Here is a 132,723-nt window from a genome sequence, read left to right as displayed (position 1 = left end):
GTTCTTGGTAAACTTTTCTACAGAAGTGTTTTGCCATTACCTTCTTCTGGGCAGTGTCTTTACAAGACAGGTGACTCAGGCCATTAACAATACTTTTCAGAGATGTCTGCCTGGCGTCAGTGGTCGCATAACCAGGACTTGTGATATGCACCGGCTGCTCGTACGACCATTCACCACCTGCTCCCATGTCTTTACATGACCCTGATCAGAGGCTGAGCAGGTGCTACACCTTGTCCAAGGGTGACCTGCAGGCTAGCGGAGGGAAGGAGCACCTTACACCTCTTTTGCTGGAGATGTATCTCCATCCTGCCACCCTCTTCTGCACCTTCTCCAAAACATCCACATCCTTCCTGTATTGTGGCAACCAGTTTAATTATGAGGATAAATTCAATCAATGTGGCTTTTGTTTCTTCAGAATCAAGATCAGGTTTAATATCACTGGCGTATGTAGTGAAATCTGCTGTCTTTGCAGCAGCCGTACAATGCAATAGATAATAATAGAGAAAATGTATATAGTAAATAGTTAAATTAATGATCAGTGCAAAAATAGAAACAAAAAAGTAGTGAGGTAGTGTTCATGGGTTCAATGTGCATTTAGAAATCGGATGGCAGAGGGGAAGAAGTTGTTCCTGAATTGTTGAGTGTGTGTCTTCAAGCTTCTGTACCTCCTTCCTGATGGTAACACTGAGAACAAGGCATGACCTGGCTGATGGCGGTCCTTATGATGGATGCTGTCTTTTAAGAGTCATCGCTCCTTGAAGATCTCCTGGATACTATGGAGGCTAGTGCCCATGGTGAAGCTGACTGAGTTTACAAGTCTCTGCAGCTTATTTTGATCCCGTGCAGTACCGCCCTCCCATAACATAGGGTGATGCAGCCAGTTAGAATGCTCTTCACAGTACCATTCAGGAGAGACATGATGAAGCAGAGCACCGTAGGGGCCTAGCGCTACATACCGACAAAGACTATGGATACTGGGAGTCAACTGAAGCACTCAGGACAAGATGGTTTGTGCTAAATGGCAGCATCAAGGGATTTTTAGAAAGCACTGCCAAACGGGTTCTAATCGAACAGACTGACTGGTCTCCTGATCTAATTGTAAAGAGCAGCATCCAGGCATGATCTGGGGGGGGGGGGGGGCATCTCACATTATGAGGGGTATAGATAGGGTAAATGCAAGCAGGTTCTTTCTACTGAAGGGAGGTGAGACCAGAACTAGAGATCATGGGTTAAGGGTGAAAGGTAAAATATTTAGGGTGACTAGAGGGGAAACATCTTCACTCAGAGGGTGGTGAGAGTGTGGAACGAGCTGCTAACTGAAGTGGTGGATGTGCCTATATTTCATTAGGAGTTTGAGGAGATTTGGTATGTCACCAAAGACTCTCACAAATTTCTACAGACGTATCATGGAAAGCATTCTAACTGTAATCATATAACCATATAACAATTACAGCACGGAAACAGCCATCTCGACCCTTCTAGTCCGTGCCGAACGCTTACTCTCACCTAGTCCCACCGACCTGCACTCAACCCATAACCCTCCATTCCTTTCCTGTCCATATACCTATCCAATTTTTCTTTAAATGACAATAATGAAAACTAGTTGCATCACTGTCTGTATGGAGGGTGGGGGCTACGGCACATGATGGAAGCAAGCTGCAGAGAGAGTTGTAAACTCAGTCAGCTCCATCATGGACACGAGCCTCCCCAGCACCTAGAACATTTTCAAGGAGTGATGCCTCAAAAAGGGCCCCCATTACCCAGGACATGGCTTCTCATTGCTACCATCAGGAAGGAGATATAGAAGCCTGAAGACACACACTCAATGATTGCGGAACAGGTTCTTCCCCTCAGTCATCAGTCTTCTGAATGGATATTGAACTGATGAACACCACCAACTACTTTTTTTTCTCTTTCTGCACTAATTATTTAATTTAACTTTTACTATATTTATGTACTCTTCTTGCTGTACTTTTTTATTATGTACTGCTACCACAAAACAACAAATTTCACGACATATGCCAGATTCTGATTCTGATTTTGATTGAACATTTAAGAGAAGTTTTGATCGGTACATGGTTGGGAGGGGTAAGGGCTATGGTCTCAGTGCAGGTTGATGGATCAAGGCAGAATATTAATTTGTCACAGACAAGGTGGGCCAAAGGGTCTGTTTCTGACGTAAAGTGTTCTAATACTTATGGTACCATGAGCAAGTCTGCAGCAACATGTAAAAGATGTACAGTATTTCAATTAAAAACTGGAGGCTGTACAGAGAAAAAATGATTACAATTCCCTATTCCCTAATGCATGTTTGAAATCGAACTGATCTAGCTTATCATAATGTGCTATGTGACAAACTGTATTCCCATAATCAACAAGACTTTCAATTTATTTTCAATAAGCATCCTCAACTAATGTGCTTTCTAATAGCCTGTATCTCAAGATTCAGAATTATTTACAATCGGAGAGAATATTAGTTTAACATGTTAATTTGGTTTAAATTACATCTTAATTAGAGTAAGTGATTATAACGTATCCTTTTTTTGGCTTTATAAATAAGCCCTCCACAGTTAATGAAGACAGGATCTGCCTCTTGAATTGTAAATTGAAGACATGATTTCTTGGCCAGTTGTATTTCTTTCTCTCAAAAGTAAAATACTGCAAATACCGGATATCTGTGCTCATTTCTTGTGTAAACTCTTCTCTGTTCTATCTCAAATAAAAACAGAATGCCATGGTAGCGTAGTGGTTAGCGTGACACTATTACAGCTCAGGACAACAGAATTGGGAGTTCAATTCCAGCGCCAGGAGGAAACCCCTGGGTTTTCTCCGGGTTCTCCAGTTTCCTCCCACAGTCCAAATATGTACCGGATAATAGGTTAATTAGTCATTGTAAATTGTCCCATGATTAGGCTGGTGTTTAAATAGCTGGACTACTGGGCAGGAAGGGCCTGTTATGCTCTGTATCTTTAAATAAATAAGATAGATACAGATGCAGAATGTACCTACCAAACATTTGATACGGGAGAGGTTCACGAGAATCGTCCAGGAATGAAAGGGTTAACATAAGAGGAGCTTTTGATGGCTGGTGGGCCTCTACTTGCTGGAGTTGAGAAGAATTGGGGGTGGGGTGGGGGAGATCTCAATGAAACCTATCGAATTTTGAAAGGCCTACATTGTGTGGACGTGATGAGGATGTTTCTTACAGCGGAGGAGTCTAGAACCAGAGGGCACAGCCTCAGAGTAGAGGGTATCCCTTCAGAATAAAAATGAGGAGTAACTTATTTCATCAGAGGGTGGTGAATCTGTGGAATTCATTCAGAAGGCTGTGGAGGCCAAGTCATTGAGTATATTTAAAGCAGAGGTTGCTAAGTTCTTGATTAGTCAGGATGAAAAAGGTTATAACTTAAGGACTCAGGTCAAGCTAGGGATGGTGCAGAAATTAAATACTTTTTATTTATTTTGTTTAGTCCAGAGGTTCCCAACCTTGGACCAACAACACTAAGCACGGGTTCCATGAACCCAGGTTGGGAAAGCCTGATTTAGAGATTTGTGACCAAGTTACCTGCTGAACGGTTTGTCTTTGGAACATCTGAGGAAATCGGAGCACCCGGAGGAAACCTATGCAGTGATGGCGAGATCGTACAAACTCCGGCAGGAACTGAAGCTGGATCACTGGCACTATAACAGTGTGTTATGCCAACTGCTAGGTTCCAGACACTACCTTCAGGTTTGGGCTCTTGTGGGGAAACGGGTTTCCCTCCTCTGATGACCTGTCACAGCCTTGTGATAAAGGGCTGGATTATTTAAATTGGAGAGGCAACTTTGCCTAGAGGAAGGTGAAGCAGAGGAAGGCTCCCCTCTGCGGGCTGTGGAGTCGTAACTGCATGCCACACTGATGTTTACAACCCAGTAAACCACTGCAATCGTGACAGGGATGGATATCAACCCCACTCCATGCAGATAAAACTAGAGACAGTGCAGATATTATTATTATTTATTTATTTCATTTAGAGACTTGTGACCAATTAACTTACCAAGCCCTCCGTCTTTGGAATGTGGGAGGAAACCCCTGTCGTCATGGGGAGAAGATACAACCTCTTCACAGATAGCAGCAGTAATTGAACCTGCGTCACTGGTGCTCTAATAACATTACATTACCCTGCTGCCATTTTTACGCCAAGGAGAGCAGTCCTAGCTTCAATCTGACCTCATCCCGGGAACAATTGTGATAAATCTGTCGTGCACCCTCTCGACACATTCCTCCCATATGACAATCACAACCAGATCTCTTACAGCACGGCGACAGAGCCTTCAGGCCCACAGCAAACCGTGCATCAGCCAATTACACCCATGGGACCTGTCATTTATTGTTTAATTTATTTAGAGATTTGTGACCAATGGACCTACTAACCTGCAATGTGGGAGGAAACCAGAGCATCTGGAGAAAACCCACCCGGTCACGCAGAGAATGTGCGAACTCCTTATAGTCAGTGGCAGAAATTGAGCCCGGATTGCTGGCACTAATCAATGTGCTATTGTGCCTGGTTCCTCTGAACCTCATGAGATCGAGAGGCAACTTTACAGAGGTTTCTGAGAGAACAGAGAGCTTCGAATCTACACCGCAGATAAACAATCGCTTAACCAGGGTAGGGGAGTACAGTAGGTACCTGACACAACACCGATCACTAAGTGTACTGACACAGTGATCGCTTTGCACTAACACAATTGCGAGAGGGGAGGGGTGGGCGAACTGCCAACCCTCATGGACGTGAGGAAGGATGAGGAACAGCAGTTGGAAGCTACGGATCCAGCGGCGGACGAAGTGTTGGTGAGGTCCGTGGCGGGCGGTAGAGGGTGAGGCCCGGAGCCGTAGCAGAGAACGATGCAGCTGGCAGGTATCTCCGCATGGCAGAGATGGTGGCGCATAGAAGCGGGAGAAGCAATCAGTAGAATGTGGGTACCTGGGATCATTGGTGGGAGGCCTGGAAACGGCCTTCCAGCTTCTCACTGCACCTATGCATACATCTACTTGTGCATCCGACAATAAAATTGACTTTTAATTTTTAGGGTAAAATCGGCTTGCGGTATTAAAGTTGTAATAGTTATTTTAGGTTAATATCACTTTCAACACACGGTGTGCTTGCTCCAACATTGCCAACCGCTTTCGCCTACAGTACCACATTTGCGGAGCTCTGGCAGATCTGATTACTCGTGTGATTTGCTGCCCCCCCTGCCTGCTTCTCATTCCCCACTGACGGCCAACATCGCAAAGTGGGTTTTTCTTTGCAGAAAGGGCAAGAGATGCTTGAAAAAAAACTGCCTTACCCGTCGTTGCCTGCTGTAAATATTATCGATCAGTTAAGACTCTGCAAGAATCTGGCTGCATCCATCATTAAGGATCCCCACCCACCTCACGCTGGGAAAGGGGGTACAGAAGCACGAAGGCACACACTCAGAGATTCAGGAATATCTTCCCCTCTGCCATCCGATTTCAAAATGGACATTGAACCCATGAACACTAGCTCACTGCTTCTTTATTTCTGTTTTGTTGCACTGCTTATTTTAACATAACTATTTTTATATATATAAAAAATTGAACTGCTGCCTTAAAATCAACAAATTTCACGACATATGCAGGTGATATTAAATCTGATTCTGAACGTGAGATAGTGAGATAAGAGTCCAATGATCTCAGTTTAAGACCATAGGAGCATTAATAGGCCATTTGGCCCATCCAGTCTGCTCTGCCATTCAGTCATGGGCTGATCCAATTCTTCCAGTCATCCTCACTCCCCTGCCTTCTCCCCATACCCTTTGATGCCCTAGCTAATCAAGAACCTATCTATCTTTGTCTTAAATGCACCCAATGACTTGGCCTCCACAGCTGCTCGTAGCAACGAATTCTACAGATTTACCACCCTCTGACTAAAGTAATTTCTCCACATCTCTGTTCTAAATGGACGTCCTCCAATCCTGAAGTTGTGCCCTCTTATCCTAGACTCCCCTACCATGGGAAATAACTTAAAACACGAGGAAATCTGCAGATGTTGGAAATTCAAGCAACATGCACAAAATGCTGGTGGAACACAGCAGGCCAGGCAGCATCTATAGGAAGAAGTATAGTCGACGTTTCGGACCCAGATGAAGTTTTAGGACGAAGGGTCTCGGCCCAAAACATCGACTGTACTTCTTCCTATAGATGCTGCCTAGCCTGCTGCGTTCCACCAGCATTTTGTGTGTGTTGATGGGAATAACTTTGCCATATCTAATCTGTTCAGGCCTTCTAACATTCGGAATGTTTCTACAAGATCCCCCCTCATTCTCCTGAACTCCAGGGAATACAGCCCAAAAGCTGCCAGACTTTCCTCATACGGTAACCCTTTCATTCCTGGAATCATTCTCGTGAATCTTCTCTGAACCCTCTCCAATGTCAGTATGTCCTTTCTAAAATAAGGAGCCCAAAACTGCACACAATTGAGTTAATAACTCTTTATCTTGTGTTCTTGTTATTTATCATTATTTCAATTATATTTGCATCTGCACAGTTCGTTGCCTTCTGCACTCTGGTTGATCTTTAATTGAACCTATTATAGTTTCTACCAATGTTTGGACAATTTAAGTGCCGGGCTGGATGGATAGAAAAGGCCGGGTTTGGGAGCCAGTTCTGTTCGCTGCTCTGCTTTAGTCCTGCTGAAGGGTCTCTGTTGAGTAACCCACCCTTCCTGCACACTTTTATATCCATAAAAGATTTTGTCTTCCCTTTTCCCCCTAGTCCCATCAATCCATTCACTCCATCTCTTTCCGCTCCCTTGTTCTCTTCAACTATTACCCACACATTCCTCCCTCTGGCATCTCTCCTCACCCTCTTCCCTTCATTCCACAGTTCACTGTCCTCTCCCATTAGATTCAATCTTCTTCAGTTCTTTGCCATAATTTGAAGTAGTGACTAAGAGAGACATCATTGCAAAGCAGGAGCCATTTAAAAGGAACAAGTTTCATTGGGAATAAGTTTTACTTGAGCCAATAAAAAGAAGGGAGGTCTAAGTGGAGAGGCCAATATTGGGGTGGGTCAGCGATAGAGTGGAAGGCCTTGGCTCAACAAGCTCAGGCAAGGATCTAAGTGAATTTCTAGTAAGTTTATTTTCATCTCTTCCTTTGTCTATTAGCAGACAGCTAGTGTGCTAAGAATGAATCCAGTGTTAGTGGTATGTTCTTTGTGTAAGATGTGGGAACTCTGGGAGACCTTTAGGCTCCCTAATAACATCTGCACAAGGTGCCGCAAGCAGCTGCTCCTTAGAAACCATGTTAGAGAACTGGAGTTGCAGCTCGATGACCTTTAGCTCATACAGGATGGGATGACAGATAGAGGCTACAGGGAGGTACTCACTTCTGAGTTGCAGGAGGTAGCAATCTCGATGCCTGTCAGGAGAGGCAAAGGGAAAAGGCAGTCAGTGTAGAGTAGCCCTGTGCCTGATCCCCTCAATAATAAGTAAACTGCTTTGGATACTGTGGGGGGGGGGGGGGTGGAAACCGCCTACGAGGGAGAAGCCACTGCGACCTGATCTCTGGCTCTGTGACTCAATAGGGAAATGGGGAGAAGAGGGCTGCAGGAGTGGTAGGGAATTCCATATTAGAAGAGCAGACAGGAGATTCTGTGACCATGAAAAAGAAACTAAGATGGTATATTGCCTCCCAGGAACATCTTGGATCAAGTCCAAGTCATTCTAAAGTGGATGGTGAGCAGTCAAAGTTGATACATATTGGTTTCAATGACATAGGTAATTAAAGGATGGAGGTCCTTAGGGGAGAATATAGGGAATTAGGTAGAAAGCTGAAAAGGAGGACCTCCAGGGTGGTAATTCCTGGATTGCAGCCTGTGCCATGCACCATTGAGGGTACGAATAGGATGATTTAGCAGATGAACGTGTGGCTGAAGAACGAGTGCAGGGGGCAGAGTTTCAGATTTCTGCATCATTGGAATCTCTTTTGGGGAAGGTGTGACCTGTACTTTCCAGGATGAAAGGGTTAACATATGAGGAGTGTTTAATGGCTCTGGGCCTGTACTCGCTGAAATTGAGAAGAATGAAGAGGGATCTCAGTGAAACCTGCTGAGAATGAGAGAACATTTCCTGTAGTAGGGGAGTCTAGGGACACAGGGCACGGCTGCAGAATAGAGGGACATCCATTTAGAACATAGATGAGGAGGAATTTCCTTTGCTAGAGTAATGAATCTGTGGAATTCATTGCCACAGACAACTGTGGAGGCCAGGTTATTGAGTATATTTAAAATGGAGGTTGATAGGTTCTTGATTATAAGGGTGTCAAATTTCACGGGGAGAAGGTGATAATATGAAAGTGATATAAATCAGCCATGATGGAATGGTAGGGCATACTAGAACAAAATTGCCTAATTTTGCTCCTATGCCTTATGGTGTTGCTCCAGATTTCCAGCTTCGGCAGTTTCCTCATTTTCTGTTATATCCATTTAAAGCTCTACATTTCTCCATGTTGAATTTCTTCTCAACCACACAACTCTCTTCATATAATTTTGCCAGGGAAGATTTGGTCCATTGTGATTTGGTTAATTGGGCCATACCTATTCAAATGTATTTTGGAAGTTGTATTGTACCTGCCTCCTTTGGTAGCATATTGTGTTAGTGCCAACCCACCTGGATGTTGCCCTGCAGTTCTGAAGTCCACTTTCCATTGGCTTATTTCACATGCAGATTTATGATTCTTGGCTCCAGATCTTGTCTGAAGATATTAAACAAAAAAGGTCCCATGTGAATCCAAAAGACAACACTCTGAATGACCCTGCTTTGAGACCCTTCTTTATGAGTTCACATGAGAAGTCCAACACAGTGGTACTTTTCAGTAGGAGAGGTAATGTGAAAGAAGGCACAATTCTGAGTGGTACAGAATGCTTGGAATATATTTGCATAAATCATTGGAAGTGGCAGGTCAAGTTTAGACATCTCAGTTCATTGATTTATACCAAGGGTTCTCAACTTGGGGTCCGTGCACAGATTATTTGGGGGAGGGGGAGAGGAGGAAGAAGTTATGCAGCAGGGAAACAAGCTCTTTGGCCCAACTAGTGTATCTGCCTCAATTACTACGGGCAGCAACGTAGCACAGTGGTTAGGTAGCACAACACTTTACACTACAAGCAACCCAAGTTCAGTTCCTGCTGCTGCCTGTAAGGAGTTAGTACATTCTGCCCGTGACTGCCTGGGTCTCCTCCAGGTGCTCTGGTTTCCTCCTGCAGTTTCAAAGACGTATTGGTTCGTAGGTTAACTGGCTGTAGTAAATGGTCCTGTGATTAGGCTGCGGTTAAATCGGGGATTGCTGGATGGTGCAGCTCAAAGGGCTGGAAAGGCCTGTTCTGTGCTTTATCTCAATATATAAAATAAACAAAGTTGTTTGGTAACACACATCAAAGTTGCTGGTGAACACAGCAGACCAGGCAGCATCTCTAGGAAGAGGTACAGTCGATGTTTCGGGCCGAGACCCTTCCTCAGGACTAACTGAAGGAAGAATTAGTAAGAGATTTGAAAGTGCGAGGGGGAGGGGGAGATCCAAAATGATAGAAGACAGCAGGGGGAGGGATGGAGCCAAGAGCTGGACAGGTGATTGGCAAAGGGGATATGAGAGGATCATGGGACAGGAGGCCCAGGGAGAAGTAAAAGGGGGAGGGGGGGAAACCCAGAGGATGGGCAAGGGGTATAGTGAGAGGGACAGAGGGAGAAAAAAGAGAGAGAGAAAAAGAATGTGTATATAAATAAATAACAGATGGGGAGATGCTGCCTGGCCTGCTGTGTTCACCAGCAACTTTTGTGTGTGTTGCTTGAAATTCCAGCATCTACAGATTTCCTCGTGTTAAAGTTGTTTGGTAGCTCATTGCAGATACCCTTAAAAAGCAGTTAAAACAACAGGATTCAGGGCTTTATATAGGCAGAGTGTATGAGATCAAGGAAGGGATGACAAACTTTATCAAATGTGGGACATACCTGGACTATTGTCCACTTTTAGGTGCCATATTTCAGGGTTGATCTGAAACCTTTGGAAAGGATGCAGAAGGGATTTATTCCTGGGATTTGGAGCTTTTATTATTTAAAGACTAGGGTGGTCAGAACAAGGGAAGTTGAAAATAGACCTAATAAATGTACCCAAGTTATTAAATGTCCAGAGAAGATAGATGGAGAAGTTGTTCCTATTGGTGCAGAGGTCAAGAAGCATGGACATTCAACAAAAATGGTTGGCGAGCACCCAGCAATAACAAGAGAAAAAAAATGCTTCATGTCAGAAATGGTTGGGAGGGTGGAATCACTACTTGCGGGAGGGGCAAAAACAGAATGAACTGTGATGTTGAAAAGGTCCCAGCCTGAAACATCAACTGTACTCTTTTTCATAGATGCTGCCTGGCCTGCAAAGTTCCTCCAGCATTTCGAATGTTATCAAGTAAAGTTTGATGCTGGACTATAAAAGAATGAAAATAGATTATAGAGTCATAGAGAAATACAGCACAGAAACAAGCCCTTCGGCCCATCTAGTATATACTGAAGCCATTTAAGCTACTACTCCCATTGATCTGCACCAGGACCATGAACATTGAAACCAAGTTCACATAATTCAAGGGCACAGTTTAGGATGATGACGCTTAACGGCGACTCCTCTGCTTGCATCTTCAGAAACAACTCTATTTCTATCTTTAATATCTTTTTTTTCCCTCCATTTCAGGGTTCCTTTGAAGACCCTGACTTGGAGTTACACGCTGACTTTGGTTCTTTGCAGGAATGGGGTCTCACAACTGGCTGTTTTTCAATAAGCCAAAGATGCGATCTAGAAGACTAGTGTACCTTCAGGGTGTCAGACTCTTGTGGCTCTGAGGTCGGTACCAGCACAAAAAACTGGTGTGCTGTGGGAGACGGAAGATCGTAAGCAGCAAGCTGGCAGCTGGCTGTGTGCCCAGAGTCCTGAGATCTTAGGCATAGAGCTCGGAAAAGCGACACAACAGACTTTTAACACCATAAATTGGCGAGTTGTTTTGTTATGTCTCCCCCTTTCGCTGTGAAACACTGACACCTCTTTTTCCCTTATTAGGGAAAGAGCCTGTGGCATGTCCAATTACCGGGTGAACAAGTAGTCTTTGGGGTACTGCAACACCGTCTTTATTAATGCTTTGCTGCACGCTTGAGTGCTCGGTGAGGGGTGCCTATACTTTTCTGCTGGGGGGGGAATCATTTCTTTGCCGCTGCTTATGCATGGGAGGGGGAGCTCGGGGGGCTTTGTGGTTTTAATATTTAACTGTCATTCATTCTTTGGGGTGTCCTCTGTTTTCGTGCATGTTTGCGAAGAAAAAGAACTTCAGGATGTATATCGCATACATTTCTCTGACATTAAATTGAACCTATTGAACACGCAACACCTTTGCTGGCAGCTCATTCCACACTCTCACGGCCCTCTGAGTGAAGAAGTTTCCCCTTAAGCTATTCACCATGACCTCTGGTTGTAGTCCCACCCAACCTCAGTAGAAAAAGCCTGTTTGGATTTACTCCATCTATACCCTTCAATTTTGTATATCTCATCAAATCTCCTCTTAGCCTTCTACATTCTAAGGAATAAATCCCTAATCTATTCAATCTTTCCTTATAATTCAGGTCCTCCAGACCTAGCAAGGAAATTAACTTAAAGGAAAATTTTAAGGTCAGGTATACAGACAAAAAAAGGGAAGAGGAATGCAGTTTAGTGCAAAGATAACAAAATCTGCTTCTAATGAAAACACAAGAGACTAGAATTGAATGGGCAGGAAGTATTGCTTTTGAATTGATTGTACTCAGAAGCCTCAAGTTGTTATCTTCATTTACACAGAGTCTGGCTCTTTATTTACAAAGGTATTGATCTGCATCCTATCAGCATATATAACATTGATTTCAATTACTTTACTTCAATGTTAAACTGTGTCCTTTTGAAAGTGCGTCCAAAAAAATTTCAATTTTAATAGTTTTCTCAATTTAGAGAAGATAAAATAAATTACAGTTATCAACCAGTTTCCCAAACAGGATTTATGCATTGCTGCCCTGATCTGTTCCAAAAACACCATTGCTCTCGCTTGGCTTCAAAGTGCACAGGGAGAGAGAACTGATTTCTGTGTGCATGCTCAATGGGCAGAAGCTGGGTGAAAAGAGCTACCTGCCTTGTAGCTGGGAAACATCAGGGAGTGAAAATCCTGACCACTACCCGTCACTCCAATCGGGGTGTCAATACATACAGGAGGACAATCTTGATAACGAGTTAAGTCCCACTCCAGGAACTTGAGCAGGTAATTACTGAATGCACTGTACTGTCAGAGGGAACATCTGTTCAGCAAGGCTCTATAGGGTCAGGGGAATAAGAGCCTAAGATTAGCTTTATTTGCCACATGTCCATCGAAACGTACAGTGAAATGCTTCACTTGGGCCAACGACTAACACAGTCCAAAGGTGTGCTGAGGGCAGCTTGCATTGTCACTATGCTTCCAACATCAACAGTAGGCCCAGCTTACTAACCCTAACCTGTACATCTTTAGAATGTGGGGGGGAAACAGAAGCACTTAGAAGAAACCAACATGATCACAAGCAGAATGTAGAAACCCCTTACAGACAGCAGCAGGAATTGTGCCCGGGTCGCTGGCACTATAATATTACCATGTCGCCAGCTGAACTATTTGGAAATAACTCTGATTTACTTTCTCATCAATCAACATCACTAAACACTGATGTGGTCCTACAGGCTCTCAGTATGCACGTTAGTTATCACAATTCTCACACCCCCTCCAGCACCTCACCCCCTCCCAAACTAATCACAAAGAGCACAGGCAAAACAAAACATCATTCAACATTTTAATGGAATATACAAACACAAGGATGCAATCTCTTTATATACACAAACAACATTCATTGAGTTCTGATTCTTGCTGAAGGTGATCATTAGACTGAAACTTCCATGTACAGGGTACAAGTTCTCCCAACTGCCCGGTCTTCAATGCACAAGAACAGACCTTGAAGAGTCCACAGATAACTTGCACCAGATTGTATAAAAAAATTAACAGAAGTTTGAATATTGTACAACATTGTCAAATACAAATGCAAGTAAGAATCTAAAAAAAAAACAAGATTATATTACATAACTCTGCATCTTTGTAAGACTGGCTCCAGAAAAGATCCTTTTATTGAACTGATATAGAGTGACAGGCCCAGCTTCCTGTACAAAGCCAGATGTACCAGGGATGGCATGTTAATTTTCTGGTAGAATCTCCCACTTTGTCCTTCCTGGTGATCTCATTGTCACTGATGGCCACAAGGGCTTTCTATGTACAGTTTGTGCAGGAATGGAGGTACAATAATTAGGCTGCTCTGTCCAACTCCCCTACTGCCCTGCCGATTTTTTGATCCTTGTTGCCCTCTGTGCAGTCTGGCAAGGAGGTTGATTGGTTGTCTGTTGCACCACTATAGTAAGACTTTCAGCAAAGTAAGCTCTGGTTAACCGGCAAAAGTTTCAATGCAAGTTAGTTCTGTACAAAGTTTGAGGAAACAACACATCACCCTTCCCTAATGAGCCTGTGGGTTGCACAGACTATCTGTTATGTAGGTTAAGAAACAGTAGGAAAAAATCCCCATTCTGGGCTAACGCTAACCCAAGTAGCCATAGCAGACTGCCAACCAGGGCTTTGACACAAATGCTGTTTAAAGACTTTGGAGCTGGTTTTATGTGCCCATGATATAGTTCACATATATGAAAAATGATCATTGTAGAATAATGAGGGAGCACAACTCAAAGTGTGCAGTGCTGTTGCACCCCTGAGGCCCTCTGGTGGTCGAGGTCGACCATGGATGTTGCATCCCAGCTGTCTGTCTATGTGATACACAAGCCAGGTCAGTACGACATGGAGAGCAAGCTGCTGAGATTAGTGTCTTCAGGGTAGGAGGAAGAAAAGTGTTTCTTCTTTCCTGCCAAATTGCTTTTCAAAACTCCCCTTTTCTTAGGAATGGAAATAGCACTCATTCTCCATTGGTGTCAAGCACTCTGTTGTGCGTTTTCGCAAACAAAAATCCCAACTGTTAAATGCACTTTCCACATCAGGGTAAAAAATTCACATGCAGCACATGAGACAGTTAAAACCTTTCTTATATAATCAAGTGCTGGGAAATGATAACCTTGTTTTGCCCATTATGGAACTCATCCAAAACCAGGGCACATACAAATAAAATCAGGTGTTTACAACAGAACCATGATTTAAAAAGTCTTTAATGCTTCTATCCAAGGATAAAACCAAATCATTCAGGAACAAATATATTTGGTTTACTCTACATTGACTTTCCCCACTACCCAAAAAAGGATTTCCACTGGATGAATAACCATCAATAGTAAAAACCCACTAAAATGGCTAATGGATTACATCTGGGACCTCATTGCTGCAGGTACCAGTGGGAACAACTGTGGCATTGCTAATTGGTTTAAAACAAACCTGTACAAAAAAAAAAGTTAAATGCAGAAAGATATCAATTACCAAAGGATGAAATCACAGGTAGTAAAAATCACACAGCTTTCCGGTGATACTCTGGTGGTGCCACTTCATAATCACTTGAACTGAAGAGACTTGACGCGTTTTTCACCAAGTACCTGAAAGTGAAGAAATTATGGAGTCATGAATAGCAATTCACAGTTAGCAGGATGGGTTATAGGTGCCTCAATTTGCCTGCTCAAAGTATAGATTTGTGGGGGGTGTCAGAAGTAGGTGATTTTTTAAACAGAGAGTGGTAGATGCACAGAATGGGTTGCCAGGAATTCTGGTACAGGCAGATACATTAGGGATATTTCAGAAACTGTTAAACAGTCACATGGACAATAGATAAATGGAGAGCTATGTGGGAGGGAAAGGTTACATTGATCTGAGTGTAGTTTAAAAGATTGGCACAACACTGTGCTGTAATGTTCTATGTTTCTTTGGGACCTCGACCTCTCACAGAAAGGAAACGACACTAAATTTGTAAGAGTCCAGTTGAACTTCAGATAGGCACTGAAAGACTAAGAGAGCAAGGCAAGTTACAGTTTCCTATCAAATAGCCAGTACAAGCAGACGTTAATTTTTTTACCATTAGTTTTATTTGTTTCATATCAAAACATACCATTGACATGTATATGTGACAAATAAGGCTAATCTTTAAAAAAAAAAATGCTGTCCTTCTGAGCCATTTTATCCTCAGAGTGACAGGGCACAGGAACAGGGCTTTCGGCCAGTATCTGATGGAGAGGAATAAATAGTCAATGTTTCGGACTGACACCTTTCATCAGGACCGTTTATTCTCTCCACAGATGCTGCCTGACCTGCTGAGTTTCTCCAGCATTTTGTGCTGGAACATGTCATCTTCTCATTACTACTTTCAGGGAGGTGGTACAGGGGGCTCAAACTCACACAATCCAGGAGCAGCTTCTTCCCCTCTGCCATCAAATAAACAGACTGTGAACACGAGCTTCAGTAATAATAAACCTGTTTCTGATCCTGAATTGATAAAAACAACTGTCCAAGCAGAAACTCTCTCTCCAGCTGACTCAAGTATTTTCCCACCACTTCTTTCTCAAAGTTACCATGATTTTCTCCAGTTTTCACTGGCGTGCCCTTGTCATTATGAAATTTTACACAGCATCCTATTTCTGTGGCACAAACCATTTAGAACCCAAAAGAGCCTTTGCTGCACTGTCCGGCATATTTTTAATGGCTTTGAGTAGTTAGAAATTCTACTTACTTCAAGAAATCATGCAAGTAATTTAGCAGCAAGGCTAAGCTCTTCTCATCCAAAGGTGTGTAGGCAAGCATTGCTCCTATTCGCACTGTAGGAGAGAAGATGTACTTTAATAGAAGGCAGTGTTAATGCTCTTCACAGAACAGAAACAGGTTGATCAAATAATTTTTTTTACTCATGTACGTGAAGGACATAAGAAATAAAGTCAATTCAATTGAGCACACCTACACAGAGCACTGCCACTAGAAAGCAGCATCCAGCATCAAGGGCCTCCACCATCCAGGCCATGCTCTCTTCTTACTGCTGTCATCAGGGAGGTACAGGAGCCTCAGGTCCCACACCACAGTTCAGGAACAGTTATATCCCTCAATGATCAGGCTCCTGAACCAAAGGGGATAACTTCACTCACTTCACACAACCACTTCACTGAACAGCTTCCACAACCTATGAACTCACTTTCAAGGACATTTCATCTGATGTTCCTACTATTATTTATTCTGTATTTGCACAATCTGTTGTCTTTTGCACATTGGTTGTTTGTCCATCTTTGTTGTGTCTAGTTTTTTATTGATTCTACGGTTTCTTTGTATCTACTGTGGATATCCACAAGAAAATGAAGTACAGGGCTGTATATGGTGAGATACATGTACTTTGATAATAAATTTACTTTGAACTAACTACTCCAATTTAGCCATACCATGATCACTTTAAACCAGTGACCTAAAATAGACTTTGCTTTTCTTTGTTCTACTTGTGTTCCTGTAAAAATTGGGTATAATTTATATTTATTTTACTTATATGACACCATGCACCTGTGCACACCTGTACTTGGCAATTAATGGAATTCGACAATTTCCTTCCACATTCCAAAGACACACAGTTAGTTCGTTAATAGATAACAGGGGTGTAATTGTGTGGCATGGGCTTGGTGGGCTAGAAGGTCTGGTTAGACTATGCTGTATCTACAAATAAATAAAATAGATAATCTCAACTTTAGACTTTACATCAACCCAGCTGACCCATGCTCTACACAATTGTCCTCAAAGTCTCCAATCTCTATATATATTTATTTGGCTAAATATTTGTGTAACTCCCTCCCTTTCCACATTCCCAGCTAAGAATTCTCTATATGTACCAGATTTATTAGTGGCCACAGATTTACAATTCCTTGATTTAGTCTCGCCTGCTGCTTGAAGCATCTCTGCATCCACCCAATCAAATCCTTTTGCAATAGGAAAGAGGTCAGGTCAGCCCTCAGTTTGAGAGTGAGCTCAACGTCCCTGATAAATAAAGCTGCTATCATCTCCACACACCAAAGCGCTGGCAACAATACAATAGAGATACTGCCATGTGCATATCTGCTTGACCAGATAAATAAAATTTAAGTTCTCTAAAATACCCTAGCACAGAACCTACTGGAATTATGTCCAAAAACAGGGAAAAAAAATTAAAGATCAACTTCATTTGTTATATGTGCATTGAACCATACAGTGAAATGCTTCATCTGCACCAACAACCAACCAAGGACGTGTTTGAGGCAGCCCACAATTCTGATGCCAAAGTAGAATGCCCACAATTCACTAACCCTAATCCATATGTCTTTGGAATGTGGGAGGAAACCAGAGCTGCTGCTCGTTTCTGTTTTTATATCAAATTTCTTACACTGATGCTAGTTTCTGTGTTGCCTGTGCTTATCATGCAAATTGACTGCCTTCATACAAAAAAGGCCATAGTCTGAGAACACTACAGGCCCCCCAGCCCACCTAGTCAGTGCCAAACCATTAATCTGCCTTGTCTCATCTACCTGCACCCAGACCATAGCCCTCCATACCCTTCTCATCCATGTAGCTATCCAAATTTCCCTTAAATTTCGGTAAGATGGTAGTAAGATCAATGGTACACTTTTCTTTTAAAAATGTTTTTTATCATAAGACAGTGCCGGACTCCAAGAACAATGGGTACAGCAGGTCTACTGCGTCAGTGATCTGTTTGTTGTTTGGGGCAGCCAGCACTCAGCCAGGAGAAGGAGAAGCCAGTGTGCGTTCCACAGAAGGTTCGAAAGTGCTAACATGGGTGCAGACCATGCTGATGCCTGCTACTGTTATGCATCTTGGCCTCAGAGGAATGCTGTCTCATTCAACCGGTCCATGTATGGTCTGAATGATAATTAAACTTAATTTGATTTGATAAATGTTGAAATTGAACCTGCACCCACCAATTGCACTAGCAGCTTGTTCCATACTCTCATCACCCCAAGTGAAAAATCCCCTCACATTTACCTAAACATTTTGCCTTTCACCCTTAACCTATGACCTCTAGTTGTAGTCTCACTCAACTTCAGTGTCTGCTTGCATTTATAAAATCCACAAAGTCACTGCTGTTTATTGTTAAGCTGGTGTCAGTAAAACTAAAGTTGGTTAAATTTTAGGCTTGGAGGCTATAACAATTTAATTCAGCAGACAGGAAAGGCTCTTAAAACAGCGAGAGGTACCAGCTTCACAAGTTTCATATGCTGTGCTCTAAAGCAAATGAATACAACTTTCTCCCCCTCATCTCTCAACTCTGAAACTGTATTCAGTTCTCAGTACAGCTGCACAATCCTTTATCCGAAATTCTAAAATCCAAAAAGCTCCGAAAACCGAAGTTTTTTTCACCAACAGCTGACATCACTCAGGCGTGACGTGGTAGCCCTAGCAGAGGCCGCCAGACGTCAGTTGTGGCTCAGCGCTCGTACTGGTTACATGTGCATTTGATATTGTGTGTTCACTGTTGACTTTGTTTAATTTCACTGTGAAAATGTCAGAAGAGCTGCAGATACCCCTATGGGTAACAATGAGAAAAAGAGAAGGAATCTTCTCTACCAATAACACAGGAAGTGGAGTTATTGCAGAAGCTTGATCGTGGTGTGTCTGCGCAGCGTAAAAACTGAAGAAAATAGTGTCCGAACTACCACTATATGATTTAAATAAATAGAAGGACAAGTTACTGAAGTTTTACAGTGACAGTGACGTTCTAAATTTATTCCAATAAGTCATTTACCATGTGTTTGATTCGGTTCGTTTGAAGCTGTATATATTTATGTTTTATTGAATGTTTTTGTTGGAAATAAAATTTCTTCTTGTCATCATTCCCTAAACAACACAGTATAACAATTATTTACATAGCATTTACATTGTATTAGGTATTATAAGTAATCTAGAGATGATTTAAAGTATACAGGAGGATGTGCGTAGGGTTGGTGCGCCGCTGGGTCCTAAAGTCCACCGCACTGAGCCAGGTTAAATATGGGAATTGAGCATACGTGTCTTTTGGTATGGGGGGGAGGGGGGGTGTCTGAAATCCGAATAATTCTGGATTCCAAAATGCAACTGCCCCAAGGATTTCGGATAAGGGACCATGGACCTGTAGCAGCTTGCTTGCTCTCCACAGATCCACATATTTGCCAGATCATCCCCCCGGTCCCCATCTTTATTTTTTTTAAACAAATAAGCATACGTCTTCAGGAACCAATTAATGCCTGCATAAATAGGATGATCAGTTTGCAGACCTGCTGGATCAAGGAACTCAAAGACAGAGTGGTCTTGGATGCGTTGTGGTTTCATAATGGTGGCTGCTCACAAGTAGCAATTTATTCACTGTCAGTCATTTTTATATACTATTTCATTGTGTAGTAACAGATTTTAGTGTTTACTCTCAAATCATCATGGGGAATACTATTATTTTATTGAGTTTAAAGGCATGTTACCAATTTTTTTAAAGTTATTCAGTGGAAGCCCATGTCCTTACTACTTTTTGTGGATAACAAGGACTTGGTGTAGTTGAGGTTCAAAAGCTCCAGTAGTTTAGTAAACTGGCATGAGCACAGCCAGAGTGGGTAGCAGTATAAAGGGTGAGCGGCTTGAAGTTCTTGGGTGTCAACATCTCTGAAGATATATCCTGAGCCCAACACATTGATGCAATTACTTCATTAGGAGTTTGAGTAAGTTTGTATGTCAACAAAGACTCTAGCAAATGTCTACATATGTACTGCAGAGAGCATTCTGACTGGCTGTATCGACATCTGGTATGGAGGCACCAACCTCCCCACCATCAGACATCTTCAAACAGTGGTGCGTCAAGAAGATGCCATCCATCATTAAGGCCCCTCACCACCAAGGACATACCCTCTTTTCGTTATTACCATCAGGGAGGAGGAACGTGTGCCTTAAGACACACCACTCAATGAAGGGCCGAATGGCCTACTCCTGCACCTATTTTCTGTGTTTCTATGTTTTAGGAATAGCTTCTTTCAATCCACCACCAGATTGCTGAATGGTCCATGAACACTATCTAACTACTTTGCTCTTTTGAAAAAAAAAAATTCTTATTGTAACTTGAGTTGTTTTTATGTATTGCACTCTACTGCTGCCACAAAACAACAGGTTTCATGACAGGTCAGTAACATTAAACCTGATTCTGAAAGGCTAATTTACTGAAAGAGGAGGCTCCCGAAGTGTTGTATTGGAAGCTCCAGATTTTAATTTACGCCTGGATACCAATGAGAGGATCAGCAATGGTAGCCATTTTTAATTGGCCACAAGATGATAAAGAGCTGCTGCAATCTGCCTAATGCACCCCACAGTAACACTAAGCAGGTAGGCTCAATGAATTTGAATCAGCAAGGATAAATGAAAGGTGACCAGAACGGTGAGACTCAAGAGCTTGTTCTTCAAGGCAGAGAGGTTGTTTGTATATGTGGATGGTGCTGAAGGCAACTCTGTGATTTGTTGATGAATACCTAAAATTGCACCGCCTATCAGAACCCAGGGCAATTTGAAACTACACCTCACGTTCGGAGCCTTGCACCAACATGTTCTTCTGGCTCAGTTATTAAAATCTAAGAGTTATGGTCTTAAGAAGCTCCCAGTGAACCAGCCAATTCAAGATTTGTGTAGAAAATGTCTTTTTATTTAACAATTGGGTATTAAGGATGCCAGAGGTAAGTTCCTTACACAGAGAGTGGTGGGTGCGTGGAACGCCCTGCCAGGGGTGGTGGTAGAGCCAGAAAAGTTGGGCAGTTGAAAATCTCTAACATCGATGATATAAAAATGGAGGGATATGTAGGAGTGAAGGATTAGATTGATCTTAAAGTAGGTTAAAAGGTTGACACAACATTGTGGGCCAAAAGGCCTGTACTGTGCTGTAATGTTCTATGAAATTCTCATTCTCCTGCCCCTCTCCATCATACACCGACAATTTGCAATAAGGCTTCAGTTCTCAACAAATCCTTAGCACAATTTTTAATTAAGCTGCTTAGTCAGTCACGAAATTTAATTATGGAATGTCTAGCTTCTGAGTCATTTCTTCAAAGGCCCAAATTGTTTTACATTATTAAAAAGGTTGCTTACATATTAAACCATTAATTACAGATATCAGTTATGCACTGTTAGTTTCATTACTGGAAATGCACCAGGTGTCAAGTAAAGAAACTAGTTATTAGGAGGAAAGATAAGAGGTGCTGGCATTGAGAGCAAGATAATGAAAGCAGTCGTTCACCTCCCACACCTCTTTATTCCGGCGTCTTCCCCCTTCCTTTCCCGTACTGATGAAGGATCTCAGCCCAAAACATCAACTGTTGGTTCCCCTGCATAGATACTGCCTGACCTGCTGAGTTCCTCCAGCAGTCTGTGTGTGTTACTAATGAAAACAGCCATGATAGAACAGCGGAGTAGACTTGATGGGCCAAATGGACTGATTTTGTTCTTATGTCTAATGGTATTATATAACCATTACCACATCACTGAGTTGTTGGGAAATTTTATTCTCACAATGACTTTAATCTTTGTCAGTCTTGGTTTATGTATAGTTGTTTGTAAATTCAATTTTCTTTTATTTTCTTGTAAATGCCCGCAAGAAAATGGTAACATGTATGCATTTTGATAATAAATTTCACTTTGACTTTGAAAAATCATTAACTGAAGATTGTGAAAATGAGTACAGCAAATGAACCATATAAATTGAAGTCATTTCTCAGAAATTCTTTCCCTAAATCATGACAGAATGAGACTAGGCTGTGTTTGGAATGCTAATCGTTAAATGAGGAGTGATAGCAGAGGGCAGCAATCATCTGCAACATAAACATCACCTTCTGTAGCGTGGAGGAAGGCAGTGAAAATAGCAAAACCAATTCAGAAATTTAATAGAACTTGCCAAACAAACGAAGGAGATGTGGAGCTCCATAAATCTGTGCCATAGATGCATCAGGATGATCAGCCAGGATCTCGGCATATTGTGGCCGCTCAAACTTGTACAGCAGTTGGGTCCCCAACATCACGTTGAAGTATTCTTTTATTCCTGCAACTACTTCATTTACAGCATATTCCCTAAAAATGAAAAATCAGAACTGAGCAACCAGAACTCTGTTAAGTTCGTTTGTCATTCAAACACACACGCATATATATTACACACACACACACAGCTAAATAAAACATCATTCTTCTGGGACCAAGGTGCAAAACACACTACATATAGTCGGACAGCACACACAGTCACAAAATAATATTAACAAAATTCCCAGTGTGGCATGGCCTGAAGATTGACAGGTTGTTATCAAAGTACGAGATGCCTGTTAATGTAAGACAGAATAATGCTCCTGACACTATTATAATAAAACAAGCAGTAGTATAAATATGTGAAATAGCAGCAATAGAAGATAAAAAGTGACCAATGCAGGATGAGAGTGAGTGTGTCTGTGAGTGGGCAGTGGAGGTGGCAGACCATTCAGACAGGGTGTACATGTGCGCTGGGTGCAGCAGGGTGTTAAGAAGCCATTACCCAGCCTGACAGTTCTGGTACCTTCTGCCTGCTGGCGGGAGGTCAGAGAGATTGTGGGAAGAGTCATTGACAATTAAATCATATTCACGTTTTAATCAGTGTAAAATGAGGGGCTGTGTAGAAAACTCAAGAGGCATATACAGAGGTGAATGTGTGGTCTGTTTCTCCAAGGTTGGGGAAATCAACATCTAGTTCTTCGTCCTTCCTCGGTGACAGGATTGGAACAGCCTATGGGTTGGAACGCCTAGGAGTGCACATCTCGCACAATCCCTCATGGTCCTAGAACACATTATACACAATCAAGAAAGCTCCTCAATGCCTTTCCTTTCTGAGGCAGCTGAAGACAGCTGGATGACGCACACCCATCTGTACGTCATTCCACAGATGCGTGGTGGAGAACATCCTAATAAGTGCATCACTGCATGGTAGTGGACAGCAAGTCTCTACAACGAGAGTCAAAACTGACCAATGCCACTGGCAACAGCCTACCCAAAATCAAGAACATATACGGAAAGGTGCTAGAAAAGGGCAAGTAACTTCATGAAGGATCCCACACACCCTGCTCACTAACTGTTAGTCCCTCTTTCATCACGGAGGCTACGGAACACCCATGCCAGAACCAGCAGACTCAAAAAGGGTTACTTTCCCCAAGAGATAAGGCTAATCAACACCTGCACCCACTAATCCACCCCAACATACTACCCCCCCCACCCACAACATTATAGTTTCCTGTCAGTCGTATTATGTTCAGACACTCTTGTACCTAGAGTCACTTTATGAATCTATAATCAGTTTATGTATACAAGCTAGATTTCATATTTATAATTATTCTTTTTGTTAATTATTTTTGATTTTTGTTGTGCTGTATCAGATCTGGAGTAACAATTATTGTTCTCCTTTATACTTGTGTTCTGGAAATGAAATTAAACAATATTGAATCTTAACAGAAACCCAAGGCAACTTTTTCTCCCAGAGGGTGGTCAATATATGGAATGAGCTGCCAGAAGAAGTGGGCATGCTATGTTGGTGCCAGAATGTGTGGTGACACTTGCAGGTTGTCTGCAGCACATCCTTAGGTTGTGTTGGTTGTTAATGCAAACAATCCACTTCATTGTATGTTTTGATGTATCTGTGATGAATAAACCAATCCAAATCTGGTTGAGACAGGTACTTTAACATTTAAAAAAGATGCTTGGGCAGGTACAGATAGGAAAGGTTTAGAATCCACAGACCCCTTGCTTAATGGTATTGGTCCATGGCATATAAAGGTTGGGAACTCCAGGTTTAGAGGGAAATGGGCCAAACAAACCCAAAAAGACTGACATGGATGGGACTTTGATCAGCATGGACCAGTGGGACTGAACAGTGTGTTCCCATGCTGTATGACTCTAAATCAGTTTATGACAAAGAAAACACAAGATACCAAAACCCCAAAATCAAGGTGTTTGACAATGTAGATGTGGAGATGGTGTTTTCCCATATGAGGAGCTTTCCTAGACTTGGGGGGGTGGGGGGGGCATTGTTTTTTTATAATTGTGTACCCATTACATATACAGGAGAAAAAAACTTGTTCTCAGAGGGTTCATCAATCTTGGAATTCACAATCCCAGGAAACTGTTGGATTCAAGCTGGAGACTGAAAAAAAATCATTCAAACTAAAAAGGGGCCAAGGGTTATATGAAAGTGGTGCTTGAGACCAAGACTGAATTAGCATGATCTGATTGAAAGGTGGAGCAAGTAGGAAGGGCTAATTGACTCAATCTTCTTCTTATGTTGGAAGTAACCCAATTTATACTTGGCCATATTATTTCACCAATAGCTTCCAAATAGAATTCATCAGAATATTAAAGGAAAATTAATCCGCTGTAGATTATATCAGAGAAAACCCTGAATTCAGATAATTTCAGAATTCAGCAAAAGATGAACAATGCACTGATTAGGAAAGGAAATCAGGAGAATGGGAAAGGTAGAAACAAAGATAATGTAGTAATGTCAATCCGAACTGACTGAATCAAACAATATTAGAAAATGAGGAAATGGCACAGAAATTAAACAATTGTTGTGTCGGTTTTGGAATACACAAAAGCCTCTGTACATTCTCGAAGGATTGCAAGAAGTGATCTTACAGAAATGTATTAAGAGCTTGATAGGGTTGTAGCAGAGCTGGAATCCTCAATAAAAAGGGAAGTGGGCATTCAGAACAGATAAAAATTTTCTTCGCACAGAAGGCAGGGAATTCTTAGCATTATCTACTTAAGACTGCTGCTAAGCATATTTAATGGTGGGCAGAGAGAGTGAAAGAAAGCACAAGAAAAAAATGTTAAAATCAATAGATATGAGGTTAGTGCAGTAAAGTAGCTCCAAAGTAACGGATTAGCCAGGTTCATATTAAACAAATATGCATTTTTTCATGTGACATCAACAGAATGACTTTGAAAGACCTTTAAAGTCTGACAGTGTATGTTGTAATCACATCCATACTTTTAGTTTAGCTCTGATGAAAACTGATCAAAATAAAATGTTATGATTTTTCACTCTCCAGATGCTTCAAGTGCTCCTAGTACATTGTTTGCTTTCAATAGTAAGAAACAAAAATAACATTCTAATGTTCCTTTTGCTTTCAAGCAAAATCACTCTCCCAAGCTAATAAAATCTAGAACAGATTCACAGTGGTAAACACAAGAGGCTCTGCAGACGGTGGAAATCTTGCGGAATATACCCAAAGTGCCGGAGGGACTTACACCAGGCAGCACCTATGGAGTGGAAAAAACAGTCGATGTTGAAGGATCTTAGACCAAAACACTGACTGTTTATTCCTTTCCAGAGATACTGCTTTACCTGCTGAGTTCCTCTACTATTGTGAGTTTTTCACATAATGGTCACTGGATGTCAATCAATAGGCCAGCCATTTCAGAACACCTTTAGATGCCAAAGGGCATTTTCAATCTTCAAGAACACTATTCCAATCATTGCAAGTGAAACCAGGAGAAAAGGACCTCCACAGAAAGACCAAATAGTCATTAACACCTATTTTGTTGGTGCTCCTACCCAAGTCTCAGTGAAAATTCCAGTGTTAGCTTTCTTGCATTGTTTCTAGGCAAAATTATATAAGATTGCAAAGAAAAACTCACTTGTTATTATCAGTGTTCCCTCGTGACTTTTTGTAGTTGGCATACTCTTCCAAAACAGTGTCAACATTCTTTTTAGCAGGCAAGTGAAATAGCTTTAAGAGGAATAATTTCTAGTTAGAGACAGCCATACTGCAAATACATGAATGCTGATTCATATCAACCTACAATACTCACTCAATAGCTAAATATAACAAGGTATCAATTCCACCTAATAATTCCAACCATAGAAACAAATTTGTGGTCTACTGATCCAATTGATTATTTATACTACCATTACAATAATTACTTTTCTTCAATGTAAAATAAGTGCAGGAACAATTTTCAAAACGTAATGCATTTTGCAACTTATTGGAAAACTTGCAGCATATGTTTTACAAACTTGCCTTAGCATAAAGTCTACTGTGAAGGAACTGCAACCAACATGTTGCATATTTCTACAATCTTGCAAGGGAAACCTGCCTCTACATTAGAAATGCACAGCAAAGAAATAGCCCAATAAGGCTCAGTTCTTCTGTGCAGACTGTGTTACCTATCTACACTAATCACACTTGTCCACAATAGGCTCTGCAGTCTTTGCACTCAAGCCTTACAGAGGATCAAATCTGCAGAGCATTAGTCTGAGAATAGTCTGAACCAGCTTACAATACAGAAGGCATACATGCTAAATAGAAACAATAACTGCCTTAAAACTTCCACACATGTCCTTCTAACACAGAAAACCTACAGCACAATACAGGCCCTTCCCTACCTTAGAAGTTACTAGACTTACCTATAGCCCTCTATTTTACTAAGCTCCATGTACCTATCTAAGTCTCTTAAAAGATCCTATCGTATCCACCTTCACCAACATTGCTTTAGAATTATACACTCCAGTTAAAAAGGCTGAATACTACTACCCCTCAACCATCAGGCTCTTGAACAAGAAGATAACTTCACTTGCCCTATCAATAAACTGTCCCCACAATGGATGCAGATTGTGCAGGTTATTGCTTATCTATAATTATTATTACCTTTTTTTCCTTCTTTCTTTTTGTATTTGCAGTTTGTTGCTTTGTTATTTTACAATTTCTTTCAACTACTCCCTGCAGTAACTTGCCTTACTCTATCAGGTTAATTAAAGCAAACAGTTTCAATAATAACCTGTTTTTGACGAGTGATCAAGTCCCAATCATCTACAAGCCATGGTTTCAGTTCCTCTGGAATTTTGACCTTTACTTCGACCCTGTTCATGAATGTCTCCTCCTGTAGAAATCAAGAAAATAGCAAGTTAAGGATCCCTCTCAGACATAGATCTCAGTTGACCATATTACTGTACACTTTCACAATCACTGCATGTCAAAATGGATTTCTATAATCACCACCATTATTTATTACTACAATTAACAAGCAAACATTCCCAATCATACCCCAACAAAGCCCTGATCTGGCATGGACAGCCTCGCTCACCACAACTCTGAACTGATTTAACAACCTACAGACTCACTTTCAAAGACTCTTTACAACTTATGTTCTTGGTATTTTTAAAAATTTGCACAATGGCTGTTTGTCAGTCTTTATGATTACTTTTTTGTAAATTCTATTGTATTTCTTCATTTTACTATAAATGCTTGCAAGCAAATAAATCTCAATGAAGTATATGGTGACATACCTGTACTTTGATAATAAATTTTACTTTGACTTGACTACAGAAAGATACACAGTTATCAAGTACTATTTATGAGACTGAAGGAATGCTACAACTGTACAAAGATCTGGTTAGACACTACCTTTCATTATTTTATCCAATTATAGGTGATACCACATAAGGAAGGGGCACGGGGATCATCAGCAAAATGAATCTGGAAATGATGAAATTATGAAGCCTGATGATCATTCCTCCTTATACTTAGAGCTTAATATTCAAGGCTAATGAAGAAGTATATTTTTTACAAGGTCATGGTGGCAAACTAAAGATTTCTCTCCCAGAGCGCTATTGAGTTAGGGGAGTCAACGAAAAAATTCAAAACTAACAATTACCCAGCAAGGGATCATCTATTACCAGTCAGGGTGGTGTTACCTGGCTGATGCAGAGTATTAGATTTATGCCACACATACTGCTAAGATAAAAGCTATCCTTGCTGTACACTTTCCCTGTTTTTAGAGTTCTAATGTAAAAAAAAAAGAGCATGTGAAACACTTAGATTGATCAAAATCCCTGGTTGTAACCCTCATTATGTGAACAAAGGGTTGGGGGCTGAATACCTGGATGAGGGGGAGAAAATCACACCCCATCTTTCTCTTGCCCAAGTGCACCTGTTTTCAACTGTCTTTGGACAGTAATCTTGAGTCGAAAACATCTACAGTTATTCAGCTGAGCTGAGAGACTCAAATTGTGACATGGACTTCAGAGGACCGATTACTGCTGCAGTTGAGCTCAGCTGTCTTACAAGAGACAAAGATGAATGGAGAACTTCCAGCTCTACAAGAATTAGCATCTTGATATATCAGAAGCTCAATGTGACACAGCTCTTCAAGGGAGGGAACTGGAGCCAACTGACTGCAGAAATAACTAACATTAAAATGCAACACTTTGAATGTATGTGTGCAAGTCTTCAAATGTATAAACCTGTAACATATTTACTGTTGAAAATACAACATCTTACATATAGCACTCCCCAGGCAATACTGATACGCATCAGTATATATCTAGGTAACTGCATGAAAACAAAACGTACTACATACCCCATCCTGCCGGGCAAAATTGATATGTATTGTTTATTTATGCATCGAGGTAAACAACATAAGATTCCAAGATTTTGAGGTCAAATACTAGTAATGAGTTATACTTATACCAGCTTTAATTCTGGTGCTGCTACTGGATGTTTGGCACACATTAAGTCAGTATGTCACATTCCAATAAAGTACATACACTTTCCATTGTGGGGTCCACTCTTGCCCTTTTCTTCCTGGGTGGTTGTGGAGTTTCACTGGTGCCACTTCCATCACCAGCTGTGGGGGCTAAAGAACAAGTGAAACAGCATACTTACTGTTACCAAACAACATCATGTTCCAATTACCAAGAGAACCACCATTCCCTCTGAAGTTTACCACTACATATCTATACAGTTTGCAGGCATGACTGTCAAAGATGGAGGCCAAAACATCCTTTCTGTATTGCCTGGTTGGTTCCTTAAGGATGTAACAGCAGGGTGTGGTAATGAGGACAAGTTCTTATTAAATGCTCCCAATGACATGCGTCACAACTAGCCTCTGACAACTGAGTCCAGCTCCAGACCTTCATGTGTGGCTCAGCTACTAAACCTGGCAGAGACATTTCCACTGCCAGGAGGAGCAGCAAAGGTGGGTTACTGGCATCTTAAAATCAGTCGCTTCGGGCAGATGGGGTTCGTCAGCTCATCCAGGAAAAGGAAAACTCTGATCTCAAACCTCTGCTGCCTTGCAGCTATACCCACTCATCGGAAAGGTTTTGGGAGTAAATTCGGAGGTGGAGATTTTAAGTAAGTCCTAAGTTGAGTTCAACGCTGCCTGACAACTCCAATTACGCTGCTGGTACCAAACTATCTCAGTCTCTGGCGTTCCTTTGGATCCATCAGCTGCATGGAGGAGGGCTTGCTCTCCATATTGTACTGCCCAGGGCTTACGTATCTAGACAACTAGGACACAACATCCATGGTCCACTCTGACCGATGGACCTCACAATTGCCTGGTTAATACTGACACAGGGTTGCACAAGCTTCTTAGAAAAATAGTTAAATGTGTCAGGAAAACAGTGCCTATAAGTATATGCATACCTCTGCCGCACCGCTCAGGTGTGTTTCTGGGGTACAGGGGCTAGCGACCCTTGAGCCTGTTTTGTGTTCTATTGTTGAGCAGCAGTGAACCATCTGACTGGCCTATCAGAGTTCTCTTTGGGAACTAGTTGACTTGATCAGCATTTCTGATCTGGCTATTGTTCACCATTGCACTTAATAAAAAAAGAGGATACCTTCAATAAGTCCTGAATGCCCCTGATCAATCTGAGATGCCATTTGAGTAGTTGGAAGATTATTAATCAGATTGGAATGCAATATTTATTAGCTTGCTTCATTCTGTGAATCCTCCAAATTCTAAAATCAAACTATTCATTGGATATAAGAAAACTACAAGAGAGGGAATTGCCAGTCAATTCATATCTGTTGGCTCCAAGTCATATTTTCTCCCACAGCATCGTCTTTATCAGAACCAGCAAGTTCCTTGTTCATGCACACAGGTCTCACTCTCTTTCTAAGTTATTTGTGGGCTTTCATTATCTCTTCTGGTGGTCCTCAGGATCGCAACAACCAAGTGAAAATATTTCTCGCATTTGTTTTCCTGCATAATTCATACTCTGAACTCTATTGATCTACTCTCCAGTGTGTTTTTCCTTTTATCAATCCCATCACATCTTAAAAGCTGATAAAATTGGCCCTTCTGAAAGCTTTAAGAGAAATTTATCACTTCACTTTGCCACACATACATTGAAAATGGATCTACAGTTATAAACTTCAAAGCAAAGGAACATTGGTCAATGTATCATTCTAAATACAAGGCATCACTTATTAATAATGGGTCCTGTACCATTCCAATGACAAGAGCACCAATGTTATCTTTTCCATTAAGCAGCCGGTAAGGAAATGTTGAATGGATTAGGAATTTATCCCCTGGACTGTAGGAGAATGAAGGGAGATCTGATGGAGTTTTGAAATGAAAGAGAAAATTGGCAATTTGAGTTGGCTCCTTGTTTGTGTGGTTGTTTGCCAAGCCGAGGTGATGAAACATTTCTGATCTAACCTCCAAGCTCTACAAACATCTGATAGAGATATACAAAATTTTGTGAGGTATGGATAGGGTGAAGGGAAGGTTTGTTAACATTGCACGGTGGGGTTTGAACTAGAGTTGCAGGAGGATGGGAACCAGAGGACCAAAACAGTTAGTGGAGAGGTTGTGGAGACAGATGTTGCTAAGACCTCAAAGTTAGGTATCAAAAGTTTGAGCATGATGTGACTAGTGTACTGAGCTGCCAACATCTCAATGCAAGAAGTTTCATAGGAAAGGCGAATAATAGTGCTGAAGATGAAGTAGCTGGTTTACAAACAGAGGCAATGTGCAGTGAGGAGAGGCTGTTGATAGAGCAAAATTGCAATCAACAGGATGAATTGCAACGTAAAAGGCAGATAAATTCGAAAAGGGTGAATACAGGACTGAAGGCGTATTTGAATGCACGCAGTATATGGAATAAGGTAGATGAACTTGCAGCACAGTTGCAAGTTGGCAGGTAGATGTTGTAAGCTTCACTGAAACATGGCAGAAAGAAGATTACAGCAGGGAGCTTAATGTCCAAGGATACACATTGTATCAAAAGGACAGGTAGGAAGGCAGGGTGGGGGGCATTGTTCAGTTGGTAAAAAATGAAATCAAATCATTAGCATGAAGTGGCATAGGGTCAGAAGGTATTGAATCAATGGTGGTAGAGCTAAGGAACTGCAGGGGTAAAAAGACCCTGATGGGTGTGGTACATAGACCAAAACAGTAGAAAGAATGTGGCCTACAAATTACAACAGGAGATAGAAAATGCAGGCTAAAAGGGCAACGTTACAATAGTCAGGGGGAATTTCTAGAATGCCTATGAGATGGCTTTTTAGAGCAGTTCGTGGTTGTGGATTGGGTGTTGTGCAATGAATCAGAATTGATTCGAGACTTTAAGGTAAAAGAATTCTTAGGAGCAAGTGATCATAATATAATTCAATTCATGCTGAAATTTGAAAAGGAGAAGCTAAAGTCAGATGTATCAGTATTACAGTAGAGTAAAGGGAATTACAAAGGCCTGAGAGGGGAGTTGGTCAGAATTAATTGGAAAAGAACACTGGCAGGGATGATGGAAGAGCAGCAATGGCTGGAATTTCTGGAAGAAATTCAGAAGACATGATATATACATCACAAAAAGGAAGTGTTTTCTAAGGGAAAGATGATCACAATTGTGACTAACAAAGGAAATCAAGGCCAACATAAAAGCCAAAGAGAGGGCATATAATAGAGCAAAAATTAGTGGAAAGTTGAGAGGATTTGTAAGTTTTTAAAAACCAACAGAAGGAAACTAAAAAAGGCATTAAGAAAGTAAAGATGGAATATAAAAGCAAGCTAGTCAATAATATTAAAGAAGATACCAAAAGTTTCTTCAGAGACAAAGTGTAAAAGGGAGGCGAGAGAGGACCACTGGAAAATGATACAATGGGGGAATAAGGAAATGGCAGATGAACTGAATAAGTATCTTGCGTCTCTCTTCTCTGTGGAAGACACTAGCAGCATGGTGAAAGTTTCAGGTATCAAGGGGAATGAAGTGTGTGAAGTTACCATAACTGGAGAGAGGGTTCTTGGGAAACTGTACAGGCTGGAGGTAGATGAGTAACGGGACCAGATGGTGTACAACCCAGGGTTCTGATAGAGGTGACAGGGGAGATCGCGAAGGCATCAGTAATGACCTTTCAAGGATCACTAGATTCTGGAATGGTTCCAGAAGACTGGAAAATTGCTGATATCACTCCACTTTTCAAGAAGGGACAGAGGCAGAAGAAAGGAAACTATAGGCCAGTTACAAACAAGAGAAAATGTGCAGATGCTGGAAATCCGAGCGACACACACAAAATGCTGGAGGAACTCGGCAGGCCAGGCAGCATCTATGGAAAAAAGCACAGTCGACATTTTGGGTCGAAGTTAGTCTGATTCAGTGGTTGGGAAGATATTGGAGTTGATTACTAGGGATAGAGTACCTGGAGGCACATGATAAAATATGCTGTAGTCAGCATGGTTAACTCAAGGGAAAATCTTGCCTCGCTGGAATTCTTTGAAGAAATAACAAGCAGGATAGACAAAGGAGACTCCGTTAATGTTGTGTGCTTGGATTTTCAGAAAACCTTTGACTAGGTGCCACGCATGAGGCTGCTTAATGTGCTACGAGCCCATGGTAAGCTTCTAGCACGAATAAATTAGTGGTGTTCCATAAGGGTCTGTGTTGGGATGAATTCTTTTTACGTTATATGTCAATGATTTGAATTATGGAATTGATGGCTTAGTTGCAAATTTTCCAGACAATACGAAGATAGGTGGACGGGCAGGTAGTTTTGAAGAAGTGCGAGCCTACACAAGATTAGGAGAATGAAATTAATTAGCAGATTAGGAAAGAAATGAAAGGGCCGACTATTTTCTAAATGGAGAGAAAATACAAAAAAACTGAGGCTCAAAGGGCCTCTTGGTTTTGTTGTGCAGGATTCCCCAAAAGTTAATTTGCAGGTTGAGTCTGTGGTGAGGAAGGCAAATGCTATGATAGCGTTCATTTCAAGAGGTCTAGAATATAAAAGGATGTCATGTTGAAACTTTATAAAGCACTGATGAGGCCTCAGTTGGGAGTATTGTCAGCAGGTTTGGGCCCTTGTGTTAGAAAAGATGTGCTGAAACTGGAGAGGGTTTAAAGGAGGTTCACAAAAATGATTCCAGGATTGAATGGCTTATTCTATGAAGAGCACCTGATGGTTCTGGGCCTGTATTCACCAGAATTCAAAAGAATGAGAGGTGACTCATTGAAACCTATCGAATGGTGAAAGGCTTTGATAGAATGGACGCGGAGAGGATGTGTCCTACAGTGGGAGAGTCGAAGGTCACAGGACACAGCCTCAGAATAGAGGGGCATCCTTTTAGAATTGAGATGAGAAGGAATTTCTTTAGCCAGAGTGGTGAATCTGTGGAATTCTTCGTGACAGGCAGCTGTGGAGGCCAAATCTTTATGTATATTTGAGGCAAAGGTTGACAGATTCTTGAGTGGTCAGGGCGTGAAGGGATACGGAGAGAAGGCAGGGGATTGGGACTGAGAAGGAAAATGGATCAGCCATGATGAAATGACAGAGCAGTCTCAATGGGCCAAATGGCCTAATTCTGCTCCTATATCTTGTGGTCTTGTGCGCTATGTTGGTACCAGAAGCGTCGCGACACTTTGCCGGCTGCTCCTAGAACATCCTCGGACTACATTGATGCAAACGATGCATTTCACAGTTTGTTTTGATGTTTCAATATACATGTGACAAATTCTGCTCCCATTTCTTATGGTCTTAAATTCAGCAGGATCCCCCCCCGCCCCCAACTGAGGTAGGGTGAGACCAAAACTTGGGGTCATAGGTTAAGGTCATAGTACATGGCGGTTGGAGAAGATGGCGGCGTGACACAGCTCGCAGCGGCCACTCCGGTGGTGATGTCTGTTATTTGTCAAGTAGGGTGCCGTGCACAATCCTGATTTGATGGAGACAGACGTGAGAGCACGGAGGAATTTCTGGTGAAACTTCTGAAATGCCTGCTTCGCTGCTGCTGCTACTGTGTGATCCAGAATCTCCGGAGGGGAAGGCCCCGAGTCCTCAGCTTTGCTTGTTACTCGGCGGCTGGGGCAGGGTCGAAGCGCTCGGCAGAGGATGGTGCTCAGTGTTGGAGGCTCGAAGCTTTCAGACGGACTTAGAGCCTGCTGCGGTTGGGTGCTTCCAATGGTGCGGCATCGGCAAGTTGGCGGCGCTTGGAGGTTCATGGCAGGGAGAGTTCCTCCCTTCTACCGCCTGCGTGAGATGATGAGGCTTTCGGAACTTAAGACTTTTTTTTTACCATGCCCATGGTCTGCTCTTTATCAAATTATGGTATTGCTTTACACTGTTGTAACTATTGTTATAATTATGTGGTTTTGTCAGTTTTAGTCTTGGTTTGTCCTGTTTTTTTTCGTGATATCATTCTGGAGGAACATTGTATCATTTTTTAATGCATGCATTTCTAAATGACAATAAATGAGGACTGAGTGTCTTCATAATCCAATCTAAAAATGAAATATTTAAGGGGAATCTGAAGTGGAACTTCTTTACTCAGAGGGTGGTATGAGTCTGGAATGAGCTGCAAAAAGAAGTGTTGATGTGAGTTCAACTTCAACATTTAAGGAAGTTTGAATAAGTACATGGATGGGTGGGTTATGGAAGTCCAGGTGCAGGTCAGTGGGACTGGGCAGATTAATAGTTTGGCATGGACTAGATGAGCTAAACGGCCTGTTTCTGTATTGTAGTGTCCTATGACTCTGGCGCTGACAACAACATGAATAATAACAGATAATGTTCTGTGCTGTAGTGCTCTATTCCTTTAATTACTAATCAGTTAAATGACATATCTCTTACCACTTTACAATCTGTTCACAAGAATTCTAGTTGCATTGTTGTTTCATTTAAGAGATCAAACATTGTTAAGGATCAAAAAGCTATTCAAATTAGTTCCAGAAGATCTATTACATCCATACAGAAAGCGAGACAGTAGCTTCATTTTAGCATTATGTTAAGAGTGACAGCCTCAAGATTTTATTACTCGGGTCTAAATGCAGCTTAATACCAGCTGACAGGAATAAGAATGTATGTCAAGATATGAATTTAAATTAGGAGTTTAAGCAAGCCTACCTTTCTGTTTATTCTTCTTGGTTTTTCTGAAAAAGAACATTTTATTAACTGTATGACAAACATGCAGTTATATGCAACTTGAATCAGATGACTGAAGAAAGTTTTCCAATTGTAAACCAATAAACAGATTCTACTACATCAACGTTAGAGATGCACTTGCACTATTTTCTGGGAATTAGTACAAGATCAATAATTTAATTTTTCATTGCAATGGACATATTATCCATGCAAGTAACAGTGCTTCAAAATTTGAGATTAAAGATTGTCTAATGTCATTTCCAGTGCTTGAGTGTAAAGGAGAACAAAATAATTGTTACCCTGGATCTGATGCAGCACAAAAACATTATAAGACAGAGAATACAATAACAAAAAAAATACAAATACCTTATACACAGTACATAGATTGAATGTATGCCCATAAACTGATGCTAGACACAGGAGTGTCTGTGCTTAAATTGACTGACAGAAAATGATTAAAATAACTGCCTGAGCCAGTCAATTAACTTATTTTCTGATGGTTAGGGATACAAGTAGACTATATCACTGCTTCAATAGATATTTCTCTTTCTCATTTCTCAAGTAACATTCCATTGGCACTGGCACTGAACAGACTGCCAGAGCAAACATTCACTTGGGAAATATTCCCATTAGCAAGTTCTCATTGATCAACGTGTAATCAGAAAATAAATCTATCCATTCAGCCTGCTTGAATCAATGCAAAATGCTTTAATTACATTTACAGCACTTTCCCTGCATGGATTAATATTCCTTTCAGCACTTCAGTTTTATTAAATTTGTTGCCAATCTAACATTTCCACTAATTTCTGATTTCTTACACCCCCCCCCCCAAAAACAACCCAGGTAATCTACTATAATTTAAAGTTACAGGGTTAACAATACTTGTAACCATGACTGAATTGTTCAACCATCCCTACTAGATTGACTGATGGAATACACTAGATTGACTGACGGAATGTGTGGACAATCTGTGTACAAATGTTGCCCCTGTTAGGGTGAGGGACAGAGGATGCTGACGGGGCCGTGGCAAATGTTTAATTTCTTTACCACTAATTTATATTTAATGTTTTCAAACAGAAACACAAAGATTATTGCAAGAATCACTAGGCAATACTTAAATCCGAGCAACACGCACGAAATGCTAGAGGAACTCAGCAGGCCAGGCAACATCAGTGGAAAAGAGATTTCTGAAAGGTCTCGGCCTGAAACGTTGACTGCTTACTCTTTTTCATAGATGCTGCCTGACCTGCTGAGTTCCTCCAACATCTTGTGAATGTTGCTTGGATTTCCAGCATCTGCAGATTTTGTCATGTTAATATTTAAATCTGTATGTTTTCCAAGATTAGCCTCTAAAGTAACTGTCAAAGAAACAACGAGGACATCTGTCACCTCTTTCTTTCTAAGGATTCTTTCTAAGGATCTATTTCAACACAAAATAAACACTGATGTTCTGCAGTGAGAGGTCAGCTTGCCATCAGTAAGAATAAAGTGAGTTATTTATCTTCAACAATAGTGGTAGGAAAACAAAAAAATGGGTATTGGAACTAACCCTTACCATAACAGAATACGTCAACAACTGTCACACAGTTGTAAATGAGGTCAGCCCTCATTGAAGGATCAGAGGTGAAGAGTCTCAACAGCTTTAAGTTCCTCGGTGTTATTTTTTCAAGAGGACCTGTCCTGGGCCAACACACAAGAGCAACTACAAAGAAGGCACAGCAGTGCCCCTACTTCCAAAAGAATTCGCAAAGATTCAGCATGACATCTACATCTAGTGAGCAGGAAAAAGGCAGACATTTCAGGAGGTACTGAAGTGGACACTGTCATCATTGGGAAAAAAACGCGTGAGACAGAAAACTGCGGAGCTTTCAGTGTGTTCGTTTTTATTTCTGATTTTCAATGTCTGCATCTTTATTGATTTTGATGTAATTGTGCATCTTCTTTTATTAATTACTATGGGTACCTACAAAAAGAATAGCCTGATAGCCTTAATACATCAGCTGCTCAAGTCAATTTTTAAAACATATGCAAAATTTAGAGTCAACAATCAGAATTTTAAAATCCTACATTAAGCAATGGCTACAGCACTGCTAACACAGTCAATATTTAAATTACTATGCTGACTCAAGTCCTCAGTTGCAGAATTTGTGCACTCAATTCAAAAAGTCCATGTTCATGTCTTACATGAACTTTCACCTTCTCTGCTTTATTTTAAAATATTAGTATTTCCTTCTAAGACTTTCTTCCTCGTCTATTTAGGTTCAATGGCTTCCAACCCCCAAAGGGATGGTGAATTCTACATTTTAATTATCAATGCTAAAAACTGTCTCCTGAAATACTTGATAGATTTTAGTATCTTATATCTGTAGATCCAAGTCACCTACATTTCAACATTCTTTTGTTGCATGGTGGAAGCCTTCTTGGCTGGTGCAGCGCCCCTCATCTTGCCCTCTGCCCATTGCTCTCTGTAACAGAATGTTTAAAAAACTTTACATGAGAAATGAAACAGTTAAACATTAACAGTTAAGATATTTACTAATTTGTAGTACAATAACTATTCCACATCCACTTATCATTATCTTCAGTTTTATTATAAATCCTTACCTTCATGTTTAAATTTATAAATTTATTTATTTTGAGATACAGCACAGAACAGGCTCTTGCAGCCCAATAAGCCGCGCTCCCAACTAACCACCAATTCAACCTTAGTGTAATCACAGGACGATTTACAATGATCAACTAAACAACTAACTAGTATGTTTTTAGAGTATGGGAGGAACCCGATAGAAACCCACATGGGTCACGGAGCAGTGTACAAACAGTTTACAAATGGCATCAGATTTGGACTCTGAACTCTGAAGCCCTGAGCTGTAATAGCATTGCGCTAACTACTACACTACCTTGGGGTCCAAATGCACCTTTGAAATGCCATCATATCATCCGCACAAGTGAAAGTTCCTCAGACAATACGTCAGCGGAGTACAAAAGCTTTTCCCGGACTCCTGACCAACATGTAACCCTAAACTATCATACTGCATTAATACAAGTGCTGCAGCAGTCACTGTGCATTGCAAAGAATACATCAACCTTCAGATACTCGATTTTGTGAAAGACACTGAATGCATATAAATTTGTCTTCTGCTTTGCACCAAGTTATAATTGTGTTCTTTGCTTAATTCTAAGTTTCAAAGCACGAAATAAAGGACTGAAGCATCCATACATACAATTTGGCACTGACCACCAAACATACATTTGCTCTAAGTTTATTATATGCTTCTGATTTTCCCATCATTCATTCGTTATGTCATACAACATGGGCGGGCGATCACCGTCTGGACCATGATTGTGTTTGGCAATTTTTTTTTCTACAGAAATGGTTTGCTATTGCCTTCTTTTGGGCAGAGTCTTTACAAGATGGGTGACTCGTGGACAAAAATTAACCATCAAAGATTCATCATTATCATTATGTGCCGTGTCAAATGATGACACATGGTCTCATGACCGTGATTGTTCTCGGCAAATTTTCTGCAGAAGTGGTTTGCCATTGCAGCGTTCTGGGCAGCGACTTTACAAGATGGGTGACCCCTACCACTATCAATACTCTTCAGGGTTTATCAGCCTGGCATTGGGGTTGCATAGTCAGGACCTGTGATATGTACCAGCTGCTCATACAACCATCCACCAGCTGCCTCTATTGCTTCATGTGACCCTGATCAAGGAGCTATGCAGATTCTATACCTTGCCCAAGGGTAGCCTGCAGCCTAGCAGACGGAAGGAGTGCCTACACCTCCTTTGGTAGAGCCGCATTTCCACCCCATCACCCAACTCCCTCAATTTTTATCACTCACCTGCATGTTAGAGGCCTTTCAGTCACAAATTGACCTTTCATTCCTGGAAAACTGGAACCCCTAAGGGAAACCCATGTTCTTGCAGGGAATAAGATACAGATCCCACACAAACAACACCAAAAACCAGAACTGAACCCATATCCAGAACAGAATCAGCAGTTCTACTAGCACATCATTGTGCCACCCATCCCCTGTAATTAGCCCTGCTTTACTCTCAGACTGTTCAGTCTTTGATCCAGACATAGAAAGGCATAAAGATTAGTTAGGTTTTCTAACATTTCATGCATCTCTGTTCCAAAAAAAAACAGAGTTGCATGAAGTATTAGAAGACCTACCTATAACTTTTAGAGTAATACTTCCTTAAGTGCCTGAAGGCATTTACAACATGAGAGCCTGTAGAAAAATTGATCTTCACCCAATCAGCCTGAAGAGAGCTGGCTTTATCTTAAGAAAGCTGCAAGTCCCTTGGTCGGTAGTTTCCTTTCCCCTTTTAGTTATTTTGTTTCAATACTCACTGATTAGCCTTTTGTAGTTCTTTCTGCTTTTGCAGGTTTGTGTCCACATACTTCAGCACTCTGCTTTCTGGAACCCATTCATCCCAACTAAAAATTCGAGAGAAAAAGTCATGAGACAAGACGAAATCAAAGTAACAGAAAATATTCACAACTGAAGAATACAAATTTTTTTAAGTGAACCAAACAGTCAAAAGAAGAATAGAATGCATTAGTTTATGCTTAAACAACTAAAGGAAATCACACGTAAAATCTTCTGACACCTTGCTAAAAAGAGAGCAAAGAATTTTAAATAATCAGCAACTTTCTGTGGGCTGTACATAGAATGATTTATTGCAAGTCACACTTAAACTAAGCCAATCTAACCACTAATTGGCCTATTCTTCATCATTCTAGGTTTAACAGACCCAATAAATATATTCAAGAGTATCGAAAGATTTGATCAAGTGAATGGGGCACAGTCTATGGCTGAAGAACATCAATTTATGGCCGGAGCAGGAGGGGATAAGCCATCAACTCAAAACAAATACTAATTCACGCTTTGCGCACTCTGCCTAACGAGTCAAGTGCTTCCATCAGATACTTGAAAGACTGCCTTTATTTGTCAATTACACTGTGAAATACGCAATTTTGCCTCAAAGACCAACACATTGAGGATTGTGCTAGGGGCAGCCTGCAAGTGTCACCACACTTCTGGCATCAATATAGCATGGCCACTAAACCTAACCACATGTCCTTGAAATATGGAAGGAAACTGAAGCAACCAGAGAAAATCCATGGAGTCACAGGGAGAACGCAGATTGAATGATACTTTTGAAACAAGTGCATATATTTTTTTTTAAACTGAGCATATGATGAAACACAGAATTGTCCTAAAAAGTCAATGTCTCTCAACATACATACAAAGTAGCTCCATATTTTCAGATTTACACCTACTTATTAATAGTAATACTGTTCAAATCAAGCCATAAAATCTAAACTTAACCCAACAGATAGTCATTAACCCAAAAATTTAGGTTAACGCAAGCTCATTTCTCACACGTTAATTCACAAGCTCTGTTCTGTCAGGCTAATTCAGCTCCCTGATGACGTTAGCACTTCATATCACAGATAGCAGCAATCTTGCTAGTTAACAGACCATTAGTCATATTAGACTGAGCATGTCAGTAGACCATCTGATCACAAGGAGCCTGGCTTCACAGGCTACACACAAGCACAAGAACAGGAGGCAAACCTCCATCATTTTGCTCCTGAATTCAGGAACCAGGTTGAACACCCTCCCTATTCACCCACTATGCTTAAACCTGCACATACATACCAGTGGATGAAACAAGAATATTTTGTGGGTGGAGCTAAATATGGCACCAGTAGGCAACTTCTCCCTGCTCATCAGCGAAGCAATTACATTCTTTCTATTCTAATGTCTCTACTTTCCTTTTCAGGGTGGTTGGGGTTTTATCAGGATCTTTGATCCACAGTGACACTCAGTTCTGCATGACAGCGTGTTCCCAATCTTAGAGCTTGCCAATGGGCTGCGTTCGGTATGTCCAAGTTTGGTCTGAAGTTAGTTTTTGATGTACTGCAAACCATGGTCTCCTTTTGAGGTTTTGGTGTTGCTGGCATGGTGGGTGGATGGAGTGCTGATGCTTTACGCTAGAATAAGTGGGGGGGGGGAGAGGAGGGTTGATACTGCTTGTGCTTGGGAGGGAGGCAGGGGGCTTTGGGGTTCTCACTATTTTTTTCTGTCATTCATTCTTTGGGGTTTTTTCCTCCTGTTTCAAGGATGTCTGTGGATAGTAAGAATTTCAGGTTGCACGTTGTATACATTCTCTGATATTAAATGCAACTATTAAACTATTGAGTATTATTTCTGACCCAAGTGTTACTGCACGGTCGGGAATCTTTCAGAGGGAAGGCCTCAAAATCCCCGGCTTTGCCTGCTGTTGGCGACCGAGATGGAGGTCGAATCATTCGGATAGAGATGGCGCTCAGTACTCGGTGTCATAGAGCTGATCAGAGCTCGAAGTTTTCGGATGACTCAGAGTCGGACCGTGGTCGGTTATGACAGGAAGAGTTTTTCTTCCTTCTCCCGCCTGCGTGAGATGTGGGACATTTGAGAAACTTTGAACTTTTACTGCGCTCATGGACTTCTTCATCAAGTTATGGTATTGTTGCACTGTTGTAACTATATGTTATAATTATGTGGTTTTGTTAGTTTTTTTCCAGTCTTGGTCTGTCCTGCGTTTTGTGATATCACACCGGAGGAAATACTGTATCATTTCTTAATGCATGCATTACTAAATGACAATAAAAGAGGACTGTGTGTCTTCATAATCTAAAAAAAAACTGTCTACAGTATGAAGAAAATTTAATACATATTACTATTCATTATTCAAAAGTTTACTATTTACTTTTATTAGAAATTTTTCATCACTCCTGTCTGAATATCTATAAATATGCATTTTCTTTAAAAATTGCCTTTATTGGGATTTTTGTAATTCAAAACACCACAAAAATTAAATAATTCACATAAAAATATCATTGTTTCAGTTTTCAGTAAAAATACTAACTTATCTTTAGAATACCTGCAATCTTGAAGATACCACATATCTAAGCTGTTTGAATAGGTAAAATAATATAGTTACAATTATGGCATTCTCTCATTAACCTGTAAATGTACACAGTGCATTAAAATGAGCACTTCAAGACAAAAAACAAACAGAATGTATTTTTTTATTGTTGAAAGGAGCATTATTCCCCCCAATAAGTAGTACAGAACTATATTCAGAAATTCAGAAAACTGCCCACCATGTTTCACCAGTGCCAGGTTGTTTTATTGAGAGGAATGTAGAATGTCAAATTACTTTTTAACCTGACGACCTGCAGATCACATAGACATCAAGTTCATGAAAATTATTCCAGGACTGAATGGCTTATCATATGAAGAACGCTTGATGGCTCTGGGCCTGCATTCACTAGAATTCAGAAGAATGAGGGGAGACCTCATTGAAACCTATTGAATGGGGAAAGGCCTTGACAGAGTGGACATGGGGAAGATGTTTCCTATGGTGGGACAGTCCAAGACCAGAGGACATAGCCTCAGGACAGGGTGTCCTTTTAGAACGGAGATGAGGAACTTCTCTAGCTGGAGAGTGCTGAATCTGCGGAATTCTTTGCCACAGGCAGCTGTGGCAGTCAAACCGTTATGCATATTTAGAATTAGAATTTTATTTCTTACATTCACCTCACAACATGAGGAAGTAAAAATCTTTGTTGCTTCTCCATCATTATGTACAAGCAATAAGGGAGGGAAATGTGGGAGAATATTGCCCAATCACTAAGACTGTATACGTAATAGTTTTGTATACGTGTACAGTCAGATACAATGTTACAGTTAGATATGCAATCAGATCAATGTGTATTGATCAATCTGAATGCCTGGTGAAAGAAGCTGTCCTGTAGCCTGTTGGTTCTGCCGTTAATGCTGTGGTACCATTTACCCAGACAGAAACAGCTGAAACAGTTTGTGGTTGTGGTGGCTGGAGTCCTTGGTGATCCCCTGGGCCATTTTTACACACTTGCTGCTGTAAATGTCCTGAATAGAGGAATGTTCTTATCTACAGATGCGCTGGGCTATCCGCACCACTCTCTGCAGTGCCCTGCGATTAAGAGGTCGATAGATACTTAATTGGTCAGGGCATGAAGGAATACGGGAAGAAGGCAAAATACAGAAGACTGGGGCTGAGAGGAAAATTGGATCAGTCATGATGAAATGGTGGAGCAGACTCGATAGGCCAAATGGCCTAATTCTGCTCCTATATCTTATGGTCTTATGAGTGCCAAAATGTACCCCAGCCTCAACTAATTTTTCAGCAACATAGGAACAGGGGCAGATCATTCAATCCTTCAAGCCTGTCCCACAATTGATCTGTGACCCAACACCACGCAGCTGTCTTCTCCCCTCATGGCGTAAGTCATTATCAAATTGAAAATTAACTGCCATCATTCTGCTTTCCCAATGTCTCATTATGTAATTGCCAAAAGCAAAGAATTCCAAACAAATGTAGATTAGCTTTGTCACAAGTACATCAAAACATACAGTGAAATGCATCGTTGTGTCAAATTAAATTAGCAAGTGTGCCCACAACTTGCTAACCCTAACCTGTATGTCTTTGGAATATAGCAGGAATCCAGAGCACCCAGAAGAAATCCATGTGGTCGCGGGGAAAGCATACAAACTCGTTACAGACAGTGGTGGAAATCAAATCCCGATTTGTCTGTAAGGAGTTTGTATATTGATTCTCCACTGTAGTCCTCAAGTCACCAATATATTCCTAACCAAACAGCCAATACAAACATACCTTACAGCTCTTTACATCTCCTACTGATCATTCACCATCAGAACAAAGATAAATGGAACCAAAGACTGCCCTTTAACCTGTCACATTGGATGCACAAGAGCTTACATGTCTACTTGTGCTTCATTGTTCAACCAGACAATACCCTACTGGTGCTTTGGTCAAGTTCAAGATAAAGAAAGGAACACATTTACAGTAAGAGATTGAATATAACCTGTAGTAAACTGCAGAGATAAGAAAATGGTATAGCTTGCAAACTCCACAGAACTGAAAATAAACTCTTAACTTTTTGGAAGCCATTCCAGAAGTTCTTGCATGAAATATGGACTTCAAAGTACAAAGTCCAAAGTAAAATTTATTACCAGAGTATATACATGTCACCACATACAACCCTGAGATTCTTTTCCCTGCGGGCATACTTAGCAAATCTATAGAACAGTAACTACAAACAGAATCAATGAACAACGAACTGTGCAAAAGCGAACATAAATAAATAGCAATAAATAACAAGTACGAAATAAGATAATGAGTACAAAAGATAAAGAGCTTTCAGATTGGTATGCAGAAAGGTTGGTTTAGAAGCAAAGTAATAGTAATAAATGAACCTCTTTCAGCCTAGAACCTTTCACTGGAGAGAATTCTTAGGGATAGAATACATGAACATTTGAAAAACCATGGCCTAACTAAGGGGAGCCAACACAGGTTTGAACGGGGCAAGTCTTGCCTTACTAACATGACTGAGTTTTTCCAATGAGGTGATGAGTGCGATTGATGAAGGTAGAGCTGTGGATATTGTCTACATGGATTTTATTAAGGTGTTTGACAAGGTCCCTCATGGGTGGTTCATCCAGAAGATTAAGGTGCATGGGATCCATGGTGCATTGGCCTTTTGGATTCTGACCGGGCTTGCCCACAGAAGACAAGAGGGTGGCGGTCAACGGGGCATAATCTAAATGGATTTGTGTGTTCTTTTGAGAAGAAAAAGAATTTCAGGATATATATTGTATACATTTGAGACATTAAATGTACCTATTAAAATTGAAACCACAGGGACCTGTACTAGAACTTCTGTTGCTGTGATGTATATAAACAGCCTGGATGAAATTGTAGATTGGTGGGTTAGTAAGTTTGCACATGACATGAAAATTGGAGGTATCGTGGATAGCATATGAGACTGCCAAAGAATACAGCGGGATATAGAGCAGCTACAGATATAGAAGAGATGATAATTGGAGTTTAACCCAGCCAAATATGAAGTGTTGCACCTTGGTAGGTCAAATGTAAAGAGATAGTACACTGTTAAGGGCAAGACCCTTAAGTGTTGATGAGCAGAGGGATCTTGCGGTCCACGTTCATACACAGTTTGATAGAGTGGTTAAGGCAACTTATAGCATGTTTGCCTTTATTAGTGAAGGCATTGAGTTCAAAAGGCATGAAGTTATGTTGCAGCTTCACAAAACTCTAGTTAGGCCATGTCTGGAGTAATGTATACAGTTATGGTTGCTCCAATATAGAAAGAATGTCAAGGTTTAGGAGAGGCTGCAGAAGAGGTTTACCAGGATGTTGCCTGGATTAGAGGGTATGCGCTATTACAAGAAGTTGAACAAACTTGGGTTGTTTTCTCTGGAGCAGCAGAGACTGAGAGGAGATCTGAGATTATGAAAGGCATAGATAGAGTAGACAGAGTAGTGCGGAGACGGAGGCGGAGTTAAGATGGTGATAAACCGCGATTCCTTTGCTTGCATCTTCGGAAACAGCTCTATTTTCATTTTAAATATTTTTATCTTTCCCTTTCAGGGTTCTTTAAGAGCCTGACCTGGAGTTAAACGCTGAGATTGGTTCTTTGCGGGAATGGAACCTGTTCTCGGGGTTTCAGGACTGGCTGTTGTTCGTCACGCCAAGGGTTTGGCCTGAGAGCCCAGCTCGTATTTGGAAGCCTAAGATCTCAGGGCTCTGGAGACAGGCAGATCAAGGGTTGGTGTCATGGCAGGAGACCCGTGTGTCATCGCAGGAGACCCATGTGTCATCAGGGGAGTCGGGAAATCGTCCATTGTGTGCCCGAAGAGCCCAGATCTTTGCGATCTTCAGGCACAGAGCTCAAAAAAAGCAATGTAATGGACTTTTAAAATCGTAAACCAGCGAGTTGTTTGTTATGTCTCCCTGCTTGCTGGGAAAATGGAGACACCTCCCTCTCCCTTATTAGGGAGAGAAAGAACCTGTGGCATGTCAAATGCTGGTGTAAAACGTGAAGTCTTTGGGGTAACTGCAAGTCTGTATCTTTAATATTGCTTTGCTCATGCTTGAGTGCAATGCTTCCTTTTTTTTGCCGGTGGGGGGCAGGGGGATTGTTGCTCGCTGCTGTTTATGTGCGGGAGGGGGGAGCTGGGGGGGGGAATTTGGGGTTCTCACATTTAGCTGTTGTTCATTCTTTGGAGCACTTCTCTGTTTTCGTGGATGTTTGTGAAGAAAAAGCATTTCAGGATGTATACTGTATACATTTTTCTGACATTAAATTGGACCTTTGAACCTTTGACAGATAATACCTTTTTCCCAGGTTTTTAAACATCTAATACCAGAGGGCATACGTTTAAGGTCAGAAGGGGTAATTTTAAAGGAGATGTGAGGAGAAGTTTTTTTTGAAAAAAAACAAGAGTGGTGGGTGCCCATGGTGGTGATAGAGGCAGGTTAAATAGGTACATGATGTGAGGAAAAGGAAGAATATGGACGTTGTGTAGGCATAAGGGATTAGTCTAGTTGACCAATTGATTACTAATTTAATTGGCTCAACACAACACTGTGAGCTGAAGGGCCTGTTTCTGAGCTGAACTGTTCTATGTTTGACTAATGGGGTGCCACGCAGATCAATACTAGGCCCTCAGTTCTTGCTAACTGATATAATTGACATAGATGAATGTATAACGCATTTCCGTTTGCGATGATAAATGCTGGCTCAGAAAACTGGGAGGTGAGAGGGGTGATGAAAAACCTGAGTAGGCAAATATGCTGAGTGGAGCATAATGTGCAGAAATATATCCACTCTTAAGGAGAAAAGCCTTTTATAAATGACAAGCTAGTAATAAATGCAGGCATACAGAGAAATCAATGACTACTTTAATAAAATGCAAAAAATAGGTACAGCAAGTGATTACAAAGGAAAAGAGCACATTGGCCTTTACCGTGAAGGAGAATGAACTACAAATTAAGAAAGCCTTGCTGAAATTGCAGAGCTCATGGAGGCACATCAACAGTATTATATGCAGTTTTAGCTTCTGTACGCAGATACTTGCCTTAGAGCCAATGCAACACATATTCTCTAAAATTGATTCCAGGGATGACAGGGGTCGCCCTACTAAGGAGAGATGAAGGGAAATTGCCCTACATTTACTGGTGCTTCACATTACTGCGGGTCCATCCAACTGAGGCTTGTGAAACCGAGAAGAATCAAGATTTCCTCTAGCTGGAAAGGTTAAAATGCGGGAGTTTATTCAGCACCATAGCCACTATAGTGGCAGGAGGTGAAATTGTCAATTTTTAAAAAAAAATTTTTATCCCCAATACCGTAGATGCTCCGGGCACATACAAACCAGAGGCTGCTGGCCACTTTGAACCAAATGGATTGAAGAGTTTTGAGAGTGAAGCAAAAAAGTTGAAAGCGATAGGTGTTAATCACAATCTGAAGGAGTTGCAATTCTACTCCTATTTTATGAATACTAAATATTTTTACAACATTCTAAACCAATGCTTAACATTAAAAAAGCAAAATGTGAACTCTTTACTTTTTTATTTAGAATAAATCTTCAAAATTCACGTGCAGCAGTTGAATTAAGAAAGCTGCTTGCTGCCATTTCCTTGTGCAGCTGCAGAGCTGAGAAGTCCAATCAATGGAAGAAAAATAAAGGAATTGGGTCAGCCCAAAAGATTCTGCACACCAAGCCAGAGGCTCATTTTCATTCCACAGCTAATATATCCATTCCCCAATTTACAAGATGGACATGCTGTTGAAAATTATTGCCATCAGCAGGATTATACAAACTAAGATTGAATGAAATGTATTTTGTGGTAGTTTAGTAAAACCTATTCCTATAGCCAGAGAGGAATGTGAAAAATAGATTTGTAAATAAAGGCACATACCCCAGAGTCAATGTGCTGTAGAGCAAGTTTGTAAATAGAGGAATACCTATCAAAGGTAGAAATATTATTTCTCGTGGGCGGTATGACTAGGCTATGTTATGATGAAACAATAAATCAAAGGTTAATTTGCCGAATCTGTCCCATAACTAATTGGCAATAAGGAATCTTCCAAAACTGCATTTGTGTCTACCAAATTTCAGATCTCTTCCATGGATTAAGTTAGAACAAAAGTCCCAACCATTCTGATGTTATACTTTCACCTATCCAATCTCCATAGCACAGTTTCACTGGATTTCTCCAGTGAAATCTGAACCAATATGCACCAATTATTAATAATTGATCAGTAATTATTGATCCTGCCCTGCCCGGAAAATGACATTTGTCAGGCAGTATTTACTGTATCTTAGTGACAATGAAATGATATTTAGGGAACTGTCTCATGAGATGGTGATTTCTGTATTCAGTGTGAAGTGCAAAATAAATCATCACTGGAATCTTTCACATTAATGCAAATTAGTGTGACTATCCATCTTACAAACAATTGCTGTTCTTAAATACAGTTGCAAGTGGAGATGGTGTATAGAACCCCTTCCTCAGAGTGAAGCAATTAAAAACAGTAATGTAACACTAACCATCCAGTGAAAAGATGTATGATCAGTTGCTACTGGCAATCCACCACATTCACCCCAGTGCTACACTCTGCAAAATCCAGATTACAAAAGTACAATACGTTCTAGATGGAGGTGCCCAAGAAAAGCCAACACAAATTGCGCTGATATAGATATGATAACATTCTCTTTATGTGTCCCAAGGGGAAAGTTCCAGCATATGTTCCATGATTCAGAAATAACATCTCCCTTATTTCGTAGATGGTTTTCCAATTAGATCATTCACCAAAACAGGAGGAGAGTGATAGATACTATTACTGCTACCACGATGATATTTATAGATCAAAAAGGTACCAGAAAGTTCGATGTTTAGAAAGGTACCATGGACATGATAAATTAAACTGCATGGCTAACATTCCTGGCCATCAAATCAACCTACAGTACCTCATCCCTCATTACATTTCACTGTAAATTAAATCCCATCAATAGTGCTGTTTCTATAAGCTGATGCATTACCTCCAAAATTCTAGCTACTTGCTCCAAGTGTTTATTACACTGATTTCCATTTACCTCTCCTGTTAGCAAGCAAGTGGCGGCTGTGAAAGGAAGGACTGAAAAACCAAAAGACCAACCTAAACACAGCCACTACTTACACAGGTACACACTGCACCAGAATGTATGGACCCCAGATGGGCTTCTACAACCACCTCAGGACCTACCAATATATATATATGCATGCATCCGTTAGTCTCGTGAGACCATGGATTTGCGCCTTGGAAGGTTTCTGGGGCGCAGGCCTGCGCAAGGTTGTATGGAAGACTGGCAGTTGCCCATGCTGCAAGTCTCCCCTCTCCACGCCACTGATGTTGTCCAAGGGAAGGGCACTAGGGCCGATACAGCTTGGCACCGGTGTTGTCGCAGAGCAATATGTGGTTGTGCCTTGCTCAAGGACACAACACGCTGCCTCAGCTAAGGCTCAAACTAGTGACCTTCAGATCACTAGATCGACACCTTAACCACTTGGCCACACACCAACACACCCACCAATAGACAACTCCTTAAGAGAACACTTTACTTAACCCAAGTCATCTTGCTACCCCCCTTCTATCACATAGTCCAAACTTCGAAGTATTATTTCACCCAGAAATATACAATATCCTTTACAAAATATTTCTATAGTATAATAATTTATACTTACTTCTTATTCCAGCCACTATAATGTATGAAGTATTTCACTTGCTTGTCCTTTATAGCAACTTTTACGCACTGAAAAATGAAAAGAAAAATTACATTAAGAGAGGTAACAATCCAGCAAGTTAGATAAGTAATTCAGAATGTCTTCTTAAAATAAAGGAAGTAATCTCTCGGCTGATATTCACCAAAATCCCATTTCTACAACAGCAAGAAATAGGATTACTGGAAAGCACAGTTGCACACGAGACGTCTGTAACCAAATACGAGAGAAGATGTACATGAAGAAAAAGACTGCAAAAGCCCCAATGGATTTACTATCAGTATCTCTTAGCCAATGGTCTAGATCAAACCTTCCATATGGTTGATCAAAACTAAACAAACACTTGATGAATAACAGCTAAATTCTGGTTAAGGAAGTGTCCCTAACTGAAACTAAGATCAGCATTTGATGGCTTTGACATTAATGAAGAGTTTAAAGCATGATCCAGAAATAATAATGACAAAATAAACATTAAAAACCATTTGCAAACATGGATAGTTTTTTTTTAAATGATGTTCAAAGCATAATCACGGAACGTGATTTAATAATTTTTTTTAAAAGCACAACTTTCCTTGAAGTTTCTCAGATGTGTAAAGATGATAACAGCATAAGACATAGGAGCTGAATTAGGATATCTGGCCCATTGAGTCTGCACCACCATTCCATCATGGCTGATTATTAATTCCTCTCAAACCCATTCTCCTGCCTTCTCCCCATAACCTTTGATACCCTGACTAATCAAGAACCAATCAACCTCCACTTTAAATACATACAATGAGTAGGCCTCCACAGCCATCCGTAGCAATGAATTCACAGATTCACCACCCTCTGGCAAAATAAATTTTTCCTCATCTCTGTTCTAAATAAACGTCCCTCAATTCTGCCACTGTACCCACTAGTCCTAGACTCCCCCACTATAGGAAACATCCTCTCCACATACACTTTATCCCAACCTTTCAATATGTAATAGGTTTCAATGAGATCCCCTCTCATTCTTCTAAACTCCAGCGAATACAGGCCCAGAGCCATCAAATGCTCATTTTAACCCTTTCATTTCTAGAATCATTCTCATAAACCTCCCCTGGACCTCCTCCAATACAGCACATTTTTTCATATATAAAGGGCCTAAAACTGCTCACAATACTCCAAGTGTGGTATGACCAATACCTTATAAAGCCCCAGTACATTCTTGTCCTTATATTTTAACCTCTTGAAATAAATCCTAACATTTCATTTGCCTTCCTTACCATCGACTTAACCTGCTAGTTAATCTTTGGGAGTCCTTGCGCAAGATTCCCCAAGTCCATTTGCACCCAATTTTTGAATTTTCTCCCAGGTTAGAAAATAGTTCATACCTTTATTCCTTCTACCAAAGTACATAACATGCTCTTCCCTACATTATATTCCATCTGGCACTTCTTTGCCTATTCTCCGAATCTGTCCTTCTTCAGGCTCCCTGCTCCGTTAATACTCCCTATCCCTCCACCCATCTTGGTATCATCCACAAACCTGGCCACAAAGCTATCAATCCTGTCATCCAAATCTTTCACATATATTGTGAAAAGAAGTGGTCTCAACATCAACCTCTGCAGTACACCACAAATCACCAGCAGATAACCAGAAATGGCCCCCTTTATTCCCACTCTTTGCCTCCTGCCAGTCAGCCAATCATCTATCCATGTTAATAACTTTCCTGTAGCACCATAGGCTCTTTTCTTGTTCAGCACCCTCATGGGCACAACCTTGTCAGAGACCTTCTGAAAATCCAAATAAACAACGTGACACTCTCCTTTATCTATCCTGCTTGTTATTTCCTCAAGTAATTCCAACAGATATGTCAGGCAAGATTTTCCCTTAAGGAAACCATGTTGACTTTGGCCTGCTTTATCATGTGCCTCCAAATATCCTGACTCCAACATCTTCTGGACCACTGAAGTCGTTAATTGGCCTACAATTTATTTCTTCTGCCTTCCTCCCTTTTTAAAGAATAGACTAATATTTGCAATTTTCCATTCCTTTGGAACCATTTCAGAATCTAGTGATCCTTGAAGGTTTGTTACTAATGCCTCCACAATCTCTTCAGTTACGTCCTTCAGGACCCTGGGGTGTAGTCCACCTGGTCCAGGTGACTTACCCACCTTCAGACCTTACAGCTTCCCAAGCACCTTCTCCATAGCATTGCAACTGCAATCATTTCTGCCCCTTGACACTCTCTTAGTATCCTCTGACACTGTTGGCTAGCTTACCATCATATTTCACCTCCTCCCCCCCAAATTTTTTTTTAAAAGTTGCCTTCTGTTGGTTTTTGAAAAGCATCTCAATCCTCTAACTTCCCACTATTTTTTCCATATTATATGCCCTCACTTTTCCTTTTATGCTGTCCTTGACTTCCCTTGTCAGCCACAGTTGCCCAGTCCTGCCTTTAGAATACTTCATCTTTGGACTGCACTTATCCTGCACCTTCCAAATTTCTCCAAAAACCATTGCTGTTCTGCAGTTATCCCTACTAGTGTCTCTTTCCAATCAATTTAGGCCAGCCCCTCTCTCGTGCCTCTGTAATTTCCATCACTGTACTGTAATATTGATGAATCTTCTCCCTCTCAAACTGCAGGGTGAATTCCAGCATATTATGATCACTACCTCTGAAGGGTTCATTTACCCTAAGCTCCCTGCTCAAATCTTGTTCACTGCACAACACCCAATCCAGATTTGTCTTTCCCCTGATGGGCTCAACCACAAACTGCTCTAAAAAGCCATCTTGTAGGCATTCTACAAGTTCCCTCTCTTGGGATCCAGCACCAAACTGATTCTCCCAATCTAGCTGCATACTGACAACCTCATGACTATCATAAAAGTGCCCTTTTTACATGCTTTTTCTATTTCCTGTTATAATTTATATCCCATACTCTGGCTACTGTTCGGAGGCCTGTATATAACTTCCATCAGGGTCTTTTTCACCTTTGCAGTTTCTTGACTCTATTCACATGGTTTCTACACCTTCTGATCCTATGTCACCTCTTTCTAAGGATTTGACTTCAGTTTTTACCAAGAGCAACCTCACCCCCTCTGACTACCTGCCTGTCCTTTTGATACAACATGTATCCTTGGATGTTCAGCTCCCAGCTGCAATCTTCTTTCAGCCATGACTCAGTGATGCCTACGTCATACCTTCTAATCTCTATCAGCACTACAAATACATTCTATTCATTTGAAAGGGGATGCATTTACTCAGATTTTTTTATCAGGCATTTCTTGAGATTAATAACTTGCTTTGATTTCAGTTCTGCAAGTTGAGGTGACTTAGGAGTGTTCTGGGTGAACTGTGACTTTTCCAAAGTTAGGGCAGGAAATGTATCACTAGCCAGGCAGCTCGGGTTCTAGTACATACTTTCCACCCTTTACACAGGACTTCTCTTAGCTTTGGGTATGGATTTGAGGTTCTCAATGCCACACCAAATATTACAGTACTCCTTTTCTCCCAATGAGGCTTTCAGAACATCCTTGAATCTTTTCCTGCCAGTCTGGTAATCTTTACCTGATACACAGTTCAGAATTGAGTGTGAATAGAGACACAGGACAAGATGCTCAGCAAGAAAAGCTTTACCATTGAGGAAAAATATTCTTAAAGTGTTATAAAACCAGGATATCTCAAATGTATAACATCTGAAGGCTGAATTCTCAGGGTAGCAAAGTAGGACTAATTGTTAAGCTTTGCAGGTTTTTAACTAAAGCAATGTTTTGTTTACATAACACATCTTCAATAGCTGCAGAAACCTGCAAAGACTTGCAGTAGCCTAGATACTATGGTATACCATACTATTTTGTAGATGGTACACACTGAAGCTTCAAGTACGTTCGTTGTAGAGGACGTGAACCTCTGAGATTCCATTGCCCCTACTTCAAATACGCTCAATGAACACTAAAAGGGTTAAAAGATTAATCTAATTATAGCGCTTACTTCTGATATGCTCATTTCTATAAAAGAATTACATAACCTAAAACTGGAGATAGTACTTACCTTGGTGTGCACCTAATATTTGGCTATTGAGGTACAGTGCAGAATAGGCCCCCTTCAGCCCTTGAACCACACCGCCCAGCAATCCCCCGATTTAATCCTAGCCTAACCACAGGACAACTTCCAATGACCAATTAGCCCACCAACCAGTACAACTTTGGACTGTGGGTGGAGACTAGCGTACCCAGAGGAAACCCATACAGTCATGAGAACATACAAACTCCTTACAGGCAGCAGCAGGACATCACATTCATCCTTATGGAAATTAAAATTTAATTTCAAAAGGGAAGTTTAGTCCTTAGGGATAATCAAAGTGTTCTTTTCTAATTCATCAGACAAGTACTATGACCTCTGTACAGCGTTTTTACCCAGGAGCTGACTGAGAACACTGCTTTTGCAACGTGACTTCAGAAATTCGCCAAAACTCAGAAGTTAAGGTCCCTTTATGAAATGCTCAGCTGATGCAATGAACAGCTTCTTTGAACAAATCAACACACATTTGGAAAAATTTGAATTGCTTTCTGTGTGAAATTAAACAGCCATCATTTGAATGGCAACATCTCACAAGCAGCTCTTTGGTCCTGCACTGGGTACACAAGCAGAATACCTCCAGAACTGGTTAAACAAATGTAACAAAGACTGCAGCTTCGATAGACGGGGCAAAAGAGTGACAATAGAATTGGGCAGGGACAAACAAGAGAAAATCTGCAAATGCTGGAAATCCAAGCAACACACAAAAATGCTGGAGGAACTCAGCAGGCCAGACAGCATCTATAGAAAAAAAGTACAGTCAACGTTTCAGGCCAAGACCCTTCAGCAGGACTGGAGAGGAAAAAAAAAGATGAGTAGATTTAAAAGGTGGAGGGAAGGGGAGAGAGGAACATGAGGTGAAACCAGGAGGGGGAGGGATGAAGTAAAGAGCTGGGAAGTTGATTGGTGAAAGAGAAACTGGGCTAGATAAGGAAGAGTCCAATAGGAGAGAACAGAAGAAAGAAAAGGGGGGGGGGAGGAGCACCAGAGGGAGGCAATGGGCAAGTAGGGAGATAAGGTGAGAGATGGAAAGGGGATGGGGAATGTGAAGGGGAGGGCATTTCTGGATGTTCTTGCCATCAGGTCAGTAGTTACCCAGGTGTCATTTCTCCAATATCAGTGTGGCCTCATCGTGACAGTCCAGGAGGCCATGGATTGACATACCGGAATGGGAATAGGAAGTGGAATTAAAATAGGCAGCCACTGGGAGATCCCTCTTCTTCTGGAGAACGGAGTGTAGGTGCTTGGCGAAACAGTCTCCCAATCTATGTCAGGCCTCACCGATATACAGAAGGCCACACTGGGAGCACCAGACACAGTAGATGTCTGGTGTCCTCCAGGGTAATTATGGAAATGCCCTTCAATACAACAAGATACTACCACCCAAGCTCAATCAACGGCATTCATTAAATTATGCTAATTTTAGTGTAAGCACGTAAAGTTAATGTGTGCAGTTGCAAAAAGTTAATTTTCATGTCATTTATATCCTGTTTAAGAATACCTATGACGACAAACTTGAAGATGAATACCACCCTCATTTCCAAACAGTAGCTCAAATAATATTGGTGAATAGTCTGCTTTCAACTCTATCAGAGTCTTAAATCTGTGTTCTATAACTCTTTCACACAGTTCTGAGCACAGACCACCCCAAGGCCATGGTGCTCCACTACTCAACCTGATTGAGCTTTCATCAACCTATCCTCACATTTTCTTCTAGCACAGCCTCAAATATTGCTCAGTAACACTCCTGAAAAGCAGTTGGGGTTACATTAACACATATCAAATGTAGCAGGTTCAACCTCAATGATAGGTACTCCGGGGTAAATTATATCAGTAGCTAGAGAATGCATTTCGTGATGGGCTTTCCTTGCCCCATACTCAGTCAGATACAGATTGCTCAGGCAAGATCAATTTTGTCTACCTTAAATCCTCGAGAAGTTGGTGACACCAAGGTCTGTTCAGTTACACGATTTCAATAAGATGTGCAGAAACACATCACACTGTGTAGTGTGGAAGACAGTGGATTTTGTCTGATAGCAGTAATGGATGCTGGATGGTATCACAAAAGTTAATAAATTACTATAATGCATGGTGTTAATTCCCACTATACCAATGTCAAAGGGAAGAAATTAAGCAGTCAACAATTGGTGAATGAATCAAGAGATTACATATCATCCACATGAAAGCAAGTTTTTAATTCAGAAGTTCCTCATCAATAGTTCTTGCCAAATGCATTAATTTCTTCTCCAACTTACTATCCAACCCAAATACTTTTTCACTGACAATTCATCAGTAAACCAATTTATTTTTGAAGTGTGTGTCTTTAGTTGTCCACTCAATACTCCACCATAACCCTTCAGATGGACTTTTCTTTCTGCTAATCTTTGGTTAGAAGGCATGGTGGGGCTACGTCTCTACCAAAGGAGCTGTAAGGTGCTCCTTCCCTCCGCTAGCCTGCAGGTAATTTCTAAGGTAAGGACATGTTCAGCACAGCTTTGTGGGCAGAAGGGCCTATATTGTGCTGTAGGTTTTCTGTGTTTCTATGTTACAGAAGGAAGACAGGAAAGAGAGGTTGAGAGGGAAAGCTGGTCAGTGATGACGAAATTGTAGAGCAGATTTGATGAGCCGAATGGCCCAATTCTGCTCCATAATTACCACGACTCAACTGCTCCACCCTCAACTACTAGTCCAAAGTAATCTCTGGCTCCTTATTAAACACCTTGTACATGTGACAGAAATCTTTCGTTGAGTTTCTCAAAAAAACCTAGCAATGCAAATTTAGAAAATGACGCACATGCTGCTAATATACAAAAAGAAATTGCTATGAAACCATTTTTTAAATTTTGATGAATCCATTGTGAAACATTATCATTCCTACTCTACGTACAGGAAAATAAATCTGTACGCTTTCAATAATTTTTGATTTATTCTCTAGTGTTTTCACCATGGCACGCAGCAGTTAGTGCAACACTATTACAGGTCCGGGTGTCAGAGTTCAAATCTGAACCTCAGTAACGTAGCAGATAGTACGATGCTATTACAGCTTGGGGCATCAGAGTTCAATACTGATGTCATCTATAAAGAGTCTCTGTACATCCTCCCTGTGGAATACATGGGTTTTCTCCGGGTGCTCCAGTTTCCTCCCACAATCCAAAGACATACTGGTTGGTAGGTTAATTGGTCATTGTAAACTGTCCTGCAATTAGGCTTGAGTTAAATCTAGAGATGCTGCACAGTATGGATCAAAGGGCTGGAAGGGTCTGTCCAGTGCTAATCCTCGATAAATATACAATAAATAAAATAAAATCTGTATGCTGCCAATAATTTCCCATCTGTTCTCTTGTTTTTTCACCAGAAAATGTGCAATGGATTTCAGACCAATTTCCAGAGATATGCTAGTTTGCTGGAGAAACAATGATTAGAAACAGAACATGATTCATATTTGCAGGAGCATTTTGACTAAAGTCAGTCATAAATAATAAACATACATTCCAATAAACTGAAAAACCTTTACAATAGTTTCTACAGCACATACCTTAGCCTCGTAAAGCAAAGGCCCATGGAAACACAAGACACGTTCACCTAAAATCAAAAGAAACAATGATTCTTCAGGCAAGGTTTACAATGGTTCGGATACAATTACAGTAAAATGTTCACTATGGTTAGAATAAATGAATAAACACAAGAGGGTTCTGCAAATGTTGGAAATCAGTGCAACACACACAAAATGCTGGAGGAACTCAGCAGTTCAGGGAGCATCTGTGGAAGCAGTCGACGTTTCGGGTCAAGATCCTTCAGAAAGGAGTTCCCCCTTCCTTTCCAGTCCTGATGACTCTTCACTCATTTCCATAAATGCTGCCTGACCCGCTGAGTCCCTCTAGCATTTGTTGTGTATTACTCCAGAACATGGGTTCCCGAACAGGGGTTCCCAACCTGGGGTCCATGGCGTTTAAAAGGTGCGAATCCCTGCTCTAGAATAAATTAATGTTTGTGTTTCAAATTCTTCCTTGCATGATAGTTATATTCCAGGTTACCTAATTCAGAAATTAGAATAGAAACTTCCTGTCCTTTCCCAAACTCAAATCTCAGAAAAATGCATGTTTCCTTTTACTTAATTGGTACTCACAGATTAAACTTGCTTTATTTGAATTTAACAAACTAAATTCCCTAGAAGTTTTACTGAATTGAATTTACTGCATGACTGAGTATTTTCCCAGCAATTATAATCTTGAATTAACAGACATTGAGCAAATTCTGTCTCTTCATTTGTGGTTAATCACCACTCGTTATCCTTGCAAGTTCTCTCAGTAAAATGGAGGAGATAATGTCCAAAACTGTTTGTACTAAATTAATGTCCCTTAGTTATGTGTGTTCATTAATAGCACATTTCCCTTAACACGGATTTGGGGAACATTGCAGAGGTGACTGGAGAGACTCTCAAGAAGTAATACATGAGAACAAGTCAACTCTTTTGGATAGAATGGGAATGTAGCAATGCTACTGCACTGTCTAACTCCAAATGCCAAATCAGAAGTAAAAACCACTGAATTGATTTCAGAAGAAGACTGCAAAGACAAAAAAAAATTGCAAAGATAACAAAGCCTTGAAAACCCCAAACTCAGTGGCCATTTTGTGCAAAGCAAGTTTCCATAGACAGCAATGCAATATTACCAGATAATTTATTTTTAAGAAAATGCAGGCAGAGTGATAATTACTGGCCAGGGCAGTGCATGCTGCATATCAAGCAGCAGCCATTATACAGTATTCCAGAGATTCAATATGTTGACTTCAACAGTTGGACACAAGCCTGCACCTTTACAGACACAGCCTGTAGCTCCAAGGAGGTGCACAAGGACTAGGCGTACTCAGTCAAAAGAATATTTCATGCCAAAATCCAAAGGCTTAAAAACAAATCCCTGTAGTCAGCTGGAAAATCTGGGTCTGATCGAACACAAGTCTTAGGAAAGAAATTAATTTAAATCGGAATCAAATTTAATATCACTGGCATATGTCGTGAAATAAGCTGTTTTGTGGCATTGCAATAAATAATCAAAAATCTATAAATCACAATACACAAGAAAACTAAATTTAATAGGTCATGCAAAAAGAGAACAAAAAAGGAAAGAAATAATGAGGTAGTGTTCACAGGATCATTGCCCATTCAGAAATCTGATGGCGGAGGGTAAGAAACTGTTCCTAAAATGCCAACTGTGTGTCCTCCTTGATGGTAGCAATGAGAAGAGGACACGTCCTGGGTGATGGTGGTCCTTAATGATGGATGCTGCCTTTAAATCAGATTACCTCACAGTTTTCCATGTCTGGCACAAGTGACAAATTAGCAGCATTACTCTGATCTTGCACACAAACAGCCAGTTATTTCAAAGCAGACTGATACACAAAAATGTTGCATTGCCTAGTTAGATATATTTAGGCAACGGTTAAAGCTTACTACTTCCATTGCTCATGTCAAAAAGCAAGCTTTGGTTTCAAGACATGCTGTCCAGAACTAACCACATAGTCTAGGCCACCACCTCAGGGCAGGCAACAGTGAAATTGCAGATGAGGAGATTTAGGTGAGTTTTATTTATGGGCTCAACCACGGGCAAGACTGACATTAATTCCTATCTACACCTAAATTGATGAAGGTGATAGAGGTTTAGCACACCAGGAAAAGTCACAATTCGACCACAGTTCTTGAAGGAAATTAGTGCACCAGATGGGTAGAAAATTAGATCTCAAGTTATTGAACCATACAACTGTACTGAACACTGGATCAACAATCATGGTGCAGGACTACTTGTTCATTATCTTATTACACTCAGCAGCACAAAGCACACAGTATGGGTGTCACAGTAGCATAATAGCGCAATTGCTTTATAACACCAGCAATCACCAACTGAGGATTGATTCCTGTCGCTGTCTGTGAGGAGTTTGTATGCTCTCCTCATGACTGTGTGGGTTTCCTCCCACTTTCAGATTAGGATAAGATGTGGGCATGCTACGTTGGCGCCAGAAGCGTGGTGACACTTGTAGGCTGCCCCCAGCACAATCCTCACTGACTTAATTTGATGCATTTCACGGTATGTTTTGATGCACATGTGATAATTAAAGCTAATCTTTATAGTTTCCCAGCATCCTCAATCAATAAAAATTTGACTACATGACTGCTTGTCTGCAGGATCTTCTCATGACCAAATTGGCTATATTTTTTAAATCTTAAGTATTCATATTTTTAAAGTACTAACAGGTTGTGAAATGATTTTTGGTGCCAAATTGCTTATAAATGCCTTATCAACATAGGTTTGCTCTTGTTCAGTGACTTTTTTTAAAAAATCACTGCCATCATGCAAAATTTCCAAGCACACACTTAATTGGTAGGTTCCCATGTAAATGCAGCACACTAATTACATAATGCCACCATCTGCAATGTAGCAACAGCTCAGGTCTGCACCTTTCTGCTTCCTGACCTGATTGGTATGACCAAATTAATTTCCCCAAACTGCTTCTCACTTAGTCAAACATCTGAATTCAAAAAGCGTCTCATATCTTTCAGTTCTGACAAAACGCCATCGATCTTAAATTTAACCCTACCTTCCTCTCTCCAAAGATGCTGACTGATTCCAGCATATTCTGTTTTATTAAAAGACAGCAAGTCCATCAGCACCTGAAAAATATAAGAAAATACAGGCCGTTTCAGATGTAGACTCTTTGTCAGAACTGTTCTGACACAGGGTCTACACCGGAAATGTTAAGCTATCTTTACAGCTGCTAATGGACTTGCTGTGTATTTCTATAGTTTAATTTTACTTTACATAATTGAAGAGCTAACACAGACACAGCCAGCATAAAGCAGCAACACAATCTCGACCTCAACTTTGCTTTAATATTACCTCCCCTTTAGCAATCATGCAATATAAAAATTACAATTCTAAGCCTTCCCACATTTGTCACACTTATTTATACTGTTAGAAAATTGAGGGAGGGCAGTTCTATAGTATTAGAACAAAGGTTCCCAATCTGGGGTCCATGGATCCCTTGGTTAATGGACAGAGTCCATGGCATAAAAAGGTTGGGGACCCCTGTAAGATGCTCCCAGAATTCCAGCTTTTCTCCAAGAAGGAATCCTGGGTTGAAGTACTCAAATGTGGGAACATGCAAACTCAATTCCTAACTGCTGTAAACATAAGATTATTCTAATCAATCTGGTCATACAAACCTGTTAATCCAGATTACTTTATATTTGCAACATACATACACAGGAATGTGCATGGGGCTAATTTAAGCCATTTCCTCAGTGTATTGCAAGTTAAAATCCAGAACATGCAGAGGAACCAATTGTAAAGTTATTTTTAAATCAGGCTATTTATAATCTCCAAAACAAAAATGAACTGAGAAAACAAAATATTTTACAAGTTTTCCAGCTTTAAGCAAAAATCTATTACTGCACTGTTGCATGGCATATATCAATTAAAAACTATTTGCAATCCTGAAATGAAAATATTCACGAACCTGAATCTAGAAGAAAAGGGTTTCACCTTATTTTTAAAGCAGGGATGTATTTTTGCATTGCTGTAGCAGGGTATTTCTTGCTGGGGGATTGGGATATACGCAGAGAACCAGGTGAATGAAATACCCTGCACGGGTTTACCCCTGTTTTCTGCAAGCCAGCAATGCTGATTGAAGAGAAAGCCTGCAATGTGCTTACATTAAGGGTGCAACCAGCCTCCATTCAGGCGCCTCCTAGCCCCGCTGCCTGGGCAGGCTGCGTCTTGCGCATGCGCGCAGGGGAGGGGGGCGGTCGGCCCAGGCGCCATGTTTCCCCCCCGAGCAGACGTTCCCCCGCACGGCGGGCCTCACCTTCTTGAAACTTGGGTCTCGGGTCCGGTTTCGGAGCCATCAAGTCAAGCCACGTCTTCGGTGCTAAATCCGACTGCCTGTCCAGCCCTTCTCTGCCCCGACCATAATCGCGGTCCGGTCTCGCCCCGCCGCCAGGTTACGCACAGCTACCGAACAACACGACGCCGCGCGGGTGACAGGGAGGGGGAGGGGGGAGTCCTCCGCTCGACGCGGCACGCGAGCGAAATGACGTCAGCGCGGATCATATGTGGCATTGCGCTAGCGCGGCGGCCCCGATGCGCCTTGGGAGATGTAGTTCCGTTAATAGAAACAACCTACTGGATGCAAGACATCAAAATCAAGACACACAACACATACAAGATGCTGGAGGAACCCAGCAGGCAGGACAGTCCTGATGAAGGGTCTAGGCCCGAAACGACGACTGTTTACTCTTTTCCACAGATGCTACCTGGCCTGCTGAGTTCCTCCAGCATTTTGTGTGTGTTGCTTTGGGTTTACAGCATTGCAGGTTTTCTCGTCTTTGTGCATCAAAATCATGAATCAGATTTAATGTAACGTGAAAATTGTTGACAAATACCAGAACAACAAACCTGAATCTAAAAGAAAAGGTTTTCACCTTATTTTTAAAGCAGGGATGTATCTTTGCATTGCTGTGGCAGGGTATTTCTTGCTGGGGGATTGGGGTATACGCAGAGATCCAGATGAATGAAATACCCTGCACGAAATTCTGAAAATTCAGAAAACAAACACAAAATACTGGAGGAAGTCAGCATCCTAATAAGGCCCAAGATGTCAACTTTATTTCTCTCTATAGATGCTGCCTGACCTGAGTTCCTTCAGCATTTTGTGAAATCTATTGTTTTGTGGCAGCAGTACAGTGAAAAGAAATGAAATTACTATAAATTACAGGTATGCACATGTATGCATGGGTGCAATGAAAACCTACAGCAGCATCACAGGCATACAGCATCAGATCGGCAGCATTCACAAGAAAAACATAGATTATATACATTCATTCATTCACTATGTGACGTAGCTGATCACAGTCTTTCCATGACCATGATTATTCCTGGCAAATGTTTCTACAGAAGTGGTTTACCATTGCCTTCTTCTGGGCAGTGATTTTACAAGATGGGTGACCCCAGCCATCATCAATACTCTTTAGAGATTGTCTGCTTGGCGTTCGTGGTCACATAACCAGGGCTTGTGATATGCAGCACCTTGCCCAAGGATGACCTGCAGGCTAGTGGAGGGAAGGAGTACCATATACACCTCTGTTGGTAGAAACTTATCTCCGCCCCACCACCCTTATTCACAATGCTTACAAGAAAGAAGATCAGGCTCAAGTACAGCTTCTATCCTGCTGTTATAAGACTATTGTATGGTTCCCTAGTATGATAAGACAGCATCTTGACCTCACAATCTACCTCGTTATGGCCTTGCATTTTATCATTTCCATGCACCACAGTTTCTCTGTAGCTGTTACACTTTATTCTGCATTTTGTTGTTGTTTCATCTTGTTCAATGCACTGTGTAACGATCTGATCTGTATGAACAGTATACAAGACAAGCTTTTTACTGGTCCACAGTACATGTGACAATAACAATCCAACTTCAGTTCAAGGATTAGATTTGCTTAATTTGTCACACGTACATTGAAAACTACAGTGAAATGCATTGTTTGCATCAATGACCGAGGATGTGCTGGGGCAAGTCATGTTTCTGGCGGTAACCTAGCATGCCTACAATTTACTAACCCCTCATCTTTCAAATGTGAGAAAATACTGGAGCACCCGGAGGAAACGCATGTGATCACCAGGGAGAATGTATAAACTCTTTACTGACATCAGCAGTACTGTCTCCTGCACCTCTTCTGAGGCCTTTTCCCAAGTCCGAGGCACAGAATTAGACACAATACTATGCTGAAAACTTAACCAGTTAATGTTTACTTTAACTTCTTTTATGTTGTACTTTATTTATTTAGGTACAGTGCTGAATAGGTCCTTCTGGACCTGTGAGCTGCACCACTTCGAAAATCCAGATTTAATCCTAGCCTAATCCTGGGATAATTTACAATGAGGAATTAACCAACTAACCAGTAGGTCTTTGGACTGTGGGAGGAAACCCACGCGGTCATGGGGAGAACGTGCGAACCACTTACAGACAGCAGTGGGAATTGAACCCAGGTCACTGGTACTGTGAAGTGTTGTGCTAACCAATACGCTACCGTGCTGTGGTACAGTGAAGGATGCAGATTGCCCCTAAGGAGGCAGTAGTGATCATAACATGATTGAATTCATACTACAATTTGAGAGGGATGTATCAGTATCGCAGTGGAATAAAGGGAATTATGGAGGCATGAGCGAGGAGCTTGCCCAGGTGGATTGGAGGAGGATACTGGTGGGATGGTGGCAGAACAGAGGTGGCTTAACTTTCTGGGAATAGTTCACAAAGTGCAGGATAGATATGTTTCATAGAAGAAGAAGTCCTCAAATGGCAGGGGTAGGCAACCGTGGCTGAAAGGGAGGTTAAGGACTGCATAAAAGCAAAGGAAAGGATATATAAGGTAGCAAAAGTGAGGGGAAAGACGGATGATTGGGAAGCTTTTAAAATACAACAAAAGGCAACTAAGAAGACTATAAGAAAGGAAAAGATGAAATATGAGTGCAAACAAGCCAATAATATAATGCAGGAAACTAAAAGTGTTTTCAGTATATAAAGAGTAAAAGGGAGGTGAGAGTTAGAACACAGAACAATACAGCACAGTACAGGCCCTTCGGCCCACAATGTTATACCAACCCTTAAACCTTGCCTCCCATATAACTCCCCACCTTAAATTCCTCCATATACCTCTCTAGTAGTCTCTTAAATTTCACTAGTGTATCTGCCTCCACCACTGACACAGGCAGTGCATTCCATGCACCAACCGCTCTCTGAGTAAAAAAACCTTCCTCTAATATCCCCCTTGAACTTCCCACCCCTTACCCTAAAGCCATGTCCTCTTGTATTGAGCAGTGGTGCCCTGGGAAGAGGCGCTGGCTGTCCACTCTATCTATTCCTCTTAATATCTTGTACACCTCTATCATGTCTCCTCTCATCCTCCTTCTCTCCAGAGAGTAAAGCCCTAGATCCCTTAATCTCTGATCATAATGCGTACTCTCTAAACCAGGCAGCATCCTGGTAAATCTCCTCTGAACCCTTTCCAATGCTTCCACATCCTTCCTATAGTGAGGCGACCAGAACTAGACACAGTACTCCAAGTGTGGCTGAACCAGAGTTTTATAGGGCTGCATCATTACCCCGCGACTCTTAAACTCTATCGCTCGACTTATGAAATCTAACACTTCATAAGCTTTCCTAACTATCGACAGGAGGAGAAGATGGCAGCGCGCGCAGCTCTCCGGTGAAATGATATCGTATCTGTTAAATAGGGGCCGTGGACAATTCTGGTTTGATGAAGACAGATGTGAAAGCACAGAGGAACATCTGGAGAAATTTCTGAAATGCCTGGTTTCACTGCTGTTGTTACTGCGCGATCGAGAATCTCCGGAGGGAAGGCACCAAATCCCCGCTTTGCCTGCTGTTGGTGACCGAGGCTGAGGTCAAAGCGTTCAGGTAGAGATGGTGCTCGGTACTCGGTGTCAGAGGGCTGATCAGAGCTCGAAGTTTTCGGACTCAGAGTCGGACTGTGGTCGGGCTTGGCAGGGAGAGTTTTCTTCCTTGTCCCGTCTGTGTGTGAGATGAGGGACTTTCAAGAGATTTTGAACTTTTTTACTGTGCCATGGACTGTTCTTCATCAAGTTATGGTATTGTTGCACTGTTGTAACTATATGTTATAATTATGTGGTTTTGTTAGTTTTTAAGTCTTGGTCTGTCCTGTGTTTCTGTGATATCACACCGGAGGAATATTGTATCATTTCTTAATGCATGCATTACTAAATGACAATAAAAGCGGGCTGCATGTCCTCATAATCTAATCTAATCTAACTACCCTATCTAACTGTGAGCAACTTTCAGGGATCTATGAACATGTACCCCCAGATCCCTCTGCTCCTCCACACTTCCAAGTATCCTGCCATTTACTTTGTACTCTGCCTTGGAGTTTGTCCTTTCATATTGGACCACTGGAAAATGATGCTGGTGAGGTAGTAATAGGGGACAAAGAAATAGCAGATGAACTTAATGAGTATTTGGAATCAATTTTCACTGTGGAAGACACTAGCAGTGTGCCAGAGGTCCATGAGTGTCAGGGAGCAGGAGTGAGTGCCACTGCTTTACAAAGGAAAAGGTGGAAGGCAAACTGAAAGGTCTTAAGGTGGATAAGTCACCTAGACCAGATGGACTACATCCCAGAAACCTGAAAGAAGTTGCTGAAGAGATAACGGATGCATTGATCATGATCTTTCAAGAATTGCTTGATTCTGACATGGTCCCGGAGGACTGGAAAATTGCAAATGTCACTCCACTCTTTAAGAAGGGAGGAAGGCAAAAGAAAAGAAATTATAGGCCAGTTAGCCTAACCTCAATAGTTGGGAAAGTGTTGGAGTCTATTATTAAGGGTGAGGTTTCAGGGTACTTGGAGACTAATGATAAAATATGTCAAGGTCAGCATGGTTTCTGTAAATGGAAATCTTGTCTGACAAATCTGTTAGAATTCTTCGAGGAAGTAACAAGCAGGGTTGTCAAAGGAAAGGCAGTGGATGACATTTACTTGGATTATCAGAAGGCATTTGATAAGGTGCCATGCAAGAGGCTGCTTAACAAGATAAAATCCCATGGCGTTACAGGATAGGTATTGGAATGGCCAGCAGAATGGCTGACAGGCAGGAGTGGGAATAAAGGAGGCCTTTTCTGGTTGGCTGTCAGTGACAAGTGGTGTTCCTTGGGGTCAGTATTGGGACCGCTAACTTTTCACACATTGTTTGTCAATGATTTAGATAATTGATGGCTTTGTGGCAAAGTTTGCGGATGATATGAAGATAGGTGGAGGGGTAGGTAGTGCTGAGGAACCAATGTGATTGCAGCAGGACTTAGACAAATTGGAAAAAGGTACAAAAAAGTGGCAGATGGAATACTGTGTTTGGAAATGTATGATAATGCATTTTGGTAAAAGGAAAAATAGTGCAGACTATTACCCAAATGGGGAGAAAATTCAAACATCAGAGGTGCAAAGCGACCTAGGGGTCCTTGAGCAAGATGCCCAGAAGGTTAATTTACAGGGTGAGTCCATGGTAAAGAAAGCAAATGCAATGTTGGCATTTACTTCAAGGGGAATAGAATATAAAAATAAGGAAATAATGCTGAGGCTTTATAAGACACCAGTCAGGCCGCACTTGGATTGCTGTCAACAGTTTCGGGTCCCCTATATCTCAGAAAGGATGTGTTGTCATTGGAGAGAGTCCAGAAGAGGTTCATGAGGATGATTCTGGGAATGAAGGGGTTAACGTATGAGGAACGTTTGGCAGCTTTGGGCCTGCACTCACTGGAATTTAGAGAAATGCCGGGGGATCTCATTGAAAACTACCTAATGTTGAAAGGACTAGATAGGGTGGATGTGGAGAGGAGGTGGACAGCGCAACTGTAGTTGTGAACTTCCCATGAATCAGGACATTTACAAAGACGGGTATGAGAAAAGGGCCCGAAGGATCATTGGGGACCTGACTCATACTTCTGACTCATGGATGGGGAATACCATCCATCACAAAGGATCCTCGCCATACAAGACGTGCCCTCTTCTCATTACCACCGTCAGTGAGGAAATACAGGAGTCTGAAGACATGCTCAACCTTGCCGAAGCGACTTCTTTCCCGCCCGCCATCAGATTTCTGAACACTACCTTGTTACGCTTTTTTTTTGCGCTGTTTATTAATGTTGCAATATGCCGTAATGTGATGTCTTTGCACTGTTCTGCTGCCGCCGAACACCGATTGCGTTTTCCAGCAGTTTCTCTTTCATTCCGATCCACCCTAGTCATACCACATGCACCATAGATATCAGAATTCTACAAGACGTTTTTAAAAATTACAGCTGTGAGTGTTTAAGGAAGTTCCAAAATGAAGAATCAGATCTGTAAAGTAAAAGATTAGTATTAATATTTACGTAGAAAATAATATAATGGCTGTCAAAACGAACGCCCAACGTGGGGCTCGAACCCACGACCCTGGGATTAAGAGTCCCATGCTCTACCGACTGAGCTAGCCGGGCAGCTGGGTATTAAGCACATCTAGCCTCTCTGCTAGTTAATCTGCTCATTGTATCCTGAATTTATTCATGCTCACATCTTTACAATGAAATAATGAGGCAGACCCGCTGATGTCTGAGCAACACACACAAAATACCGGAGGAACTCAGCAGTCCAAGCAATGTATATGGGGGAAAAAAGTATAGGCGACGTTTCGGACTGATTCCTGCCCAAGGGTTTCAGGCGGAAACGTCGATTGTACTTTTTCCTATTGAGACTGCCTGGCCTGCTGAGTTCCTCCAGCACTTTATGTGTGTTGCTCGAATTTCCAGCATCTGCATGTTTTCTCTTATTTCCGCTGAAGTCTGAGCCAGAGTTTTTCCAACTTCAACTTCCACTTCCTTCTTCCTACGTGAGCTGAAATGTAATTACTGATAGTAACAATTCCTGCTGGATACTGCCGCTCCCGCGCAATCTCAGGCACCGGGAGGAGGTCAGACTGTGCCGATTCCAGCAGTGCTTATCTCCTGCTACCACCAGTCCTTCCCTCCAATAGCGACCCTCTTTATGTTGGTGTCAACTATACCTCAGCGGGGTTTTGTTTCTGAAACACTGGGCTATCAGTCAGAGTTTACCATCATAGTCATAGTCATACTTTATCATCTGCAGAGGTGCAATGGAAAACAGACTAGCAACAGCATTATAGGCACATGGTATCAGATTCTCAATAGTCACAAGAAAAACATAAACGAAACATAGATGATACACATTTTTTCTAAGAAGACAAAGAAAGCAGAAGTTCTCTGTAGTGCAAAGATTCAAGATGATTTAATGTAATTTCCAGTACATAAATGTAAAGTAGAACAAAAGAATAGTTGCTCTGGATCCAATGCAGTACAAAAGAAAATAGGATAAAGAACACAATTATTAAAATAAAAAAAACAATAAATATAAATACAAAAGATACCTTACACATAGATTGACTGTGTGATATAAAGTGACGCTAGGCCCAGGGAATTCTATACATAAAGTGACAGACAGGAAATGATATAGATTAGATTATGAAGACACGCAGTCCTCTTTTGTTGTCACTTAGTAATGCATGCATTAAGAAATGATACAATATTCCTCCAACGTGATATCACAAAACACAGGACAGACCAAGACTGAAAAAACTAACAAAACCACATAATTATAACATCTCGTTACAACAGTACAACAATACCATAATTTAATGACGAACAGTCCATGGCACAGTAAAAAGTTCAAAGTCTCTCAAATGTCCCACATCTCGCGCAGACAGGAGAAGGAAGAACAACCATCCCTGCCATGCCCGACCACAGTCCGACACTGGGTCATCTGAAAACTTCGAGCCTCCGATCAGCTCTCCGACACCGAGTACCGAGTACCATCTCTATCTGAACGATTCCACCTCAATCTTGGTTGCTAACAGCAGGCAAAGTCGGGGATTTTGGGGAATTAGATTCAACTTTATTGTCATTGTGCCAAGTACAGATACAAAGCCAATGAGATGCATTTAGCATCTGACCAGAAATGCAAAGAATAGTGTTATTTACAAAATAACTGTGAATAAAAAGTAAGTGCTACAGCACACAAATATAGAAGTACTGAGACAGTACAATATGGATGCAATACTGCTTAGCGCTGTGATGTGAGGTTCAGCAGGGTCACAGCTTCAGTGAGGAAGCTCTTCCTGTGCCTGCTGGTGTGGGAGCAGAGGCTCCTGTACCGCCTATGGGATGGGAGAAGAGTAAAAAGTCCATGGTTTGGGTGAGATGCATCCTTGATAATGCTTTTCACCCTGTCCAGGCAGCGTTTATGGTAGATGTTCTCAGTAGTGGGCAATTGGGTGCCGATAATCCGCTGGGCAGTTTTCACCACACGCTGGAGTGCTTTGCTGTCCGATACGGGACAATTGCCATACCACACTGAGATGCAGTTGATGAGTATGCTCTCAATGGTACAGGGGTAAAAGTCCGTCAGTATCCTGGGACAGAGGTGAGCTTTCTTGATGCTCTGCAGGAAATAAAGGCGCTGTTGCGCCTTTTTGATCAGGATGGAGGAGCTCAGTAGTGGTTGTTGAGAATGTGGTGGGGCGGATTAGTGGGTAGAGGTGAATGAGGAATGAGGAACTTCTTGAGGAAAATGAGAGTTTTTCTCGCGGTCCTGGCATGGATACTGCAGAGCATCCTCCCTGATGGGAGTGGGACAAGCAGTCCATGAGCAGTGTAGGTGGGATCCTTCATGATGTTACTGGCCCTTTTTCCAGCACCTTTCTGGATATATGTTCTTGATGGCAGTGATGCATTGAACAGTTTCGACTACCCATTGTCGAGCCTTCATGTCCTCCACAGTGCAGTTTCTGTGCCAGCATGTTAGAATGCTCTCTACTGCACATCTGTAGAATGATGTGAGTATAATAGTGATCAAAGTGGTCATTGTGTCACTAAACTGTAGTGATTAAGGCTTTGGTGGTTGAGGATGGTGTTCCTGAACCTTCAGGCTTCTGTACCTCTTGCCTGATGGTACCTGCAAGAAGATGCCGTTCCATGTTAACCCAATGATACTCTCAGAACAGCACTGCAGTAGATGATCTCAGCCCGAAACATCAACTCTCCACTTCCCTCCACAGATGCTGCCAGTCCTGCCGCATTCCTTCAGCATATTGTGCATTGCTGCAGAATCACGTTTCCTATCACGGATTTATGTGGTGAGAAATTTGTTGTTTCGCGTCTAGCAATAAGGTGTAAAGGCATAAAAACGATCAGAAATTACAAAGTAGTGTTCATGGGTTCATGGACCATTCAGAAATCTGACAGAGGGGTAGAAGCTGTTCCTGAAACATTGAGTGTGTGGCTTCAGGGTTCCATGCTGACCAACAGGCTGGAGGGTTCACCAATGTCTTTAACCTCTTGCTTCGACATTCTGACTTACCCACCTGCTTCAAGCAGGTTTCAATTGTACCAGTGCCTAAGATAAACATTGTAACCTGCCTCAATAGCTATCGTCCAGTAGCACTTACATCCACGGTGATGAAGTGTTTTGAGAGGTTGGTTGTGTCACATATTAACTGTTACCTGAGAAGCAACATGGATCTGCCCCAGTTTGCCTACCAGAGCAACAGGTCCACACCAGGTGCCATTTCACTGGCTCTTCACTCAACCCTGGAACATCTGGGCAGCAAAGGTGCATAAATTACAGCACTCTTTATCAACTACAGCTCTGTATTCAATACTTCCATCTCCTCAAAAATAATCAATAAGCTTGGTTTTACTGATATCAGACTTATTTAATATGTCTCATCATTTTTTGAGATGCATCATTCCAACATTTGAGAGGAAAAATGTCAATGTCTGTTACTTGTTGAATGTATTTTTTAAAAGTTTGATTCTGTACCATATTAATCTACATATGTGTATGATGCCTCTATCAAATAGAGTTACAGGGGAAATGTGCCTGGAAAATGAACAAGTGAAATTCGATTAGGACTTCATGTTTCACTATTCTGATTTGTGACATTAATAGTAACATGCAATCGGGCAAAACTTTGGTAGTTCAGTAGAAATGGTGAAGTGAATTACTGAAATATTGTAGACTTACCCACATAAGTTTATAATTAAATCAGTTAAAGCTTTACAAAGTGTTTTTTCTGACTTTCAACTTAAGAATTAAGAAAATAATGCTATCAATGAAATGCTCAAATGAAAAAAAAAAACAACTAATCAATAAGCTTCAGGACCCAGGCCTCAATACCTTCTTGTGCAACTGGATCCTCAGTTTACTCACTTCCTAATCAGTTTGGATTCTCAACAACATCTCCACCCCAAACTCAATCAGCACAGGTGCACCACAAGGCTGTGTGCTTGGCCCCCTGCTCTCCTCACTTTACACTTACGACTGTGTGGCTAAGCACAGCTCCAATACCATTCAAGGTTACTGATGATGCCACTGTCATTGACCAAATCAAAGGTGGTGACGAAACAGGCATATGGGAGGGAGACTGAAAATCTGGCTGAGTGGTGCCACAGCAACAACTTCCCGCTCAATGTCAGCGAGACCAAGCAGCTGATTATTGGCTTCCAAGAGGAGGAAACTGGAGATCCATGAGCCAGTCCTTATCAGGGGTTCAGAGGTGGAAAGGATCAGCAACTTTAAATTCCTCTGTGTATTAGCTCAGAGGACCTTCCCTGGACCTGGCATGTAAGGGCAATTGCAAACAAAGCACAGCATATCCTCTACTTCCTTGGAAGTTTCTGAAGATTCAGCATGACACCCAAAACTTTGACAAACTTCTATAGATGTGTGGAGGACAGTATATTGACTGATTGCATCACATTCTGGTATGGAAACACCAATTCCCTTGAATGGAAAATCCTACAAAAAGTAGTGGATGTAGCTCAGTCCAGCACGGGTAAGGTCCTCCAAGCCACTGATCACATTTACATGGAGTGTAGTTGCAGCAAAGCTGCATCCATCATCAGGGACCACTCACCTCCCACTCCAGCTCATTCTCTCTTCTTGTTGCTGCCATCATGAAGAAGATATGAGATAGCGAGGCGGGAGGAGAAGATGGCGCGACGCAGCGCGCGCAGCTCTCTGGTGAAATGATATCATATTTGTAAGTAGGATGCCGTGCACAATTCTGATTTGATGGAGACAGACATGAGAAGCAGAGGAACATCTGGAGAATTTTCTGAAATGCCCGGTTCGCTGCCGCTGCTACTGTGTGATTGAGAATCTCCGGAGGGAAGGCCCCAAAATCCCCAGCTTTGCCTGCTGCTGGTGACCGAGGCTGAGGTTGAAGCGTTCAGCAGAGATGGTGCTTGGTACTCGGTGTCGGAGGGCTGATTGGAGCTTGAAGTTTTCAGATGACTCAGAGTCAGACTGTGGTTGGGCATGGCAGGGAGGGTTTTCTTCCTTCTCCCGTCTGCGTGAAATGTGGGACTTTCGAGAGACTTTGAACTTTCTTACTGTGCCATGGCCTGTTCTTCATCAAGTTATGCTATTGTTGCACTTGTAACTATAATTATGTGGTTTTTGTTAGATTTCAGTCTTGGTCTGTCCTGTGTTTCTGTGATATCACACCGGAGGAATATTGTATCATTTCTTAATGCATGCATTACTAAATGACAATAAAAGTGGACTGCGTGTCTTCATAATCTAACCTCAGGATTCCCACCACTAGGTTCAGGAACAATTATTATCACTGAACCTTCAGAGTCTTGAACCAGTGGAGGGATAACTTCACTCAACTTCTCTAGCATCATCACTGAACTATTCCCACAACCTATGGACTCACTTTCAAGGACTTTTCCTCTCCTGTTATTTATATTTAATATTTATTTGTTTATTATTTCTTTCTTTTTGTATTGGCATTGTTTTGTCTTTTGCACCCTGGTTGAACACACATGTTGGTATGCTCTTTCTTTCTTTTCAAATCTTTTTTTGTTATATTATACAGGAAAAATAACATGAGTACATTGAAGTAACAACATTTACAATGCCTCAAAAAAAATTATCTTAAAGATTGAAAAAAAATTTTGTGATAACAAAAAAAACCTACTAAGCAGAAAAGTGAGAGAAAAAAAAGAACCCATTAGGTGTACAACCCCGGAATCATGCGTCATACAAAAAGCTTCTAAAAATAAACATCAAACCACCAGCTGGAAAAGAAAATATATTAAAAAAATTACAATTAGATCGTGGAAAAATTATATCAATTAACTCAAATGATCATAACGAGCAAATGAGCCCCATCTTTTCTCAAAATCAAATTAAGCTTCTAATTTTCTCCAAACTAAGACATAGCAGTTGGTATGGTATTTCATTGATTCTGTTGCCCTTAAGGCATTTATTTAACTTTGTTGGGTGTACGCTTTAAATGATTTGTTTGTAACTATTTTCTAGTTAAAGTTAAAGGTTGATAATTAAGTTACAGTATAACAAAGGCAAATCCATTGTCTGTGGGTTAGCGCGGATATGACGTCACTTCCGGTCTCGCCGGGTCTTGTGCGTAACTTCCGGTTCGGAGAAGGTGTGAAGGCGGGTGCCATGCGTGCGGCGCGATAGTGAAGAGCTCTGTGTCTACCAACGAAGAAACATTATAGAAGCATCGCCGTAAGTTCATAAGACTGTATTTGAAGTAAAGATATTAACACGGTTTCCGTTAAGGAAGCGGCGGTTGGGGCGGCGCGCGTGCCGGCTTTTCAATTTCAAGCGCGGGGTGGGCTCGAGCCCGGCGGCGGTTTGACGAGATCCCTGTCGTCCGCTACTCGAGGGCTGCCGAAGACTCTCGCTAAAAGCAGAGAGCGCCTGGTCTCCAGCTGTATATGTTTGTATTTTTTAATCAACAGTTTTCACCATACGATGTTAGTGTGGAAGAGTGCACAGTAAATGGTTAACCTCACTACGACTCTGTCTACATTGGCTCCGATTTAACTTGTTCAGTCAGAGTTTCAACACTCTGCACCAGAACACTACAGATTCTGTTATATTTATTATTCTATTGTGGATTTATTGAGTATGCCCATAAGACAATGAATCTCACGGTTGTATATGGTGACATTTATGTACTTTGATAATATATTTACTTTGAATTTGGAACTGTACTTCCTAATGATGAGAATTGAGGAGAATTAATGAGAAGAGGCAATGTCTCAGAAGGTGAGGTACTTTAATGAGGAATTGCCATCTGAAGATGTCCTCAGTGGCTGGGAGGGTTGTGCCTGTGATGGAGCTGGGTGAGCCTACAATCCTCTGCAGCCTCTTGCAATCCTCTCCACACCAGATGGTGATGCAAACCGTCAGGAATGCTCTCAGCCAAACATCTATCAAAATTTGCAAGGCTTAGGTGACGTATTGAATCTTCTCAAACTACTAAGGAAGAATTAGTATTAAGGTTAGTTTGTTATTGTCATATGTGCAAAGATACAGTGAAAAGCTTATCTTGAATACTGTTTCTAACACATTTAATGTGTCAAATGATTTACTTAATGTGAAATACATTAAAATAATGAAATTAAGTGAAGTGAGACAGAAAGACATGATGCTGGAGGAGCTCAGGGGATTAGGGAGCATCTGTGTAGTGATATGGACAGTCCTCGTTTCGGATTGACTGTCCATTTCCCTCCATAGATGCTGCTCATCCTGCTGACCCATTTATATGGAGCACTGCCACAAGAAAGCAACATCCATCAACAAGGACCTCCACCACCCAGGCCGTGCTGTCTTCTCACTACTACAAGTGTAAGAGGTACAGGAGCCTTAGATCCCCCACCACCAGGTTTAGGAATGGTTATTACCCTACAACCATCAGTTCCCACACCACCAGGTTCAGGAACAGTTATCACCCCTCAACCATCAGGCTCCTGAACCAGTGTGGATAACTTCACTCACCTCAGCAAGGAAGTGACTCCACAATCTACAGACTCACTTTCAAGAACTCTACAACCCAGTATTATTTATTTAATGTTTCTATTATTTGCACGATGTCTCTTCTTTTGCACATTGGTTGTTTGTCAGTCGTTGTTATTATAGTTCTTCATAAATTCTGTTGTATTTCTTTATTTTTCCTGTGTATGTCTGCAGGAAAATGAATTTCAGGGTTGTATATGGTGACAGATATGTACTTTGATAATAATTTTATTTTGAACTTACTTTGCACTTCTTCCAAGTTAATTTTGATTTTATTTTGTTTCATTCCTGCCTGTGGCCATCAAACTTTACAGCTTCTCCCTTGGAGGGTCAGACACCCTGAGCCAATAGGCTGGTTCTGGACCTATTTCCTGGCATAATTTACATATACTATTTAACTATTTATGGTTTTATTACTATTTATTATTTATGGTGCAACTATAACGAAAACCAATTTCCGCCGGGATCAATAAAGTATGACTACTCCTACTACTACTACTTGCTCCAGATTCCAAGGTCTGCGCCTCCCGTGTGTCCGTCGGCAAGACAATTGTGTGTTAATCGATCTGCCGCCGCCAGAGGGCTCCCAACTCCAGAACGATCCCTCTCCCTCTCCCTCCCTCCCTCTCACATTGAGGAGAGAGAGAGTGTGTGTGTTTGTGAGATGGAGAGAGGAGATAGATTTAGATAGTATATAACGTGTAAATGCCTCAGCAAACATCTTGAAAGGGGTTCACAGAAAAATACTTCTTTATGCGTTATACATCAAATACGCTCAGGTCCCAGCTTGAAATAGTGTCATATAGTCATAGAACACTACAGCTCAGAAACAGGCCCTTCAGACCGTCTAGTCCCTGCCGAACTGTAATTCTATTGAATCACACCTGGACCATAGCCCTCCATACCTCTCCCATCCATATACTTATCAAAACTTCTCTTAAATGTTGCAATGAACCTGCATCCAGCGCTTCCACTGGCAGCTCGATCCACACACTCTCACCATCCCTCTGGGTGACGAAGTTCCCCCCTCAGGTTCCCCTTAAATATTTCTTCTTTCACCCTTAACCTATGACCTCGCTCAACCTCAATGGGGAAAACCCTATCTATGCCCCTCATATTTAATCGGCAGCTGGCGGACTTGCTGCGTCCTTGTTTGGCCGTCATCAGTAGAAAGATCGGCAAGTCCCCTAGCCGGCCGGCGGCGCAAACCATCGAGTTTGGGGATAACAATTCTCAAAGCTGAGGAGCCGTCTCCGTGAAACTTCATCCCGTACAGGCTGCAGTTGTTGGCGCCGGACGTCGGGAAACAGTTGTAAATCCACACGGTAGCGTTCAAATATTTAAGTTACGGAAATTAGACACATAGAATCCACAGTCTAGTCAAAACTGGGTTTTAATAGTCGCTGAAGTTAACCTTCATCTCCCCCAAACTTCTGTTTCATACAATTAGGATTTAAGATTCAGAATCAGGTTTAATATCAACTGGCATATGGCGAGAAATTTGTTGTCTCTACGGCAGCAGTGCAATGGAATACATGGCAAAAGGAAAAAAAACACGTGAGTTACGGTAAGTATATATTAAATAGTTAAACTAAATACGTAATGGAAATAGTTAAATTAAATAAGTAATACAAGCAGCTAAATTAAGTAAGTACTTTAAGATCGTTTATTGTCATTCTTCAGTACACGGGTGTAAAGGTGAAGATATTATCGTTAATCTGGATCCGATGTAAAATAAAAACACAATAAGATAAACATAATAAATATAATTACAAAAGCGATGCTGTAAAACGCAATGTACAAGTAACTTTTAAAAACACAGACGGATTGTATGTACGTTCCTGATTAGCCAGGATATCAGAGGGTAGGGGGTGAAAGCAGGGGAGTGGGGATGACTGGAAGAATTGGATCAGCCCATGATTGAATGGCGGAGCAGACTCGATGGGTCGAATGGCCAACTTTTGTACTTGTATCTTATGGTTTTATAAAGTGATGCTAGATGATGTGGATGAAGTGGGGGGGGGGTGATAGCGGTTGGGGGTGTTGATCAGCCTGACGGCTTGGGGAAGGTAACTGTTTTTGAGTCTGCTGGTCCGGGCGTGGATGCTACGTAACTTCCTCTATTGATGGGAGCAGTAAAATAGTCCATAATAGAATATTACATCAGAACAGAGGGAAGACTGTCGTTCCATCTAATTATTTATAACAATAATCAAACTATTAAGACCATTTGCCAAATATTAACAGGTTTTCCCTTTTACAAGACAGGGCGCCACAGATCATGTTTCCTATTGGAAACGATTATTGAACGGAATGAAATCAAATTAAATATTCAAGCGTTAGTGATAGAATTTGATATACTTTTATGATTTTAAAATTAACATTCTACAACATGTCTAGCTCTGTTTATTATATTAGCAATCCAAGAACACTTTTTATTTCTTTACGCTTCGGGGAACGACTGAAGATTCCCGTGCCGCCGAGAATCTGCCTCGGAGAAGCCCTCGGGTTCACTCACAGCACGACGCAATTCAATTGCACTTGGAGTTCTTTCAATCCTCCACATAAAAGCACCGAAGGTACGGGGCTTGATCTCCCTCCCACCCCTCATGTTTAAGCAGGGCAAGAAAAATGCAGTTATTCTCCCGCGCCCCGAGTCTGATGAATTTGCCGATTATAAATTATCTTTAAAAGTACATCTAGGAAGTAAAGTTCGACTCTGCAACGTTGCAAGGAAAGCGAAAAGCGATTGCAATCTCCAAAGCGAGAAGATGCCGGTTTAGCCTCGCTGGATTTGCTGTCTCAAATGCTCAGGTGTTGGACATTATCTGAGTTGGTTCGCTCTTTCTAAATGGTTATTCCGCATAGCGTTTGTCCAGTAGTTAATAACTGTGATGAGGTCCCCAATACCTTCCCACCACCAGCCTCCCGAGATAGTTGGTTAGTTAGGCTTCGGCTCCGTGCTGCCGTTGGTTGCACCGTTTTCACACATACTGTGGGAATCCGAGTCTGGGCTGTAGCGAGCGCTCTCGATAATATCCAGGGGAATCCCGACCTGGATGTGCGTGGATTCCCGATTGACAGGGCCAGAGAAAGGTCGTATTGCAACCTTGCGAGCCAGAGCCGGCGTGGATATCTTCCAAAAGATCTTTTTCATGGATTTCCTGAACTCTCTTCTCATTAAGCAATACAGCACAGGGTTCAGGCAGCTGTTGGTGTGCGCCAAGCACACAGTGACGGGGAAAGCATAGGTCTGCAAGGAGTAGTATGTGTTGTCCCAAGGTATGACGTTGAGTTTGACCAGGACGCCCCAAAATGTTATCAAGTGATTGGGTAGCCAACAGCAGAAGAAGGCAAGCATAACGATGGTGATGGATCTAGTTACTCGGGACTTTCTCCTGGGGTTGCTGGCACCAATGTGTTGATGTCTCAGGAACCTGATCAGGAGCAAATAAGACACGGACAAGATGACTAGCGGCAGGATGAAGGCCAGGATGATCTTCTGGATGTGGTACAGCGCCAGCCAGTATTGTCCATTGTCCGGGAAGTCCAGCAGACAGAGTTTCTCGCCGGCAGTGCTGCTGACGGTGGCGAAGACGGCGGTGGGCAGCGTGGCCAGGCCGGCGGCGGCCCAGAGTAGCGCGCTGACCCATTTGACGGAGCAAGACAGCTGGCTATTCCTTGCCTTCAGAGCCGAAGCCACTGACCAGTAACGGGCGATGCCCATCGCTGTCAGGAAGAAAACGCCCGCGTACATGTTCATGACCGTCACCGACTGGATGATTTTACACATGGCATCTCCAAAGGGCCAGCTGAAGTCCAAGGCTGTGTCCACTGCCCAGAACGGAAGGGTCAGGACGAACTGGAAGTCGGTCGCCGCCAGGTTGAGAATGAAGACGCAGATGGTGGACTTGCTGCGCCCTGGTTTAGCCTTCATCAGCAAAAAGACCAGCAAGTTTCCAACTAGGCCGACGGCGCAAACCATCGAGTAGGTGATGGAGATGAAGATTCTCAAAACGTGAGAGCCGTCTCCGTGAAACGCCATCTCGTACATGCTGCAGTTATGGGCGCCAGACACTAGAGTACAGTTGTAAATCCACAACGTAGCGTTCAACACCAAGTCATCCATCTCTTCCAACCTGCTGCGTTCGACTGGCGTCAGACTTGCGAATGAGATTATAACCCAACTCACTCCCGGTGCTTAGCAAACTTAAAGAACCCAAGGTAAGATCTTTGGCTGATGGTGTGGTGTGCAGTTCGGCCCCAGACCTGACCACAGGGTCCCGGAGGCACCTGGGCAGCGGTTGGTTCTCTAGTCATCTGAAGACAAGGCGTTTGAATTAAGTCAACCTGTACGGCCCGCCCTTTTCCTTGCTCCCATTGGCCTTTCCTTGGCGGATTCTGCGCAGCCACTGGTCCTCGGATACATCAATCAGGCGGTAGGCTTTGGCAGGAGGGGCATTTACCCCACGACGCATGCGCTTTGCCACTGTCCAGGGTGCTGAAGCTCCTACGATCGGGAAGAGAAAAGATCTTCGCATTTTCAGAGGAAAATTCCTTACTTTATTATTCATTTACTTCTGTTTGTTTTGTTTGGAAAGATAGTTATTAAACGTGGGAGTGTTTCAAAAGGACAGGGTGAAGAAGGGTTCTTGTGTTTTGGGGCTCCCAACCTGTTGTACTGCTTTAGAATGACACGGGTACGAGCAAGTCATAGCCTTTCACTGGGGCACTCACTTCGCCCGAGGGCAGAGTGACGAACGAAATTCCTTTGCTCAAGTAAATATTATCACACATTAGGAGCCGAGAAGGGGGAATTTACAGTAAGTGCGCCGCCTCACTGAATCCACGCCGAGGGCGATTCTTCTTAATTCCCCGACGTGAATTTAGGTTCAGTTTAATACTGCAGTTGAATAGGAAAGGTGGTCGTAATGCGAAACGGAATCTAATGTCCGTGTTCAGTGATTGGAAAACAGCTTGTACGCGAACGGTGGAGATGTGGCAGACAGAAACCGTCCAGCGAAACGAGCCTCGACACCAGTAACAATTCAGACCAGAGAATTATTATCATCATCTTAATCCCGCAATAATTATCACGGGAAGAAGCGCAAAATAACAGTACATTTCCTTATAGATATCCAGGGATGTTTTTCTCTGCATCTGAACATATTATGTCTCCCTGCGGGATTACCGTTCCATAATATCCCAATAACCTAATGTTTGGTGTGTTCAGTATCGATCGGTGCCTTCTACAGTGTTACAGCCCTTCGGCCCAACTCGTTTGTGTCGACCAAGATCTAAACTCAGTGGCCACTTTATTTGCTATCTCCTGTACCTAATAAAGTGACCACTGAATATATGTCCGTAATCTTCTGTCCTATAGACCATTCATTTCAAGGTCTGACGTGTTGTGCATTCAGAGATGCTCTTCTGCTCATCATTGCTGTAACGCGTAGTTATTTGAGTTACTGTTGCCTCCCTGTCAGCCTGAACCAGTCTGGCCATTCTCCTCTGACTTCTCTCATTAACAAGGTGGTTTCACCTACAGAACTGCCACTCACTTGATTTTTTTTCTTGTTTTTTGCACCATTCTAGAGATTGTTGTGCTTGAAAATCCCAGGAAATCAGCAGTTTCTAAGATCCTGAAACCTCCCCTTCTGGCACCAACAATCATTCCATGGCCAAATTCACTTAGATCACGCAACTAAACCCCTTGAACATGTCTGCATGCTTATTTTTTTTTGTATGGCACAGAAACAGGCTGTTTGGTCTATCTAGTCCAGGCCGAAACAATTTAAACTGCCTACTCCCATTGACCTGCACAGGGACCATAGATTTCCATATCCCTACTATCCACGTACCTATCCAAACTTCTCTAAATTGTTGAAATCGAGCTCACATACACCACTTATGCTGGCAGCTCATTCCACACTCTCATGACCCTCTGAGTGAAGAAGTTTCCCCTCATGTTTCCCTTAAACTTCTCGCCTTTCACCCCTTATCCATGACTTCTGACTGTAGTCCTACCCAATCTTAGTAAAAAAAAGACTGCTTGCACTTACCCTAGCTATACCTCTCATAATTTTGTATACTTCTATCAAATCTCTGCTCAATCTTTTACCTTCTGAAGTATACAGCCCTAACCTATTCAATCATTCAATCTTTCCTTATAATTCATCTTCTGTACTCAATAAATTGATTTATGAAGGCCAACGTGCCAAAAGCTTTCTTTATGAACCTATCTACCTGTGATGCTTTTATGCATTCATTTGCCACCACATCTCTCTCTGGCTATCCATCCCATAGGATGATGATGGTTCCTTTCAGTTAGAAAGGAACTGTGTGTGCATGAGTGGATTTTAGGTGGGTAGGGGGTTGCACAGGTCCAGACCCACCCTCTTGACATCCCCTCCCAGATCCAGTGGCATAGTGGGGTCCAAGATGGCTGGGGGAAGTTCTGTTGCAGTGAATGGCCAGACCAAGCTTTGGTGCAGGCGATGCCCTTTCCGCACTTCACAGCATGTTTGTGCTAGATGGCTGTTGACCCTACAAGGGTTCATCCGCCCTTTGACAGGTCGTGCTTTTCGTCTTGCAGGGTGTCTAGCCACCCTCCTCACCAGGCAAGCCTGATGGGAGAGCCGGTTTAGTCGCCGACCACCCGACCATGCGACAGGTAGTACTGGGTTACATGGTACCAGTAGCACCCAGACGAGTGACCTGACAGCACATGATTGTTGTCATTGCTACATGATTGGATATTTGCATTAAAGAGCAGGTGTACGGGTGTACCTATAAAGAGGCTACTGGGTGGAAACTGGTCCCACTTGCCCAGGTGTCAGGCTTTCAAGTCCATTCGTTCAAGTTTTCTTCTGTTTCTGTTAGTGTGTTTTGTTCAAATGCCACTCCAGTGAGTAATGAAATATCATCTGTTGTCATACTTAAGTGCTGAAACGTGGGTCCCATTTTGGCCGAGCGCTGTCCGGGGCAGAGGAGATTTCAGTGACCCTCCTCCATTGAATCGCAAACCCAGGCCCCGGCAAGGGGTTTTGGAGGTTTGAATGCTCATGAGAAGATGTACAGGGACAAATCTGTTATGTCTGTCAAGTCAACACCCTGAAACGATGTTTGGGGTAACAGGGGTAATTGGCTGATTTTCAGCTCTTTGTACGCTGACAGACCATGTGAATAAAAAGGAACAAGATGATGGAGGAACTCTGAGGGTCAAGTAGCATCTGTAGAGGAAGAGGGATGGACTCATTTTGGGACCCTTCATCAGGATGAGATTGCAGAGAGGAGATGGCTGGTATAAAAGGGAGAGTGGGAAGGAGGAGGTAGGAGCTGGATTTGGAATTGGTTTATTATTGTCACCTGTACTGAGAGACAGTGACTGTGCAGCAGCATTTGCGGGCTGCCCCCCTGCACATGTTTGGTTGCCAACGCAAAATGACGCATTTCACTGGATGTGGACGTGACAAGTAAATCTGGATCAGAAATCCGAAAAGCTTATCTTGCATACAATTCATAGGGGTCAGATCATTACACAGTGCATGGAGGTTATTTTATAGGCATCCGTTAGTCTCGTGAGACCATGGATTTGCGCCTTGGAAGGTTTCCAGGGCGCAGGCCTGGGCAAGGTTGTATGGAAGATCGGCAGTTGCCCATGCTGCAAGTCTCCCCTCTCCACGCCACCGATGTTGTCCAAGGGAAGGGCACTAGAGCCAATACAGCTTGGCACCAGTGTCGTCACAGAGCAATGTGTAGTTAAGTGCCTTGCCCAAGGACACAACACGTTGCCTAGCCAAGCCTCGAACTAGGGACCTTCGGATCACTAGACCGATGCCTTAACCACTTGGCCACACGCCAACATGGAGGTAGAAGAATGTAAAACAATAAATGCTGAATAAAGTGTAAAAGCTAGTGAGAAAGCACAGTGCAGGTAGGGTCAAGCTCATAATGAGGTAGATTATAAAATTGAGTTCATCTTGTTCTAGAAAACCATTAAATAGTCTTAGACCAGTGAAGTAGCCTTGCAAATTCAAAAAAAGAAATACCTATTGATTGAAAGAAGGCCAGGAAAGATGTCCTGGTCAATGCCCACCCAGAGTCAAATCCAAAAACGAGAATCAGAATCAGGTTTACTATCGCTGATTTATATCATGAAATCTGTTGTTCTGCAGCAACAGTACAGTGCAAGACATAAAAACACTATGTTAAAAGAATAAAGAAAATGTGCAAAAGAGGAACAGTGAGGTAGTCTTCATGGGTTCATTGTCCATTCAGAAATCTAATGATGGAGGGGAAGAAGTTGTTCCCAAAACTTTGAGAGTGAGTCTTCAGGCTCCTGCCGCTCCTCTCTGACGGTGGTAATGAGAAGAGGGCATGTCCCAGATGGTGAGGACCCTCAGTGATGGACCATCTCTTGAAAATTTTCTGAATGGTCGGGGGGGGGGGAAATTGTGCCAGCAATAAAGCTGGCTGAGTCTACAACCCTCTACGGTTTATGTGATCCTGTGTATTCGAGCCTCCATACGTACAGTGTATTCCTGCACATTCTGTCTAGGTATCATGCCTTGGACTGTCTATCTGGGGGTACCAGGGCCCCCCAGGTTCCAATGCACATTCTCCTCAGATTACTAGTTGACTATTTTCACTTGTGTCTTGTTTTAGTTACAGTTCCCCTGTGCCTTGTCTTGTTTGTCTGTTTAAATTCCTTCTGTATTGTTCATCTTTGTTGAGTCCTGAGTTTACTGATGTTCTATGTGTAGTGAATCTCAAGTCCTAACCCATATTCTCTACTAACCAAACCCCAAGTGAAGATTCTTGGTTCAACTCCATTCTTGTCTCGGGTCTCCTCTGCACTTGGGTCCACCTGGTCTGTCTTCCCTGGTAGTCCACTGTCTAAAGATATGGAACTTCACCATAGCAACCCCAGCTCAAACCCAGTCTGCCAACCACTCATGATACACTAGGTACCTAATAATTTTATACATTTCTACTTGGACTCCATTCTTCCACAGAAAGCAATTCCGTTCTATCCAATTTCTGCTCTAACAATAGGCATCAGACCTGAAACATTAACTCTGTTTCTCTCTCCGCAATTGCTGTCTGACTTGTTGAATGTTTCTGTTTGTGTATGCAATGTTTACCTCAGCTAAAACCTTCCAAATCCTAGTAATTTTGTTTTACTTTTCTAATTCACTTCATTAGTTTGATTCATGACTTGAAGACATTTACTTGATATCTATTTACTGCTTGCTATTTCTCAGCAAAGATTGAAGATTTTTGTAAAAGATTGGCTTATTTGTCACTTGAACACATACTGCCTGTTCAGTCTCCTGCCAACTGGTAGGAGATACAGAAACATCTTAGACAAAGGAGTAAGACTGAAAAACAGCTTCTTCCCAAGGGCTGTTAAGCAGCTGAATGCTACACCCTGGCTTGCCACTGACCTTGAGTGTTATGGACTATTGAAGTCACTTGTTGCATGCAAAGATGAAATTTGTTTTAAATTAAGCCATACACCGTGTATTATAAATACCTATTTTGCACAGACAGGAGCAGTACACAATCTCATTGGCTTGGGCAATGGCCATGAAGTTCCATTCTATTCTACACTGATTGAAACATACAGTGAAACGCGTCACTGCATCAGCAACCAGCACAATTCGAGGACTGTGCTGGGGGCAGCCCGCAAGTATTGCCATTCTTCTGCTGCCAACGTAACGTGCCCACAGCTTGCTAACCCTCACCCGTATGTCTTTGGAACATGGGAGGAAACTGGAGCACCTGGCTGAAACCTGCCTTGTCGAGGGGAGAACCTGCTAACTCCTAACAGACAGCGATGGAAAGTGAACCCCGATCACTGCCACTGTAAAGTGTCATGCTAGTCGCTGTACAAACACACTTAATATTCCTAACTCTCTCTTGATTTAAGAGATTTATCAGATGCATACACATTCACTTAATTAAACAACTGTACTAGTGGTAATTAACTTCCGTTTTGTCACCAAAGACTTATAAATTTCTATAGATGTACGGTGAATTCTGACTGGTTGCATCATCTCTTGATATGGAGGCTCCAAAGCACAGGATCACAAGAGGCTGACGACGGTTGCAGACTCAGACAGTTCCATCACAGGCACTGCCCTCCCCACCTCTGAGGAGTTTGTGCCTCCAGAAGGTGGCGTCCATTACTAAGGACTCTCTCCATGCAGGATATATCCCCTTCTCGTTACTGTCATCAGGGACGAGGCACAGGAGCCTGAAGACCCAGCCTCAACAGTTCAGGAACAGCTCCTTCCCCTCCACCATCAGATGTTTGAAAGGTCCATGAACCCACGCAAACACCCTCATTATTTTTTTACTTCTGCACTAATTATTTATTTTGTAATTTATAGTAATTTTATGTCTTTGTGCTGTACTGCTGCTGTCCTTTCTGACAGTCTCACTACACGCTGCCTTTACTTGTCTACCAATTGTCCCCTCCTCAGTCCTATCACTCTGGTTCCCATCACCCCGGCAAATTAATTTAAACCTTTCTCAACAGTTCTGGGAAACCTGGTTGCAAGGATATCGGTTCCCCTTGGGCTCAGGTGTAACCCATCCCATTTGTACAGGCGTCCCATTTGTACGGACATTCCGCTTGTACGGGCATCCCATTTGTACAGGGATCCCATTTGTACAGGGATCCCATTTGTACAGGGATCCCAATTGTACAGGCATCCCAATTATACAGGCATTCCATTTGTACAGGCATTCCATTTGTACAGGCATCCCATTTGTACAGGTCATTCCTTCCCTACAGGAGATCCCAATGATCCAGAAATCTGAAACCCTGCCCCCCCCACACGCTCCTCAGCCATGCATTCATCTGCCAAATCAACCTATCCTTACGCTCACTGGCATGTGGCACAGGCGGCAATCCAGAGATTGCTACCCTGGAGGTCCTGCTTTTCGGCTTTTTACCTAGCTCTCAATATTCTTCCTTCACGACCTCTTCCCTTTTCCTACCTCTGTCATTGGTGCCAATACGTATCAAGGCTTCTGGCTGCTCACATTTTGCTTTAGAATGCTGTGGGCCGAATCAGAATGTCACCGATTCTGCCACCTGGGAGGCAACATACCAGCGAGTGTCTCTGTTGCGTCCACAGAACATCGCGTCTACTCCTCTACCTATGGAATCCCCTATCACTACTGCAGTCCTCTTCCCCCTCCTTCCCTTCTGAATCACAGCGCCGGACTGTGGGTCAGAGACCTGGTCACGGCAGCTTCCCCTTGATAGACCATCCCCCCTCAACAGTACCCAAAACATTATATATATTATTGAGGGGAACAGCCACAGAGGTACTCTGTACTCGCTGCCCACTTCCTTTCCCTCTCCGGACAGTCACCCAAGTACCTGCCTCATGCAACTTAGTGCTGACTACCTCCCACTTGCTCCTATTTTTCACCTCCTCAGTCTCTACCCGGGGCTCGCATGGCTGACAATAGTAAAACCGAGAAGCTGCTGACCCGATGACGAGGCCCACAAACACCGCCAAAGGACAGAGACAGGGGAGCTTCATTGCTGCCTTAAACACCAGTGGCGTAACAGACAGTAAGTGTTTGGGGATGGGTTATAATATCCAACAGGAGATGGAGTTTGCTGATAGCAAAATAATAAAGTTCAAAGTTCAAAGTAAATATCATTATCAAAGTACATATATGTCACCGTATACAAACTTGGGCATACAGTACTCAGCAAAACTATAGAATAGTAACCATAACCATCAATGAAAGATCAACCAGAGTGCAGAAGACCACAAACTGTGCAAATGCAAATATAAATAAATAGCAATAAATAACAAGAACATGAGATAATGAAATATCTTTAGTCCTTAAAGTGAGTTAATTGGTGGCAGGAACATTTCAATGATGGGGCAAGTGAGTGTAGTTATCCCTTTTTGTTCAAGAGCCTGATGGTTGTGGGGCAATAACTGTTCTTGAACTTGGTGGTGCAAGTGCTGAGGCTCTTGTACCTTCTTCCTGACGGCAGCAGCAAGTAGAGAGCATGGCCTGGGTGGTGGGGCTCTCTGATAATGGTTGCTGCTTTGTAGACTTCAACAGAAAAAAAGATAACACAAGTAGAAAATAACAGATAATTCTGTTCCAGTAGAGTCTGATGGGGAAATGTTATTTTAAAATAATTGGTTCTTGGAATTTATTTTTTCATTTTGGCTGACAGTGAAGGCAAAGAAAATGTGATGGTTTAAGAACCTCACTACTTAAAGCAAATGTTTGTGGAGAAACACCAGTTTGAACTGTCAAGGTGATTGATGGTTTTTCTTCGCAAACAACAGGAATTCTGCAGATGCTGGAAATTCAAACAACACACATCAAAGTTGCTGGTGAACGCAGCAGGCCAGGCAGCATCTGTAGGAAGAGGTGCAGTCGACGTTTCAGGCCGAGACCCTTCGTCAGGACGATGGGTCTCGGCCTGAAACGTCGACTGCACCTCTTCCTACAGATGCTGCCTGGCCTGCTGCGTTCACCAGCAACTTTGATGTGTGATGGTTTTTCTTGGCTGGTTCAGATCGAGAGTCTCTTCCACATTTCTGTCTCTCATGGAAGTTCAATGTTGGCAATTTATGGGACAGACAACCAGGAGCCTGTAATCAACTTAGTGTAATGTTAGGTTTCTACACAGATGATTGATATAACAAATTATCTGCAATGTAAACAGGAAATGCTAGGGACCCTTCAGAAGGTCTTCACTTCAGATTTTCACCACTTGCAGTTTTTTCTTATTTTCATTTGTAAATCACTTAAAACTATTCAACTTTCCAAATCACTTCAACTTCTCACTGACCTCCAGCTTGGCTGATAGTTGCAGAATTCCTGCAGCTTCTTGTGAGGAGTTTGCATGTTCGCCCCGTGACCGCGTAGGTTTCCTCCGGGTGCTCTGGTTTCCTCCCACATTCCAAAGATGTACCGGTTGTTAGGTTAATTGGTCATTGTAATTTATCCTGTGATTAGGCTGGACGGTGCAGCTTGAAGTGTTGGAAGGGCCTGTTCTATGCTGAACCTCAATAACTAAGTGTACACTAAAGTGAAGGTTTCTCTGGCAGTCAATCTGGGCTGGAGGTGCTATCTTAAGTTCTGCATCTCAGATATACTGTAGTTCTGAAGAAAGGTCTCATACCTGAAACGTGAACCCATTTTCTCCTCCCACAGAGGCTACCTGACCAGCTGAGTGTTTCCAGTACTGCCTTTTTAATTTGGACTTCCAGCATTTTTGACTTTTATGAGTCTGCTCCGCCATTCGATCATAGTGGATTTCTTTTCCCTCTCAATTCCATAGGGGAGGGGAGGAAAAGATGGTGGTGTGACGCAGCGTGCGCGGCCGCTCCGAAATGATATCGTATGTGTAACTAGGAGCCGTGCACAATCCTGATTTGATGGAGACAGACATGAAGAAGCATGGAGGAACATCTGGAGAAACTTCTGAAATGCCTGCTTCGCTGCCGCTGCTACTGTGCGATCGAGAATCTCTGGAGGGGAAGGCCCTAAATCCTTGGCTTTGCCTATTGCCTGTTGCCGGGGCTGGGGTGGAAGCACTCAGCAGAGATGGTGCTCGGTGCTCGGTGACGGAGGCTCGAAGTTTTTGGACGGAGTCAGAGTCGGACTGTGGTTGAGTGCTTCCAGGATGCTGCATCGGCAAGTTTGCAGCACTGGACGCTCATGGCAGGGAGAGTTTCTCCCTTCAACAGTCTGTGTGAGATGATGGGATTTTCGAGAGACTTTGAGTCTTTTTTTTTACTGTGCCCATGGTCTGTTCTTCATCAAATTTCAGTATTGCTTTGCTCTGTTGTAACTATATGTTATAATTATGTGGTTTTTGTCAGTTTTTTTTAGTCTTGGTTTGTCTTGTGTTTCTGTGTTACCACTCTGGAGGAACAAATTGCATCATTTCTTAATGCATGCATTACTAAATGACAATAAAGGAGGACTGCATGTCCTCATAATCTAATCTAATCTAATCTAATTCCATTCTCCTTCCTTCTCCCATAACCTTTGACACCCTGACTAATCAAGAGTCTGTCAACCTCCACTTTAAATATACAAGCTGACTTGGCCTCCATAGCCTTCTGTAGCACTGAATTTCACTGACTTACCACACTCTGGCTGAAGAAATTGTGAGGTTGTGCCCTTTGGTCCTAGACCCCCCACTTTATGAAACATCCTCTCCGCATCCACTCTGTGTGGGCCATTCAACATTTGACAGGTCTCAATGAGATCTCTTCGCGTTCTTCTAAATTCCAGTGAGTACAGGCCCAGAGCCATCAAATGTTTCTCATATCAGAAGCCTTTCATTCCTGGAATCATTAATGTGAATCTCCCTTGAACCCTCTCCCCCAATGTCAGCACATTCTTCCTTAAATAAGGGGCCTAAAACTGCTCACAATACCCAAGTGAGGCCTCACCAGTGCTTTACATAGTCTCAAAATTACATCCTTGCTTTTATATTCTAGTGCTCTCAAAATGACTGCTAACATTGCATTTGCTTTCTTCACCACTGACTCAACCTGCAAGTTAACCCTTAAGGTTCAGCCCAGTACATCAAGGGTGAAACCCTCCCAATCATTGAGCACATCTACGTGAAACGTTGCTGTAGAAAAGAAACATCCATCATCAAAGCTCCTCACCACCCAGACCAGGCTCTTTTCTCCCTGCTGCCATCAGGTAGCAGGTACAAGAGCCTCAGGACTCGCACCACCAGGTTCCAGAACAGTTACTACCCCTCAAACATCAGGCTCTTGAACAAAAGGGGGTAGTTACACTCATTTAAGAACTTTGTTATATTGTTATTTCATGCTGGTTATTTATTGTTATTTACTTATATCTGTATTTGCACAGTTTGTTTATAGTTACTGACTGTTCTATAGATTTGCTAAGTATGCCTGCAGTAAAAGAATCTTGAACTTTGAACTTTGAAGGGGATGGCCGCAGGGGTACACTGCATTGGCTCCTTAAACTCTATTCCCTTCCTGACTGCCACCTAGTTTCCTGTGTCCTGCACCTTGTGTGTAACTTCCTCTCTATATGTCCTATCTATCACCCCTTCAGCTTCCTGAATGATCCGGAGTTCATCCAGTTCCAGTTCAACTCCTTAACACGGATTGTTGGAAGCTGCAGCTGGATGCACTTCTGGTAGTTGTAGTCGTCAGGGACGCCGGAAGTCTCCCTGCCTTCCCACATCCCGCAAGAGGAGCATTCCACTATCCTGCCTGGCATCTCTATTGTTCGAACTGATCAAATGTAAAGGGGTGGGGGGGGGGAACTCTCCCTCCAGGTTTTCTTTTTTTGCCGCCTTTGACTGAAGCCTCTCCTTGCCGAAGCCTTGAAGAGCTAAAGTCTCAAAACTCCCCTTTAATTCTGTCCACTCCAACGATGGCCGCCTCGCTTGCCTTCCTTCAGTTTGCTCTTGCTAATCAATTCCAAACACCGATTGGTCACTGGCCAGAGCTCCAAAAAACTGCTGTGAGTTGCTGACTTTTATACTCGGCCAGCGAACCAGAGTAAAATTCTGCCCTCTCAACCTTCTGAAATCCTGTTTGGTTGCTGGTCAAGACTCTGTGCTGTTTGATGGCTTCAGGCCTGTACTCGCCCAAATTCAGAAGAATGGGGGAGGGGGTGATGGGCAAGAGGCCACAGCTCCCAAATAGAGGGATGTCCATTTAGAACAGAGATGAGGAGGGATTTCTTCAGCCAGAGGGTGATGGATCTCTGGAATTCCACCAGAGGGCAAGTCATTGGGTATATCTAAGGCAGAGGTTGATAGATTCTTGATTAGTGAGGATATGAAGGGTTCCAGGGAGAGGGCAGAGACTGGGGCTGAGAGCGAAATGGATCCAACATGGTGAAGTGGCAGAGCAGACTCGATGGGCTAAATGGCCTAATTCTGCTCCTATATCTTATTGTCTTATGACCTGATGGTCTCATCTATAGAGAGAGCACATTTCCGGTCAATAACTCAGCCCTGTTCAAAGTAAGTTTATTATATATCTCCATATACAACTCTGAGATTCATTTTCTTGTGGGCATACTCAATAATAGAGTCAAGGAAAGAGCGCACCAACATGATAATTCAACCGGTGTGCAAAAGGCAACAAGCTGTGCAAATACAAAATGAAAGAAACAATCATAATAAATAAATAGGCATTAAATATCAAGGATATGAGATGAAGAGTCCTTGAATACTACAGCAGAAAGAGCATGAAGAATGCAGAATTCCTTAGGAATGTCACTTGGACAGTTTCACAGATAGGTGAAGCTTAGGGCAGGGATTCCCAGCCTGGTGTCCATGGAGCCCTTGTTTAATGATATTGGTCCATGGCATAAACAAAGCTGGGAACCCCTGGCCTAGAGGGATATGTGCCAAATGCAGACAAGTGGCACTAACTCAGATGGGACTCTTGGTCAGCGTGAACTATAAGCACAAGAGATTCTGCATATATTGGAATTCCAGAGCAACACACACGAAATGCTAGAGGAACTCAGCAGGACAGGCAGCATCCATGGAGAGGAATAAAGAGCCGGCATAGTGGATCGAGACCCTTCATCAGATTGGCCCATACTGTCCGCTCTTTATTCCTCACTTTAGGTGTTGCCTGATCAGCATGGGCCAGATGGGCTGATGGGCCTGGTTCTGTCCAGTATGACCGTATTCAGGAGCAGATCTAAACTGCAATGGATTAAATCTGAAACAGAGAGGGTCTCAGAGGAAAGATCCGGTTGTGAGTTTTAGGAGGAGTGATGCCACAGATAAGAAGGTAAACAAAATAATGAAAATGAGCAAATTTAAAAACTTACACAGAAGTTCCCTCAGGCAGAATTCTAAAGGGAGAGCATTGCTGAATAAATGCCAATGAGTTGAAGAATAATCCAAAAAAAATACAAGGGCTGAAATACACTGCATAGCACAGTGAACACTTCAAACAACTTTTTATAAAGCTGCTTACATTGTAGATACATGCTGTGATTTATGTATTTATGCATATTTTATCCATATCTGCACTTTAAACTCTAACTTATTTTTACATAATTCTTTATTCTTCACGATAGTTGATTGCTGTTTTTGTTGCATGTCACACCAACACACCATCCTAGTTAGTTCCTCAGCCCCTCTGCCTATTACCCCTGGCACTACATTGCCCTTGAACTCTGCCATGGACGGTCCCAAGCCCGGCTGCGGGAGGAGAAGGGTTGGGTATGGGGCTAGCAACTCCATCCCATAAAACCCAGCGCTACAGAAATGCCAGTAGAAGCTCCAAAGGCCTCAGCCCTGGGCGAGAAAGCTCCAAGGGCCTCAGCCCTGGGTGAGAAAGCTCCAAAGGCCTCAGCCCTGGGCGAGAAAGCTCCAAAGGCCTCAGCCCTGGGCGAGAAAGAATACACAAAGAAGATGGGCTACACTTAGAGACAATGTGAAAGAATGGCCTGGGACTGAGGACTGATGAGCTACTTTCGGTGGCCTATGCCCCAGTAGGAATAATGGGATCAAGAAGAATAATAATAATACACTGCACTGTAAACACTTTAAACCACTGTTTATAATGCTATACATTGTAAATACATGCTGGTATTTATGTATTAGGCCAGCAGAGCAGTGGCATCCGCACCAGACTTCGAGGCGAATGGTCCTGGCTTTGAATCTTCCATCCCTGTTCGGTTGAGCGTCGAGCTAGCAACTTGGGCTTTCAAAATCAGAGAAAAAATACCAAAGAAACAGCAAAGTCGCCACCACAAGCCGTGGAAAGGAACAACAATTTATGTATTTATGCACATTTTATTCCATATCTGTACTTCAAGCTCTAACTTTATTTTTTTAATTTAATTCTTTAATAATCGGTTAGCAGAGGGGAAGAGGCGATTCAGGATCAGCTTCTTCCTCTCTGCCATCCGATTTCTGAATGGACCTTGAACCCAGGGACACTACCTCACTACTTTTTTATTTCTGTTTTTTTTTGTACTACTAACTTTAACTTAACTATTTAATAAACATATACATACTTACTGTAACCCAGTTTTTTCTCTGTAGTTATTTATCATGTATTTCATTGTACTGCTACTGTAAGTTGACAAATTTCATGGCATATACCAGTGATACTAAATCTGATTCTGATTCTAATAATTGTTGACGTTTTTTATTGCACGCCACACCCTGACCAACACAGACACACATACACACAACAAAAAATGGATATGGCAAATAAAATTGATCCCAAAGTTGTTCCTAAGATCTACAGTACCTTGCTGTTGTACTGAGAAGCATTCAGGAAATGAGGAAAGGGAACTTCTTTGAATACATTGCATTCCAAACAGTCAGCAAGCCCAAGAAGGCTATGAAGTAAGATAATCATGGCATTGCTCTTTCTTCACTGTTGACACAAACAATATGCAAGCACTGAGTCCTGCCTTGGGTAATTTTACACAGATCTACTGTACCGACATTTGGAGCAGTTCTACACCCCAATTTGTTTGAGGTTTGTGTGGTTTGCATTTAATGATGGGTATCTCAGAGCAGTTCAAACACAGTTACGCTAATGCCATGCAATACCATTCTGATCCAATTAGTATCAAACCAGTCGCCTTCAATGGAATACCAATTCAATTCTCCACCAAATCCCGGTAATTACATAATAAATAAGACCAGAAGTCTGGTTAAATAGAAGTCCGAGTAGCCTCCAACCTGATGGTTTTTCTAATTTCTGGTAATATCTCCCCCTTACCCTTCTGTCTTGTTCTGGCTCCTCTCTCACCCCTTCTCTTCTCTTCACCTGTCCATCACCTCCCTCCTTCACAAGTATACCTACCTTTCCTTAGAAAGAAAAACGAGATCAGTGCACTGTATCCCAGATTTCGTCCCACCAGGAGCAATACATCACAGTTTGTCAACTCAAAGTATTCCTGCACTGAGGGACAGTGTACCACTCAAGTTTTCTAATTGAAGATTAACTTTAATCTTCCTTGAACAAGAAGGCACAACAGCGCCTCCATTTCCTTGCACCCTCCACCCCCCACCATCTTAACTGAATTTTATAGGAGCATCATTGAGAGCGTCCTGACGAGCTGCATCTCATCTGGTATGGGAGCAGCAGAGCATCGGACCGCAAGTCCCTACAAATTACCGTGAGAATGGCTGAGAGGATCATAGCAGTCTTTCTACCATCATCGGGGATATTTATCAGGAGTGCTGTCTAGGTAGGGTTGTTATAATTATCAAAGATCCCACCCGTCCATCCAGCATCCTCTTTTACTTTCTACCAGCAGGCAGGAGACTCCGATGCGTAAAAACAAGGACAGTTAGGATGGAGAACAATTTCTTCCCTCAGGCTACTAGGCTTCTGAACTCCCTGCAATATCACATTCAGAGTGTCACTGGTTAATCTGTTCTGTACCCAACAATATTTAATTCATGCACTTTACTTTGTTTACTTATGTGTAATTCATTTGTAGAATTTATCCTTACTTTCATAAGTTATTGTGTGTTATGTGTACTACTGTGCTTTACACCCTAGTTTGGAGAAAAGTCTCATTTGATGGTATGCATGTATATAATTTAATGACAATAAACTTGACTTGACTTTATTTGTCACATGTCCTGCCGAGGGGTTTTGGCCCGAAATGCCGGCTGTACTTCTTTTCCATAGATGCTGCCTGGCCTGCTGATTTCCTCCAGCTTTTTGTGTCTGTTGCTTGGATTTCCAGCACTGCAGATTTTCTCGTTTGTGTTCTCGACAGTTATAGCTTATTTATTTATTATTATTTCTTCTTTTATTTCTCTTTCTTTTTGTATTTGCAGTTTTTTGCACATTGGTTGTTTGTCCATCCTGTTGGGTGTGGTCATTCATTGATTCTATTGGGTTTCTTGTATTTACTGTGATTGTCCACAAGAAAATGAATCTCAGAATTGTATATTGTTGTTGTTCGTCCATCGTCGACGTTGATGAGGACCTCGATACCATTATGATGGTGTCGAGACTAGCGCGTGGTTTGGATTTAAGTGAGGGAGAGTTGCGCAGCGTCAGCCTTGCTCTCTCTTCCCAATTCCCATCTGGATCCAGTGGCAAGACAGAATCAAGACGGCTGGAGATAGGACTAGGCGCAGTGGATGACCAGGACATCTTCTGTGTCTTGTTCTGCTCTACACGTTCCACGATGCTTGCAGACACCGCCTTCTTGACCGTTGGACCTTCCGTTGGACTTGTGTGCTCAATCCGCCGGAGTCTGTCTTCACATGCTGGGATAGACAACTCCCTATCTCACCGAGGGTTTGAGACCCGTTGGCTACCCTCACCTGGTTTAGCCGGCTTGTCGAAGCCGTTACCCAGAGTGTGGCCACTGTCACATGCAAACAGCTACGGGGAGCCACAGGTGAGAGCTAAGTGCCAGGTTGGGACCAAAGGTGGACTAACCGCCTTGAACAGGATGCAACATGTTCCCCCACCAGAGGTGCTACCCCTCCCTGACACCCCATACACCCCAAGAATTGTATATGGTGACATATAGAATGTACTTTGATAATAAACTTACTTTTAACTTTGAACTCTAATAGATCCCGTACCTTTTAATCTCCAGAAATCCAGATATGTTGCCCTCCAAAGATAATTGCAATCTTTTTTTCTCAACATATCCTCTTGGCAGAATCTGTAACTGTTTAATTATTTCTTCTTTGTTCAATAATGTTACATTTCCAGATTGCATCATCATCCTTGGAATATCCCAAGGCTGTGAAATTTGATGCTTCATTGCAAGTTCTTTCTTTTCTTCCTCTCTTTAGACCAGGGGTTCTTAAGCCATTTTTTAAATGCCATGGACTCTTTTAGCAGTCCTGTGAAACCTTCTCAGAATAATCTATTTGTGACAACTGAAATACGATATGAAAATATCTGCGATTTCTGTTGGTGACAAAGTCACAGATAAGGCTAATACTACTGTGGTTTGTTGCCTACACTCATCATTGAAGGAAATGGTAAATTTCAGTCAAAGATTTGTGAAAATAAAGATGTAAATCTTTTCCAATCCCACGGACCCCCTGGAATCTATCTGTGGACCCTCGATGGCTCTGTAGAGCCTAGGTTAAGAACCCCTGCTTTAAACATACATGTTTCAGTGAGGGAGTTAAAAAAGAATGAGTGTGCACATTTGTATGTGTGTGAGTGTGTTTGTGTCTGTGTGAGTGTGTGTGTATGGATGTGTGTGAGTGTGAGCATGTGTGTGTGTGTGTTTGTCAGCGAGGTACAGAGATGGGAAACAAGCTTGTCCATATGCGTGTGGAAAAAAACACACAAGTAGTCCAAAAAGATATCAGAATAGTGAGGTAGTGTTCCTGCATTCACTGTCCATTCAGAAATATGATGGTGGAGAGGAAGAAGCTGTTCCTAAAATTACCTAAATACATTAGAGTACCACAGTGTGGTGCATAAAATTTGGATTGGCATTGGTATTGGTTTATTATTGTCACGTGCTGAGTTACAGTGAAGTGTTTGTCTTGCACACAGTATATACCATCATCTACTCTTAGATAGATACATGGAGCTTAGTAACACAGAGGGCTATGCAGTAGGGTAATTCTAGGAAGTTTCTAGAGTAGGTTACATGGTTGGCACAACATTGTGGGCCAAAGGGCCTGTAATGTGCTGTAGATTTTTAAGTTTCTATATCATCATTATGTGCTGTGTTGTATGACATGGGCGATCATGGACTTTCCATGACCATAATTGTCCTTTGGCAAATTTTTCAACACAAGTGGTTTGCCATTGCTACCTTCTGGGCAGTGACTTTACAAGATGGGTGACTCCAGCCATTATCAATATTCTTCAGAGATTGTCTGCCTGGCATCAGTGGTCGCATCACCAGGACTTGTGATATGCACCAACTGCTCATATGACCACCCACCACCTGCTCCCATGGCTTCACATGACCCTGATCAGGGGCTGAGCAGATGGTACACCTTGCCCAAGGGTGACCTGCAGGCTAGTGAAGGGAAGGAGCACCTTACACCTTCTTTAGTAGAAACGTAACTCCACCCCACCACCCAACTGTTCATACAGATCACATCATTACACAGTGCATTGAACAGTGTAGAACAATTATAAGGGAAGTAGTGAGTCGATCCGTAGGGATGCCAAGCTCCGGCCCCACCTTGCATCAATCTTCTATTTTTTTGTTTCCATTACTGTTCAATATACAGCGCCAATCTGTTACTGGACTGTCTTAGGAATGAAAATACCATTATTCCTTAAACACAAACAACATCCAACGAATATAGCAGAAGACTCAGATTCAGATTCATTTATTTATCACATGTAGCTCGAAAAGTGAATTGCATCGTTTCTGTTAACAACAATCGCATCCTTAGGATGCGCTGGGGGCAGCCCGGAAGTATCACCGCGCGTTCTGATGGCAACATAGCATGCCCACAGTGCTTGGCAGAACAATACAGAACACACCCAGCAATGTTTTGGGCCAAGACCCTTCACTACGAATGAAAAGGGAGGGGCAGAAGCCAGAATAAGACGAGTGGATGGTGTCTCCCACCCTTAATAATGCCATTTACAGTTACAGTACTGTCCAAAAGTCTTAGCCTGATATGTATAGCTAGGGTGCCTCAGTCTTTTGCATAGTATTGTAGTAATTTTATGTATTGCACTGTACTGCTGCCACAAAAAAAAACAAATTTCATGACATACGTGAGTGATGATAAACCTGATTCTGATATGGGTCTCTTTTGTGGACTGAGAGTGGGAAGGGGCAGGGAGAGGGGAATCATGGTTGGGAAAAGGGGAAAGGGAGAGAGGAGGGAGTGGGAAGCACCAGAGAGACATTCTGTAATAATAAACCAATTGTTTGGAATCAAATGACCTTGCCCGGTGTCTCAGGGCTGGGTGTGTCTGCACCCCCCCCCCCCGGTATACCTTCTCTACCACCTGTCCCACACCCCTCCCACCATACTCCACCCGCCAGATTTACAAACTCGCTCTCCGCTCCACGTCTACAAATACAGAACAATGCAAAAGTCTTAAGCTCCCTAGCTATGTACAGTAGATGTGTCTTTCGCTTTTGCACAGCACCGTATATCCAGTTACAGTTGGAGAGAAAATGCAGTGCAGGCAGAGAATAAGGTGCAAGAAAATAATGAGGTAGTTTCTGATGTCAAGAGTTCACCTTCAGTGCATAAGGGTCTCCTACAGCAGGATAGAAGCTGTCCTTGAGTCAGCTGGTGTGCAATTTCAAGCATTTGTATTTTCTGCCTGATGGGGGGTGGGAGAAAAGAGAATGTCTCTGTTGGGTGGGATTTTTGATCACGCTGGCTGCTTTACCTTGGCAGCGAGATGTGCTGACAGAGTATATAGAGGGGAGGCTGGTTTTCTGCGATGTGCCGAGCTGCGTCTACAGCTCTCTGCAATTTCTTGTGATCACGTGCAGAGCCGTTGCCATACCAAGCTGTGACAGAGGGATACCTCTCTGAAGGGGAGAAGATTGCAGGACTTTGGAGAAACGCCTAACTGCGAATCCAAATACTCGTCTGATGGATGAGTTGGAACCCCTTTAATGATGTAGGCCTTGATAATTCTTAAAATGATGCTCAGTTCTGAACATCATAAATGGTTTTAGCTTTAATTGCATTCAGATCTTTATTGATAATGGAGCTAACATGAGAACATTTTAAATCTAGAACAGAGATCAGAATATGTGGTAGGAGGACAATTTGGCTGTCTTGCCTGCCTGCCTTTTATCTATATATGCACGGGTTACCAGTCAAGAATGAGGTACAAAGGGAGCACACAGAGAATTTAATGAATGACTCATTGTTGCTTTGTTATCCACGGGTTTTCTGAAAGAACAGACATCTATATAAATAAGGATGGGAAGGCCCCCAGTGACCTGCAAGGTGAAATTGTGGGATTTGGGGTTTAGTTCCCACTGATAACAGTTGCTAGCATAACATGTTTTCTGTTAAAATGTATCTGTCCACTCCTTTAATATAGTGACTGTTCAATTGTTATTAGAGGAGAGTAATTACCCTGCATTCTCAACATATCGCCATGCAGAAAGTAAAACATTTTTCAGAATCAGAATGAAAATCAAAGTAAATTTATTATCCAAGTATTCTGAGCTGTGTGTTTGTTATGTTTATGCCACTTCAACCTGTATGTAACTCCGCCATGGACGGTCCGAAGCCCAGCTGTGAAATGAGGAGGGTTGGGCATGGGGTTAAAACCCAGAGCTACAGAAATACCAACGGAAGGGCCAAAGACCTCATCCCTGTGAAATGAAGATTCTTCAGGGATGGGCTACCCTTAGGGACAGAGGACTCTAGCGACTTATGCCCCAGTACGGGAGATGGGCTTAAGACAGAAACCTATATATTATCATACACGAATTTGTGAAACATTTTCTTGCAGGCATTTACTGGAATTAAAGAAATACACTTGAACATGAAAAATTATACACAAACAAGAACTGACTAACAACCAGTGTGCAAAAGAAGACAAACTGTGCAAATAAATAAACAGTACTGAGAACATGACTAAGACTAAGGAGCTGGTGGTGGACCTGAGGAGAGCTAAGGCATCGGTAACCCCTGTTTCCATCCAGGGGGTCAGTGCGGACATGGTGGAGGATTACAGATACCTGGGGATACGAATTGACAATAAACTGGACTGCTCAAAGAACACTGAGGCTGTCTACAAGAAGGGTCAGAGCCGTCTCTATTTCCTGAGGAGACTGAGGTCCTTTAACATCTGTCGGACAATGCTGAGGATGTTCTATGGGTCTGTGGTGGCCAGTGCTATCATGTTTGCTGTTGTGTGCTGGGGCAGCAGGCTGAGGATAGCAGACACCAACAGAATCAACAAACTCATTCGTAAGGCCAGTGATGTTGTGGGGATGGAACTGGACTCTCTTGATGGCGGTATCTGAAAAGAGGATGCTGTCCAAGTTGCATGCCATCTTGGACAATGTCTCCCATCCACTACATAATGTACTGGGTGGGCACAGGAGTACATTCAGCCAGAGACTCATTCCACCGAGATGCAACACTGAGCGTCATAGGAAGTCTTTCCTGCCTGTGGCCATCAAACTTTACAACTCCTCCCTTGGAGGGTCAGACACCCTGAGCCAATAGACTGGTCTTGGACTTATTTCCTGGCATAATTTACATATTACTATTTAATTATTCATGGTTTTATATTGCTATATTTATACTCTATTCTTGGTTGTGGCAACTGTAACGAAAATCAGTTTCCCCCGGGATCAATAAAGTATGACTATGACTATGAGTTGAACATTTCTTGAAAGTGAGTCTGTAGGTTGTGGAATCAGTTTGGTGTTGAGGTGGGTGAAGTTAACCACACTGGTTCAGGAGCCTGATGGTTGTAGGGTAATAACTGTTCCTCATGAGCCTGGTGGTGTGGGACCTAAGGTTCTTGTACCTCCTACCCAATGGTAGTAGCGAGAAGAGAGCATGGCCTGGATGGTGGGGGTCTTTGATGATGCATAGGCACAAGAGGTACTGCAGATGCTGGAAATTTTGAACAATAAACCTAAAATGTAGGAGGAGCTCAGCAGGTCAGGCAGCATCTATGGATGGGATTAACCAGTCAACATTTCGGGCCGAGACCCTCCACAATGATGCATGCTGCTTTGTTGTGGCAGCGTTCCTAGTAGATGTGCTCAGTGGTGGGGAGGCCTTTTCCTGTGATGGACTGGGCCGTATCCACCACTCTCTGAGCTTGGGGATTGGTGTTTCCCCAACAGGTCGTGATGCAACCGCCAGGATTCTCCCCATTGTGCATCTGCAGTCTGTCAAAGTTTTAGAGGACATGCCAAATCCGCGCAAACTTGTAAGAGAGTAGAGGCTCTATCATGTCCTTTGTGATCAGCTTTATTTCTCGCATATGGTGAAATGCGTTGTCTGTGTCAAAAACCAACACATTCCAATGATGTGCTGTGAGGTTAGCTTGCAAGTGTTGCCGTGCTTTTGACGTCAACAAGGCATGCCCACACTTACTAATCCTAACCTAAACATCTTTGGACTGTGGGAGGAAACTAGAACATGTGGTCACGGAGGAATTACAAAGTCCTTAATGGAAGGAATTGAACCCAAGACACTGGCGCCGTAAAGTATTGCACTAACTGCTACACTACCAATTCTCTTCCAAAAGCACATGATCTTCATCTCTGGATTCCCTGCATATTTACAGTATGTGTCTGTCTATTGGGTCTGGCTCTCCTGTGAGAGCAGCTGATGTGCGTTTCCTTCTAAGTAATTCCTTTCTCCCTGTGCTCAGCTCCTCCTATTACACCGTGCATCATTCACAGGGCTGTTCTCTACTGAGGGAAACACATGCACTGTCTCACACACACAAGCGCACTACCACACACACTAACACATACACACACATTCGAATACACTCATAACCACATGCATGCACACACAAAGACAGATGCACATACACACACATGCTCAGATACACTCACACCAACATGTAAACACATGCGTGCACATGCACAAAGACATAGATGCATGCACATACTTGCACACGCACACAAAAACATACTCATACATGAAATCACAGGTGGACAGATACACACAGATGCACATACTCAATACACACACACATATACGCATGTGCGCGTGCGCACACACACACACACACACACACACACACACACAGCTTGCAATTCAGGCTGAAGATAGGTAATTGAGTACAACATGGTCAGCTAAGTAGTACTACATTCCTTACTGTATATCTATCATCTAAGCCCATGCCCAATGACCCTATTTGTTAAGATTACTCTGCTGGAATTCTCCTCATAAAGCCAATAGCTTCATTCCATCCAATCCAATATAAACTCCTCCGTTTAATCACCTCTGGACTTCTGTACTCCGGTAAATACGGATCACAACAGTTTGGCTGTCTGCAGCCCTGTCCCGTCCTGGGTTTGAATCCTGTGGGTGTGCTTCATTTCCTGACAAGCCATGAGTATGGTCAAGCAATGATTAATTCATCGGGCCATCTGCAGAACCTCTGGGCCAGTGATGCAGAAGCCCGAGTTCAAATTCCATCAGAGCAGCTTGAGAATTTAAATTCAAATTATTAACTAAATATGGAATTCAAAACTTGCCAGGAATACGAGCCATAAATCTACAAGATGGTCACAGAAAAACACACCTGGGTCACTGATATCCTTCATGGATGGAAATCTGCCATCCTGACACAATCTACGTGACTCCCGACTTACCGATGTTCTTAACCTCCTTAGCTGAGGCCAATTAATCTTTTTATTTAGAGATACAGTACAGTGCGGAATAGGTCCCGCTAGCCCTTCGAGCGGCACTACCTCAGCAACCCCTGATTTAACCCTAGCCTAATCATGGGACAATTTACAATGGCCAATTATAATTTCAATTACTGACGGATAATTAATGCTGATGTTGCTGTGCATTCGCATCCTGGGAACAGATTCAGATTCATTTTATTATCACATGGACATCAAAACATACAGTGAGATGCATTGTCTGCGTTAACAACCAACTCAACCTAAGGACGTGCTGGGGTAGCCCGCGAGTTTCTCCACACATTCCGGTGTGGCATCCCTGCAATGCTCGGCAGAACAGCTTTATCAACAATAACAACAAGAGCAAAACGAGACCCTTTCGCACCCTCCCACCCACTCACACACACAGTCAACCCCCTCAAGCCCGCCTCAGGCCCCCGACCTTCAGTCTGCGACCCCAGACTCTGAGAATTGCAGACATCAGGCCTCCAACCTCTGGATACACCGACCCAGAAGCTTTGATTTTTGGGGCCAGACCTCTGGACTCACTGATTTTGCTCTTCAACCTTTGGACTTTGACCTGTGGTATTAGCCCCAGGACTCGCCGGTCACAGGACCTTGAACTCTGGGCCTTGACCTCCAGACTAGCATAGATCTCCAATTTGCTGACCTGGGGGCAGGGGTGTCACCAGCCCTCGTCCTCAGAGCCTGCCGACCAAGGTCCTTAGCCATGGGGGTCGCTGGTCTTTGTTGTCAGTGCCTGCTGGCCAAGCAGGTGATTAAAAAGGAGGGGGAAATGTGCTGGGATATGCTGAGCCTGCCCATTTGTAGACAGTGAGGTCACATGATTATTTGTCCTTTCCTGTGTCAGCTGTGGTTTTCTCACTCCTCAATCAGAGTAATATGGGTTCTGGTCCCAGTCCAGCGACCTGAACACCAGAGACACAAGACATTGCAAATGCCAGAATCTGGAGCAACAACCTCCTTTGTCACAGACATCCCACCTCTCCCGGAAGTTCTGGGAGTCTGCTGCATATTCATAGTGGCTCCCTGATGCCCGCAAATGATGTACAATATCCTGGAAATCAAATTTTTGAGAGCGAGCGAGAGAGCGCCAGAGAGAGAGAAAGCAAGAGAGAGCGAGAGAGAGAGAGAGAGAGAGAGAGAGCATGCACGCACCATGGCAGAGTGTTCCAAAAAAAGAAAATATAAAACGTAAGTCATCCCAGACTACACTAAAGTGTACCCCTGCCTAATAGGGGTCAAAAATAATGACAGAGTTGCTCACTGCACTGTTTGTAACAGTGACTTTTCTATTGCCCATGGTGGGTTAAGACTGTAAAAGACAGTTGAGGTGAGTTTAACAGGTGTCATTCGTTCATTAGCATAGCTAATGTTATTTAAACTAGCTGGCTGGCTGCTAAGGAGCTACTCTATTGCAGACACCCCACCTCTCCCGGAAGTTCCGGGAGTCTCCTGCAAATTGATGGTGCTACCTCCCCGAAATGAGCTTTTGCAGGGTGGGATGTCTGTTGTCACCTCCCAGCTTCTAATACCATCCCCACTCTCCTCTCCTCCCCCCCCATCAGACTTCTGCTGAGGGGTGGCACAGTAGTCTAGTGGCTAGTACAATCACTTCACAGCCCCAGTGGGGTTCGATTCCCACTATTGTCTGTAAGGAGTTTATACGTTCTCCCCATTGCTATGCGGATTTCCTCTGGGAGCTCTGGTTTCCTCCCACAATCCAAAGACTTACTGTTTAGGGTTAGTGAGCTGTGAGCATGCTTTCTTTCTCTATTTGAATGTATCTACTGAGGCATAGTACTGAATAGGCCTTTCCAGCACTTCAAGCTGCACCACCCAGCAATCCCCGATTTAATTCTCGTCTAATCATGGGAACATTTACAATGACCATTTAACCTACCAACCAGTATGTCTTTGGAATGTGGAACAAAACCCAGATCACTGGCAACGTAAGGTTTTGTGCTAACCACTACACTACCGTGTGATGGGAATCGAATGTGGGTCACTGGCACAGTAAAGTGTTGTGCTAACCACTACACTACTGTGCGATGGGAATTGAACCCGGCAGTGGGGGTCCCCAATGATGGATGTTTTCCTGTGACAACGTTTCATGTAGATGTTGAGTGGTTCAATGGTGAGGAGGGCTTTACCCGTGATGGACTAGACCATATCCACTACTTTTTAACGGATTTTCCATTCAAAGGCATTGGTGATACCATACCAGGCTGCGATATAGCCAGTCAATATATTCTCCAGCACACATCCATAGCAGTTTGTCAAAGTTTTAGATATCATGCAGAATCTTTTCAAATTTCTAAGGAAGCAGCCGACCAGGCTGCTGTTGTCATATTCACCACTATGTGGCTCTAGACACAAGCCAAACTGGTCGATTGAAACTGCAGAACAGGGAGACTCGTTTCGCACAGCCGTCGTGTTCCTGAATCCAGGGAGAGGGAGTAGAGTCAGAAACAGGCCCACTGAGACCAAGATGATCATCAGACACCCATTTTCACTTTTTCTAACCCCACCCATATTTTATTCTCCCTGAATTCCCATCAACTCCCCCCCCCGACCCCTGCTCAGATTCCAACTCTCATTAAGCACTACAGAACTGTACAGTGGACAATTCATCTTCCTTTATTTAGAGATACAGCTCAGTAACAGGCCCCTCTGGCTCAACAAAGCCCCACCAACCAATTACCCCCATGTCACCAAATACTGTAACCTACTAACCCGTATTTGGACTGTGGGAAGAACTTGGATACTCCAAGGAAACCCAGATGCTCACAGGGAAATGTACAAACTCCTTACAGACACACGGGAATTATACCGGCACTGTACTACCATGCCATCCCAAACCTACCAACTTGTACATTTTTGGGATGCGCGAAGAATCCAGAGCACCCAGGGAGAAACCCGCTCTGTCACCGGAAGAAGGTGCAAGTTCCCCGCAGACGGTGGCGAAGATCATTACTGAACCCAGGCTTCTGGCTCTGTGAGACTGCAGATCGTTAGCAAAGCCCGGTCACTAACTCTGTGAGACGGCAGCTCTTCCAAATGCGACTCTCCAGTGAGGTGAGATGTCACACTGCAACATTTTGGATCTCACTTCAAGTTACATTACATGACCACCTCATACCATACACAGTACCCAGTTACTTAGGGTGTGGAGGGGGGAGAGAGAGAGGGGGGGAGGGAGAGAGAGGGGGAGAGGGAGAGAAAGAGAGGGAGTGAGAGAGAGTGAGTGAGAGGAGAGAGTGAGTGAGAAAGAGGAAGAGAGAAAGATAGAGAGTGTGTGTGAGGAGAGAGGTGAGAGAGTGAGAGAGAGTATGAGAGGGAGAGGGGAGAAAGAGAGGGGGGAAGAGAGAGGGAGAGAGAAAGGAGTGGAAAGAGGAATACATACACACACAGATATGATCTAGGAAACAAATGGTTTGCCATCACAACAAGTAGGTCAATTGAGTGGAAGCTTCAATAATGTCTGTGTTCTGTGAGTGTGAGTACAGACTGAGTTTAAATTCAGCTGTGAATGCCAGTCGTGTGTGTGTCCTTGTCAGAGAGGGGGTTGGTGGGAGGGGTGGGTGTGTGTGTGTTAGGGAGTGTGGAATGACAGGGGTGAGGGTTGCAGAGGGGTGTGCGCGCGTTGTGGAGGGGGGAGTGTTGGAAATGGGTGTGTGTGTCCTGGAGGGGTGAATGTTGCAGAGGGGAGTGTGTGTGGGTGTCTGAGAGGGGTGAGTGTGTCAGGGAGGGGAAGATGAGAGGGGTGAATGATCGAGGAGGGGTGTGTTTTAGAGAGGGGTGTGGTGATGTCCGGGCGGGGGAGATGGGAGGGGTGTGTGGATGAGCGGGTGGGGTGAGTGTTGTCGAGGATATGAGGGGAGGGGAAGGGGAGAGAAGGGCGGAACCCTATGCAAATAGCTGGCGGCAGGGCCGGCCGATGAGTGGCGGAGCCGCGCTGTCAGCTTCAGGCCGGGACCCGCTCCGTTGCCCACAGTCCAGCCGCGGTGGGGATCGCGGAGCCGGTGCCCTGCTCGGGGGAGAGAGGCCGGACTTTTGCCTGCAGACGGCTGGCATGCCCCTGGACTCAGCGAGCTAGGCTTTAACTGGGGAACATGCAGAGACTGTGGAGCGGCAGCGGGAGCAACTTCATCCAGACCCTGTCAACTTTCCTTGTCTTTGTGTTGACCGAGGGACTGTGTGAAAGCAGGGGCCAGAGGCGGCTCGGGCTGCAGGGTAGGTGGCTGTTCACACCGGGCAAATCACGCTGCCATCCTCCCCTCTACACCCTTCTTAAAGCCTCACCGCTTCGTTCTAGGGCTCCTGGGCGAAGCGTTCTGTTGTCGACTAACTGCAGATTGAAACGCAGCACCGACAGCGATATTCCCGGCAAGACTTCTGTCCGGCGCCTTCGGGATATTTTGTTTATAACGCGCGTCACTGCGATTTTCTCAAGTTAGAAAAACGTTTCTATCTCTGGGAGTATAAAGATTTAGCCGTGGCATTTGCGATTCCTTTTTAATAACAATGCATTTTAATTAGTAAGTTTGCATTTTGCCTAATAACTATGCGTTTTGATAAATAAAATTGCATTACGCCTAATTACGCTGCATTTAGATTAGTAAAACTGCATCACGCCGGTTAAGGATATATTTGATTAGTTAAATTGTATTACTCCTCATAACGGTGCATTTTGATTTATACAGTTGCATTTGCCTAATAAAGTTGCATTTTTAGGTTTGCCTTTGAAGGCACATTTACAAGAGCGACCGGTTTGCAGATTTGGTTTGAAGTTTATTTCTGATGGACGATTCTTGTTTTCGCAGAGCGCCATCTCCAAGCCCTGCCCGAGCCGGAGGTGGTATACCCTGTCAAGGTTGATCACCTGGGCCGCTTCCTGTCCCACGACGTGTCCCACCAGGTGAGGCGGCTGCGGCGCCGTGAACTGACGGCGGAGCGACCGCTCGGCCCCACCGTATATTACAAGCTCTCGCACAAGGGCCGCCAGCTGTACTTCAACCTGACGGTGAACCAGGCTCTGGTCGCTCCGGGCTTCGTGGCTGAGAGGCGCTACGGAGGTGTGAGAGGGGCCACGATTAGCCGACCCCGGCCCAACAGCTGCCACCTTATCGGGAGAGTGCAGGCGCCGACAGCCGGGAGCGGGATCGCCGCCATCAGCACATGCCATGGACTGGTAAGCACATCTGGTAGCCTCGGCACATCTGGAGCAGGAGTGGCGGTGCGAATAATTTACGTACTATTGACTAGAAGGTGCTGGCCACAGCAGTCAAGGTATCGATGGTACTAGTCATAGCACCGCATCAGGCCCAACTCTTCCATGCTTTCGAATTTGAAGGCAGAGTACAGGGTTAATGACAGGATTCTTATCAGAGTGGAGGAGGAGAGGGATCTTGGGGGTCATATCCATAGATCCCTCAAAGTTGCTATGCAAGTTGATAGGGTACTTAAGAAGGTATGTGGTGTGTTGGCCTTCATTAGGCAAGGGATTGAGTTCAAGGGGTGTGTGGTAATGTTGCCGCTCTTTAAAACTCTGGTTTAGACTACACTTAGAGTATTGTGTTCAGTTCTGGTCGCCTCATTATAGGAAGAACGTGGAACCTTTAGAGAGGTCGCAGAGGAGATTTACCAGGACGTTGCCTGGACTTGAGAGCATGTCTTAGGAGGATAGGCTGAACAAGCTAGGGCTTTTCTCTTTGGAGTGGAGGAGGATGAGAGGTGACTTGATAGAGCTGTACAAGATGATAAGGCACATGTATTGTGTGGACACCCAGAGACCCATGTACTCCAGGGTGGAATTGGCCAATACAAGGGGGGCACCATTTTAAGGTGATTGGAGGAAAGTATAGAGGGGGTGTCAGAAGTAAGTTATTTACACAGGGAGTGGTGGGTGTGTGGAACACATGCCAAGAGTGGTGGCAGAGGCAGATAGATACATTAGGCACATTTAAATGATTCTTAGATGGGCACATGGATGATAGAAAAAGGGAGGGCTATGTAGGAAGGAAGAGTTAGGTTAAAGAGTTTGGCACAACATTGTTTGTGGGCTGAAGGGCTGTACTATGCTGTAGCATCTGTCCTGTGTTTTGTTCTGTGACCCTATCTGAACTAGTTCCATTTGCCTGTGTTTGGCCCACATCCTTCTAAAGCTTTTCAATCAATGTACCTGTGTAAGTATATTTTAAATGTTGTCATTGTACCTGCCTTTACCACTTCCTCCGGCAGCTCATCCTGTATACACGCCACGCTCAACTTTGCCACTCTCACCCTAAGCCTGTTCCCCTCTGCTTTCTGATTCCCCTTCCCTGGGAAAAATGCATGCCCACGTTATCTGCACCCCTCATGAATTTATACATCTCTGTAAGGTCACTGCTCAGTCTCCTTCGCTCCAATGAAAACAGTCCCAGCCTGTCCAATATTTCCTTGTGACTCACGCCCCCCAGTCCCAGTGGTGTCTTTGTGAACCTTTTCTAACGATAGCTCAGCTGTATTTGTCACGTGTACAGTGATATGTGTCGTTCTGTGTGAATGACCAACACAGTCCAAAAATGTGCAGGGGGCAGCCTGTAAGTGTCGCCGTTGCTTCTGGTGCCAACATTGCATAGCCACAACTTACTAACCCTAACCCCTTTGTCTTTGGGATGTGGGAGGAAACCAGAGCACCTAGAGGAAACCCACACAGTCATGGAAGACAGCATACAAACTCCTCCAGCTTAATGCAATCCTTCCTATAGCTCAGTGACTGGAACCACTCATAGCCTCTCAATGTCTTTTATAGTTGTAACATGTCACCCAACCTGATTTCATGTAAATGACACATTTCACTGCAGTAACACACACAAAATGCTGAAGAAACTCAGTAGGTCAGGCAGCACCTATGGAGATGAATAAACAGTCAATATTTCGGACCAAGACCCTTCTTCAGGACTTCTCTCTGTATTTCGATGGACATGTGACAAATAAAGATAACCTAATCTTTGAATTTACTCCACTAGGCATTGCTGAAGCTCAGCAATTCCAAGGTCCCACCGAATTCCCAACTCTGCTGTCCCACTGAATTCCCACATTTCTTATTACCCTCAAAATGCCCAAAGATTTCAGCCTTGAATCTTTTCAGCAACAGAATCTGCAGAGTAGACAATCCCAAATACTTTTTGTGGGGAAATTTCTCCTGAGATCTGTTCTTCATGGCATGTTAACGATAGACGGTGACTCCTTGATGTAAATTTTCCAGCAAAAAGAATCGACTACTCAATGTACCCCTACCTCATGAGAAATTTATTTGCCTTAGTAAGTTCAGCTTTCATTCTAAACTTTGTGGTAGGATTCACTTACTCAAACACTCCCCAGAGGTCAGAACTTCCACTGGAGGAACTGATCAGATGAACTCTTGCTGAACCCCTCAATTTTCCCCTCACTCGCCTCAACACTGCAGAGAGGCCAACATTTTTGCTGGGATACTTTGATTGCTTTTTTTCTCAGTCAGTTTTGGGTCGATGCCATTTATTGGACATTCCTAGGGTAGACCTTGCTTTAGATTGCAACAGTCTTCGGATAATTTTTTGCAGCCTCAGCATCCTGTTCACCTCTGTGCTGAACTTCCAAACTCATAGACATCCTATGTAAATACTAAACACAAAGTGATTCTGCAGATGTTTCTCCACATATGGTAATTTCTTCCTCCACATCTCTGTTCTGAAGTGATATCCTTCTTTTCTGAGGCTGTGCCCTCTAGTCCTAGACTCCACGACCATAGGAAAGCCCTTGTTTAATACTGAACTTCTAGGAAGATAGCCTTTTGGTTCCCACCTTTCTGGAAATCCTGTCTCTCTCAATGAGTGACACTTGGCTGTCCATTTAAATGGCCCGACCAACCATTGCTGATTTACCTTGGGGCCTTATTCCATTTCCATTGACTCTAAATGTCTTGACAGTCCTTCGAGGTAGATTGTACTGCTCAATTCATCAGTAAGCCAAATTCCACTCAACTGAACATGGGAGTCAGGATACAGCATCCGAGCTCCTGGTGCTTTGCTTGGGCAGCACTCACATACGCAAATAAATTAGAGTAAAACTGAGAAAGAACCATTAGTTCTTAATGCGGCAAACCTATGATTAAGTCACACATTCATTAAAAATTAGCAATATATGAAGCTCGACTTAAAGTCCTGTGGAAAAGTCTTAGGCATACATGTATGTATGTATAAATCTGGTGGGAGCAAAGGATGTTGGGAATAATGAGGGCGGTGTGTCAGGCAGATGGGAAGGAGTGCCAGGGGTGGGGGGTGTGGGTGTAGACACACCCAGCCCTGAGACACCAGGCAAGGTCATTTGATTCCAAACAATTGGTTTATTGATCATTACAGAATGTCTCTCTGGTGCTTCACACTCCTTCCCCTCTGCCTTGCCCTTTTCCCAACCATGATTCCCCCCTCCCTGCTCTCTTCCCAATTTTCAGTCTAAAATAGAAATCCATATCAGAATCGGGTTTATCATCACTCACGTTTCATGAAATTAGTTCTTTTTGCAGCAGCAGTAGGGTCCAATACATAGAATTACTACAGTACTGTGCAAAACTCTTAGACTCCCTAGCTGTATGTGCCTCAGACTTTTGCACAGTAGTGTACATGTAAAATATCCAAAAGTTATACACAGCATGAGTAATTAATGTTTTAAAGCATGCAAGATCATTTACATCCGGTAAGCATTCCTTAAATTACCAAGGCTGGCCTAAATGCAATACTGATAATCAGGGATAAATTTTATGTAATATTAATGCAAATTATTGCTCAGATAGCATTTTTTTTGAACTGTAACAACACTTGCAGACAATGATTTTGATGGCACAAACGAAAGGGAGGCAACACAGGATTAGGTTACTGTACTTAATGTGACTGTCTGACCAAAAAACTCTGCCAAAACAAAGTGGATGCACCCCTCCCTAACATGGTCCACCAGAATTTCAGAATTAAAGTCAGCAGGGATATATTTCAAAATGTAAGATAACTCCAGCAGATCAAAGATCTGAAGGTTCAAAGATTCAAAGCTCATTTCTTATCGATGTATACGCTGCACAACCCTGAGATTCATCTTCCCACAGACAGCCACGAAGCAAAGAGACACTATGGAACCCATTCAGAGACAGCATCAACCCAACACACAAAATAAAGCTAACCATTTGCACAAACAGCAAAAAATCAAGAAATCCTCTTTGGACTTCTTTCAATTAGCAAAAACAAGTACTAATATAGGTCTTTCTAAAAAGCGAAGTGGCATAAAGCGAACTTGCGTAAACCGGGGGACACCTGTATTATTGCCACTTGTTCCAAGAAACAGAACAAAAACAAATTGAGAAAATCGATGGGATTCCCTCTATTTATTTGGGACACTATGCCACTTAATTGGGACAGAAGACTAATGCCGAGGAGTTTCTAGGACACGGAGTGCTATGCATAGGGACCTGGAGCAAGGACAGGGAGTGTGATGAATAGGGATCTGGAACAAGGACAGGGAGTGTGATGAATAGGGACCTGGAACAAGGACAGGGAGTGTGATGAATAGGGATCTGGAACAAGGACAGGGAGTGTGATGAATAGGGACCTGGAACAAGGACAGGGAGTGTGATGAATAGGGATCTGGAACAAGGGCAGGGAGTGTGACACATAGGGATCAGGTACAAGGACAGCGAGTGCAATCCATAGGGATCTAGAACAAGGACAGGGAGTGTGATGAATAGGGACCTGGAACAAGGAAATGGAGTGTGATTAATAGGGATCTGGAACAAGGACAGAGAGTGTGATGAATAGGGATCTGGAACAAGGACAGGGAGTGTGACACATAGGGATCTCGAACAAGGACAGTGAGTGCAATCCATAGGGATCTGGAACAAGGACAGGGTGTGTGACACAGGGATCTGGAACAAGGACAGGGAGTGTGATGAATCGGGATCTGGAGCAAGGACAGAGAGTGTGATGAATAGGGATTGGAACAAGGACACGGAGTGTGACACATAGGGATCTGGAGCAATGACAGGGAGCGTGACACATAGGGATTTCGAACAAGAACAGGGAGTGCGATGCATAGGGACCTGGAACAAGGACAGGGTGTAACACATAGGGATCTGGAACAAGGACAGGGGGTGTGATGAATAGGGACCTGGAACAAGGACATGGAGTGTGACACATAGCAATCTGGAACAAGGACAGGGAGTGTGACACATAGGGATCTGGAACAAGGACAGGGGGTGTGACACATGGGGATCAGGAACCAGGACAGCGAGTGCCATCCATAGGGATCTGGAACAAGGACAGGGAGTATGATGAATAGGGACCTGGAACAAGGACATGGAGTGTGGCACATGGGGATCTGGAATAAGGACAGGGAGTGTGATGAATCGGGATCTGGAGCAAGGACAGAGAGTGTGATGAATAGGGATTGGAACAAGGACACGGAGTGTGACACATAGGGATCTGGAACAATGACAGGGAGCGTGACACATAGGGATTTCGAACAAGAACAGGGAGTGCGATGCATAGGGACCTGGAACAAGGACAGGGTGTGACACATAGGGATCTGGAACAAGGACAGGGGGTGTGACACATGGGGATCAGGAACCAGGACAGCGAGTGCCATCCATAGGGATCTGGAACAAGGACAGGGAGTATGATGAATAGGGACCTGGAACAAGGACATGGAGTGTGACACATAGGGATCTGGAATAAGGACAGGGGGTGTGATGAATAGGGATCTGGAACAAGGACGGGGAGTGTGACAGATAGGGATCTGGAACAAGAACAGGGAGTGTGACACATAGGGATCTGGAACAAGGACATGGAGTGTGAGGAATAGGGATCTGGAACAAGAACAGGGAGTGTGATGGATATCGATCTGGAACAAGGACAGGGAGTGTGATGAATAGCGATCTGGAACAAGAACAGGGAGTGTGATGAATAGCGATCTGGAACAAGAACAGGGAGTGTGATGAATAGAGATCTGGAACAAGGGCAGGGAGTGTGACACACAGGTATCAGGAACAAGGACAGCGAGTGCAATCCATAGGGATCTGGAACAAGGACAGAGTGTGTGACACAGGGATCTGGAACAAGGACAGGGAGTGTGATGAATCGGGATCTGGAGCAAGGACAGAGTGTGATGAATAGGGATTGGAAAAAGGACGGGGAGTGTGACACATAAGAATCTGGAACAAGGACAGGGAGTGTGACACATAGGAATCTGCAACAAGGACAGGGAGTGTGACACATAGGGATCTGGAACAAGGACAGGGAGTGTGATGAATAGGGATCTGGAACAATGACAGGGAGTGTGACACATAGGGATCTGGAACAAGGACAGGGAGTGTGACACATAGGGATCTGGAACAAGGACAGGGAGTGTGATGAATAGGGACCTGGAACAAGGACATGGAGTGTGACACATGGGGATCTGGAATAAGGATGGGGGGTGTGATGAATAGGGATCTGGAACAAGGACAGGGAGTGTGACACATAGGGATCTGGAACAAGAACAGGGAGTGTGACACATAGGGATCTGGAACAAGGACAGGGACTGTGATGAATAGGGATCTGGAACAAGAACAGGGAGTGTGATGGATATCGATCTGGAACAAGGACAGGGAGTGTGATGAATAGGGATCTGGAACAAGAACAGGGAGTGTGATGAATGGGGATCTGGAAGAAAGACAGGGAGTGTGACACAAAGGGATCTTGAACAAGGACAGGGAGTGTGATGAATAGGGATCTGGAACAAGAACAAGGGAGTGTGATGAGTGGGGATCTGGAACAAGGACAGGGAGTGTGATGAATAGGGATCTGGAACAAGGACAGGGAGTGTGATGAATAGGGACCTGGAACAAGGACAGGGAGTGTGATGAATAGGGATCTGGAACAAGGGCAGGGAGTGTAACACATAGGGATCAGGTACAAGGACAGCGAGTGCAATCCATAGGGATCTAGAACAAGGACAGGGAGTGTGATGAATAGGGACCTGGAACAAGGAAATGGAGTGTGATTAATAGGGATCTGGAACAAGAACAGAGAGTGTGATGAATAGGGATCTGGAACAAGGACAGGGAGTGTGACACATAGGGATCTCGAAAAAGGACAGTGAGTGCAATCCATAGGGATCTGGAACAAGGACAGGGTGTGTGACACAGGGATCTGGAACAAGGACAGGGAGTGTGATGAATCGGGATCTGGAGCAAGGACAGAGAGTGTGATGAATAGGGATTGGAACAACGACACGGAGTGTGACACATAGCGATCTGGAACAAGGACAGGGAGTGTGGCACATAGGGATCTGGAACAAGGACAGGGGGTGTGACACATGGGGATCAGGAACCAGGACAGCGAGTGCCATCCATAGGGATCCAGAACAAGGACAGGGAGTATGATGAATAGGGACCTGGAACAAGGACATAGAGTGTGACACATGGGGATCTGGAATAAGGACAGGGGGTGTGATGAATAGGGACCTGGAACAAGGACATGGAGTGTGACACATGGGAATCTGGAATAAGGACAGGGGGTGCGATGAATAGAGATCTGGAACAAGGATGGGGAGTGTGACACATAGGGATCTGGAACAAGAACAGGGAGTGTGACACATAGGGATCTGGAACAAGGACATGGAGTGTGATGAATAGCGATCTGGAACAAGAACAGGGAGTGTGATGAATAGCGATCTGGAACAAGAACAGGGAGTGTGATGAATAGAGATCTGGAAAAAGGGCAGGGAGTGTGACACATAGGTATCAGGAACAAGGACAGCGAGTGCAATCCATAGGGATCTGGAACAAGGACAGGGTGTGTGACACAGGGATCTGGAACAAGGACAGGGAGTGTGATGAATCGGGATCTGGAGCAAGGACAGAGTGTGATGAATAGGGATTGGAACAAGGACACGGAGTGTGACACATAGGGATCTGGAACAATGACAGGGAGTGTGACACATAGGGATCTGGAACAAGGACATGGAGTGTAATGAATAGGGATTGGAACAAGGACGGGGAGTGTGACACATAAGAATCTGGAACAAGGACAGGGAGTGTGACACATCGGAATCTGGAACAAGGACAGGGAGTGTGACACATAGGGATCTGGAACAAGGACAGGGAGTGTGATGAATAGGGATCTGGAACAAGGACGTGGAGTGTGACACATAAGAATCTGGAACAAGGACAGGGAGTGTGACACATAGGGATCTGGAACAAGAACAGGGAGTGTGATGAATAGGGACCTGGAACTAGGACATGGAGTGTGACACATGGGGATCTGGAATAAGGATGGGGGGTGTGATGAATAGGGATCTGGAACAAGGACAGGGAGAGTGACACATAGGGATCTGGAACAAGAACAGGGAGTGTGACACATAGGGATCTGGAACAAGGACAGGGAGTGTGATGAATAGGGATCTGGAACAAGAACAGGGAGTGTGATGGATATCGATCTGGAACAAGGACAGGGAGTGTGATGAATAGGGATCTGGAACAAGAACAGGGAGTGTGATGAATGGGGATCTGGAAGAAAGACAGGGAGTGTGACACAAAGGGATCTTGAACAAGGACAGGGAGTGTAATGAATAGGGATCTGGAGCAAAGACAGGGAGTGTGATGAATAGGGATCTGGAACAAGAACAAGGGAGTGTGATGAATGGGGATCTGGAACAAGGACAGGGAGTGTGATGAATAGGGATCTGGAACAAGGACAGGGAGTGTGATGAATAGGGACCTGGAACAAGGACAGGGAGTGTGATGAATAGGGATCTGGAACAAGGGCAGGGAGTGTGACACATAGGGATCAGGTACAAGGACAGCGAGTGCAATCCATAGGGATCTAGAACAAGGACAGGGAGTGTGATGAATAGGGACCTGGAACAAGGAAATGGAGTGTGATTAATAGGGATCTGGAACAAGAACAGAGAGTGTGATGAATAGTGATCTGGAACAAGGACAGGGAGTGTGACACATAGGGATCTCGAACAAGGACAGTGAGTGCAATCCATAGGGATCTGGAACAAGGACAGGGTGTGTGACACAGGGATCTGGAACAAGGACAGGGAGTGTGATGAATCGGGATCTGGAGCAAGGACAGAGAGTGTGATCAATAGGGATTGGAACAAGGACACGGAGTGTGACACATAGGGATCTGGAACAAGGACATGGAGTGTGACACATAGCGATCTGGAACAAGGATAGGGAGTGTGACACATAGGGATCTGGAACAAGGACAGGGGGTGTGACACATGGGGATCAGGAACCAGGACAGCGAGTGCCATCCATAGGGATCCGGAACAAGGACAGGGAGTATGATGAATAGGGACCTGGAACAAGGACATGGAGTGTGACACATGGGGATCTGGAATAAGGACAGGGGGTGTGATGAATAGGGATCTGGAACAATGACAGGGAGTGTGACACATAGGGATCTGGAACAAGGACATGGAGTGTAATGAATAGGGATTGGAACAAGGACGGGGAGTGTGACACATAAGAATCTGGAACAAGGACAGGGAGTGTGACACATCGGAATCTGGAACAAGGACAGGGAGTGTGACACATAGGGATCTGGAACAAGGACAGGGAGTGTGATGAATAGGGATCTGGAACAAGGACGTGGAGTGTGACACATAAGAATCTGGAACAAGGACAGGGAGTGTGACACATAGGGATCTGGAACAAGGACAGGGAGTGTGATGAATAGGGACCTGGAACTAGGACATGGAGTGTGACACATGGGGATCTGGAATAAGGATGGGGGGTGTGATGAATAGGGATCTGGAACAAGGACAGGGAGAGTGACACATAGGGATCTGGAACAAGAACAGGGAGTGTGACACATAGGGATCTGGAACAAGGACAGGGAGTGTGATGAATAGGGATCTGGAACAAGAACAGGGAGTGTGATGGATATCGATCTGGAACAAGGACAGGGAGTGTGATGAATAGGGATCTGGAACAAGAACAGGGAGTGTGATGAATGGGGATCTGGAAGAAAGACAGGGAGTGTGACACAAAGGGATCTTGAACAAGGACAGGGAGTGTAATGAATAGGGATCTGGAGCAAAGACAGGGAGTGTGATGAATAGGGATCTGGAACAAGAACAAGGGAGTGTGATGAATGGGGATCTGGAACAAGGACAGGGAGTGCCATCCATAGGGATCTGGAACAAGGACAGGGAGTGTGATGAATGGGGACCTGGAACAAGGACAGGGAGTGTGATGAATAGGGATCTGGAACAAGGGCAGGGAGTGTGACACATAGGGATCAGGTACAAGGACAGCGAGTGCAATCCATAGGGATCTAGAACAAGGACAGGGAGTGTGATGAATAGGGACCTGGAACAAGGAAATGGAGTGTGATTAATAGGGATCTGGAACAAGGACAGAGAGTGTGATGAATAGGGATCTGGAACAAGGACAGGGTGTGTGACACAGGGATCTGGAACAAGGACAGGGAGTGTGATGAATCGGGATCTGGAGCAAGGACAGAGAGTGTGATGAATAGGGATTGGAACAAGGACACGGAGTGTGACACATAGGGATCTGGAACAAGGACATGGAGTGTGACACATAGCGATCTGGAACAAGGACAGGGAGTGTGACACATAGGGATCTGGAACAAGGACAGGGGGTGTGACACATGGGGATCAGGAACCAGGACAGCGAGTGCCATCCATAGGGATCCGGAACAAGGACAGGGAGTATGATGAATAGGGACCTGGAACAAGGACATGGAGTGTAACACATGGGGATCTGGAATAAGGACAGGGGGTGTGATGAATAGGGACCTGGAACAAGGACATGGAGTGTGACACATGGGGATCTGGAATAAGGACAGGGGGTGTGATGAATAGGGATCTGGAACAAGGATGGGGAGTGTGACACATAGGGATCTGGAACAAGAACAGGGAGTGTGACACATAGGGATCTGGAACAAGGACATGGAGTGTGATGAATAGCGATCTGGAACAAGAACAGGGAGTGTGATGAATAGCGATCTGGAACAAGAACAGGGAGTGTGATGAATAGAGATCTGGAACAAGGGCAGGGAGTGTGACACATAGGTATCAGGAACAAGGACAGCGAGTGCAATCCATAGGGATCTTGAACAAGGACAGGCTGTGTGACACAGGGATCTGGAACAAGGACAGGGAGTGTGATGAATCGGGATCTGGAGCAAGGACAGAGTGTGATGAATAGGGATTGGAACAAGGACACAGAGTGTGACACATAGGGATCTGGAACAATGACAGGGAGTGTGACACATAGGGATCTGGAACAAGGACAGGGGGTGTGATGAATGGGGATCTGGAACAAGGACGGGGAGTGTGACACAAAGGGATCTTGAACAAGGACAGGGAGTGTAATGAATAGGGATCTGGAGCAAAGACAGGGAGTGTGATGAATAGGGATCTGGAGCAAGGACAGAGTGTGATGAATAGGGATTGGAACAAGGACGGGGAGTGTGACACATAAGAATCTGGAACAAGGACAGGGAGTGTGACACATAGGAATCTGGCACAAGGACAGGGAGTGTGACACATAGGGATCTGGAACAAGGACAGGGAGTGTGATGAATAGGGATCTGGAACAAGGACAGGGAGTGTGACACATAGGGATCTGGAACAAGGACAGGGAGTGTGACACATAGGGATCTGGAACAAGGACAGGGAGTGTGATGAATAGGGACCTGGAACAAGGACATGGAGTGTGACACATGGGGATCTGGAATGAGGATGGGGGGTGTGATGAATAGGGATCTGGAACAAGGACAGGGAGTGTGACACATAGGGATCTGGAACAAGAACAGGGAGTGTGACACATAGGGATCTGGAACAAGGACAGGGAGTGTGATGAATAGGGATCTGGAACAAGAACAGGGAGTGTGATGGATATCGATCTGGAACAAGGACAGGGAGTGTGATGAATAGGGATCTGGAACAAGAACAGGGAGTGTGATGAATGGGGATCTGGAAGAAAGACAGGGAGTGTGACACAAAGGGATCTTGAACAAGGACAGGGAGTGTAATGAATAGGGATCTGGAGCAAAGACAGGGAGTGTGATGAATAGGCATCTGGAACAAGAACAAGGGAGTGTGATGAATGGGGATCTGGAACAAGGACAGGGAGTGTGATGAATAGGGATCTGGAACAAGGACAGGGAGTGTGATGAATAGGGACCTGGAACAAGGACAGGGAGTGTGATGAATAGGGATCTGGAACAAGGGCAGGGAGTGTGACACATAGGGATCAGGTACAAGGACAAGCGAGTGCAATCCATAGGGATCTAGAACAAGGACAGGGAGTGTGATGAATAGGGACCTGGAACAAGGAAATGGAGTGTGATTAATAGGGATCTGGAACAAGAACAGAGAGTGTGATGAATAGTGATCTGGAACAAGGACAGGGAGTGTGACACATAGGGATCTCGAACAAGGACAGTGAGTGCAATCCATAGGGATCTGGAACAAGGACAGGGTGTGTGACACAGGGATCTGGAACAAGGACAGGGAGTGTGATGAATCGGGATCTGGAGCAAGGACAGAGAGTGTGATGAATAGGGATTGGAACAAGGACACGGAGTGTGACACATAGGGATCTGGAACAAGGACATGGAGTGTGACACATAGCGATCTGGAACAAGGACAGGGAGTGTGACACATAGGGATCTGGAACAAGGACAGGGGGTGTGACACATGGGGATCAGGAACCAGGAGAGCGAGTGCCATCCATAGGGATCCGGAACAAGGACAGGGAGTATGATGAATAGGGACCTGGAACAAGGACATGGAGTGTGACACATGGGGATCTGGAATAAGGACAGGGGGTGTGATGAATAGGGACCTGGAACAAGGACATGGAGTGTGACACATGGGGATCTGGAATAAGGACAGGGGGTGTGATGAATAGGGATCTGGAACAAGGATGGGGAGTGTGACACATAGGGATCTGGAACAAGAACAGGGAGTGTGACACATAGGGATCTGGAACAAGGACATGGAGTGTGACACATGGGGATCTGGAATAAGGACAGGGGGTGTGATGAATAGGGACCTGGAACAAGGATATGGAGTGTGACACATGGGGATCTGGAATAAGGACAGGGGGTGTGATGAATAGGGATCTGGAACAAGAACAGGGAGTGTGACACATAGGGATCTGGAACAAGGACATGGAGTGTGAGGAATAGGGATCTGGAACAAGAATAGGGAGTGTGATGGATATCGATCTGGATCAAGGACAGGGAGTGTGATGAATAGCGATCTGGAACAAGAACAGGGAGTGTGATGAATAGCGATCTGGAACAAGAACAGGGAGTGTGATGAATAGAGATCTGGAAGAAGGGCAGGGAGTGTGACACATAGGTATCAGGAACAAGGACAGCGAGTGCAATCCATAGGGATCTGGAACAAGGACAGGGAGTGTGATGAATCGGGATCTGGAGCAAGGACAGAGTGTGATGAATAGGGATTGGAACAAGGACACGGAGTGTGACACATAGGGATCTGGAACAATGACAGGGAGTGTGACACATCGGGATCTGGAACAAGGACAGGGGGTGTGATGAATGGGATCTGGAACAAGGACGGGGAGTGTGACACATAAGAATCTGGAACAAGGACAGGGAGTGTGACACATAGGGATCTGGAACAAGGACAGGGAGTGTGATGAATAGGGACCTGGAACAAGGACATGGAGTGTGACACATGGGGATCTGGAACAAGGACATGGAGTGTGATGAATAGGGATCTGGAACAAGAACAGGGAGTGTGATGGATATCGATCTGGAACAAGGACGGGGAGTGTGATGAATAGGGATCTGGAACAAGAACAGGGAGTGTGATGAATGGGGATCTGGAAGAAAGACAGGGAGTGTGACACAAAGGGATCTTGAACAAGGACAGGGAGTGTAATGAATAGGGATCTGGAGCAAAGACAGGGAGTGTGATGAATAGGGATCTGGAACAAGAACAAGGGAGTGTGATGAATGGGGATCTGGAACAAGGACAAGGAGTGTGATGAATAGGGATCTGGAACTAGGACAGGGGGCGTGATGAATAGGGATCTGGATCAAGGACGGTTAGTGTGACACATAGGGATCCAGAATAAGGACAGGGAGTGTGATGAATCAGGATCTGGAACAAGGACAGAGAGTGTGACGAATAGGGATTGGAACAAGGACACGGAGTGTGACACATAGAAAAATAGAAAATAGGTGCAGGAGTAGGCCATTCGGCCCTTCAAGCCTGCACCGCCATTCATTATGATCATGGCTGATCATCCAACTCAGAACCCCGCCCCAGCCTTCCCTCCATACCCCCTGACCCCCATAGCCACAAGGGCCATATCTAACTCCCTCTTAAATATAGCCAATGAACTGGCCTCAACTGTTTCCTGTGGCAGAGAATTCCACAGATTCACCACTCTCTGTGTGAAGAAGTTTTTCCTAATCTCAGTCCTAAAAGGCTTCCCCTCTATCCTCAAACTGTGGCCCCTCGTTCTGGACTTCCCCAACATCGGGAACAATCTTCCTGCATCTAGCCTGTCCAATCCCTTTAGGATCTTATACATTTCAATCAGATCCCCCCTCAATCTTCTAAATTCCAACGAGTACAAGCCCAGTTCATCCAGTCTTTCTTCATATGAAAGTCCTGCTATCTCAGGAATCAATGTGGTGAACCTTCTTTGTACTCCCTCTATGGCAAGGATGTCTTTCCTCAGATTAGGGGACCAAAACTGCACACAATACTCCAGGTGTGGTCTCACCAAGGCCTTGTACAACTGCAGTAGTACCTCCCTGCTCCTGTACTCGAATCCTCTCGCTATAAATGCCAGCATACCATTCGCCTTTTTCACCGCCTGCTGTACCTGCATGCCCACTTTCAATGACTGGTGTATAATGACACCCAGGTCTCGTTGCACCTCCCCTTTTCCTAATCGGCCACCATTCAAGTAATAATCTGTTTTCCTATTTTTGCCACCAAAGTGGATAACTTCACATTTATCCACATTAAATTGCATCTGCCATGAACTTGCTCACTCACCCAACCTATCCAAGTCACCCTGCATCCTCTTAGCATCCTCCTCACAGCTAACACTGCCACCCAGCTTCGTGTCATCCGCAAGCTTGGAGATGCTGCATTTAATTCCCTCATCCAAGTCATTAATATATATTGTAAACAACTGGGGTCCCAGCACTGAGCCTTGCGGTACCCCACTAGTCACCGCCTGCCATTCTGAAAACACATAGGGATCTGGAACAAGGACAGAGAGTGTGATGGATAGGGATTGGAACAAGGACACGGAGTGTGATGAATAGGGATCTGGAACAAGGACAGGGAGTGTGACACATAAGGATCTGGAACAAGGGTAGGGAGTGTGACACATAGGGATCTGGAACAAGGACAGGGAGTGTGACACATAGGCATCAGGTACAAGGACAGCAAGTGCAATCCGTAGGGATCTAGAACAAGGACAGGGAGTGTGATGAATACGGACCTGGAACAAGGAATTGGAGTGTGACACATTGGGATCTGGAACAAGGACAGAGAGTGTGATGAATAGGGATCTGAAATAAAAACAGGGACTGTGATGAGTAGGGACCTGGAACAAGGACATGGAGTGTGACACATAGGGATCTGGAACAAGGACATGGAGTGTGACACATAGGGATCTGGAACAAGGACAGGGGGATCAGGAATCAGGACAGCGAGTGCCATCCATAGGGATCTGGAACAAGGACAGGGAGTGTGATGAATAGGGACCTGGAACAAGGACATGGAGTGTGACACATGGGGATCTGGAATAAGGACAGGGGGTGTGATGAATAGGGATCTGGAACAAGGACGGGGAGTGTCACACATAGGGATCTGGAACAAGAACAGGGAGTGTGATGAATGGGGATCTGGAAGAAGGACAGGGAGTGTGACACATAGGGATCTTGAACAAGGACAGGGAGTGTGACACATAGGGATCTGGAACAAGGACAGGGAGTGTGATACATAGGGATCTGGAACAAGGACAGGGAGTGTGATGAATGGGGATCTGGAAGAAAGACAGGGAGTGTGACACAAAGGGATCTTGGACAAGGACAGGGAGTGTGATGAATAGGGATCTGGAACAAGAACAAGGGAGTGTGATGAATCAGGATCTGGAACAAGGGCAGGGAGTGTGACACATGGGGATCAGGAACAAGGACAGCGAGTGCCATCCATAGGGATCTCGAACAAGGACAGGGAGTGTGATGAATAGGGATCTGAAATAAGAACAGGGATTATGATGAGTAGGGACCTGGAACAAGGACATTCAGTTTGATAGATAGGGATCTGGAACAAGGACAGGGAGTGCGATGAATAGGGACCTGGAACAAGAACAGGGAGCGTGATTTTTAAGGACCTGGAACAAGGACAGGGGATGTGACACATAGGAATCTGCAACAAGGACATAGAGTGTGATGAATAGGGATCTGGAACAAGGACAGGGAGTGAGATGACTAGGGATCTGGAACAAGGGCAGAGAGTGTGACACATAGGGATCAGGTACAAAGACAGCGAGTGCAATCCATAGGGATCTGGAACAAGGACAGGGAGTGTGACACATAGGGATCTGGAACAAGGACTGGGAGTGTGATGAATAGGAATCTCGAACAAGGTCAGGGAGTGTGACACATAGGGATCAGGTACAAAGACAGCGAGTGCAATCCATAGGGATCTAGAACAAGGACAGGGAGTGTGATGAATAGGGACCTGGAACAAGGAAATGGAGTGTGACACATAGGGATCTGGAACAAGGACAAAGAGTGTGATGAATAGGGATTGGAACAAGGACACGGAGTGTGATGAATAGGGATCTGGAACAAGGACAGGGAGTGTGACACAGAGGGATCTCGAACAAGAACAGGGAGTGTGATGCATAAGGACCTGGAACAAGGACGGGGTGTGACACATAGGGATCTGGAACAAGGACAGGGGGTGTGATGAATAGGGATCAGGAACAAGGACGGGGAGTGTGACACATAGAGATCTGGAACAAGGACAGGGAGTGTGATGAATAGGGATCTGAAATAAGAACAGGGATTGCGATGAGTAGGGACCTGGAACAAGGACATTCAGTGTGACACATAGGGAACTGGAACAAGGACAGGGAGTGCGATGAATAGGGACCTGGAACAAGGAAAGAGTGCGTGACGAATAGGGATCTGGAACAAGGGCAGGGAGTGTGACCAATAAGGATCTGGAACAAGAACAGGGAGTGTGATTTTTAGGGACCTGGAACAAGGACAGGGGATGTGACACATAGGGATCTGCAACAAGGACAGGGGGTGTGATGAATAGGGATCTGGAACAAGGGCAGGGAGTGTGACACATGGGGATCAGGGACCAGGACAGCGAGTGCCATCCATAGGGATCTGGAACAAAGACAGGGAGTGTGATGAATAGGGATCTGGAACAAGGACTGGGAGTGTGATGAATAGGAATCTCGAACAAGGTCAGGGAGTGTGACACATAGGGATCAGGTACAAAGACAGCGAGTGCAATCCATAGGGATCTAGAACAAGGACAGGGAGTGTGATGAATAGGGACCTGGAACAAGGAAATGGAGTGTGACACATAGGGATCTGGAACAAGGACAAAGAGTGTGATGAATAGGGATTGGAACAAGGACACGGAGTGTGATGAATAGGGATCTGGAACAAGGACAGGGAGTGTGACACAGAGGGATCTCGAACAAGAACAGGGAGTGTGATGCATAAGGACCTGGAACAAGGACGGGGTGTGACACATAGGGATCTGGAACAAGGACAGGGGGTGTGATGAATAGGGATCAGGAACAAGGACGGGGAGTGTGACACATAGAGATCTGGAACAAGGACAGGGAGTGTGATGAATAGGGATCTGAAATAAGAACAGGGATTGCGATGAGTAGGGACCTGGAACAAGGACATTCAGTGTGACACATAGGGAACTGGAACAAGGACAGGGAGTGCGATGAATAGGGACCTGGAACAAGGAAAGAGTGCGTGACGAATAGGGATCTGGAACAAGGGCAGGGAGTGTGACCAATAAGGATCTGGAACAAGAACAGGGAGTGTGATTTTTAGGGACCTGGAACAAGGACAGGGGATGTGACACATAGGGATCTGCAACAAGGACAGGGGGTGTGATGAATAGGGATCTGGAACAAGGGCAGGGAGTGTGACACATGGGGATCAGGGACCAGGACAGCGAGTGCCATCCATAGGGATCTGGAACAAAGACAGGGAGTGTGATGAATAGGGACCTGGAACAAGGACATGGAGTGTGACACATGGGGATCTGGAATAAGGACAGGGGGTGTGATGAATAAGGATCTGGAACAAGGACGGGGAGTGTGACACATAGGGATCTGGAACAAGGACAGGGAGTGTGATGAATAGGGATCTGGAACAAGAACAGGGAGTGTGATACATAGGGATCTGGAACAAGGACAGGGAGTGTTATGGATAGGGATCTGGAACAAGGGCAGGGAGTGTGACACATAGGGATCAGGTACAAAGCCAGCGAGTGCAATCCATAGGGATCAGGAACAAGGACGGGGAGTGTGACACATAGGAGCTGGAACAAGGACAGGGAGTGTGATGAATAGGGATCTGAAATAAGAACAGGGAGTGTGATGAGTAGGGACCTGGAACAAGGACATGGAGTGTGACACATAGGGATCTGGAACAAGGACAGGGGGTGTGACACATGGGGATCAGGAACCAGGACAGCGAGTGCCATCCATAGGGATCTGGAACAAAGACAGGGAGTGTGATGAATAGGGACCTGGAACAAGGACATGGAGTGTGACACATGGGGATCTGGAATAAGGACAGGGGGTGTGATGAATAAGGATCTGGAACAAGGACGGGGAGTGTGACACATAGGGATCTGGAACAAGGACAGGGAGTGTGATGAATAGGGATCTGGAACAAGAACAGGGAGTGTGATACATAGGGATCTGGAACAAGGACAGGGAGTGTTATGGATAGGGATCTGGAACAAGGGCAGGGAGTGTGACACATAGGGATCAGGTACAAAGCCAGCGAGTGCAATCCATAGGGATCAGGAACAAGGACGGGGAGTGTGACACATAGGAGCTGGAACAAGGACAGGGAGTGTGATGAATAGGGATCTGAAATAAGAACAGGGAGTGTGATGAGTAGGGACCTGGAACAAGGACATGGAGTGTGACACATAGGGATCTGAAACAAGGACAGGGGGTGTGACACATGGGGATCAGGAACCAGGACAGCGAGTGCCATCCATAGGGATCTGGAACAAGGACAGGGAGTGTGATGAATAGGGACCTGGAACAAGGACATGGAGTGTGACACATGGGGATCTGGAATAAGGACAGGGGGTGTGATGAATAGGGATCTGGAACAAGGACGGGGAGTGTGACACATAGGGATCTGGAACAAGAACAGGGAGTGTGACACATAGGGATCAGGAACAGGGACACGGAGTGTGAGGAATAGGGATCTGGAACAAGAACAGGGAGTATGATGGATATCGATCTGGAACAAGGACAGGGAGTGTGATGAATAGCGATCTGGAACAAGAACAGGGAGTGTGATGAATGGGGATCTGGAAGAAGGACAAGGAGTGTGACACATAGGGATCTTTAACAATGACAGGGAGTGTGACACATAGGGATCTGGAACAAGGACGGAGTGTGATACATAGGGATCTGGAACGAGAACAGGGAGTATGACACATAGGGATCTGGAACAAGGACAGGGAGTGTGATGAATAGGGATCTGGAACAAGAACAGGGAGTGTGATGAATGGGGATCTGGAAGAAAGACAGGGAGTGTGACACAAAGGGATCTTGAACAAGGACAGGGAGTGTAATGAATAGGGATCTGGAGCAAAGACAGGGAGTGTGATGAATAGGGAGCTGGAACAAGAACAAGCGAGTGTGATGAATGGGGATCTGGAACAAGGACAGGGAGTGTGATGAATAGAGATCTGGAACTAGGACAGGAGGCGTGATGAATAGGGATCTGGATCAAGGACGGTTAGTGTGACACATAGGGATCTAGAATAAGGACAGGGAGTGCGATGAATATGGATCTGGAACAAGGACAGGGAGTGTGACACGGATCTGGAACAAGGACAGGGAGTGTGACACATAGGGATCTGGAACAAGGACAGGGTGTGATGAATACGGAACTGGAACAAGGGCAGGGAGTGTGATGAATGGAGATCTGGAACAAGGGCAGGGAGTGTGACACAGGGATGAGGAACAAGGACAGCGAGTGCAATCCATAGGGATCTGGAACAAGGACAGGGTGTGTGACACATAGGGATCTGGAAGAAGGACAGGGAGTGTGATGAATCGGGATCTGGAACAAGGACAGAGAGTGTGATGAATAGGGATTCGAACAAGGACATGGAGTGTGACATATAGAAACATAGAAAATAGGTGCAGGAGCAGGCCATTCGGCCCTTCAAGCCTGCACCGCCATTCATTATGATCATGGCTGATCATCCAACTCCGAACCCCGCCCCAGCCTTCCCTCCATACCCCCTGACCCCCGTAGGCACAAGGGCCATATCTAACTCCCTCTTAAATATAGCCAATGAACTGGCCTCAACTGTTTCCTGTGGCAGAGAATTCCACAGATTCACCACTCTCTGTGTGAAGAAGTTTTTCCTAATCTCGGTCCTAAAAGGCTTCCCCTCTATCCTCAAACTGTGGCCCCTCGTTCTGGACTTCCCCAACATCGGGAACAATCTTCCTGCATCTAGCCTGTCCAATCCCTTTAGGATCTTATACGTTTCAATCAGATCCCCCCTCAATCTTCTAAATTCCAACGAGTACAAGCCCAGTTCATCCAGTCTTTCTTCATATGAAAGTCCTGCCATCCCAGGAATCAATCTGGTGAACCTTCTTTGTACTCCCTCTATGGCAAGGATGTCTTTCCTCAGATTAGGGGACTAAAACTGCACACAATACTCCAGATGTGGTCTCACCAAGGCCTTGTACAACTGCAGTAGTACCTCCCTGCTCCTGTACTCGAATCCTCTCGCTATAAATGCCAGCATACCATTCGCCTTTTTCACCGCCTTCTGTACCTGCATGCCCACTTTCAATGACTGGTGTATAATAACACCCAGGTCTCGTTGCACCTCCCCTTTTCCTAATCGGCCACCATTCAGATAATAATCTGTTTTCCTATTTTTGCCACCAAAGTGGATAACTTCATATTTATCCACACTAAATTGCATCTGCCATGAACTTGCCCACTCACCCAACCTATCCAAGTCACCCTGCATCCTCTTAGCATCCTCCTCACAGCTAACACTGCCACCCAGCTTCGTGTCATCCGCAAGCTTGGAGATGCTGCATTTAATTCCCTCATCCAAGTCATTAATATATATTGTAAACAACTGGGGTCCCAGCACTGAGCCTTGCGGTACCCCACTAGTCACTGCCTGCCATTCTGAAAACACATAGGGATCTGGAACAAGGACAGAGAGTGTGATGGATAGGGATTGGCACAAGGACATGGAGTGTGATGAATAGGGATCTGGAACAAGGACAGGGAGTGTGATACATAGGGATCTGGAACAAGGACAGGGAGTGTTATGGATAGGGATCTGGAACAAGGGCAGGGAGTGTGACACATAGGGATCAGGTACAAAGCCAGCGAGTGCAATCCATAGGGATCTGGAACAAGGACAGGGAGTGTGATACATAGGGATCCGGAACAAGGACAGGGAGTGTGATGAATAGGGACCTGGAACAAGGAAATGGAGTGTTACACATAGGGATCTGGAATAAGGACAGTGAGTGTGACACATAAGGATCTGGAACAAGGACAGGGAGTGTGATGAATAGGGACCTGGAACAAGGAAATGGAGTGTTACACATAGGGATCTGGAACAAGGACAGAGAGTATGATGAATAGGGATTGGAACAAGGACAGGGAGTGTGATGAATAGGGATCTGGAACAAGGACAGGGAGTGTGACACATGGGGATCTCGAACAAGAACAGGGAGTGTGATGCATGGGGACCTGGAACAAGGACGGGGTGTGACACATAGGGATCTGGAACAAGGACAGGGAGTGTGATGAATAGGGATCTGGAACAAGGACAGGGAGTGTGACACATAGGGATCTGGAACAAGGTCAGGGAGTGTGATGAATAGGGATCTGGAACAAGGACAGGGAGTGTGACACATAGGGATCTGGAACGAAGACAGGGAGTGTGCCTCATAGGGATCTGGAACAAGGACAGGGAGTGTGACAAATAGGGATCTGGAACAAGGATATGGAGTGTGATGAATAGGGATCTGGAACAAGGACCGAATGTGAGGAATAGGGATCTGGAACAAGGACAGGGAGTGTGATACATAGGGATCTGTAACAAGGACAGGGAGTGTGATGAATAGGGATCTGGAACAAGGGCAGGGAGTGTGACACATGGGGATCAGGAACAAGGACAGCGAGTGCCATCCATAGGGATCTGGAATAAGGACAGGGAGTGTGATGACTAGGGACCTGGAACAAGGACATGGAGTGTGACACATGGGGATCTGGAATAAGGACAGGGGGTGTGATGAATAGGGATCTGGAACAAGGGCAGGGAGTGTGACACATAGGTATCAGGAACAAGGACAGCGAGTGCAATCCATAGGGATCTGGAACAAGGACAGGGTGTGTGACACAGGGATCTGGAACAAGGACAGGGAGTGTGATGAATCGGGATCTGGAGCAAGGACAGAGTGTGATGAATAGAGATTGGAACAAGGACACGGAGTGTGACACATAGGGATCTGGAACAATGACAGGGAGTGTGACACAGGGATCTGGAACAAGGACAGGGGGTGTGATGAATGGGGATCTGGAACAAGGACAGGGAGTGTGATGAATAGGGACCTGGAACAAGAACAGGGAGTGTGATGGATATCGATCTGGAACAAGGACAGGGAGTTTGATGAATAGGGATCTGGAACAAGAAGAGGGAGTGTGATGAATGGGGATCTGGAAGAAAGACAGGGAGTGTGACACAAAGGGATCTTGAACAAGGACAGGGAGTGTAATGAATAGGGATCTGGAGCAAAGACAGGGAGTGTGATGAATAGGGATCTGGAACAAGAACAAGGGAGTGTGATGAATGGGTATCTGGAACAAGGACAAGGAGTGTGATGAATAGGGACCTGGAACAAGGACAGGGAGTGTGACACATAGGGATCTGGAACAAGGACAGGGAGTGTGATGAATAGGGATCTGGAACAAGGACAGGGAGTGTGACACATAGGGATCTGGAACAAGGACAGGGAGTGTGACACATAGGGATCTGGAACAAGGACAGGGAGTGTGATGAATAGGGACCTGGAACAAGGACATGGAGTGTGACACATGGGGATCTGGAATAAGGATGGGGGGTGTGATGAATAGGGATCTGGAACAAGGACAGGGAGTGTGACACATAGGGATCTGGAACAAGAACAGGGACTGTGACACATAGGGATCTGGAACAAGGACAGGGAGTGTGATGAATAGGGATCTGGAACAAGAACAGGGAGTGTGATGGATATCGATCTAGAACAAGGACAGGGAGTGTGATGAATAGGGATCTGGAACAAGAACAGGGAGTGTGATGAATGGGGATCTGGAAAAAAGACAGGGAGTGTGACACAAAGGGATCTTGAACAAGGACAGGGAGTGTAATGAATAGGGATCTGGAGCAAAGACAGGGAGTGTGATGAATAGGGATCTGGAACAAGAACAAGGGAGTGTAATGAATGGGGATCTGGAACAAGGACAGGGAGTGTGATGAATAGGGATCTGGAACAAGGACAGGGAGTGTGATGAATAGGGACCTGGAACAAGGACAGGGAGTGTGATGAATAGCGATCTGGAACAAGAACAGGGAGTGTGATGAATAGAGATCTGGAACAAGGGCAGGGAGTGTGACACATAGGTATCAGGAACAAGGACAGCGAGTGCAATCCATAGGGATCTGGAACAAGGACAGGGTGTGTGACACTGGGATCTGGAACAAGGACAGGGAGTGTGATGAATCGGGATCTGGAGCAAGGACAGAGTGTGATGAATAGGGATTGGAACAAGGACACGGAGTGTGACACATAGGGATCTGGAACAATGACAGGGAGTGTGACACATAGGGATCTGGAACAAGGACAGGGGGTGTGATGAATGGGGATCTGGAACGAGGACGGGGAGTGTGACACATAAGAATCTGGAACAAGGACAGGGAGTGTGACACATAGGGATCTGGAACAAGGACAGGGAGTGTGATGAATAGGGACCTGGAACAAGGACATGGAGTGTGACACATGGGGATCTGGAATAAGGATGGGGGGTGTGATGAATCGGGATCTGGAACAAGGACTTGGAGTGTGACACATAGGGATCTGGAACAAGAACAGGGAGTGTGACACATAGGGATCTGGAACAAGAACAGGGAGTGTGATGGATATCGATCTGGAACAAGGACAGGGAGTGTGATGAATAGGGATCTGGAACAAGAACAGGGAGTGTGATGAATCGGGATCTGGAAGAAAGACAGGGAGTGTGACACAAAGGGATCTTGAACAAGGACAGGGAGTGTAATGAATAGGGATCTGGAGCAAAGACAGGGAGTGTGATGAATAGGGATCTGGAACAAGAACAAGGGAGTGTGATGAATGGGGATCTGGAACAAGGACAAGGAGTGTGATGAATAGGGATCTGGAACTAGGACAGGGGGCGTGATGAATAGGGATCTGGATCAAGGACGGTTAGTGTGACACATAGGGATCCAGAATAAGGACAGGGAGTGCGATGAATAGGGATCTGGAACAAGGACTTGGAGTGTGACACATAGGGATCTGGAACAAGAACAGGGAGTGTGACACATAGGGATCTGGAAC

At 43.7% G+C, this 132,723-nt stretch overlaps 3 protein-coding genes and 1 non-coding gene across 5 annotated transcripts in view; 1 reads left to right on the top strand and 3 right to left on the bottom strand.

Moving 5' to 3' along the window:
• Nucleotides 1–12,868: 12,868 nt before the first annotated feature.
• On the bottom strand, nucleotides 12,869–62,013 carry morf4l1 (mortality factor 4 like 1). 2 transcript variants are annotated; one of them, XM_072278021.1, is made up of 13 exons: nucleotides 61,820–62,013; nucleotides 60,554–60,626; nucleotides 57,498–57,544; nucleotides 49,882–49,949; nucleotides 39,590–39,676; nucleotides 37,611–37,691; nucleotides 35,209–35,234; nucleotides 28,635–28,723; nucleotides 26,867–26,968; nucleotides 25,727–25,818; nucleotides 21,972–22,144; nucleotides 15,786–15,870; nucleotides 12,869–14,661 (listed from the first exon to the last, which is right to left on the bottom strand). In XM_072278021.1, the coding sequence occupies exons 2-13, from the start codon at nucleotides 60,618–60,620 to the stop codon at nucleotides 14,577–14,579; spliced, it is 1,002 nt and encodes a 333-aa protein (XP_072134122.1). In that variant the 5' UTR covers nucleotides 60,621–60,626; nucleotides 61,820–62,013; the 3' UTR covers nucleotides 12,869–14,576. The 2 variants fall into 2 exon arrangements, with proteins under 2 accessions (XP_072134122.1, XP_072134123.1); XM_072278022.1 differs by lacking the exon at nucleotides 60,554–60,626.
• A 5,937-nt stretch (nucleotides 62,014–67,950) lies between these two features.
• trnak-cuu (transfer RNA lysine (anticodon CUU)) lies at nucleotides 67,951–68,023 on the bottom strand. Its single transcript has one exon. It is a non-coding gene; the product is annotated as a tRNA-Lys (tRNA).
• A 10,352-nt stretch (nucleotides 68,024–78,375) lies between these two features.
• rxfp3.3a3 (relaxin family peptide receptor 3.3a3) lies at nucleotides 78,376–79,563 on the bottom strand. The gene has a single exon (XM_072277871.1). It carries the CDS (start codon nucleotides 79,561–79,563, stop codon nucleotides 78,376–78,378), a length of 1,188 nt encoding a protein of 395 aa, XP_072133972.1.
• Nucleotides 79,564–106,741: 27,178 nt separating this feature from the next.
• Nucleotides 106,742–132,723, top strand: part of LOC140209663 (A disintegrin and metalloproteinase with thrombospondin motifs 7) — a 248,372-nt gene continuing 222,390 nt past the window's right edge. Inside the window, exons 1-2 of the mRNA XM_072278011.1 lie at nucleotides 106,742–107,015; nucleotides 107,606–107,973. Coding sequence (XP_072134112.1) covers nucleotides 106,895–107,015; nucleotides 107,606–107,973 — 489 coding nt within the window. The 5' untranslated portion in view covers nucleotides 106,742–106,894. The remainder of the gene's footprint in view (nucleotides 107,016–107,605; nucleotides 107,974–132,723) is intronic.

This window comes from Mobula birostris, chromosome 14 (assembly GCF_030028105.1).
Source record: "Mobula birostris isolate sMobBir1 chromosome 14, sMobBir1.hap1, whole genome shotgun sequence".
NCBI lineage: Eukaryota > Metazoa > Chordata > Chondrichthyes > Myliobatiformes > Myliobatidae > Mobula > Mobula birostris.
Note: the sequence above shows the minus strand (reverse complement) of the source record. Positions and strands in the feature narration are given on the sequence as shown.

Excerpts from the sequence above, each read along its gene's own strand:
- morf4l1 (XM_072278021.1), bottom strand. The coding sequence starts at position 60,620 with ATGGACTTGCTGTCTTTTAATAAAACAGAATATGCTGGAATCAGTCAG. Across the intron at positions 49,950-57,497 it reads CTTTGCTTTACGAGGCTAAG|TGCGTAAAAGTTGCTATAAA; the intron begins GTATGTGCTGTA and ends TTCATTTTTCAG. Across the intron at positions 28,724-35,208 it reads CAAGAAGAATAAACAGAAAG|CCCCCACAGCTGGTGATGGA; the intron begins GTAGGCTTGCTT and ends CTTGTTCTTTAG.
- rxfp3.3a3 (XM_072277871.1), bottom strand. The coding sequence starts at position 79,563 with ATGGATGACTTGGTGTTGAACGCTACGTTGTGGATTTACAACTGTACT.